The sequence below is a fragment of the Vicugna pacos genome, chromosome 16 (genome assembly GCF_048564905.1).
Source record: "Vicugna pacos chromosome 16, VicPac4, whole genome shotgun sequence".
In the NCBI taxonomy this organism is placed as follows: Eukaryota; Metazoa; Chordata; class Mammalia; order Artiodactyla; family Camelidae; genus Vicugna; species Vicugna pacos.
In genome coordinates this window covers 16,111,333-16,240,751 of record NC_133002.1, presented here as the reverse complement: position 1 = coordinate 16,240,751, position 129,419 = coordinate 16,111,333, and the positions used below count along the sequence as shown (strand labels likewise).

The 129,419-nt window shown below is 45.1% G+C and overlaps 3 protein-coding genes, 4 long non-coding RNA genes and 1 other non-coding gene across 15 annotated transcripts; 3 read left to right on the top strand and 5 right to left on the bottom strand.

Moving 5' to 3' along the window:
* Window positions 1-10,476: 10,476 nt before the first annotated feature.
* Window positions 10,477-13,494, bottom strand: LOC140686033 (uncharacterized). Its single transcript, XR_012059458.1, has 2 exons — window positions 12,258-13,494; window positions 10,477-10,968 (listed from the first exon to the last, which is right to left on the bottom strand). It is a non-coding gene; the product is annotated as an uncharacterized lncRNA (long non-coding RNA).
* A 10,919-nt stretch (window positions 13,495-24,413) lies between these two features.
* ZNF287 (zinc finger protein 287) lies at window positions 24,414-34,547 on the bottom strand. Its single transcript, XM_072938454.1, has 5 exons — window positions 33,967-34,547; window positions 33,213-33,304; window positions 31,584-31,710; window positions 31,045-31,131; window positions 24,414-26,178 (listed from the first exon to the last, which is right to left on the bottom strand). Exons 1-5 carry the CDS (start codon window positions 34,370-34,372, stop codon window positions 24,617-24,619), a joined length of 2,274 nt encoding a protein of 757 aa, XP_072794555.1. The 5' UTR covers window positions 34,373-34,547; the 3' UTR covers window positions 24,414-24,616.
* A 10,526-nt stretch (window positions 34,548-45,073) lies between these two features.
* On the bottom strand, window positions 45,074-45,145 carry TRNAW-CCA (transfer RNA tryptophan (anticodon CCA)). Its single transcript has one exon. It is a non-coding gene; the product is annotated as a tRNA-Trp (tRNA).
* An 11,555-nt stretch (window positions 45,146-56,700) lies between these two features.
* LOC140686029 (zinc finger protein 286A-like) lies at window positions 56,701-94,230 on the bottom strand. 6 transcript variants are annotated; one of them, XM_072938449.1, is made up of 7 exons: window positions 72,579-72,594; window positions 69,892-69,980; window positions 69,338-69,425; window positions 67,902-67,967; window positions 66,339-66,465; window positions 65,148-65,243; window positions 56,701-59,128 (listed from the first exon to the last, which is right to left on the bottom strand). In XM_072938449.1, exons 5-7 carry the CDS (start codon window positions 66,406-66,408, stop codon window positions 56,856-56,858), a joined length of 2,439 nt encoding a protein of 812 aa, XP_072794550.1. In that variant the 5' UTR covers window positions 66,409-66,465; window positions 67,902-67,967; window positions 69,338-69,425; window positions 69,892-69,980; window positions 72,579-72,594; the 3' UTR covers window positions 56,701-56,855. The 6 variants fall into 6 exon arrangements, with proteins under 6 accessions (XP_072794550.1, XP_072794549.1, XP_072794551.1 ...); XM_072938453.1 differs by lacking the exons at window positions 56,701-59,128; window positions 65,148-65,243; window positions 66,339-66,465; ... (2 more) ...; window positions 69,892-69,980; window positions 72,579-72,594 and adding exons at window positions 78,184-78,521; window positions 79,392-80,646; window positions 87,653-87,745; ... (2 more) ...; window positions 93,619-93,794; window positions 94,117-94,224; XM_072938448.1 differs by lacking the exon at window positions 69,338-69,425 and having other exon boundaries at window positions 72,579-72,648.
* On the top strand, window positions 78,386-83,575 carry LOC140686031 (uncharacterized). The gene is made up of 3 exons (XR_012059456.1): window positions 78,386-78,624; window positions 78,938-79,163; window positions 83,494-83,575. It is a non-coding gene; the product is annotated as an uncharacterized lncRNA (long non-coding RNA).
* Window positions 94,231-94,303: 73 nt separating the features above from the next.
* Window positions 94,304-104,082, top strand: LOC140686027 (uncharacterized). Of its 2 annotated transcripts, none has more exons than XR_012059452.1 (3): window positions 94,304-94,612; window positions 95,298-95,531; window positions 102,212-104,082. It is a non-coding gene; the product is annotated as an uncharacterized lncRNA (long non-coding RNA). The 2 variants fall into 2 exon arrangements; XR_012059453.1 differs by having other exon boundaries at window positions 95,298-95,543.
* On the bottom strand, window positions 104,078-112,038 carry LOC140686028 (uncharacterized). Of its 2 annotated transcripts, XR_012059455.1 has the most exons (5): window positions 111,949-112,038; window positions 110,672-110,753; window positions 106,955-107,145; window positions 106,662-106,844; window positions 104,078-106,032 (listed from the first exon to the last, which is right to left on the bottom strand). It is a non-coding gene; the product is annotated as an uncharacterized lncRNA (long non-coding RNA). The 2 variants fall into 2 exon arrangements; XR_012059454.1 differs by lacking the exon at window positions 104,078-106,032 and having other exon boundaries at window positions 106,134-106,844.
* On the top strand, window positions 109,272-126,355 carry TRIM16 (tripartite motif containing 16). The gene is made up of 6 exons (XM_072938439.1): window positions 109,272-111,633; window positions 117,653-117,748; window positions 119,445-119,678; window positions 121,879-122,044; window positions 122,496-122,591; window positions 125,464-126,355. The coding sequence occupies exons 1-6, from the start codon at window positions 111,148-111,150 to the stop codon at window positions 126,045-126,047; spliced, it is 1,662 nt and encodes a 553-aa protein (XP_072794540.1). The 5' UTR covers window positions 109,272-111,147; the 3' UTR covers window positions 126,048-126,355.
* Window positions 126,356-129,419: the final 3,064 nt, after the last annotated feature.

The window sequence follows — 129,419 nt, the reverse complement described above, 5'->3', positions numbered from 1 at the left end:
TGAATCAAGCTGGAGCACGAGGACTGTGTCGACAGCAACCCCAGCACCCCAATGTAGAGCACCAGTAGTCTCCCCCTCTTGCAAAACTTCTTTCTGAGAAAGAACTGTCCCTTCAAAGAACTTGAATAGACATTTCTCCAAAGAAGACATGCAAATGACCAACAGGTATTTGTAAAGGTGCCCAACGTCACTCATCATCACAGAAATGCAAATCAAAGCCATGCAATAGCACCTCAACCTGTTAGAATGGTCATCATTCAAAACAAAACAAAGCAGGGCGGAGGGTATAGCTCAGTGGTAGAGCACATGCCTAGCAAGTATGAGGTCCTGGGTTCAATCCCCAGCACCTCCACTAAAAAAATAAATGAATAAAATCTAATTACCACCCCCCCCCAAAAAAAAAACCCAGAATCAAAACAGATGTTGTTGAGGGTATGGAGAAACTAGAATTGGAACCCTTGTGCACTGTCGGTGGGAATGTAAAATGCTGCAGCCACTATGGACAAAGTATGGAGACGCCTCAAAAAATTAAAAATAGACCTGCCCTGTGATCCCACTTCAGGGTATTTACCCCAAAAGAATCGAAAATCAGATCTCAAAGAAATATCTGCACTCTCACGTTCATAGCTCAACAGCTAAGAAGTGAAAACTATCTAAATGTCCATTAATGGTTGAATGGATAAAGAATATGTGGTCTCTATATACAACAGATTACTCAGCCTTAAGAAAGAAAGAAATCCTGCCATCCTGCAAGGGATGCACCTTGCAGACGTTCTGCTGAGTGAAATAAACCAGCCACAGAAAGACGAGTAATTCCCCTTGTATGAGGTCCTGGAGTCGTCGAACTCATAGATAGAAGGTGGAACAGTGGCTGCTGGGGCTGAGGGGAGGACGAAGTGAGGGGTTGTTGTTTGGTGAGCATTAGAGTTTCAGTCTGCAAGACGCAAAGGTGCTAGACTTCTGCTGTACAACAGCGTATGTGCACTAACACACTGCACTGTACACTTAGATGTTTGGAAAGAGGGTGGATTTCATGTTCTGTGGTTTGAGTTTTTTTTTTTTACCATAAGTAATAATAAAAAAAGAGCTGTCCCCCCGCCAACCCGCCCCAGTCTTAGGGAAGCACGCCCTCCCGGGGCCCCTGCTCCACTCTCCCATTTAGAACAAGCCTCCCTGTCCTCTGCATCTGTGGCAATTCAGATGGTCTGCTTCTCCTGGGGAACCAAGTCCTGTGTGGGCGCTTTCACCAGGGGGCCCTGGTAGATATGAAATAAACTGGGAACTGCCCTCCCTGCCCCCCTCCCCAAAGGAAAGCCGAGACTGGCCGTCCTCGAAGGAGTCAAGAGTGGAGGAAACTGCCTTTTTCTGCTTCTGAGTTGCCTTGAGTTTGTGGTTTATTCATTCAATAAACGTTTGAATGTCTGCCATGTGCTACGCACTGTGGTGGGCCCTGAGACATAACAGTAACAAGAAAGAAAGGGCACTGCCTCATGGAGCTTACTTCCTAGTAAACAAACAAGGTAACTTCGGAACGTACCAAACACTGCTAGGAAAATAAACAGGGGGCTCTGACAGAGTTATGGAAGGGCCCTAAAGAGGTCCCTCTGAAGAAAGGATGCTGGCCTTGAGACATAATGTGAGGAGAATTGAGCCAGGAGGGATGGCATTTCATGCAGAGGAAACAGTACGTGCAAAGGTCCTGGGGCAGAGTGTTGTGGAGAGAGGTGGGAGATATAGCTGGATCTGGTTTGTGCAAGGGTTCCTGAAGCAAGTAGTGGAAGAAAACTGTTAACTATTAACATGCAAGCAGATCCATGAAGGAATGAACCTAGGGACATCTTTGGGTTCTTACCGAGGTCTGTAACTTGCCACCTGCATGAATCTGAGTCAGTGGTTCTCAAACTTGGCTGGGCCTCATGCCAGAGTGTCTGATTCAGTGGATCTGAGGGGGGCCCAGGATTTGCACGTTGAACAAGTTCCCAGGTGATGCTGATGCTGCTGGCCCTTGGACCACTTTGAGAGTCATCCTCTAAGCCAGTTACTGATTCTGAGTCTTTTTTTTCCCATCTGTAAAACTTCCCTTCTCTCCTGATTGATGTGGTCACCAAATGAGATAAAATATGGGAAAGCCCTTTGCAAAAAGTAAACAAGACACACAGAGGGAAAGATCAACTTAATGATGTTTAATAATCACTCCAGCCTGTGTGTTTCCTTCACAATTTACAAAGAATGTTCACATGTAACACTGGCAGTGGCGCCTGAGGAGAGGCAGCTATTTTACTTCACTGAACATAAGTCTGGCTGACTCTCTGACCACGTGCATGTCTGAATCCCTCTCGTGCTGGGAGGATGGACACCTGCCTTGCCCTGCCTGGGAGAAACCCTGGATTCTCCCCTGTTGTTCACTCCAGACAGAGGCTGGAGGATGCCTTAAGTGCTTGTGGTTATTTTTGTTAACCATTGCCTCCTCCCACTCCTCCCCAAGAAAGTCATCTTGTGAGTCATCAGAGGGCTGGGGGGAAGCTGACAGTTGCCTGGTTGGTATTTGGCCACTGAAGGGCAGGAGGAGTAGTGATTTCTCCTTGGGCTTTGAAGGAAAATTCCAGGGATTCATAGACTTCCGGAAAGTTGGTCTCTAGAATATGTGCATATGACGCACATTTGGTGTGTGTATTTTTATTTGTATTCACTCACAGAGTCAACAAATATTTGTTGACCATCTGCTACCAAACAGGCTCTGAGGATACAGCCGTGTACAGAGCAACAAAGCGCCCCTTTCAGGCAGTTCACGTGTGTAATATTCACTCATGGAACTCATACTGAAAGCCTGCTGAATGTTGTGAAATTTATGGCCTGGCAGGGCAGACAGACTTGGGGTCAAATACATGAAGTAAGGTGTCACAGGGCTTGTGATGGCGATAAACACAGGATGAGGTACAGTGAGTCACAAGGAGGAAGAGGGCCCCGAAGAGGTGTCCCAATAAACTGGTTATTAAAGGTGGTGGCATTTTCGAGGCTGACACAGGGGAGGCATTCTGCAAAGAGGAGGTGATGTGCTATAGCTTGGCACTTGGGGCACCTGCAAATAGTCCCACAGAGTTTTATGGGAGCAAGGGGTGGAGGGGAGGCTGGAAAGAGGGGCAGGAGTCTGGCCACGGAAGCCCTAGGTTGCAGGCTGGGAGAGCGGAGGACTGTAATCCACCTCCACATTTAGGAGGAACTGAACCCAAGTGAATGGCGGGTTCGGGGGATGAGGACACAGACGGGGACATCAGTGGGGCACCGTGTCATTTGACGTGCTAGGGGAGGAAGGGGAGCCTTTTTTCTTTGTGCGGGGAGGGTTATTTATTTATTTGTTTATTTTAATGGAGAGACTGGGGATTGAACCCAGGACCTCGTGCGTGCTAAGCACACACTCTACCACTGAGCTATACTCTTCCCTTTGAAACTACTGTATTTTAGGGCCAAACAAAACTTTAAAACTTACCATGAGATTAAAGGCTATTTATTTATTCATTGAAATAAATAGGTTTAGTAATTAGATTGGGAAGATAATATATTATTAGAAATATGGTTATATGTTAACATGTGTGTATTTACTTTTTTGAACTAAGTGGTTATTTTAAATTTGTTAAACTAAGTATTATAATTTTAGTTTTAGCAAATGCATTTGTTTGAAGAGAAAGTTTGGATTTCTGTGAACAAACACTAAAGAACAGTCCCCTTTTCCTCCCACTTATTCAACTTCACCAGGATCTGGGAACAGACTATAGGGGAGGGAAATCTTAGAGGATTTCTCACATTCAATACCATTTAAAAATGTCCTTCCATCATATATTATATGATACCTAAGCAATGAAGGCATCTGTAACTTAATTTTTAGATAGGCAGTGAGGTGTGAACCTTGGCTGAAAGCTTTTGTATGAGAGATTTCATGAGATTTCTCCCCAGGAAAAATCTTTTGAGGTCAAAGGGGGCTGAATGAGAATATGAAAACGTATATATAACATGTGTATGTATATGTATGTGTGTATGTATATACACACATACACACATACATATACATACACACACACATATACATACACACACACACAACTGGGACATTATACTGTACTCCAGAAATGGACACAGTGTAACTGACTACACTTCAATTACAAAAAGTGGGCCGAATGATCACATCAGTGTTTGCACATTAATTAATTAAGAATCATAAGATTTTCATTTACTGTGAATTTCCTATTATTTAGGAAGGTGTGTACTCTGGTGAGAAGATGTCCTCACAGTTTCTACAGTGGTAAGATCTTTTCCTAGAGAGATTTTCAGATCTGATCTTTAATAAGATATCTAAGGGGGAAGGGTATAGCTCAGGGGTAGAGTGTATGCTTAGCATGCACAAGGTCCTGCACTCAATCCCCAGTACCTCCATCAAGAAAAAAACATAAGTAAACCTAATTACCTCTCCCTATAATAAACAAACAAACAAACAAATAAAATTTAAATATAATAAAATAAAAATAAAAAAATAAAAAAAGATATCTACTCTGTCTGACAATTATGTTACATTCAGGACATCTAGAGGGTTTTCCCCCCATTGTAGGACTCCTTGGATGGCAGTGAGGGATGAGCTATGATTTAAAGCTCTTCACAGTCACTACATTTATAGGGTCTCTCTCTAGTGTGAGGACATAAACAATAAACTCCATGCTCTAAGTGGAGATTTTCTCACACATAATGCATTCACAGGGCTTTCTCCACTATAAATCCTCTAATGTTCAAAAAAGATTTTGTCATCATGGAAAGACACCCTACATTCATGATATTCAGAGGTCTGGATACTGTGATGGGAAGAGGTGACCTTCTACCAGACACCAGGCATTCGGTCCACAGGTGGCCCCTCTCCATATGAGATCTCTGAGTCAGTGGAGGGGACGATCTGGGACTGAGGCAGCCCCACAGTTCTGACACTTGCTTTGGAATAGGATGAAGTTCTAACGATGCTTGAGAGACGAGCTTTGGCTGAAAACACTCCCTCATTCCTTACATTCAAAGGGCTCCTTGCTTGTCTCAATTCTGTGGTGTAGAATAAGATGTGTATTCTGCTTGAAATATTTCTGCATATTTTGCTCTGAAAAGATTTCTTTGCAGAATGGATTTCCTGATGTTGAATAAAATATGAATACAAGTATTTTCCACGTTCATTACAATGCTAGAATTTGATGATTTGCCAGAACGACTCACAGGGAAACATTCACTTATGTTTACCAGCTTATTATAAAGGACACAACTCTGGAAGAGCTGTGTGGGAGATTCGTGGGGTGAGGCACAGGGGCAGGGCTCAGACCTGCCCTGCCCTCCCTGGGCAAATCACCTGCCCAGCAAGCATCTCCATGTGTTCACCTATCGGAGAGATCTCTGAGCCCTCACTGTTTAGGGTTTTTGTGGAGGCACTATTACTGTGAGGTAACAGAAAATAAACATATATTGGTCTCTGCTCCAGTTTGTGATACAGAGTTCCTGAAACTCTCCTCAATTCCGAAGTGGTGAGAGCGCCAGGGGGCATCTTTTGTTCTATTGAGGTAACTCTGGGTGAGCTCCTGATGGCACCTGGGTGGGGACTGGTCACCAGGAAGACCAAGCCATTACCTGGAATTTTCAGTCCTACCCTCCTCCCTGCAGAGAAGGGAGAGGGGTTAGAAATTGAGCTAATAATTGGTGATGCCTACGTGAGGAAGCCTCCATAAAATCTCAACAGTAGGGGGTTCGGAGAGCTTCCAGGTGGGTAAACACATCCACACTGGGAGGGTGACGCAGCCCAACACCACGAGGACAGACACTTCTGTGCTTGGGACCCTCCCAGGCGGCACCCTGTGCATCTCCCCGTCTGGCCGCTCATCCTTTATGTGTTTATCATATCCTTTGATAAACGGGTAGACCTACGTAGAGTTGGCCCTCCCTATCCTCCGGTTCCACATCCAAGAATTTAACTGCAGATTGAAAATATTTGGAAAAAAATTCCATAAAGTTCAAAAAAGCAAAACTTGAGAGTTCCAGCCAAGATGGTGGAGTGGTAGGACCACGAGCTCGCCTCTCCTCACGACTACAATGAAACCACAACTGAATGCTAAACAACCATTGAAAAAAGACTGGAACATAGCAGAAAAGACCTTCTGCAACTGGAAACATAAAGAGGGAACCACAGCAGGATGGCAGGAGGGGTGTGCTCGCGATATAGTTGGGCCCCGTACCCCCCGGGGTGGGCAACCCACAAGCTGAAGATTTGTTAAGTCGTAGCGGCCCCCCCACAGGAGTGAGAGCTCTGAGCCCCACGTCAGGCTCCCCAGCTCAGGTCCTGGCATTGGGAAGAGAAAGAGACCCCAGAGAATTCGGTTTTGAAGGCCAGGGGAGATTGGCTCTGGGAGCCTCACAGGACTGGGGGAAATGGAGCCTCCATTCACTTGTGAAGCATAAACGGAAACTCACGTGCACCAGGTCCAAGGGCAGAGGCAGCGATTTCATAGGAACCTGGGCCAGACCTGCCTGCTGGATTCGGAGGGTCTCCTGGGACGTGGGGGACGGCTGCGGCTCACTTAGGGGACACAGAAGCTGGTGGCAAACATTGCGGGAGTGTTCATCTACATGAGCTTTCCTGGAGGCTGACATCTTGATTGGATCATTAGCAACAAGACCCAGCCCCACCCAACAGCCTGTAGGGAGGCCTCAGGCCAAACAACATACAGGGTGGGGACACAGCCCCACCCGTCAGAAGACTTCCTGAGCCACAAAGGCCTCTAGACACGGCCTTGCCCACCAGAGGTCCAGGACCAAGCTCCACCCAGCAGTGGGCAGGCACCGGCTCCTCCTGCCAGGAAACCTGCATAAGCCTCTAGTCCAGCCTCATCCACCAGGAGCAGATACTAGAAATAAGAAAATAATCCCAAAGCCTGTGGAAGGAACCCACAAACACATAGAAAGATAGACAATATGAGGCGGCAAAGGAATATATCCCAGGCCAAGGCACAAGATAAAATCCCAGAAGAAATAAGTGATGAGGACATAATTTATCTGAGAAAGAATTTAAAGTAATGATGGCTAAGATGTTCAGAGAACTCAAGAGGAGTAGAGATGCACAGAGTGAAGTTTTTAGCAGAGTTGGAAAATATACATACCCAACAGAGTTGAAGAATAAAATCACTGTAATGAGCAATACACTAGAAGGAACCAAGAATAGCCTAAATGAGGCAGAAGAATGGATCAGTGAGCTAGACGACAGATTAGTGGAAATTACTACTTCAGAACATAAAAAAAAGAATAAAAAGGAATGAGGATAGTTTAAGAGAACTCTGGGACAACATGAGGCACTCTAATATTCGCATTATAGGGTCAGAGAAAGAGAAGAGAGAGAGAAAGGACCTGAGAAAATTTTGGGAGAGATAATAACTGAAAACTTCCCCAGCGTGGGAAAGGAAATAGTCACCCAAGTTCTGGAAGTGCAGAGAGTACCACACAGAATCAACCCAAAGAGGAACACACCAAGGCACGCAGTCATCAAACTGACAACAATTAAGGATAAGGAGAAAATATTAAAATTAGCAAGAGAAAAGCAACAAATAACATACAAGGGAACTCCTATAAGGTTATCAGCTGATATATTTAAAGTGATGCAAAGGGGAAACTTATAACCAAGAATATACTCTATCCAGCAAGGCTCTTATTCATACTTGATAGAGAAATCAAAAGCTTCACAGATAAACAAAAGCTAAAAGATTTCAGCACCACCAAACCAGCCTTATAACGAATGTTAAAGGACCTTCTCTAGTCATCAAACCATAAGAAAAGAGAACAAAAAGAAGAAAGAGAGAGCGAGCAAAAAAAGAGAGAGACCTGTGAAAGATTGCTTTGGCTGTTCGGGGTCTTTTGTGGTTCCTTATAAATTTTGGAATTGTTTGTTCTAGTTCTGTGACGAAATGTCGTGAGTATTTTGATGCGGGTTGCACTGGATATGTGGATTGCTTTGGGCAGTGTGGCCATTTTGATAGTGTTGATTCTTCCAATCCAAGAGCACAAGGAATGTTTCCATTTCTTTGTGTCATTTCGGTTTTTAGTGTATAGGTAACCTCCTTGGTTAAGTTTATTTCTAGGTATTTTGTTGTTTTTGATGTAATGGAAATGTCTCTGCCAGTTATAAAATTCTAGTTTTTGAAGTGAAAAGAAAAAGTGAATGAAGGGCTGAAAATGGCAAAATAACCTTCTTTTTTTAATGGGTGAGTTGTATTCCATTACACACACACACACACATCTGCTGTATCTCCATTATCTATTCAACTATTGATGTGCACTTAGGATGCTTCCATGTCTTGGCAATTATAAATAATGTTGCTGTTAACAGCAGGGTGTATATATCTTTTTGAGTTAATTTTTGTTTTGTGGTTGGCTTTATTCCTTTAATAACTATGTAAGTTTTAAAAGCAAAGCTCTAAACGTTCTTAGAAACAATGAACAGTGCATATATGTAAATTAAAAAATTTATGTGCAGTAAAAAAATGATCTATTATATGATCTATCAAGCCATGAAAGACACAGAAGAAACTTAAAAGACATATTAATAAATGAAAGAAGCCAGTCTGAAAAGGCTACAAACTGTATGATTCCAACCAAATGACATTCTGGAAAAGGCACGGCTACAGAAACAATAAAAAGATCGTGGTTTCCACGGATTTGGGGAGAGGGAGGGAGGAATGAATAGATGGAACACAAGGGATTTTTAGGGCAATGAAATTATTCTGTATGGTACTATAGTGGATATGTGTCATTATGCATTTGTCAAAACCCACAGAATGTACAACATCAAGAGTGAATCCTAATGTAAACTATGGACTTTGGTTGGTAATAATGTGCCCATGTTGGTTCATTGATTGTACCAAATATGCCACACTGATGAGGGATGTTAAGGGTAGGGGAGTATATATGTGTGTGGGTGGGGAGGGCTCTGTGCAAACTCTGTATTTTCCGCTCAATTCTGTTGTGAACCTGAAACTGCTCTAAAAGAATAAAAGTCTACTAAAAATTAAAAAAAAAAGCAGGCAAGAAAGAAAACAGAAAAAAAAAAAAGCAAAACTTGAATTTTCCCTGCACTGGCAACTATTTATATAACATGCACCTTGTATTTACAACCATTTATATAGCACTGACATTGTATTAGGTACTGTAAACAATCTAGAGATGATTTAAAGTATATGGGAGGATGTGATAGGTTATACGCAAATACTAGGTCATTTTGTACCAAGGACTTGAGTGTCTAAGAGTTTTGGTACCTGAGGGAGGTCGGGTGGGGAGTCCTAGAACAGTCCCCAGCAGATACCGAGGGACAACTGTACTTCCCTAGGTTCTGTGAGTCACTCTGGCAAATTAATCAAACCCAAGGAAGGGGTCACTGGAACCTCCCACCTACAGTAAGTAGTTGGTCAGAAGCACAGGTGATAACCTGGATTTATGATTGACATCTGAAGTGTGTATGTGTTTGTAGGGGGCAATCTTATGGGACTGAGCCCTTAATCTGTGGAATCTGACACTATATCCGGGTAGACAGGGTCAGAATTGAGTTAAATTTTAGAACACCTAGATGGCATTGTGGAGAATTGCTTGATGTGGGGAAAAAGCCTCACCAAAACACATTTGGTGAACAGAAATGAAGTGTTTTGTGTGACTCAGAGGGAAGAAAGACTCAGTAGGGAAGGACTGTGTTCTTCTTTACTCCGGAAGTGCAAAGCTGAGTTTTTCCTTCACAATCACACAGTCACAACTGATCAAATCACTGGGTGCTGGTGATTAAATCAGTCTTCAGTCCTCTCCCCTCCCCATAGGTCCCCTCTGGCTGAAATTCCAACCCTCTAATCACATGGTTGGTTTCCCCAGCAACCAGCCCCCATCCTTGGGGGACTTTCCAAAAGTCACCCCATTAATATAAACTTAGATGTTGTTATAAACAACAAAAAATGCTCTTTTCACTTTTATCACTCACAGAACCCAAATATTACAACAAATGATGTTACTTCTTTTATCACTTAGGAAATTACAAGGGTGTTAGGAGCTCTGGCCAGGAGCTTGGGATGAATCCCCAAATATGTATTTCTTATTATATTCCAGTATCACAGTTTAATCTGTAGTTAAATTTGTATTGTTGCATCTGGCCAACAGCCCAGCCAGAGCAACAACATTGCCACTGGCACTGGGCCACTGTTGACGGACCCATCCCTGCCAGCACCAAGGGCAGGAGAGGAATGGGCACCAGGACATCAGAAAAGGTTACTGAAACCGAGCACGGCCCTTGAGGGCCCTAAAGGGTACAAAAGCCCCTCCGTGTCCCCTGTTTCTTGTTTATAGAAAAAGAGGTTGTCTCCCAGGCCTTCCCTGAGTTCCAAAGAGCAGGCATAAGCAGTTACTAATTAGGGAAGTGAGGAAATGCAGAAACAAAGGGAAAGCAGTTAAATAAGAAATGTAATGATAACAGTTCAGGATAAAACAGAGTCCTAGTTCCTCCCGAGCGATATACATTAACAATCTGACACATATCTTTGAGTTTTCACAGGAACTAAGACCACCCTCAGGCTCCCACTCCAGCTTCCCACATCCAGGTAGACGCTGGTCAGGAGCACGTAGACCCAAGACTGGTTGGTATCAGAAGGCCAGAAGGTTGATGATCAAGATTTTTGAAACACCACCTGTTACCTCAGCACCAACCACTCAGAAGAAGGTCACACTCTGCATCCCCCATCCCAAATGTTGCCTTTAAAAACCCTTCCCTGAGAACCATCCGGGAGTTTGATGTTTGGAGCACGAGCCACCTTGCTTGGCACCCTGCAAAGAAATGCTGGACCTTCCTTCACCACAACCAGTGCCAGCAGACTGGCTTTGCTGTGTAGCCGGATAGCAGACCCGGGTTCGGTTCAGTAACAATATTCACAAACCCTGGAAATGAGGCAAAATTGAATTTCTAAATCAATAATAAAATTAGCTGTGTTCCCCACTCTCTTCTATAATTTAGCAGCAGCATTAGAGCTGTGGATCTTTACCCACGCAGTGTAGGAAACCTTGAACAAAGCTTCTCCTTTGAATGCTGCTGAGTTTTGTTTGCTTTTTGCTTTTTAACGTTGTCAGAGACACTGTCCCAGAATGCCCTGTACCCAACTTGGGAAAAGGATTTCTACAGACTTAAAGATACACTTTTCTCTTGGATGAGCAGTGACTGGTTAAACAGTGATTCCACTCCACTTTAATTCTCCAGGATATAACCATTTTCAAAATATAAAAATTACATTTTAAACATTCTCTTCATTTCCTTACAAGTTCAAAGTCTCTGATATGTGAAAAATGGCAAATACTCTGCATTCACTGCACATCACAAATATGCTGTTACTCTTCGACCCACCATTTCTCTGATCCTCATGAGAAAAATACAGAGCCTAGGACAGCATGATTAGAAGGTTTACCAAATTTCAATTACTTGCCTTATTTTCTTTAAAACCTTATGGCACCCAGGAGACAACTTTCTGCTCACTGTGTTTTCCTTTCCTGCAAACCTGCTGGCCACCCACCTCCCAGCTCATTTACTGAAGTCGGTTGCTCACACTCTCCCTCTCCCCCGACATCTTAGCTTCCAGCTCAGTGACGTCCGTGTCTAGGGCATGACCAACCCCCACCCAGACTTGTAGCTCTTCAAGCACCTCCTCCACACCCACCTCAGCCCACATCTGCTGAGGCTGCAGCCACAGACCCCCATGCCACCAGGAACCTGCTCTCTCTGGAATATCCATCTCAGACCCCCACTATCTCCCCACACATGTGCAAGAATGTGAGATGCTCAGGTCCTTCCACCTCTGGGAGAGCTCCATCCACTGATCCCACGCGTCCTGACTGTCCCTCAGCCCCCTCCCCAGCAAGTTCGTCTTCTGCCTCCTGTTCCACTACACTTAATTCCTTGCAATTCCCGACTTCCTCACAAAAGCCTTACTTATCTCACAAAACCTACGTTTTAGACGAACTCAAGTGGCCTCTTTCTCCAGGCCTACATTCAAACGACTGCTTGTTTCAAAGAAAACTTACACGGTGGTGACAACTGGCTTCACTTTAAATTCATGATAGGAAGACTCAAACCCACACGCCCAGGAATGCTGCCGTTTCCCTGTAGTGTTCATCTCTATTTGGTGCATACAAATCTGAATAACCCAAGCTCAGAGATCTCGACTTTCAAGACTCACCTTTCCACTTAATAATGTCTCTTGGACGGCTTCCCGGCAGGTGTACCAGGTTTCAGCAGATCAGCGCCCCCACAGCAGCACGTAGAAAAGTGGAATAAACTTGGAAAATGACATTTTTTTTTAAGGTCACAGAGGTGAGACGTGGATGCAAAGATGCCCAGAAGAGGTGGATTCCAGAGAGCGTGCCATGAGCCCTGCCCAGTTGGGCAGTGACTGGCCTTCCTCCCTGGGGACATCCTCCAAGGATCGGGCTTGCTGAGGGAGGTGGAGGGTCCCTCTTCGCAGGACGAGACGTCAGCAGAGGGATTTTTTTTTTTAAGTATCTGTAAAGTATCAGGTTGGCATGTTGGACTGAAATCTCTAGGGACCGCCAATGAGGAGTTAACTCTCTCCACCTTTGCTGAATGTGGGCAGTGGTGCTGGGGGCACCCGGGCTGGAGCCTGGCAGGACCCGGGCAGATAAGGGAGAGCACTGTGGTCAGCGCGGTCCAGCTGCAGAGAAAGTCCGTCACCCCTGTACACCTGCCCCCTTCAGTCCTGCTGCCAAGCAGGCTGCTGCTGGAAACTCCTCCCCCTCCTGAAAGAACGGCTTCACATTTCTGATCGGCCTCTGGAGGTTCTCTGGATGGTTCTTCCCAGCATTCTAAGTAAATGGGGAGCAGCCCCAGGCCCCTCCTGTCATCTTAACTGCAGCCTATATCCTGCTTAGACGTTTGTCACCCTCCTTAGAGGGAGAACGCCTCTTCCTGACTCCACTCTTGGGAGGGCGTGACGAGAGAAGTTCTCACAGCCTGGGGTCTGGGGAAGCCATCCTGGCTTGCACCCGAGTTAACTGGAACTTGTTGCTGAGGGCAGCCTGTTCGCGGCACGCACCGCGCGCGGGGCCTCAGCCTCGACCCGCACGAACCGGAAGTGAAGGCCGCCTCCGCCCCCGGGCGACGCTGGGACGCCCTCCGTGGCAAGACCCCCCAGCCCGGGGCGCCTCCCTGCGGCCCTGCTGCTCTGTCTTTTTTGAAACCTTGAAGGAAGGTCCCCGGGTCACGTTCGCCCACGGCTCTGACGGGAGCAGCTCCGCAGAGCCACCGAGAGGCTGCCTCCCGGCTGCCGTCCTCAGCGTGGCTCCAATAAAACACCCTTCTGCTCCTTCAGCCACCCTCAAGGCTTTGTTTCACCGGCAAGGTCCACGAACAACTCCCGGGAAATAAAACTAGAGTCTGGGCAATAAAGTCTATCCCCTCTCTTCTTCTCCCGTGTGCTCAATCTACTTTCCCTGCCTCACAGACCGACGCTCCTGCTGCAGAGCGGCTGCCCACACCTCAGCTTCGGCGTCTGCAGAAGCCCCGCCCGTAACAGGGCGCTTCAAAATGGCGGTGAGGGGCCGTGCGCAGAAGCTCCGCCCACACCTCTGTTCCACATGGCCGGAGGCGGCCGTGTGCAGAGAGGCTGTGCCTGCGCCGGCGAAAACCGCGCTGCCCTCCCCGCTGGGACCCAATAAAGCGGCCCTGCCCGCAGCCGGAGGGGAAGCAGGTGCTCCATAGAGCTGGAGCTTGGGTCTCTCTATTTTTAAAAAAATTTTTTGAAGATGTTTTTTGTCTTGCACATCAACTTACCAGATATTTATTGAGAGTCTCTTTTACCCAGACAGTGTTTTATTTATTTACTAAAAAAATTTTTTCTGTGGAGGAGGTAATTAAGTTTACTTATTTATTATTACTTTTTTTTTCAGAGGGAGTACTGGGGATTGAACCCAGGACCTTGAGTATGCTGAGCATGTGCTCTACCACTTGAGCTATACTCTCCCGTTTTTTAAATTCTTAAAATTTTTTTCTCCATTTTCTTTTATATTTAGGTCTTTATGAGACAAGGAAGATGGTTTTCAAGTCTAAACACTGGAGTAATCTCAATGACATTAATATTACAATCCTCATCTAAAGGAAACGAAATGTTTGAATGGAAAAATAGTATTTGATATTTAGCTTTCAGAACATAGAAATGTCTCAGAGAAACTGACACCAGTGTATGTATATCTGAGGTAGTTCTTGTATAATTAACAACTCTCACAGTGATGGGAAACACTGCTTTTTGGATATATCACACATTAACTTTCTATGTCAGGAATTCCACATTGCTGTAAAATAATTTCAGTTCACTGCTATGGCAATTATGCAAATAGATGTAAACTCCATTCCTAGAAGAACTTTAAAAAAGCAGAATGCTTACGAATTATGTGTTAACACAAATGTCAACAAAAATCGTCCAACAGGTGTAGAAGCACAGTAACAGAAATGCAATTATCAGTATAGCTGCCCTATGAGAGTAAACTACAGCATTTCCCATTCTCTGGTCCATGAACAAAGGTTTTCTCTGCTACTGAACCTAATTCATCTCTTTCTGTTGGCTCCAACTATATCTAGCAGAAGGATCCTCGTTGGGGCCCGGCTCAGAGGGGTCCGTAACAATCGGACAATCCTGCTGCCTTCATGTCTTCTTGTCCTGGGCCTTGCTGATGTCCCCAGATTTTAAGAGGAATCAAATTGGCTGCCAGCCTGGAAATGAGTGGGAGAGAGAGCCTACCTCTAATGTTTTATTTCTGAACAACAAAATAAGAAATTAGGCAAATCGGGCAGGTTAAGAATGAACAGGACAAAGAGAACATTGGTGTTGCTTATGTTCTTCACTTTACTTTTCAGTGGGGTGAGATGTTTAACTAGCATAATACAAAAAAGAATATAACTTCCCTGTGTGGCAGGGAAGACTAGGTTTGCTCATCTGGTTGGAAGAGTGAAGGCTGGGAAAGCTGAACAGTGAGAACTGAGTTGGGGGAAATGTTGAATTCCTTATTTCACCAAAAGGAGAGTTAGAGGTTAATAACTGTGTACCTTTGATAATAGAGTAATTCATATGCATTTGTTCACTTTTTGTTTTTATAAAAAATATATTCCCATGGAAGTAAAAGTTCAAACAGCATGGAAGGATTTAAATGAAAGCAAATTGTGCAATTGTTAGAGCAGTAAAATCATATATTCTTTATAAATTGTCAATATCACTACTGATTTTTTTATCTCCTTATTTTACCAGTTATTGACAGATATGTGTTACATTACCACATTATGATTGAGAATTTATTTCTCTGTTCAGTTTTGACAGTGTCTGCTTTCTGTATTTTGAAGTTATGTTATTAAGTGAATTATAAATTCAGAACTTTCATATCTTTCTGGTAGATTAACCCTCATCATTATAAAATTTTGCTCTTCATTTGTAGCAATTCTTTCTGCCTTAAAGTCTCTTTTGTCTGATATTAATATAACACCACCAACTTTCTTTTGATTAGTGTTTGCATGATACATCTTTTTCCATACTCTTACTTTCTACTTTCTTGTGTCCTTTTATTTAAAGTACATCTCTCTCTTTCTCTCTCTCCTTTTTTTTTTTTTTTTTTTGGAGGTGGAGGTAATTAGGTTCACTTATTTTTGGAGGAGGTACTGGGGATTGAACCCAGGACCTCCTGCATGCTAAGCATGTGCTCTACCATTTGAGCTGTGCCCTCCCCCTAAAGTGCATCTCTTTTAAACAGAATAATTCTTTAAAAATCTAGTCTGACAATCTTTGACTTGAAGTACTTATTCTATTTATATCTCCTGTAATTACAGATGTATTTGAGTTTAAATCTACCTTCTTACTATTTGTTTTCTACTTGTCCCACCTAACTTATGCTTCTTTTTCTCTCCTTTCTCGCCTCTTTTTAGAAACAACCTGAATGTCTATCATTAAAGGACTAGTTGAATACACTCCGTCCAAACAATGATATGCATTGTAATGCAGTAATATGCAACTGTAAGAGGAGGAATGAGATCTATCTCTGTGATCTCCAGGGTATATTTTTATGTGGAAGACGTGAAGAGACATGTGTATAATAGGTTACAGTCTAAAAAAGGGTGGAGGGAATATACAGTTGACCCTGGAACAACATGGGTTTGAACTGTGTGTCCACTTACATGTGCATTTTTTCCATAAATACGTATTGCAGTACTGTGTGATCTGTGGTTGGTTGAATGGGCGGATGCTGAACAGAGGAGGAAGGGACTACTGTAAAGTTATACACGGCATTGCCCACAGGGTCGCTGCTCCTAACCCCCTCGTTGTTCAAGGCTCAACTACATATGCATACATTTTCTTATATTAAAAAAAAAGGAAGAACAAACTGTAAACTTTGTAAATGGTTAGTTTTAGGGGAGGGAGGAGATTGGGTAGACAGTACTTTGTTTTATAGATTTTACTTTCATAGCATGAAAAACTTTACCTAATTAAAATACAAAAATACAGTAAAGAAAAATAAAGCAATCCCTGAATTTTGTAAAGTGACATGAAACGAATGAAACTGTGTATATTAGTGTCTTGAAACCACTGTCTGGACTATGAGAAACGCTGCCAAACAGAAGACCCAGTTTCTCCAAGAAATACGTTAAAATAAATAAAATAGAAATGTCAGAGTGCCTTACAGATTGAAAAAGAGACTTAGGTGACGTATCAACTTAAAAGTGTGCAATCATCTAGGATCCTGAATCAAATGAACAGTGTAAAAAAACCAAAAAAAAAAAAAATCAAGCAGGGAAAGCTAAACATTTAACTGCTTTTTATAATACAAAGAGAATTTTTTTTTTGATGCAACAAGTATATGGCCCTATGTTTTAAAAGTCTCCATCTTCAGAAGTGTACGCTGAAATGCTTACAGGTAAAACACTATGAGGCTGAGATTTGCTACCAAATAACAGGCGGTGAGTGTCGGTGGCGGGCTGTAGACTGGGAGCGAGACTGGCTGGCTGTCCAGGCAGGTGCACAGGTACGTGAGGTTCACCTGGAGACAGAAGAGGCGGCTGCACTCTTGGAGGGAGGCGATGGGAGCGGTTATAATGCGGCCGTCGCGGCTGCTCGACTAGCAGCGTCGACCAGCCGCTCGGTCCTTGAGGGCTGAGCTCAGGAAGCAGCTGCAGGAGGTGTCGGGGTGCGCGCCTGGGGCCTGGGGCGGTGCGGGGACCCCTCTCCCTCCTGTTCCCCGCTGCTCCCCGACCGCCTCCGCACGGCCGGGAGCGCGCAAGCAGGTGCTCGGGGCCCGAGGGGCGGAGCCACGACGATGGAGGTGCGCCTGCGCCGGGAGGCACAGCCCACATTTCCCAGGAACACCTGCGCGCGTGGCCCCGCCCAGCGTCCCAGAATCCCTTTCAAGCCAGAAGCTAGGTATCCGCATAGGGGGTGTCTGGTTTGTGGTCTTGAGGTCCTTGACGCTTGGTTCAGGGAGGGTCGCTCCGCACGAGCTTTATTTCGGACCCTCTCCTTGCAGAGGGTGAGCTTGGCCTCTGGCCGTCCCTCCACTCACCTGACAGCGGGCCGTCCCCGGGCGGCGAGGGGTCACCCCCCGACTGGGTGGATCTGCAGCCCTCGGGGCGGGCGGAAGTTGGGCGCTGGCGGCGAGGGGGCCTACAAAGAGCTTCACGGTTAGGAGTGGAGGGGGCTCTCACTGCCGAGGATCCACGCTCCCTGCTCGTGTGGTTGAGCGGCTGCAGTTAGAGCAGAGCTGGGGCGAGTTAACCCACGGCTCCTTTCGCAAGGCTGGCAAACGATTCCGTGAACACCGGCGCCTCCAGGAACACTCGGCTAACCCGCGGGCCTCCGCTCGCATTGGGAGGGGGCTTGTGGGCGCCGGTCAGGGTGTGGTCGGCTCGTGCGGGGCCTCGGCAGTCCTGGCCGCTGGCTCCCTGAGCAGACGCCTGTGCTTCCCTTGTTGGCCCGGACTTCTGGCGATGCGCGTCTAAATGCCTTTGCTTCTGAGCTCTCCTGACCTTTCCTAACTCTCGCTCTCCTCCCTGCATCTCATGAGTGATGCTCTTTTTACTAATTTGCCTGGTGTCTGGCTTAGCCAGTAGACCTAAGCCCCCACCTTGCTGTGTAGACGCCGAATCAGTTGACTTGTTCAATAAAGGGTCAAAATTACTGATAGTTCCGGCTTTGCGGTCTCTTTATGTAATAAGAGTGTTGTCATAGAAATCTGAATTTCATGTGTCAGGAAATATTTTTTACCCAACCATTTACATCTCATGTATTACACTCTAGTGCAAAGCATGATGCCCAAAACGAGATAAAGTATCCCAGGTGTATTCTGGGGGGCGGGGGTACCCAGGTGTAATTTTAAATCAGTGTACAGTGGTGTGAGATCATTACTCTTCAACCTCTGGGTATAGGTCTGATTTGGACCTAAGATTTTTTTCAGGAAAAGACCTCTATTCTAGGCTTGAAACAGGCAATTTCATTTTGCTTCCTGTCTTCTTTACCTATAAGCCAGAACAGCCCCCAAGTTCTCAGTGGGAGATTTCCAGTCTTAAACACTAGAAAGGACACTGTTGGCAGGGGCAGCATGCCATAGGCCCTGAGCATCCCTACCTATTTGTGCTGGGCATCCAAGAATGCCAGGTCTAACTGTCCTTTACCTGGGCCACGTCTCAGGTTTGCTTACAGCAGGCAGTGTCTCCCAGGACAGAACACACTTGCTTACAGTTCTCTGTAAAAGCAGCAATTCTCTCAAGTGTTGCTTTTCTGTAGTGCAGCCCACTGTTTGTGCTGAACTCCATCTAGGCCCACCAGGGTCACCCTCTTGTGACTGAGGGGTAGGGGAGGTAGTGCTCAAATGTGAAGTCTGGCTACTGCTTTTGCCATGAGTAATAAAGTCCTTTGTGACCCAGGAGTCTCGTGTCTTCCGCCAGCACCCATGAAATAACAGGCTAGTTTATTACCTTGGTAGGTTACAATCCCAGACCCTTTACTGTTCTGGATGGACAGGTGAGATAACTTTTCTGAGGAAATAATCTTGGTTATTGTGCAGAAGTTTCTGCAGAGACGCACTAATCAAACATTTACTGAGGGCCTGCTTCCTACCAGGTGCCGGGTGCTGTGCTGGGTACAGGCGGTAGAGAAATGAGGATGACGTAGTCCCCCTTGTAAGAACACATTCTCTAGTAGCAGAGACAGTTGTCCCTGAGCCCTCTCTGTCTCACTTCCCAGTCCAACTCATCAGCAAGTCCTGTATTCTGTCTTCAAAACACACCCGGTGTTGGGTCACTTCCCACCACCCCTACTGTGACCTCTGCTATTTCTCCTCTTGTAAACATAACTTCCTAACTGGTTTCCCTGCCTCTGCCCTAGCTCCACTTTAGAACATTAGGAACACCTGGGGAGTTAAGGCATCCTGAAATTCAGGCCCCAAGCCAATGAAATGAATCAATATTCCTGGAGGGGGAGCCCTGGCACTGGTAATTTTAAAAGCTCCTCAGGTCATTCTAATGTGTAGCTGGGAGTCAGATCCACTGCTGTTGACAATGAAAAGGTGCTGAGGGCTTTAAGCAAATGGTGACTTGGTCACATGTACTAGTCAGTCTGCGCAGCTGGATGTGCTGGTCCTAGTTAGATGTTTTCAGACGACTTTGGCAAACGTGGAAGATACACCGAAGGGAGCAAGATCAAGGGCAGGATGAACACTTACCTGGGTACGAGATAATCTAAACGAGACCTGATGAAAAGTCTGAAATGAGGTAGTGGCTGTGGGGACAGAGAAGAATGAGCTGAAACATAGGGGGGTAAAGCCTAAATCGATAGTCCGGGTGGTCCCTGACCACATGGTTCTGAGCCGTGGGGGAAGATCTGGGTGGGAGGCCCAAACTGAAGTGGGGAGTGCAGAGTGCATCCTTTGTTGGGCTCATTCTCATTTAAAGATTTGAATCTAAGAAACTCTACGGGAGGGGAGACAAAACTTTCAGTGCTCTAATCTCATAAAAATACGCAACTTTATAAAATTGTAGGTACATACCTTTTGTGTAATGAATTTTCATTTAACTAATTTTCAGGAAGAACTCAACTAAGTGCTGAAGCCAGGGGTTCCAACCCTTATTCTGTCGCCGTGTGCGGCTATGACGTCAAACAAGACACTCCAGCGTCCTGGGCTTCACGCCGCTCCCATACAGAGGACTCGATGCTGCTGACACGCTCACACGCACATTTATACACATCACCGTAGTGTGCATGCTTGCCATTTTTAATGGCTGTGTTCTAAGGGGGTAATCATTAGAGTGACATACAGAGCCATGAGGAAAATGACAGAGACAGAGGACTGGAGTACAATTACAGGCACATTAAAGTGAACTGATACCAGAAGACAGAGAAATGAAACCTAATGACTTTCACGTTTCAAAGACCAAACAAAAGTTTACCAGTACTTGGCATGAAATAGATGCTCAGAATTCAAATTTAGATCAGAAACCTGCCGTAAGGAAAGTGATGGGAAAGGAGTGTGATTAGCATATCGATACAGTAAATCATCAAGACATGCAATAGGTAAGACACTACACAGTAGGAGCCATACATTTAGTTGCTCTTAATTGCTCTCCTTAACCCACTTGCCAGGTTAACCGACCAGCTCTTGCAGTTGAGTGTGCTGCTTCCCTAGTACAGGTAACACTTGTGTTCTCTCCAGCTTCGCTGTTTGCTCCCAGAGTCGTGGGTCTGAGTGGGCCTCCCATGTTCCATAATTAGATATGATGTAACTGGTGAAACGAGTGTGGAGCTGCCTTTACGCAGACTCCGCTGAGTGGCTGGAAATGCTCGGCACACGTGCTCAGCACGCCTGCAGCAGTGAGCCTGCCTACTGCCCAGATCCTGGTTTCTAAATTGCTGCCTATTAAAAAGAGCCAGGGATTCCTGGAGAAATGGCTCATCCCACACCTGGGGTACTTAGAGTGCAAGCTGAACCTGGGAGACCTTTGTCAGAAGGCAGTTAGCTGCCAAAAGCTTGGAGAGGAGGTGCCAAAGGACTGAAGAGCTACTTGAACGGCTCTAACTGGCCGAATGGGGGACCATTTGAGCCTCACAAACAATGGTCACAGCTGCTTGTGACTGGTGAGCCGCCTGTCACCACCGCCAGTAACTCCCTTCTCTGCAGACTGCTAACTCAAGAAGATCTGAGCGTGACCCTGCCCCTGGCGCATTCCCAGGTGACGGAAGAAAGCTCTTCCTTACAGAGTGCCAGTCAGTAACGGTAGGACGACAGGATTAGAAAACTGCCACTTCGCAAATCTTGATGAAATAATCGATTCTGGCAAGGATCACCACCCCCAAACCACCAGGTAAGTGGTAAGCGGGCTGTCCACACATGGCCAGTGTCAGGGCACAGATTATCTGTTAACCACAACAGCAAAAACGTCCCTTTACGTTGGAAAGACGTGGTGATCGAATTTTGCATCCCAGTGAGTCAGCCAGATATTAGTGAGACTTCGGGCGTGATGCAGTATGAAATACATCTGACGTGTTAACGTTAAAAATGTTTACCCTGAATTCATGAAGCCTTTGGCCCTAACTGCTAATCTACAGAAACTACAGGAACAACATAAACAAACCACACATAAAGAACCAGGTAAATCCTTAAAACGAGACATTCTACAACTGACTTGCTCTATTTAAGAAAAAAAATCCTGGAAAAAAGTTGAAGGCGGAAGACTCTTGGGTAGACGAAACAGAAATAATCACCTGTGCTGTGCGAAACGTGACTGGATTACAGGGAGAATGTAAACACGAACTGAGCACTAGGTATCAGGGAATTACTGATCAGTTTTTGAGGTATGTAATGGTACTGTGGTTGTTTTTACGAGATGCACCCGTTAGTGTTTAGGGGTGAAATGTTGTATCTGCAAGTTTCTTTCCAATTGTTCAGTAAAAAATATGGCAAAATGTTAATTTTTTACGCTAGGTGGTGGATATATAGTTTTATTATTCTTTAACTTTTCTGTATATTTGAACATTTTCATAACAAAAAGCTGTTAAAAACTTGAAAATGTGGGTCAGATACTGTGAAAGTGGGGAAAACACAGAGATCTGGGGTTCTCTACTGTCACTTGTTATTTTATAAGGACATCAGGTGCCTCAGGGCTTCAGTGGAAGACCTCATGAATGCATATTTACATAAAACACACAAAGGCAGGAAACTCAGGTTAACGCAAAGAAAGGCGCTGTGGACTGCGACACGCCACACGTTCGTTCCAGGAGAAAACGTGTTGTGTAAGGTAAGAGGTGGTATTACAAAAATTGCATCTTAAATACAGTGGTTGTTTTTTTAACACGATACTATGGCATAAGTGTAATGTGAGTACTGTGCAACCTGGAGGAAGTCTGCACTTCATGAAAGGTGACTCCACGACAGCAAGGTTAACTATCATGAGGACAAGGGGAAAGCAACTTCTTGAAGAAAACACTCAACAAGAAAGCCTTGAAGATGCCAGCAGCCCAGGTCCTTGCCCCCCCAGCTCCCCAGGTCTTACTGACATCCAGATGAAGCTGCATGGTCAGTACGTGTGCAAATTGATATTCACGGCACCAGAATTTCTATCAGCTTTTCCTCATCTAGCTCAGGAAAACTTCCTGTGCGAGGCTGTCCCGTGATTTCTTTAGGAATATCCCCAACGTTAAGATTTGGCGATTCTGAGCCTTCATTTTTAAGTAGCTCCTACTACCAACAAATGACCAGTATTTGTTAAGTACTTCGTTGCATGTGTGCACAAAAAAGTATTTTCAATTTTACCAATTTCACCCCGTATCAGTTACTTCTACCTTTTTACTCAAGTCTAACTTGACTACTTCATTTATTCATTAATTCCACCCACATGTACCAGCCACCTACCTACCATGTGCAAGGCACTGAAGAAAGAAACAAAGCAAGATGAAACGTCAGCTCTCAGAAGACGGTCTTAAATTCTGAGAGTGGAACGCTGTGGCCATTAAGTACAGTAGTATCCTCGCCTGTTCCTATGTGCATTTCTACCAGTTGTCCTTCTATGCTGTTTGGGACCCCATGAGCTCAGATCCTGTTCAGTAATTACTGCGTCAGTGACGGTTTCCACACCGGTGCTTTTTCCAGTGAAGCTTCCCCCCATTGTGTGAAGAGTAATCCCTGTTTTACTCATGTGTATGAGGAGGACCTATTTCAATCTTTCCTTTGAAACCGGTCATTTCAGTTCTAGTTTCTTCTTAAGAAACGACACGCTGCATTTTGCTTTTTTGGTCAAGCCACTCGTATTTTCTTAGGTAAGCCAAGTCCAGTATCATTTCAGTTACAAATGTTACCTGTGCATTCTCTTTCCTCACCCTTAAGTCTTGAATTTCCCCCCCGGACCACTCTGTGCACTGAACTCAAACCTACTGTCCACGACTTATTTTTTTCCCATTACTTCCTTGTCTTAAGATACGGGGCTGCCCTTGGTGACCCACTTTAGCGGGTTCGGTCTGTGACACACTGGCTAAGATCATGCCCTTAACTTTGTTATCTTTCGTTACTTTAGAAAACCGTCTGTGGCTTAGATCAGCTGTGATTTTCAGCACTCTACGTCCTGGGAGGATCCAAGTAGGAAGTTTGGGCCATGAGCACAGCAGCACTCAAGAAACGTGCTTCAGTGGAAGCAGTGGACTTAATAGTGAAACAGTCCAGGGGGAACCTTCAGTTATGAATTTAGGAGTCAGGTGGTGGCGGGAGGAAAGGAACTGTGTTATTCCTTCCTTCCAGATGACAGCTGTCAAAACCTAGTGAAACTAAGACTAATGTGCTTTAAAGATAAAGCCTGGGTGTTTAATTTTTGCCTGTTTGATTAAATTTGTACATGTCTAAGGGTCATATACACGACATTAGTTTCTCTATCCTAACGTCATCTTTCATCGAGCCTTCTTTAATATTTCAGTATTTAAAGGAAAGTGTAATTAAACAGTGGTCACATAGAAATCTTTAAGATATTTTCAACTTTTTTTTTTTTTTGCAAACCTACTGGCTCCACGTGGCAGTCATGGCCTCACTGGAAAAGAGAAGCAAAGGTGGGGAGGGGACCCTTTACGTACTTAAGGCTTCAAGGCTGGGAAGAACCAAAGCCTGAAAGCAGCCTTTTCTTTTCCGTTACTCCCGGATTACTCTCTAGGGTGAAACCTCTACTGGGTGGAAGCTTTCCCAAGTTACACTCACAAGGCCTCATTAAGACGTACCTGAAATACAGGTACGACGAGTCGACGAGTTACGGGCTTTTGAGGACCCTTACTTCCCTAGGGTTTCTTTCTGGAGTGAATTAAACTGGTATCAAATAAAGGTTAAGCAGTGAATGTTTTCTTCTTAAATTTCACATTAAATTTAAATAGGTTACATCCTCGTTACGAATTCTGATGCTTCTGCTGAGTGATAACTAACCTATATTGCACTTCTTTTGAATAATGTTTTTAACACACAGGACACAAAATAAAAGCCAAGTGCTTAAGTTTTCAAACTTAGATGAAGTCTCCCGTATCCGTTAGTTTCGGTGTTTGGCACCTGTATGAACACGCTGGTGCTGAATGAGGTTTGTGCTCTGGGTGAAGGTTTTACCACATATGCGGCATCCGTAGGGCTTCTCTCCTGTGTGAATCCTCTGGTGTTGAATAAGGCATGTTCTCTGGCTAAAATCTTTATCACATTCGTTACACTTATAGGGCCTTTCTCCCGTGTGAGTTCTCTGGTGCTGGTTAAGCGACGAGGAGTAAATAAAGGCTTTGCCACATTCATTACACTTATAGGGCTTCTCCCCAGTATGAATCCTTTGATGCTGAGTGAGGTTTGCGCCCTGTCTATATGCCTTCCCACATATGTTGCATTTAAAGGGCTTCTCCCCGTTATGAATCCTCTGGTGCTGAGTAAGGTGCACACTCTGGCTGAAGGCTTTCCCACACACACTGCACTTATACGGTTTCTCTCCAGTGTGCGTTCTGTGATGCTGGGTAAGGTTTGCACTCTGGCTGAAGGCTTTCCCGCATATGTTACAGACATAGGATTTCTCTCCCGTGTGAGTAGTCTGATGTTGAATGAGAGTGGAGGAATGAGCAAAGGCTTTCCCGCATTCGTTGCATTTGTAACACTTCTCTCCAGAATGAATTCTCTGATGTCGAATGAGGTAAGTACTCTGGCTAAACACTTTCCAGCACTCATTGCACTTATACGGTTTCTTTCCCGTGTGTATTTTCTGATGTTGAAGGAGGTGTGTGCTCTGACTGAAGGTTTTCCCGCACTCGTTGCATATGTAAGGTTTTTCTCCCGTGTGAACTCTCTGGTGATTAATCAGAGATGAGCTGTGGCTGAAGGTTTTACCACATTCTAAGCACCTGTACGGCTTCTCTCCGGTGTGCGTCCTCTGGTGGATGGTGAGGTGTGCGCGCTGGCTGAAGTCTTTGCCGCAGTCATCGCACTTGTAGGGCTTCTCGCCGGTGTGGATCCTCTGGTGGATGGTGAGGTGCGCGCGCTGGCTGAAGGCCTTCCCGCACTGGTGGCACTCGTACGGCTTCTCCCCAGTGTGCATCCTCTGGTGGGCGATGAGGGAGGAGACGTGCCTGAACTCCTTCCCGCACTCTTCGCACTCGTGGGACCTCTCTTTGGCGTGGCTGCTTTGGTGCTTGAGGAGGGATGGGTATTTCCTAAACTTTTTCCCGCACACGTTACACTTGTAAGGCTTGTCCCCAGGGTATATTTTTCCTTGCACGATACCGTACGAGACGTGACCGAAGGCTGCCCGGCCCTCGCTGTACACGGAAGTCTTATCATCTGACTGGGTACCAAACTGTATAATCAGGTTGGAATGCTTTTCAAAGTTACTTCGATATAGGTCATATTTACTCAGACACCCTCCTGCAGGAGCGTCTTCCTGTGAAAAGACTGCCTTCAGACCGAAGTTCCTGCTGCTGGCGGGGATTCTCCTGAAGGCCGCTGGCCTCTCCGACCTGTCATACTCGTAGGGCTCTTCCAGCTTGACGGTCTTGGTTCCACCCTTTGTGAGTTTAGAAGTATTTTCCACTGAAATACAGTCTTGGGCTTTTGCTTCCCATTCTGAAATTTAAAAGAATTATGTGTGTATATATATATGTTAAGTTTGCCTCTATTTGGAGAAAGGGAACTGCCAAAGCAGAAACAAAATAGTAACATGAATAAAATGCCTAAAGACTATGGCTCTGACAACCTCATAGCATGGTCCTTGAGGCTTGGGAAAGGAACACAAAGGGGCAGAACACAGGACTAGATTTGCAGAAGAGGGGAGGCCCCTCACTAGTCAACATGGGCACAGAGTTAACAGAGTAGCTCAGGTCAGGTGACAGAGCCAAGAAGAGAAAACAGACGGCAAGGCTGTGGGACGGCTTGAGGTGACTTATCACACAATCACGTACAATCGTATAAACTGTAATTCACGCGACGGGTTCACAGAGCAGGCAGGCTGCCCCCACTCCTCCTCCCAACCTACTCTGCGCAACCCTATGTGATACTCTGAAGGCAATTTCATGGAGTGGGTACCACGCTTAAATACATCCAGTAACTCCTACAGCCTAAAGCAATGCTTCTTAAGAGAACAGTCCCCAGACCAATGGTGTGAGCACTGCTGTCACCTGTGAGTATGTCAGGTGACTGGGCCCCTCCCATACTGAGTCAGAAACTTCGGGGGTGGGGCTGAGTCCTCCAGGAGGTTTGGGATCAGTGACTTAAAGAATAAAAGTTGAAGAAAAGAAAAAGTTCAAAATACCTCCACTGGGTATCCAGTCCTCAAATAATCTAGTCTTTTCTATTCTACTCTGCCTTCTACCACACCTCACATTCAGCTAAAGTTCAAAGTTATCCACGTAACTTAAAACTACATCCTCATAATCGTCTAAATTGCCACTAATTCCAGACTCTGGGCCTTCTCCTATGATACGTTCTCCACGTATTAAAAAAATACTCATGGGGAGGAGGGTACAGCTCAGTGGTGGAGCGCATGCTTAGCATGCATGAGGTCCTGGGTTCAATCCCCAGCACTTCCATTAAAAAGTAATAGTAACAATAATAAATAAATAAACATAATTACCTCCCCTCCAAAAAAAGAGAGGTACTTATGGCCCAGCTCACTTTTCTCCTCCTTAGAATCCTAAACTACAGACTAGGCTGAATCATACAAAATCGCCCTTGTTTTGTAGGCCTATATGGCTGAGTATCAGCAGTTTTATGTGGTTCAACCTAATATAATATTGGGCCCACAGCAGAACTTGGCCTTATGTTATTATTTCACAACTTTGTGTGTTTCTTCTATTTCCAGCTCAGATGCAAACTCTGGAAATGGCTTCTGCTTCCCCACTGCTTGCAGGTCTGGGTACGTACGCGGGTGAGGGGAGGGAGCCGTTCTTTCATTATGCTTCCGTGAACTGTCTGAATTTATGAACTACTTTTATTACTTTGATTCAAATAGAAAAATTAGACACTAGAAAATGCCTAGGAGGAGGAACGTTAAATGAGAAAAAGCAGTACCGTTAACTAGTGTGAAAACTCATTAGACTAGACTATGTTATGAAAATGCAACAATGAGATTACAAGTTTTAAAAGATATTTTCTGATTTTTGATAAATTGGCTGTATTTCTTTAATTACTATTTAGTACTAGAAATGTTGTTATATTACTTTTTCTATAGGAAAAAAATTTAAAACAACTCTCTCAAACCAGGATTTATTACTCCTCCCACAAAAAAAAAAGAGAATGCTAATGGACTGTGTGGGTGGGTGTGTATACACACAAAAATGACGAGACAGTACCAGAAGCTGAGCTTAACTTTCACATAATCAGAATCAGTCTATGACAGAGGGGGATGGCTCAGTGGCAGAGTGCCTGCCTAGCATGCACAAGGTCCTGGGTTCAATCCCCAGCACCTTCATTAAAAAATAAATGAATAAACCTAATTACCTCCCCCTCCCAAAAAGCAAACAAGAATCAGTCTATGACAGAACCATCCATATACTTGAGAAGGAAGTACTGAAGTTATAATTAACAAGTGTTAAGTAGCAAGTCTGAATGATGACCACGAAGACATTGCTACCATAAGCTTACATTTCTAAACCAAATCAGTTTATTGGTAATTCATGAACTGAGATGATTAAGCAGGGCTTAAATTTGTGTACATAACTAAGCAGAAAGGAGTGATTAGAAGATTTAAGTATCTAACAGTGGTATGATATTTCTAACAGAAGAGATCAGTGCTGATCAGGTGGTCAAGGGATGCTGGGTGGGGTGGGTAGGTCTGGTTTGGGCTGAACCTGAAAGAATGGCTGGGTCCCTATGACGGACAGGACCATATCAAGTTCTGACACAGGAACGGACACCAGAGACCAAGAATACTGCTCTGTCTGCGAGTCATGGGCTTCCATCCCCCGAAGTATGACTGATGAGACGCCCCACCCAAAGGTTCAACTCATTGCATGTCTCTAAGCTGGTAAGAACGTAACATCCCCGGAGGCCACAAATCAGGCAAAAGCAGGAAGACCGGACATAGGCAGAGCAGAAGGTGGCTGAGAACCTCCTCCCTCCTGCTGATGACCCTCAGCTTCCACTCGAGGGTGCAGGGGGCCCAGGAGAGGAGGCCGGCAGGAGTCCGCACACTGTGTTCAACCCCACATAAGGACAGGCTAGAGAACAAACCAAACCCCCCAAACCTCACCTCTGCGGGAGAAGAGGAACTTGCTTTTCTCAGTTCTGCTGCTCTTTGGTGGGAGCAGAATCTCCCCCCAAAATACATAACCATAAACTGCCCCGCTTGTGGGTTTACAGCCTTAATTTAACCTGAGTCATCTAAAAACTCAAGTGGTCCCCGGCGGGCAGCACCTCCGGGAAGCCGGTCCTGACCTCAGCGCAGGCTTGCTTCCACCATGCCATGTGTCTGCCTGGGGTTCAGGGTGTGCTATGGGTGTATTTCGCATCACTCTGCCAACTAAAGCAAACAGACCATAAGTTATAAGAATTAGCTTTTCCAGTAGTATGACCCTTACAATACCTGATGACCAGATAAAGCTAACTTTTTAAAAAAGTGAAGCAATTCACTCTAAGGTAGCATATTACATGGTCATTATTGTTTAATTTACTGTTAATCCTGTATTCCAGCATCAGTGTTGGTAGATATACTAGAAGTCAGTGCCTTAAATTGAAAAAAAAAAAAGGGAATAAAAAAAGCAAAATGCAAAAGAGTACTGGGTACTTCTTTCATATACAGGAGATAAAAGAATATATTTATGATTTATCTCTGCAGAGAGAAACACAGGAAGGACAAACCAGAAACAAAGGAACATGGTTACCTACAGGGAGTGGCTGGGGACAGGGCAGAGTGTAGACCTTTCTATACAGGTTTGACTTCTGAACCATGTTAATGATTTTACATACTCAAAAATCTAAAATTAAATAATCAAGAAATAAGAAAATACTGAAACTGAACACAGATGGAATCAAACAAGCTTAACTGTCTATCAAACTGCTAAGATAACCAGAAGGGAAGAATTCAAGTAACTTCTGCACCCAGTATCCTGTGTGCCTTTAGTGGAATATATTCTAAGGACATGAAGAAATTCTGAACTTTGCCTAAGCAGTTTATCTGAGTGATAGTGCTATAATTCTGAGACCATTTTTGTGTGTATTATGTGACAGAGCAAATGAGTAAATATACTGATGTTGGGAACCAGGTGATTCACTGCGCGAGAAAGGAAATACAAGATGGATATGGGAAGGGACAAGATGGGCTCTTGCGGTGCTGGACCTGAACGAGAGCTGTCAGTATGAACTCGTGACTAAAGACGCCCACAGACACACACACACGTCACAGCTCTATCTACTGAACAGATGTTGGAGCCACGGTACCCAGAGCAGTGAGTGCCCTGTCTGCCCAGAGCCTGGTTTCTCATTGCTGATCCCCATTAATGAACCACTGTTCCCTAGAGAAATTCCAGCTCTAAGCTAGGTAAGAGGTGAGCCTAAAGACCATGCTCTGCCAGAAAGCAAGGAAATACTACAAGACTAGAGGGACGTCTCAGAACGACACAGGACTTGCTTTGAAAGGCTCCCCCTGCCCAAATTTGCGACACTTGAGCATCAAAAAAACACCCCCCAACACCTGGAATTAAAGCACTAATAACACATTGAATTTTAAAGAATTCCATGAGACCGCAGTGATATATACACATAAAAACGGGGGCAGAGGAGGGACAGCTACTCTTTACAGATTAATCACTTAGAAGAAATGGTGGAATTGAAATCACCATTTTGCAACCAGCAATGTAATAAAGCCAGGATCCTCAATGGACCGCACATGAAAGGTCATCGGGGAACAGAACAGTCACGTGGCCCTCAGGTGTCAACCCACAGATTACAACACAGGTGCAGGAACTGGGTGGACGGGGCACACAGCTGGGGGACTTGTCTGTATAAATCTGGCTTTACACAGTCTTACAATTTTTGATCTTGTGATCAAAAGATGTTATCTTGTTAAATAATTAGAAGATTTTAAAAAAGGAATGAGTTAGGAGAGTGGAGGCAGGGGGCTACAGGGTTTTGTCAGCAAACAGAATAAAGGAAACACAAAAAGAAGTTAAGATGGTTTGAAATTTAGGATTTTAGGGGACACTCACGTATACTTAAAAATAGAGGGAACGAACACAGTGAAAGCCCCCAACAAAGTTCCAAGGGATGGAACCCCGGGGTTGAGGAGAAGCAGAAAAGGTGTAAAAATGATGTCTGGAAAATCTCTTCCTGAAGATGGTCTCCGTGAGGAAGCAATGCCAAGCAGCTCAGTGTTCTCGACAGGCTCAGGCGTCTTTGTGCAAAGTGACCTGGCCACGTTTAAAACCGACTTCACCACACGGAGGCTAATACAGGCTCTTAACCACAAAGAATCCCACCTGCTGGCTGTTCTCTCACCTGGACTGGGGCCTTCTAAAATTTCTTTTATCACCATCCATGGTTCTTCCAATATGGGAATCACAGTTGGTCTGTACACCGTAAGTCCTGTTCAGGAGGAAGAGAATGAGTTTTGTCCTGGAGCTAAACAGTTGTTCAAATTTTATTACCTGACTTCTCATCCACGAGGATGCACGGACCTCTACGTGAAAAGAATGGCTCACGGACATGAGCTAATGGATTAGGTCACTGTCCTTTCCAGAGCTGGCACAAAAATTCCCTGCCACCCTGGAAAATATGTGCATAGAGACCATGGAATGGGGGGGCGGGCAGGGAATGGGTAAGGCACAGAGTCGGGGGTGGCCCTGGGAGGCTGGTCATCATAGTTTCTGATGACCTTCCACTTAGAAACCTTTCGTTTGGGAAAAGAGATTAGAACTTGGCCATTTCTGTGCCTGGACGGGAGATGCACGCTCACCTCTGTGCCAGCCCATTTTTAACAGCTGAGGAAAGAAATACTCTGGTGGGTTTGCTTGGGGGGTGGCGCGGATGATGCTCACCCAGAGAAACCATGTTCCAGTAGTTCTGCAACGTGACGGTCTTGTACAGCTCCTTCTGCACAGGGCGCATGAGCTCCCAGTCCTCCGGGGTGATGTCCACGGCCACGTCTGTGAATGTCATAGATTCCTGTAACAGCAAACGTAACTTCACTTGGTTTGAGAACTAGCAGGAAGTGGACAGGGATGGCACAGGGGCGTGAGTGGTGAGGACCACAGAGCCTTGAGCTTGGGAAGGCCCCTAAAGTCTACCTAGTCAACACCTTCTCCCAACATATGGATGAGCAGATCTGAATGGGACATCCTAAAATGAAGCAGAATTTATCATTTCTAGTGCACGCATGGGTGGCTCCATCTTAAACAATGAACAGATTTAAACACAGACGACAGAGAGCTGAATGGCTCTGCTTTTCAAGTGCTGCCTGACGAATTAATTACATGCGTTATAATTTGAAATTTTAAGACATCCTGTGCACCCTGTGGTGGAATGCAGAGCCCCTCCTTCCCTCCTGAAATGAAACTGGTACCAATACCCACACTCAACTGCTGTCCTAGGTACATCTCAGTCTGGCAAAAGGTGCATCATTCTGCTCTTCTTCCCTTTGTTAAAAAACATTTCTTGATTATTCTCACGTTTTTCAAATTAAAAAAAAATTTTTTTAATTAAAAAAATGATATTGGAATTTTGAAATCACATTCAAGTTTATAATTTAGGGAGAACTGACAGATTTACAATATTCAAGGCTTCTTTCATGTCCTATAGAATGACACAGGACTGCAAAATTTATACTATGTTTAGTTTTAGTTATTTTAAGCTTGGGGGCTAATACTGTGAGCGGAATCTTTTATTTCATTTTCCCATTGATGCGATTTTTATGTCTATGTAAGAAAGTGAACACTTTTTGTATGTCATTTTCCATTGCAGTCACTTCACTCAAACTTTCTATTATTGTTCCTAACAGTTTTTCCCTTTTCTCAGGTTTTCTGGATAAACATTCATATCTATAAATAATAATTTTACTCTGGTTACCAATTTCAGACCATGTCTATTTTTTATAGTAAACTTTTAAGATGGCCTGAGTTGCTCTTCCTTAAAATAACACAGACTCGTAATCAACAGTAACACCAGTAACACATGGCCTTGAATTACCTGTTAACAAAGAAAAATGATGCTGCAACTAGTGTTTAATCTCACTGTGACCTTCCTGATCACCTCCTGAAATCCAGGCTCGCAGGTCTCACAATATTTAATCCTCACCCACCTAAGAGGAGTTGAGAGGTGAGTGGCTCAGGCTGCGAGCGGTTAAGTCTTGCCCCAAATCACAGGCTCAACGGCAGAACCAGGAACCAAACCTAGATGCACCTGGCTGTGGAGGGCAATCCCTCAGCCCCTCTGTGCTACTGCTGCTCACAGCCACAAAGTAAGGAAAGGGACATCAGGGGAAGCAACGGACCCCGTTTCTTACGCAGGGCCTCCACCCACCTGAACAGGCCAACATGACTTACGGGGGAAAATGGAGGCTCGGGTGCCTATTAGGACTTCTGGGGCCACAGAAGTTAAAGGGCCAGGTTAGAAAATGTCCTCACACACGAAGACGGAATTTTCAAGCCACAGAAGAAACTGACACTCACTTTGGTCACCAAGTCGTTCAGCCACCCTCCTGGTCTTCCTTTGGGGTCTTCCTCTGGGATCTCTTGCCAAAGGGTAGAGTTCTGCGGAGACGCTAGGGTAGAGAAAGAGTTCACAGTGGAGGTTAGCCCTGTCTGAAGAGCCGAGGAAACTCTTCACCAGTCGATGCCTACATTTTCTTAAAGTGAGGAGTCAGAAGAAAACCAGAAACAGCATACCCACTTCAAGGAACCAGAGGGAAGGGGCAATGGCTTATCCTAAGACATCAGCACAGGCTTCAAAAGCAAGCCTGCTCTGGGACTCTGAAGAGTATGTACCAAATTCACAACGTTCTTCTAAATCTTCACACAACATAAATTCTGGGAGCTGTCTCTTAGTGGAAAAAAAAATTTCTCTGGACACTTTTCTACCTGTTTGGAAGCATGTTACCATAAAATCCAAGTCAAAAAGCAAACAATGTATCAGCAGAATGGTTCAAACCTCTGTAGAGAAACTTCCTGAGGGCTCACCTGGGGGGAACTTGGTTGTGTCTGGTCCCAGTTTTGTGACACATGTGGCTGGGTTTAGAGAATGTGTGTTTGTTTCTAAGCACGCAGTAGGAGAAAGCCATGGGGGGGGAGGTGCTCAGGTGAAGCCCGTTCTCACTCACTCACTGACCTCCATCCTCCTAACCCCTTCAAAGGGCTGCTCTCTGACATGATGGCTCTCTCCTCTGACCACCCAGGATTCCTCCCCTCTCTGCCTGACAAGCCTTACCTTCTTCTTCCTCTAGAATCTGAGTCAAGTCCTCCACCAGAGTCACCACTTCCTCGCCGCTCCTCGGGTACTGGGACTTCACCCAAGTCCTGACCTCCCCGGGCAGGATGGTCAGGAATTGCTCCAGAACCAGCAGCTCCAGGATTTGCTCCTTGGAGTGAATCTCGGGTCTCAGCCACTTAAGGCAGAGCTCTCGGAGCTGATTCAGTGCCTTTCGAGGTCCAGCCAGGTCTGGGTATGGAAAATTCCTAAAATTCTGCCGACAGGTCTCAGTGTCACGCAAGAGCCTTGAAGCGAGGGTTTCCTTATCCACACCGCGGGGTCCGCTCTGAGCCCTGTCTGGCTTCCACATGAAAAGAACTTGGGCGCGTGAAGAACTGGTCATCCTCTTACTCGGGGTGAACATTGCTACAGGCAGGAGGGTCAATCTGTCAGTAGCCTTTATTTCTCTGGGAGTGAGCCAAGTGCGTGAAGTTGCATGCTAGAGTCACAGAGACACTTTTCAAGAGAACAGAGTCAAGGCAGGGTTGGCAGCAGCCTAACTTACAAATTCTGGGCCCAGAACTTGCCGGGATGGTGAATAGACCCTGAAACACAAGAACAGACCGCAAGGTCGAGAATTTCTGGCGCTCTCTGCCATACACACACACAAACAGAAGCAGACAACCCAGAGTGTACAGATAAACACAGACTTCACAGTGGTCTCCTTCCCTGATATCCTCCGACTTGTAAGACAAATGCAACCTGCTGGGGCACAGGTTGGGACAGCCATAAAAGGTGGGGGTAGAAGCAAAGACTTGAACCCTGGGCAAAATGTCAGATAAAACTTCTAACTTGTTGAAACAGAAATTAAACATTCGTTTACACAAAATATTTTAGTCAACAGATTATACAGAAGCTTTAATGACTGAACTGGTTCTCAAGAGACAACAGAGCAAATCTGTTACTCAGAACAAACTGGGAGGAGAATTTCTTCTCCTTTAAGTGCTCAAGGTTCCCAAGGGAAACGGTCAAGAAATGAGGGCGAGCCGCTGATGCTCTTTGGACATTAACGCCAGCCTGTCCCAGGTCTCCACTCCCTGAGAGCTCGGGCTGGAAACAGGCAGAAGAGACCGGTGCGGGGTGAAGTCTCTGAAGATCTTCTGCAGGACACAATTCCTCATGAATACATTTGAAAACAGGATTCCCAAAGAAAACCTCTTTTGCAACCCTGGTCTGGAGGAGAACCGACACCACTGGTCCAAGGGCTCCGGCTCCGATCCCTCCTCCACCCCGTCGAGTCCTCTGAAGCCGGCTGCTCCCCAGGCCTGCAGGGCGGACGCGCCCCCTGCCTCCCCTGGGCCCTAGGCGGGTCTCCCTAACTCCGCAGCCGCAGGGCCGCGGGCCGCTGCGCCGGGACTGCCCCGCAGCGTCCACCCCGCAGGCCGCCCGCGACATCCTCACCTGCAGCCAGACCTACGGACGCGCAGCCGAGCGGCCCGAGAGGCCCCGGGCAACAATGGCGGCGGGCGCGGGGCCTGCGTGGCGGGCTCGGTCCCGCGCTGCCGCGGGGTCTCGGCCCCGCCACGTCCCGCCCCGGAGGGCACGGCGCCTCGGCCGGAGCCGGCTGTCCAGCCTGGTCCTGGGAAGCCCGGCCCGGAACCCACCGCGCCCCGGCTCCGCCGCGACCTCGCCTCGGCGCCACTGCGCATGTGCCCAGGGAGAACGCTGCGCGCCCGCGGAGCCAATCGGAAGCCGCGCGCGGCCCTCCCCGCCCCAGCCGCGGACCGTGGACCCGTCTCCATGGCAACCTCCTCCACCCATCACGGGGATCTGCTTGCCAGCCGGCTACGTTCTGAGGGAACCATAAAGTTTCCCTGGGCAGAAGCACGATTGGGGGGAGGTCGGGGAGCTACAGCATCTGGGAGAAGGGGAGCCGGATAAGGGGCGGAGATGGAGCCTCGCGCTAATCAACCAGAGAAAACGCGGTGCCGGAGTTCCTAGAGGAAGGATGGGCAGGGAAGCTGCGGCTCTTAAGGCAGAAAGCTCCAAAGTGCTGGTTCGGGCTTTACTGCTCATAGCCATTCACTGCTCAAGGTTTTGAGTCCCTCCTCAGGAATCTGATCCTGACACTCTCAGATTGGAAAAAAGAACAACACCCAGCATCATGTTGTTTGTAAGAGACCCAAAACATACATAAAGTGCATGAAAATAAAAGGATAAAAAATTATTCCAGGTGTTCCCATTAGCTAATGCTGTCTTGGCAAACTGCCCCAAAACTTAATGATGTTAAAGAATAAGCATTTTGCTACTATGTTCTTGGATTCAGTGGGAAAGGAATTTGGAAGGGGAACCGTGGACGTGGCTCTCCTCTGCTCCATTGTGCCTGGAGGCTCAGTTGAGGTGATTAGATGGCAGGGAGGGCCCACTTCCAAGATGTCTTCTTTACTCATATGTCTCCTGGTTGGGCTGAGATGGCTTAAGGATGAGTGCCTCATGTGGCCTTTTCAGCATGAAGGGCTCAGCTGGCAGCTGAGAGGTGGCTCCCCACTCCAAGAGCAGGTGTCCTATGAACTAGAGAAGCTCCATGGCTGCCTATGACACAGCCTCAGACGTCGCATAGCGTCACTCCCGTCATACTCTTGGTCAAAACCGTCACTAGTCTGTGCAGAATCAAGTGGAGGCAGATGTAGACCCCTCCTCAGGATGAGTGGAGACTCAGAGTCTTAATATTACACCCTAGGCAAGTTTGAACAACAAGAAAGTTGGGTAGCGTGATGGTCTTTGATGTGTCAACCCCATCCCCTTCTATTCAATCAAATCCTAATCTAGGTCGTTTGTAAAGTTGTTTTGTAGGTGTGGTTAAAGTCCATAAACTCAGCTGAATTAATCAAAGGAGATTATCTTAGATAAGTTGGAGGGTCTGAATGAATCAGGTGAAAGGCCTTAAAAACAGAACTGAGGCTTCTTTGATGAAGAAGCAGCTCTGACACAGCCTCCAGCCCACCCTTCCTGACAGACTTCCCTACAGATTTGGACCTTGCCTAGTCAACATCCACAATCGAGTAAACCAATTCCTTCCAGGAAAATTCTCTTACAATCTACATTTCCCTCCCGTCCTCATCATTAGATCAGTAATGAGGGTCAAGTCACCACAGAACCCAACAAGGGAAGTGCTGGGCTTGATAAGGGAGGAAGGGGACTATTCAGGTGCTGTGGGCCCTGGCCAGTCTGTATCGGTAGGAACCAGGGGTACAGGGGTCTGAATCCCCAGAATGCTGGAGCAGGGAGTGCAGAACATACAGCTGAGTCCTGGAGAGTTTATTGAAAAGGTGCATACTCCTGTGATAAGGATTCGAACACTCTGGCGAGGATGCCAGGAGATGCTAACACACTGCTAGACGGGCTTTTGGAGGCCTAGAGTAATAGATGGCTCCACCCTGAACAGAGATGCCAGAATTGCTTGGAAAGCAGTGAAAAAAAGGTGTTAAGAGACTCAGAGAAGTGAGCAATCCAGGACAGGCAGAGGATGTAAGGCTGGAAAATGTATCAGCTCTGTTTCATTGGGAGGCCAGAAGACCCGCTGCTGGGATACAGAATGTGCTGGTGGGAGGGGCAGCAGCATCCCAGGGAAGCACAGTGGGGGCTGTCCTCCGCAGGCTGAGGCTGCCTGCAGGGGCTTGTTACAGAACTGGGCTCATTTAACCTCGGAAACAAGGACCACATAACGGAGGAGTAAGGTCAAAGTGGAAGGGGTGTGGGAGACCGGAGGGAGCTCTTTACCTTCAGACAGCAATGGAGACAGTGGAACAAGACGCCTCGACAGGCACGACACGGGCAGGGCTCGGTCTGTACCATCAAAGGAAGTAAAGGCCGGATGATGGAGAAGTTGAGGTTAACATTTGCTGACCAAGAAAAAGAGGAAAAACACAAAGTAATCAAAATAGGATACAAAGTGAAGACATTGCTATAGATTCTACGCAAATAAAAGATGTTATAAGAGAGTGCTGTGGACAATGTACGCCCACAAGTTTAGATAATTTAGATGAAACGGAAAATTCAATTCCAGTGATTCAGCAGGCGGCCGTCGTCTGAGCACTGCTCGCCGCTGGCCACAAGAGGGCGCGCGAACCCGCCCTTTATGACGGCCTACCGACACTCTGGAGCGCATGCGTACTTCGCCCGCGGAGGGGGCGCCGCGTCCACGTGGAAGAAAAAGCTTAGTGTCCGCTTCTCGGCAGAAGCTTCCACTTTCTAGACTGTGCCGGGGTGTCTCATTCTTTACTTTCTCATGTAATATTTTATCAGGACTTATTTTACATCCATAGCCGTTTGTTGAGGCGTTAGAACGTCGTTCTCATAACGTGAGGGAGTATTCCATAAAATTCAGAGAAAGGAGACATAGACAGCAGTGAAGGAACGGACAGAATGTCGGCTCCTTCGATCCCAGTCCGAGCTGGAAGTGTAGGGGGAAACAAGCGCCCCCCCGAGACGTGCTTTCATTAGATTTTTAATGTTTCATTTTACCTATAATGCTAAACTATTTGAAAACAGATTGAAAAATGGCATAGTAGGGGTGTTAAAAAATCTCATTAAATTTAAAGTTTACTTGATTCAAAAGAAGACTTACAAATTTACTGCCTGGCTTTACTGGACTCAAACTCATCAATAATACTTTAAAAATATACTTCTTACCTCATCTTGTTTTCACTTGAAATAACTGACATGTTTGGCAATTTCTCACGACCCAGTAACAACCTTAAATAATTTTTCACTAATTTCAGTTTTTCTCTAGAAGGACTCCGTTGTGACTGCAGTGGGCTATTTATCCCCAAAGACTAATTAAGAAACTTTCTTCATTTTTATGGGTAGACAGCCCACATGTTAAAACATCTGTGTTAGATTTTTCAAATAAAGGAAAACGAACGCTTTAAACAGTTTATTGCAAGATGGGAGGCACGCTTACTTAAGTTCCTTCATAAAGAGCAACCCTGAGCCCAGCAAATATTTTTTTTTTTTTTGGCGGAAGTGGGGGGGCACTCTCCACAATTCCTGGGGGACAGCCCAAAGAGCCAGTCTGGTCTCTGGTCACCACTGTGAGACAATTTCACTGGTAGTAAATCCTTTGGGTTGTTTCCCACAGAACTATCATGCCCCATTGGACCAAGGAGAAATTTTGTGGACTTTGCCACAGGAAAGAAAGTGGTAGTGTTCTTCACAAAGACTCTCAGCCTCCGCGGGTTGCTGGGGGCTTTCTGGATTTAGTTTGTTAATCCAGCATTTCTCCCATAGCCTTGTCGTTTAAAGAGTTATTTCCAGTCCATAGAGACAGAATGGACCTGAATAAAAATTACAAAACCAAGCCCTTTATTAGATACTTAACAAGTTAGCCTTAAAAATTTGAAAACATCTTGAAAAAATGTCACAATCCCATACCTGTGTTTAAAGTGGGAAGTCTCCCTGCCAGTCTCAATGATCTTCTTCTGCAACATGGCTCTGAGCTATGGGAGAAAAATACATCCACACCTGTCCTTCCTGGCTGACTTTACATAAAAGGAAAGACAAAATTGTATCCAGTGGTCACAATGTTTCTTCTCAAGAGAAGTGATCACAAGAAGACAACACATCAAAGAATATATGATCAGAGATTCCAAGGGCCATTATAACTGCCTCTGGGAGTGAAGAATTCTGCAAACTTCGGGCAGATAGAATGTTACTTGGTGTCAGAATGAGTGTTGTTTATCTTTGCCTGTGAGTTCCGACTGCTTTCATCAGCTAAATCACAGTACTGAACACAGTTCTAAATATTCTGCCTATGTTGCCACTACCCTAGCAGCTAAACCCTAATGGGTAAGAAAGACTCTTATAAAACCAAGGAAAATGAAACAAAACAGTGGCAGAATTACTACTGTATGTTAATTTTATTGAAATGTTGTTCATAGGTATAAATGACTACTCATAGGTATTATATTGCTGAATAATATTGGCCAAGCATTTAACTAAAGTTGCTGTTTAAAAGTTTGCTAAATGATTTGTCAGTTATACCTCAATGAAGCTGGGGGGGGGGGGAACAAAAAAAATTAAATTAAAACCTTTGTTAAGGGGGAGGGTATAGCTCAGTGGTAGAGTGCATGCTTAGCATGTACAAGGTCCTGGGTTCCATCCTCAGTATCTCGTTAAAAAATAAATAAACCTAATCACTGCCTCAAAAACAAATAAAAACAAACAAACAAAAAAGAATATTTTTAAAAACCTAGTTAAATGTACCATCAATATGTTCTGTATTAAAGTATAACAAAATCACACATTTCAAATAATCCTCTGGCAATGGATGAACATCAAAGTGTTTTCCCACAAAGGACTTGCCCCCGGAGTACCCCCATGTGTCCTGAACATGAACCCCATAGATGAGGTGAAGACTTGAATGACCTCTCAGCCTGTGTAAGGCTGGTGTCAGCCTCCCTTGCGTGGGACTCCTGAAGCACCTCTTCCCATCCTAGCAGTTCTGCTGGATAAAGAAGGCTGCAGGTGGTGAGGGGTAGAAAGCCTGGGTCAGCAGTCAGCGACACTCCATCTAACCAGCCATCTGGGATGCTTCAGCAGTCCTGGGCCTGTGGAGCGCCGCTGTCTACACCAGGCGGAGGCTCCGACTGGGGTGTCACCAGCAGTAGTTGGAGCTGGACAAGGTCCCTCTGCGAAACTTCCGGGCTCCCAGGACAGGACCTTCGTCCAGCCCCCTGAGGACCGGTTCAGGCTTCCTGGGACACCCTCTCAAACTCCTTTTTCTTGACCAGGACTTGGTCTCCCTTCTGGTCCCACACTGATACCTTCCACTGCATGGGAGGCTCCTGGGCTGTTGCAGGCCTGCTGCAAACCTGGGGGAGGGCAGAGGGCAAGTGAGGCGAAGGCTGGGTCATGGCCACGAGCCTCCGTCTGGCTGTTCATTCTGGCGTCCCATCGGCTTTTCTTTTCTGAACTAGTCACTGTGCCTTCTTCGTGCCCCCAAGATCACTGCCATCCAGATTCTGCAAAATTCCAGGGCGTCCTTGTCATCTACACCCTCAAGAACGCCTGCCTGGACTTGGAGACAAGGGGTGCGAATGTCCACGCAGCTGGGAGTCACCCAGACTAGATGGGGAGGTGTCTTTAGTGCACAGAATGTGCATGTGAGGAAATTAGGGATTTTCTCGAGGCCTCTGGATAAGACTGTGTCCCTAGGAAGTGGGAGGAGCTCCCTCGGGGAAAGCCCCCCACTCACAACTCACAGGAAAGGTTTGAGCCGACAGTGAAGACGTCCGGGGCACGTGGCTTCCCACCTCTTTCCGGGAAGTGGACTAGGACTTCCTCTCTTGCTCACCTGTGAGTCTCTGACCAAGCCATTGGCCCTCTCTGGGCCTCCTCAGGGGAGATCGGACCTCCTGAGGAGGTTCACAGGCCTGGTAGTCGGTGGTCGGAAGGGCTGAGGCAGCAGAGCATCGCTGCGGATTCTTGGGCCCACGTGGCCCAGGTCTGAAGCGCGCACAGGCCGAGTGGAGATGGAGGCTGCTGAAGGCGGAGGTTCCGCTGCCTTCAAGGGCGGAAAGAACCGAGGTGCTTCAGCACCGAGGTCTGGACAGCGCCCTTCTTGCGGGCGGGAGGCGCCCGAAAAGGAGGTGTCCCCATCCCCTCTCCCAGAGCTTGGGTCTGGAGGCGAGGGGGAGGGAGCCGGCCCCGGTGTGCTGACCCGACAGGGACAGACCACAGACAGTTGGAGACGGTGGACAAGCATGACCCCGGTAGAGCTATCCCAGAGCAGCATGCCAGGCCCGACCCTAGGGCAACCCCACTCCTGTGCAGGTAAGAGCGCAGCCTCATCTCCACTCCAATCCTGCCCTTCCACTGCTCAAGGGCAACACAATGTTAAAACTGGAATTTCTGCTAAGAATCTAAGACAGTAGACATCAGAAACGCGAGTGAGTTGTGAGGCAGGCCACCACGCAGAATTGGGAAAGAAAAAAACTCAAAACAAAACTCCCCAAAAAACCGTAGGGCCAAGAACCTGCCAGAGGACTGCTAAGTCCCTCACCTATATCAAAGTGATCCTAGGAGTGACTGAAGACATTTCTATACTTTTGGAAAGAGCTTCACAGGAACGATGGTGAGGAGGTTACTTGTTCCATTGTTCAAACCTAGTGAGAGAGGTTTTCAGAGGCCAGGTGGACAGCTTGATATGTGTCCCCTCGGGTCTGGGGACTCAGTGGCCTAATGTATGTATTCGCTCAAAAAAACTAAGGAGTAAGAGAGGCCTGACTAGCTGCTCATGGTCAAGTTGAAAGAGGCGTTTGTACACTTTTTAATGCACAAATTTGGGGGCAACAGACGCATGAATTCTTCCCATGGTCTGGACATGATCTGCATGCATGAGAGGTAGGGGAGGTCCTCTCAGGCACTATCCGTCAGAGGGGCTGCCTGGAGGGCTGATCACGTCTCCCAGAAGACAGTCCTAGATGTTGCTCCAGGAGAGGACAACCAGCTGAAGTAAGAATATTTTCACCAGGGCTAAGTGAAATTCAGGAGAGGGGTCCTCAGCATTGAGGGAGTCTCTCAAAATTCCACCAAAATTCCAGAGAGTAGGATGCCTGCTGATGACACTGCTGACCATGGAGACTTTCCCTGCACCCTTGTTTATCTTCCGTCTGTGGGTGCAGACCCAGAAGTGCAAGGCCAGTCAATTCATGTTCAGAGATTTGACTATTACATAGGATGGCTGTCATAGTCACCGCCTGGGGGAGCATTTCTTATCTCAAAGTGACCAGAAAAGTAATGGAATTGCCCCTCACCCTATTCCCTCCCCTTCACTCCCTCGTCCATGAAAAGGAGAACTAGAAACTGAATATTCCTTTTAAAGAGATAATAGGAAACAAAGTCACCTTATGATCTCAGCTCAACTGTTGTACATACTCAGAACTTTCCAATCCAGATTCCTTGGAGACAAAATGTAGCTGGCTCTGCATCTGTCAGGAGAGCATCTCTCTGGCCAAGTGTTGGTCCCAGGGCCTACCTGGCTGGAGATAAGGAAACGTCGAGGGACAATGGGCCAACAAAATATATCAAATACTGTGTCTGCAGCAAGGCTGGTCTGTCTGTTAATTTTACCTTCCTTTTAAAATGAAGCAATACAACCAGTTTGGCGTGGAGCAGGAATGTACAAATAGAACAGAATAATCTATAGGAATTTTAAAAATTTAAAAATATCTGATGCATTGGCGCAGGTGGGCTAAACCTTTGAAATTAAGTGTAAGGCAATTTTTCTATCCTTTTCTTTCTCCTCATCCCTACTTTTTCTTTCTAAGAAGTGACACTTTGCCAACAAAAAATACTCTTGCCCCAGTTTTTCTAAAAATGTATGCTGGTTTTGTTTTCTCAGTATTGAGGGGAACAAGTGCTTATTAATCTGAAATAAATAAGCTGAGGGTTAAAACTGATGACTGATAAATCTGCTTTTATAACAAAAAGAGATTGTAATGATAAAATATTATCTGACAGTTTTATGACCTTTTACAATTTGATTTCTGAATATATGAAAAGAGGATTAACTTACATAAGAAACTTGAAGGACATCAGTGAAAGTTCAAAATTAATAAAGTTTGCATAGAACTAATTCTTAGGCTAGAATATCTACAAAATAGGTTCTTGGAAGTAAAATTCTTGAAAGAAGAAGAATCTAAGGGATTTCATAGTATCTGCTTGACATTAAATTAATGTTACCTTTAGGAGATTTAAGTGAATAGAAAGGTGGTGTGTTTCTGCCTTAGCCAAGGAGGCAAGACTCATTTAAGACAGTTAACGTTGAAACTCATGCTGAAATGTAGATCTCTAGAGTTAAGTACTGATTTCACTGGTTCACTGTAGCAAGGGAAACTCACAGGAGAGGAGGTGGGTGGGTGCTGTGGCCCCAGCCTGTCCTCCAGCCAGTGGCTCTGAGAAAGGATTTGACCCCCACCAGTGAACAGAGAGCAGGACCACGTGTTAGCGCAGCCCCGCCCGTTGCCGCACACTGAGCCTTACCAGATTGCAGAGGATGAGCAAAGCTGATTTCAGAGTAGGAGTAAGATAAAAGCAAGTGGTTTTTTGTTTGTTTTCGTTTTTGTTTTTGTTTGTTTGTTGTTTTAACTCTGCAGAACTAGGAAAAGAGAGTATAGGTCCCAACAGAAGGAAAACATACCACTGAAAGTGATGGGAAAAGGTTCAGATTTTTTTCCCTCAGAAAAACAGTATGAGGCTTCCTCCAAGATATGGCTTCTTTGAAATGAGGTGTGAAAAGCCTTATGGAGCAACTGACAGTTTAAAAGAGAAGAGAATGAAACAGAGGACCCCTTAAGGAAACTGAAGTGACAGTAGTGGAATCACAGTGCACTGTCTTTAAAGAGCAGAACACAAGTTGCAGAATATGGAATCCCAGATGGTGGACAGCACCTGAGAAGACAGCGCAAAGGGCAGAGAAAATGTAAAGACAGGAAATATTTCGAGAGATTATAGATGCAGGGGATAGAGAGGTATAATTATCCATCCATTTGCTGGTAATTATTCACCATATGGAAGGGTGACTGCACTCCTGGAAAAAGTCTAGAACAAAAGGAACAGAAGCAATGTTGAAAAATATACCGGAACACTTTTCCATACTGGCTGAAAAGTGTTCTTTTACAATTATTTTAATCTCCTCTGTTCCTGCGTATGTCCCTGTTCTTCACAGCTTTAAGGATGTGAGCAATGTAATTCAATACAAACTTTTTGATCATAGGTTAGCCAGTCTCACAGGTTAAAAACAACTCGCTGAACTTTAATTTGTATTTCTCTTACTGTGAAAAAAGTTATTTTCACTTGTTTAGGAATGACATTTCGTTTTTTTAACACTGTTTCGTTCTGTACCTGTTTTCTACTGTGCTGTAGCTCTTCTTTTTTTTCCTTCTTCTTAACCGTAGCTTTTCGGATGACAGGGAGAGCTGGCGGCAGAGCGTGATTCCGGGGGAAGTGCCCAGGGGACCTCAGATACGAAAACGCCGCTCATCTCGGCCTTCCAGGAGTTGCAGGATAAAACCCCAAGGAGCTCAGACTCCCTGGTTCGTTTGTGGGAAAAAGCAGGCGGTCATGACCTCGACGTGACTTGAACACGCAACCTTCTGATCTGGAGTCAGACGCGCTACCATTGCGCCACGAGATCGCGAGGGAAAGCTGACTTTTGATCTTTTAAGGCTCTTCCCTCCTGCACATCCCAGTCGCTTTCCTATTATTGCTCCTTCGTTTTTCGGGTGAACTTCAGGTCAAACGATAGGAAAGGAGAGAGGGGCGGGCCCTCGGCGCGGCTGCGCGAGCCTCGGGACCCTCAACCCAGGCTGCAAGGCTGCAAAACCCGAATCCGGGTCCGCGGAAGGATGGAGGGAGTGATGGTGCAGGAAAGGGTTAAAGGCGGAAACCAAACCCGGACTCTGCAGGCACACCTGGGAAGCGACTTGGCAACTTATTATAAAAATAGCGCTCTCGAGTCCACCCCTCCGGCCCCGCCCCTACTCCCACCCCTTCCCAAATGTAAAGCTAAAAGTCGTTTTCGAAAATTTGAACACTATAGAAGAGTGTAATAAAAATCAAAATCTATAACCCCATCTCCCGCTGTGAAGCATTCTGTTGTATTTCTCTCCAGGTTTCCTTCCTCCCAGGTATACACAGGTGTCCACCCGTGTTTGCTAAACCTTCTTCACTGTAGAATATAGCAAAGCTGCAGAAAACGGCACAATGCAGAGGTAACAGGCTGAGCTCACCTGCCCCACCAGACCGGCCAGCCCCCGCAGAGCATGAAACTGCCTTCCTCTCCCACCAGCAACCAGTCGTGACGTTTACTGAAAGCTTCTTTGCTTTTCTTTACAGTTCATTACCCAAATGTGCATCCAAACACACTATAGTTGTGTTCTGTCTGATGTACATGTTACTTTTAATTCGCCCCTTTCTCCTCACACCCTCCCCTCACCCCAACGAAAGGACATGGTGACCCTCTTGGCTCAGGGTTTCCGGACGTTTGCGTTGTCACCGTGTCTCCTGACCCGGGATGCTAACTTGGATCATTTAGTTAGCATGCTTTCGCCTGTGGTCCTCCACTATATACTACTATTTCCCTCTTGGTAATTAATAAATATTTGGGGGTAAATGCTTTCAGACTATGCAAATACCCTGTTTCTTCTCACACTTGCACCCACTAATTTTAGCATCCGTCTTGACTGCAACAACTAATACTATGGTGTTTGTCTCATGGTGATTTTCTTTTTCCCCTTTTCCTTCTACATTGATCATAATTCTTCTATGAGAAAGAAAGGTTCTACTCTCCCATTTACTTATTATATACTATATATTCAATTATTTGCATCAATACAGATTCATGGATATTGTCAAATTCCATCTGTTTAATCCATAGAACATAATTTATTATATTGTTTCTGAATATTTCTCAGCTTTGTCTATTGTAAGCTCCTTCAGGTTGGCTCCTTTTGACCTCTGCCACCCTATTTTTAGCACTTCCATAGTTTATAGCACAAGATGTTCCAGGCTTGTCTTGTAGTTTCCCTACACCAGCCCTGGAATCAACCATTTCTCCAAGGAGTCCTGGTTCCTGTTGCTGGAGAATGGTGCTTAGAAATTCAGATCTGGGTGTTAGATGTGCTCATTGCAATGTGATGTCATTCTCCTTTTCATTCTTTGTAACTTCTCTGACACTGAGAAGCCCAGATCTCATTAGCTACATGTACTTATTATAAATACACGTACAGGTATACACACATGTGTGCATTTATGTGTTTCAGAATCACTAACCTGTGCACCTGTAAGAAAAGATTGACTAAGAGGATTTACTTTGTATGTGTACAGTTTTTTGTCTTTAGCTTTACAGTCAAAATATTGTTTTGCACAGTTACTTAGGTTAGTTCTTCTCTTCCCCAAGCTCTTCACTCGTGGTTCTATTATTTCTCCATAGTACAGTTAGGTTATTATTTTTGTATTCCATTTCAGGTTCATGCAGGCACACACTGCTTGATAGTTTATTATTTTCTGTGTTTGCATTTGTAAAACATTACCACAGTTCTAAGTGCCAGAGCTGTATGAAAGGTACCAGAAACTGTGTCACTCTCTTGTCATCTCTATTTCCCAGACCCACTGCCCCTTTCTTTCCACCCACCCCATAGGTAACTAATCTCTTCAGTTTCTAGTTGATCCTTCCTGCATTCTTTTGCACAAATGGGCAGGTATATGCTTATTTTATTACATCTCCTCCTTTCTTAGATAAAGGATAGCATACTATAATGATTATTTTTGCACTTGGCTTTTTTTTAGCTCAGTAGTTTTTTCCTGGTAATCACTCCATGTCAGCTCATTGAGATCTTTATTTATTTTTTTTACAGCTACATAGTACTTCCTGGTGATGATGTAAGCATAGCTTATTTAACCACTTTCCCATAGTTTTTGCATGATATTTTCAAGGTTCATCCATGTTAAAGCATGTATCAATACTTCATTCTTTTTATTGCCAGATAATATTCCATTGTATGGATATACAAATTTGGTAGAATTACAATCTACCAAAAATCAAGTGGGAATCAGATTCTCCTCCACCACAGGTTTTGTTGTTTTCTGGTTGTTAAAGGCTGTAGTAGTCCATTTGTTTAGTGACTTTAGCAAATTACTTTGGCAAAGGCTATATTCCTTGTTGTGTGTGGTTACTTTAGCATCTCTGTTCCTTAGCTTGTTTTCAGCTAGTTTTCTGACAGAGATTTCCTTGAATTCCAGGTGCTTTATTTAAAAAAAAAGAACAGCAACAGCAAAACTCTCCCGTTTTTTTTCAGACTGGCTCCATGCTGGCCCACCTTTAACATTTAGCCAGGCTCGCACTAAGCCTAGAAATAACATGAGGTGAAACCTTAGCGTCTTCTCAGATCTGTTCTGAGTTTGTGTCTTTCTCTCTGCATGCATGAGGCTTTCTAACCTCCCCCACATATGTAGTACTTTGGAATGCCCTAATTTCCCAAAGAAACTCTTCCCAGCTTTTGCTCCTGGGCCTTAGGTGGTCCAGGGATGGGATGGGGCACAGGCAAGGAAAAATGCCACAAAGCTTTCCTTCTGCTTTGAGGTCATCCCTTTCTTGATTCAATGTTCACTTGGTTGCCGAAAACCTTTGACTGTTTTCCAGAGTTTCTGACAAACTTAATTTTGGCAGTTCCTGTGTTTTTGATGTTTCTGTGTGGGGAGGAGAACTTGAAGCTTCCTACTCTGCCATTTGGCTGATGTTACCCATCTGCCTTTAAATAACTTTTTCTCTGCCTATAGAATGCTGGCTTGACAGTTATTTATTCTTTTACATTTTAGAGACACTATTCCTTGGTCGTCTACCTTCCTTAAGTTTTTCGTTGGTAATATAATGCCTTTATCCTTTTCATTTTCAGCAGATCACTATGTGCCAAGTATACTGACCTTTCTAGTTAAGCTTTTGGGGGATGGCTGAGCTTGTTGAACTTTGTGAGTTAACATCTTTCAATAAACTTGGAAAGTTCTCGATATTTTTTTTACAAATACCGCATCTGCCCACCGTCTCTCACCTGTCTTTCTTGGACAGCAATTACACGTAAGATCCCTTGATCGTGTCCCACAACTTTCTTACTTCTGCTCCTTCTAGTCTTATTGCTGTCTGTTGTTCAGTTTAGATTATTTTCTACCTGTTTACAAGTTTAGTTATGGTCTGTTTTCCGTTGTGCGAAGTCTGCCTCTAAAGTCATCCAATGAATTTCAAGTATCTTACTTTGCAGTTTTAAAATTTCTGCTTGATTTTTGGCAGAATTTTAATTGTTTTTAAATACTCGATCCTGTATTTAAAAAAAATCAGTTGTCACCCTCTTGTCTTCTACTTTTTTAAACATATAAATTATAGCAATTTTGACTGCTCACTCCACGCCTGGATTGCTTCTTTAAAAATTTTTATTTAAGTCGTTTATGATTTTTTAAAAGTTTTTTAGGGGGGAGGTGATTAGGTTTCATTTACTTACTTTAATGAGGGTACGGAGACTGAACCCAGAGCCCTGTGTGTGCTAAGCAAGCACTCTGCCACTTGAGCTACAAGCTCCCCTGGGATTTGTTTCTAGGACTGTTCTGTTACCAGTCACCTGTTTTTCTCTTTTGTGCGTGTTAACTTTGTTTTTTTTCCTGGGCAATGTGGATGATACAAATTTTAGAAGCCCTGGCTTGATTACACTAACTTTCTTCCCTTCTGCTTTGTAAAGCCATGAGCACTGGCCCCATAGAAAAGCCACTGAGGGAGATGGCAGCTTCTCTCTCAGAAAACACGAGTCCAGAACCTCCCCAGGAGCTTCCCACTCAAGGGAAAGAGCAGTGACACTGTCACATCAATCCTCTTCTCACATTTCCAGATATACCAGGGTTTCCCTGGCATACCTACTGCCTGGGGATGTGGAACACCAGGATTTTCCATGGCGATAACATCACCTTAAGTGACAGTGTGGTGCTCTGCTCACATGAAGGATTCAGAGGAATTCCTGGTGCAGATCAATGGCAGGAGTTGAAAGTTTTCTCTCAAAGATATGGATCCTGGTCTCCTCAATTATTTTGCTATTCTCAAAAGCTCATTTCCTTCTTCTAGATATTTTATATGGAAAAAACAAGGCTCCTTTTCTGGTTTGTATGGGATGCAAAAATTCTCAAACTTAGCGAAGGCAATGTCAAAACAGCAGTTATTATAAAGGATGTGACTGTGACACTGGCAAAGATGTCGGGGCAGGATGCACTCTTGTATACAGCTGGCGAGTCCAGAGATTCTGGAAGGCATTGGGCATGTGTATGAAAAGGCCTTATGAATGTGTACTTTGCCCCAGAAATTCCACATAAAGGTAGCTGATTTTAAGGTGTACACTGCACCCTGAGGATGGTGCCCCATCCTTGTAAAGTACTGCCTCTACGCTGGCACTTGGGGTGTACCTTCAACAGGCCATTTCCATCTCTAAAATCTATCAGCCTGGTAGCTTCTAGGGATGTGTGTGCTATGACCAGTGGATCCCATGATAATATGCACGCTCCTTTACCTCCTCTGCTGTAAAGTAAGTTCTGTGGTTTGATGTGATGTCACATGGGTGAATCAAATATTCCACAATCCCCCAGATAGTGAGTGGCTTTGTCTGAGGCCTTGCAAGCAGGAAAGGCAAACACCAAGAGTATGGGTTGATTCAGTCATATGAATTACTGTTGCTTCCAGAACAAAAGGGTCCAGCATAGCCAACTTGCCACCAAGTGTCTGACTGGCCTCCTGATGGGATGGTAACCATACTGGGGACCCAGCATTGGAGACCCTGTTGCTGGACGGTTGGATGGTCAGGAGTTGCAGTAGCTAAATAAGTCTTGCGAAGGGGCAGCCTATGATACTGGGCATACACAGAGCTTCTATCTCTGTCACCGTGGCTCCTCCATTCATGCTTGTACTGTAGCCCTGGGTGACTAGACAGAAGCCGACTGGCATTAGCTGAGATTTTTGATAGTATAAGAGTGTAAGTATCAGGTAAGACAGTGTAAGTACAGAAAGCCTTCAGAGAGACCTGGACTATGGAAAAAGTCTGACTTGTACACAATTAGAATCCTGGAATAAGGGAGGGAGCAAATGGGGAAGAAGCACTATTTGAAGAAACACTGGCTGAGAATTTCCCCATACTGAAGGGAGACATCATAGCACAGTCTCAGGCTAGAAGTGTTACAAACTCTAAATATGATTTAAAAACAAACAAAAACCTCTACACCTAGGCAAATCACATAAAAAAATTAATGAAAACCAATGGCAAAAAAAAAAAATCTTAAAAGCTGCTGGAGAAAAAATAAAAAGAACACATACGTGAATTTCAGAGAAACTCTGGAAACCAAAGACAATGGAATGCCATTTTATTTTAGGTGATGAAAGGAAAAAACAGCAACAATAATGAAAAACAAATGCCAGCCTAGAACCCTTATCCCAGTGGAAATTCCCTTCCTAATTGAAGGCAAAATAAAGGTATTTCAGACAAAAGCTGAGATAAGCCACTGGAATGCTATGATAAATGCCCGAAAGGAATTAACCAGGCGAAAGGAAAATGATCCCAGTGGAACACGGGATTTCAGGGAAGAGTGCACACTAGAGTAGGTAAATACGTGAGTAAGTATAAATAAACGTTGCTTAAAACAAGTGATAATATCTTTTAGAAGTTAAAACCTGTAGAAATAAAATATATGACAACCATGGAACAAAAGGCAAAGAGTAAATGGAATTAAACTGTTAGTATTTTCAATGCTTTCAAATGCTGAAATGTTAATTTCAGGAGTGCTCCAATAAGCCGAAGAAATTTTAATTAAGAGCAATAATTTCCAGACATTTCAGTATCAGGATAATGCTACAATTTTGTCGTCGTTTGTTTTTTTGGAGGGTAATTGTTTGTTTGTTTGTTTATTTATTTACTGGAGGGACTGGGGATTGAACCTAGAACCTCATGCATGCTAGGCATGGGCTCTACCACTGAGCTAGACCGTCCCCTTAGGACAATGCTACAATTTTAAAAATTATTGAGCAAACTAACATGTTCTATTTATGTGGGTTATATCTATTGATATTTATTGTATTTGAAGTTAAAATGGGAAATTTTTGAAATGTTTAATTTATTAAAAATAACAATATTAACTACATATTTAAAATATTTTTAATAAAATGTCTTCAAAACAAAAGATCCGTACAAAGAGTGGTATTGATTTAAATATCTGCAAATCTCTTTACTGTCTGACCGTATTAAGTTTGCCAGGGCTGCCATAACAAAGTGCCACAGACTAGGTGGCTTAAACAACAGGAATTTATTTACTTACAGTTCTGGAGGGCAGAAGTCCAAGATCAAGGCGTCTGCAAGGCTGATTTCTCCTGAGGCCTCTCCTTGGCTTGTTGGTAGCTACCCTCTTGCTGCCTCTTCACATGGTTGTCCCTTTGTAAGTGTGGTGACCCTCTGTGCATCCAAATTTCCTCTTCTCATAAGGACACCAGTCAGATTGTATTAGGATCCACACTAATAGCCCCATTGTAACTTACCACCTTGTTAGAGGCCCTTTCTCCAAATACAGTCATATTCCAGGGTACTGGGAGCTAGAGTTTCAACATATGGACTTGAGGGGGACACAATTCAGTTGATAACAATGGCTCAACTGAAGATAGCTGAATTCTGAGATCTTCTTTTGCGTTAAATCTTTTGCAATATCACATGGCATGCAGCTTCTGAAAAACACCACTCTATACCCGTGAGAAAAATGAGAGTGAAAAAGGCAAATAATGTCTTAAAATTATTATGAAAATAATTCTGAGAACCACTACTCTAGAGTAACAACCAAAATAATATATGAACATAAAAAATTAAACTGAATGGAGCAGATAATGAGATAATGAAACATATCTGATTAACTGAAGGAAATGCAAGAAAGGAAAAAGAAAAGAAACAGGTAAAACACATAGACTTACACCCAAATATATTAGTAATTACATTAAATGAAAATGGATTACATTCATCAAATAAAATATAAAGATTGTTACATTAGGTAAAAATAAGACCCCAAGTATATACTGCTTACAGGAGGCATACTTTAAACATAATGATACAGTTAAAAGTTAAAAAAATTATGAAAAGACATGTACCATGTATTTGTTTGCTTCTGCTGCATAACACATAATGTAAACAGTAGCTTAAAACAACAACTACTTTTTAGTTTAGAGTTCAGTAGATCAGAAGTCGAAGCACAGAATGGTTGGGTTCTCTGCTCAGGTCTTAAAGGCCAAAATCAAGGAGTCAACTGGGTTGAGTCTAATCTGAAGCTGAGGAAGAGGCCATTTCCAAGCTGAATCAACTTGTTAGCAAAATTCAGTTCCTTGAAGTTAAAGGGCTGAGGTTCCTGTTTCCTTGCTGGCTGTCAGTCTCAAACTGCTCTCAGCTCCTAAGTGATGCCCACCTTCCTTGTCACATAGCTCCTCTACCTTCAAAGCCAGCGATGGAGAATGTCACTCATGTTGACTCCCTCTCATATGCCAAATCTCTTTCACTAGGAAGAGCTCCATACTTCTTAAGGTCTCAACTGATTTGGTCTGGCCCTCTGAACGTAATTCCACTATTTTGAGTCCACTGATTTGGGAGCTTAATCGTATTTGCAAAATTCCTTCACAAAAGCACGTAGTGTTTGATTGAATAACTGGGAACTGCATGTATACCAGGGGCTGGGAATCTAAGGACCAATTTAGAATTCTACCTATCACACCATGTAGACCCTAACCAAAAGAAAATTGTTTTGGCTATATTAATATCAGAAAAAATAGAATTTATGACAAAAAACATTACCAGAGATAGAGGATACTTGATATTGATAAAAGTGTCAACTCAACAAGAAGATATAACAACCCTAAATTTATATTCACTGAATAATCTACCTTCAAGATATGTAAAACAAATATTAATAAAAATAAAAGACTGATCCACAATTATCGTTGGAGATTTGAAGACACCATCCTTAGCAGCTTATAGCTTATTTAAGAACGCATATGAAAATGCCAAGGATCTAGAATTACAGCAACAATTTTGAAGAACAAAAGTAGAAGACATGTACCATCAGATGCCAAGATTCACTATAAATCCACTTTCACTACGAGTATTTGGTGTTCAATGGAACAATGGAACAGGATAGATAGTCTAGTAATAGACTCTCAAATAATCTGACCTTCTGATTTATCACAAGGGTACCACCGCAATCCAAGGGGGAGGGGGAAAGATGGTCTTTTTAATAAATGATGTTGGATAGATTGTACACCTGCATGGAAAATGTTAATTTTGACCTCTACCCCCGCCACCACATATAAAAACAAGTTTCAGATGGACTGTAGCTCCAAAGTGAAAAGTAAAAGAGCAGCTGTGCAGAAGTAAATGCAGGAAAATATCCTTATGACTGAGTTAGTAAAAGACTTCTCAAACTGGGAACAGAAGAGCAGTAATCATAAAAGAAAAGATTGATGAGATACTCATCAAAGTTAAAGACTTCTATTCATCAGAAGACATCATTCAGAGAACTAAAAGGCAAGCTGCTGATGGGGAGATGATATTTGTAATAGAAATACCTAAAAAATATCTTGTATCCAGAATATATAAAGAATTCTACAAATAAACAGAAATGTATCAACTAAAAAATGGGCAAAGTCTTGAACAGGCATTTCTCAAAAGAGGATATTCAAAAAAGCCAATAAACACCTAAAAGGGGACTCAACATCATTAGAAAGCAAGGAAATGCAAATTAAACCTGTAATGAGGTACCACTGCACACTGGAACCAGGCTTTGGCACTCTACCAGTCCATGGAAACTGCTCTAGTAAAGGTGCCCCGTGTCATCCCCATCCCCTGACCCAGTGGACACTTTTCAGTTCTTACGTCATTTGAACCTGCTGACCATCCTGTCTTGAAATGCTTGGCTCTAATGCAGGGCTGGAAGACAGGGTTTAGGTGTGGTGAGAATTTGAAGGTTGAAAGGAGCAGTCAGTAGAGTTGGCATCGAGTCATGTAGACCGACAGCAGAGTTTTTTAAGGGTAGTATTTCAAGGTCAGATCCTCAAATTTTCCCATCAGGAAGTGGTACATTTTGTCCAAAAAAGATACCTCTCTTGGTAATAGTTAATAAATTTCACTATTAAAATTCAACCAGAAACAGTAATTTTAACCACACTATCAAATTATTCATTTAAAAATGGGAGACGGCTCACATAATTTATCCAATACCCACTTCCCAATATTAAATACTTATCCTAGCATTGTGGGAGGGGTATTTGATTTTCTTCCCTTTCGTCTCCACTGAAGTGTAGCTCATCATACCTTGTCCTTTTCAGGTATCAGGTCCTCAGTCTGTTAGGGCCTTCTGGTATCAGGATCATAGCCTCTGGGTTCCCATTTTGACTCCAGACTTTTAGTGTTTCCAGAACTTCCAAGCCTGGGGAGTCCTTGGCTGCTTCTCGCTCTATACTCCATTATGCAATGTCCTGTGGGGCTGGACAGAGATCTTTTCATCATTGTGATCTTTCCTTTGGTGCCATGTTGAAAGTGGAACTTATCTCTGAGAACTACACGTCTTCTGGTCAATAACCTGGACACAAATTCCAGATATTCTTGGATACATTTTTCATCTACCTGACATTTCTATTACCTCCTCCAAATGAAGCTGAGAGGGTCAGGGTGGTAAGGTGCTGGATAACTTCTTTGGAATCTAGGTGGCATCAAAGCCAGTTCCCATGCTGTTAGATCCATGATCACTCCTGCCCTGCCAATGTATATCCAGAACCTACAGTAATTCCTGGAACATAACAGGTATCCATAAAAGTCTCACAAGGTTTTTCGTGTTTATATAAATATGACATGCTCACTGGAAAGAAAAAGTAAAAAACAGAAAAGCACAGAAAAGTAAAACAAACAAAAAACACTAGATTCTCCAACAAATCTAAAATAACTGCCATCAACTTTCTGGAAACCATCCCTTCATTCACGGTGATCAAAAGTTCACACAAATACATAGTTTTACAACATTCATACTGCACTTACATTTTCCTATTTTCCTAGCTTTCCCTCTGCCCCTTAGCTCACCACCTCTCCTTTTCTCCCTCCCTTCAAGGTACCCAGTATTTACAGCCTGGTGTATATTCTTCCATACTTGTTTCCATGCTCATTTAACTACATACACACATATATACATAGAGGATGTGGTCATTACTTTGACAAAAATGAAATTTTCTACATATACATGTATGTAATAAAGCAATTACGTATCAAAAATTGTGGAAATATCTTGAAGTCAACGTGTGCAGGTACAATTCATCTAAAAAATTACTCTCATGTTTCATGGTATGGCTCTATCAACTTATTCACCCACTCCCCTATTATTTGGCATTTACTTTGTCTCCAGTTGGGCTTGTCTCTATAAGCAGTACTTTAATAAACATCCTTATTTATGCATTTTTTTGCATTGATGCTGTTATTTCTGTTCTGGGGCAGACTCCAAAAAGTGAGACTGCTGGGTCAAAGGTTTTTAAAATTTTTATTAAAAAATTTAAAATATATATTGCTGAATTGCTGATGGAAATATAAGTTAATATAACCATTTTGCAAGAGTACATGGTCTGCCAAACTCCACTAGCAAAAGATCTCTTAAATTTTTGCCAACTCCTTAAAGTGGAAGTAACATCTCACTGGTTGTTTTAATTTGCATTTCCCTGAGTACTATTTAGGTTCATAATAATTTCATAGGTTAATACATTTGAAGTTGCTCTTCTGTGAATAGCCATCCAGTCCAGATGGATTAAAAACTTCAATGTAAAAAAATAAAATTATCAAAATCTTAGAAGCAAGCTTAGGAGACTATGTATAACCCTTTTAACTAAAAGGGTAAATCAAGAATATAAAAAATAAAAGATGTAAATATTTTGCTATAAAAATTAAAGACAAAAATCTTTTACTATATAAAAAAGTATAAAGAAAAATACTAGGTTGAAAAAAATTTGTAACACACATGACAAAGGATTACTATTTCAAGCATATAAAGAGCACATCCAGATTTATAAGAAACATAGACAAACCAATAGGAAAACAGGCAAAAATATATATAGGCAATGCATTGAAGATAATTTGTTAAATGAATAAAATATGAAACTTGGATGAAGACTTTCACGTGTATTTTACTTTTCTTTATTAAGAATTTTCTTATAACTTCTAAGATTTAAAATGACCAATTGCTTTTCCATATTCTTGTATCTCTTTAGTGTGTTATTTCCTGGCAAATTGCTCCTGAATGTTTCCCCAAATGCATAAAACAGTTTATAAGATTCTTGTGGAGTCCACCTCTGGATGACAATTTATTATTCTCTCTGTTAACTGAGTTTCTCGCTGATGTATTCTTTGATGTACAGTAAGGCTTGAGCTACTCCTAAAGGCTTTTGCACATTCATTACATTTATAAGGTTTTTCTCCTGTGTGCATCCTCAGATGTACAGTAAAGTCTGAATTAGTTCTAAAGGCTTTCCCACATTCTTCACACCTATAGGGCCTCTCCCCAGTATGAATCCTCTGATGCAGAGTTAGCTGTGATAGAGTAATACAACCTTTTCCACATTCCTTACATGTGTAGGGTTTTTCTCCAGTATGTGTTCTCCAATGCACTGTAAGGTATGAACCCCTCCTGAAGGCTTTTCCACAGACATCACATTTATAGGGTTTCTCTCCACTATGGATTTTCTGATGTTCTGTGACATGTACCATCTGGCTAAATGCTTTGCCACAGTCATTACATTTAAATGGTTTCTCCCCAGTATGTGTCCTTTGATGAGTATTAAAGCCTGAGTTACTTGTGAAAACCTTCCCACATTCATTACATTTATAGGGTTTTTCTCCAGTATGCCTTCTTTGGTGGACAGTAAGCTGTGATGTGTTAGTGAAAGCTTTCTCACACTCATTACATTTGTATGGTTTTTCTCCAGTATGGGTCCTCTGATGTACAATAAGGTATGACTTAGTCCTGAAGGATTTTCCACAATCATAGCAGTTGTAGGGTTTCACACCAGTATGAATTTTCTGATGCTCTTTGAGATTTACCATTTTGGTAAATGCCCTCTCACAGTCAGTACACTTATATGGTTTCTCCCCAGTATGAATCCTCTGATGTACAGTTAAGTGTGATTTTATTCTGAAAGATTCCCCACATTCATTACAGAGATAAGGTTTCTCTTCAGTATGAATTCGCTGATGTATAATTAGAGATGAAGAACGCATGAAGGCCTTTCCACATTCGTTACATTCATATGGTTTCTCTCCTGTATGCATTCTGTGGTGTACAGTAAGACATGAATAATTAATGAATGCTTTCCCACATTCATTACATTTATAGGGTTTTTCTCCTGTGTGAATCCTCTGATGTTCTGTGAAATTTGCTATACGATTGAAAGCTTTCCCACATTCATTACATTCATAGGGTTTTTCCCCAGTATGAGTTCTTATATGTACAATAAGGCTTGAATTACTTCTATAGGCTTTTCCACATTCATTACATCTAAAGGGTTTCTCTCCGGTATGAATTCTCTGATGAACATTAAAAATTGTGGTATTCTTGAAAGATTTCCCACACTCATTGCATTTATATGGTTTCTCCTCAGTATGGGTCTTCTGATGTACACTAAGATATGACTTATTCCTAAAAGCTTTCCCACAATCATTACATTTGTAGGGTTTCTCTCCATTGTGAGTTTCCTGATGTCGTGCAAGTTTTGATTTATCACTAAAAGCTTTCCCGCACTCGCTACATTTATAGGGCTTCTCTCCAGTTTGAATTCTCTGGTGTTGATTAAGGCGGGCACACTGGCTAAAAGATTTTCCACAGACATTGCACTGATAAGGTTTCTCCTTAGTATGAATTCTCTGATGTACCATAAGTGATGAAGAGGCAATGAAGGCCTTTCCACATTCATTACATTTATAGGGTTTTTCTCCAGTGTGGATTTTTTTATGTTGACTAAGATATGAAGGCTGGCTGAACATTTTCCCACATTCACTACATTCATAAGGTTTTTCTTTAGTGTGAGTTCTCTGATGTTGAATGAGTAATGACCTGTAACGGAAGGCCTTTTCACATGTACTACACGTGTAGGGTTTTGCTTTATTACTGGTCTTTTCCCCTAAAGTGAGTTCTGAAGCAGGGCTTACAACTTTGCTGCCTTCTGTATCCTTGAAAATTTTCGCCCCCAAATGGGTATCTGTAATCAAATCTAAATTACTCATAAATTTTTCCTCACTTATTTGGTATTTGCTGTGGGGTTCTTCTGTGACACCTCCTGGTTCTGGAAAGAGAACAGATTCAAATCTAAAGCCTTTCTGAATAGTGGGAATTTTCTTGTGCGTAATTATTCTTTGACTCAAATGACTCTCCTGACTATTTTGCAATCTCAATACCCTGTCGTTCCATTTCCATAATCCTCCGATTCTGGTGTCGCATAGACCATTCTCTGTCAGTTTCTCTCCTATGGTCTCCAGTGGTAAGTGTTCTTCGGACACATCCTCTGTTGGAATAGCATTCTTGGTTATAGGTTTGGTCTCCAACTCTGGGAGGGAAAAAGAGAAAATTCAAATAACTTCTATTTCCTAAGTTGAGGAGACCTCACTAAATAGGATAACAAAAGGGAAGCCTGAGTTGATAATATAGGTTTTTAACTGCTTGCAAATTGGCTTTGTTTTCTAGGAAGAAGGAGGCAGGGTTAAGGAAGTCTGGTTGAGCAAAGAACCAGAGTAGTAAATTCAAGGAGTTTTTTTCCTATTTAAAAATTTCATTCGTGGTAATCCTTCTACCATCTAAATATTTTTCCCCTTTCTCAAATATTTCTCCCTTTTCTCATTCTTTTAGAGTCAACTTCTTTAGAGAGCATTCTTCATAAGTTGCGATTACTTCCTTGCTTCCCATTTACTCCACAAACCAAACATTCGTCCCCAACGATACTTCCTATTTGTTCTCATTCTTTGTTCACTAGCTTTTCTGTGAGCGCTTTCTCAAATATCCCTGCCAGAGTAGTTTTTTTCAAGTTTTTGTATATACTTTTTTTATAGAACATTTATAGAATAAGACACTTTGATTTTTAATAAATAGGTTGAATAAGCTAGCCGGAATTAACATACTTGTGAATATTACAAATAGTGATTATGATTATCAAGGGTAGTTTTGCAACCCCTTAATGGATCTTAAGAACATTTCTGACAGTTTGAAAATTTTCTTAAAAATTATACTGTGGGATGGTGGTCTTACAACTTGTTTATACATGCAACTTAATATTTTACTTTTAAAAACACTTTTAAACTTCTTATAAATTTCTAATTTATTTCCAGGTAATTATATCTAAATGTTTAAAAACAAACTGAATCAAAATCTTCTGTGGGTAGTAAAATGGTTTTATGACTTTAAAATTCAAGGTAAGTAAAACTTTCAATGGACTCATAGGGCTAGACAAAGATCTGAATTCAGGGCCACCAAAGAAGACAACTCTAGAATCCAAGGACTAAAATCCAGCTCATTTAAATGTCTATTTGAATGAAGGTGACAGGATTGTTAAAGCCCCTGTGTGCACAGCCCACCAAAAGTTAATCCTCTGTGGAAAAAGATAATACAATCCAGAGCCTCAAAATATTGTTATAGGTTTTCATAGCAATGTCTGGCAATGAAAAATTATAGACAAAAGTCAAATGGGAAAAAAATTAAGAGGAAAAAATGGATAACAGAAACAGGTCTAAACGAGATCCAAATAATTGAGGTTTCAGACATAAACCTTTAAAATAATCATAATTAGTATATTCAAGAAAGTAAGACAAGATTAACAATTTCACCAAATAATTGCAAAGTATAAAATAAGAATCAAATAGTAATTCTAGAACTGGGAAATAAATTACAAACTCTAAGGATAGGCTAAAAGCACAGCAGATATGGCACATGAGTGTGTGTCTGCAAAAAGGAAAATAGGTCAATAGAAAATACCCACACTGAAGCAGAGAAGGATGAAAAACTTGAAAACATTGCTTTAAAAAACATAAGAGCTATACAGGATAGGGAGAAAAGGTCTATCACAGATGTAAGAAGAGTACTAGCAGCCTGGAAAGAGAAGTGAGGGAAAATGGAACAAAAACAAATTAAAAGAAATAATGCCCAAGAATTTTCCAAAACAAATAAAAAATATTAAGCCACAGATTTTAGAAGCCAAATGAATCCCAAGCAAGAGAAATACAAAGGAAATTATACTAAGGTACACAGTAGTAAAACTGTTGAAAAGTAAAATCTTAAAAGCAGCCAGAGGGAAAAAAACGACAGATTTCCTTCAAAGAATGAGAATTACATCAGAGGTTGCAAACTACAGCCAAATCTGGCTCACTACATGCTTCTGTATATCCAGCAAGAGAAGAATGGTTTTTACATTTTAAATGGCTGAAAATCCATTAAAAGAAAATACATTGTGACACATTAAAATTATATGAAATTCAAGTTGCAGCGTCCAAAATTGAAGTTTTGGTGGAACACAGCCACACTCTGGTTAACATGTTAAAGGGGTGTTTTTGTTCTATATTGGCAGAGTGGAGCAGTTGCAGCAGAAACATTACAACTCTCAGCCTAAAATATCTACTCTCTTGCCTTTTACAGAAAAAGTTGCTGACTCCTGAATTAGATGGTTGACTTCTCAACGGATTCTATGCAAAACAGAAAGCAATGAAATGATACCTTCCAAATGCTGAAAAACAGTAACTGTCAACCTAGAATTCTAGAATTCTAAACTTACCAAAATATTCTTCAAAAATGAAGGTTAAACACATTTTTAGGAAAAAGAAAAATGGAGAGACTATGACACCAGAATATCTGAATAAAAGAAAAATATTAAAGGGCATTCTTTATGTAGAAGAAAATTAATCCCAGGAAGAAGTTCAGAAATGAAGAAAAATGAAGAGAAAGAGAAGGTAAACTATCTAAATGAATCCAGACTGCATACAACATTAATAATAATGTCTTATGAAATTTCACATATATAGAAATAAAACACAGAACTCCAATAATATATAATTGAGGTCAAAATGAATAAGCTGTTCTAAGTCTTGGCATCATTTGGGAAGAGGGAAAATTTATCTTACACTGTTGAATCAAGGATGAACGCTTTAAGGGGGTATAGCTCAAGTGGTAGAGCACATGCTTAGCATGCATAAGGTCCTGGGTTCAATCCCCAGTACCTTCATCAAAAAACTAACTAACTAACTAAATAAAACTAATTACCTTTGCTCTCCCCTGCAAAAAAATAAATAAATAAAAAAAGGAAGAATGTTTTAACCTCAAAGTTAACTACTAAATAAATAACTTTAAAATTTATAATTACTAAGTGATTAGGGGGGAAATAAAAAAATGAAAGATGATAAATTTAACAGAGGGCATAAATGGGGAGAAAAAGAATACAGAACAGGCAAGATACCTTCACAGAGGGTAGATTTAAATATTATGTAATTGTATTATGTACAAATGGACTGAAAACTCCAGAAGATACAGACTGTCAGGTTAGTTAAAACAAAAATCTACCAAAATGCTAATCATAAGAGAAACAAAATACAAAGATATATGAAAGATGACAGTGAGCAGATGATAAAAAAGTATGATATTACTAATAACCAAAAGAATGATGCTATAGTAATATTAATATCAGGCAAAATAGACTTTAAAGCAAAAACAGAGATAAAAAAGATACTTCATAATGATAAAAGGTCCAATTTACCAGAAAGATGTAACAATTCTAACTTTGTATTTACCTAAAAACACAGCTTCAAAACACATAAATAAAAAACTAAAGGAACTAAAATAAGACACAGATAGATCTACAGACATAGTGGGAACTTCAAAAAATATTTCTTACTAACTGATAGAATAAGCTGACAATCAGCAAGTAGATAGATTTTAGGAACATAATTAAGAGCTGACATATCTAGAATAGCAATCAAAACCTATAGACTACACATTTTTCCAAGTGTACACAAAGTGTTTACAAAAATTGGCCAGGTGGCAAAGCAAATTCCAAGAAGCCTGCAAAGACTTAAATTATATAGAACATGTTCTCTGACCACAGTAGAACTTAAAGCAACAAGACTACCAGAAAATTCCCATATGGTACAACATTAAGGAAAAAAACCTCTAAATAACCCGGGGGCCAAACACATCACAATGGAAATGATCAAATACTTTGAACCCAATAATTATGAAGGTGCTACATAAAAAAACATGACATTGCCTCGATAGCCTTCAACACATTAGAAAAAATGGCTAAAAGTTAATGATACAACTATTTAACAAGTTAGAAAAGTCAGCAAATTAAACCTTAGGAAAGTAAAAATAATGAAATGAGAAGGTAATGAAACAGAAATCAAACATACAGTAGAAAGGATTAAAAATTATTTTTTAAAAGCCAAATAAGATTGACAAACTCCAGCAAGATAGATTAAGATAAAAGAGAAGACTCAAAAATTTAATATCAGGAATGACAAGGGAGACATCACTTCAGATCCACATAGGCATTTAAAAGCTAAACAGAGGATAGCACGCCCCCAATTTTAAATTGTTTATTAGATGGATCAATTCCAAGACAAACACAACTTACTCAAGTGAAACAAAAAGTGGAAAATACGGATAGTCCTGTAACTACAAAAGAATAGAGCCATAATTAAACACCTTCCTCAATAAAAGTTTCAGGTCAACATGGCTTCCCTGGTGAAGTCCATACAATTTGTAACTTTCCATCTCACAACTCGTTCTTGTCCTCACTGTAAGTCGATGGCCTTGCTTCATATTTTACTGAGAATATACACATCATTGTGAAAGAATGCCTTGAACTTCCCATCACCAGTTGACCATATCTGCTCCCATTTTCTCCATCTTGCCTAGTGTTACAGCAGAGGAGGTGGCCCCCCTGCCTATCCAGGGTAAATCCTCCTTTTCCATTCTAGATTTTATCCCTTTTAACCTTCTCAGACACTTCAGTTCTTCAGTCTTTAGTTCTTTGTCTTGCAAGATCAATTTCTCCCTCTTCAGTGGGGCATCATTCTTCTTAGCATTAAAGCATGCCAGAAAAGCTCCCATCTCAAAAATAAGTTTTTTTTTTATTCCTTTCTTTCGCCCAGCCACTTCCCCATTTCTCTTTCCCTCTGCATATGGAGTGGGGGCTTTCTCTAAAGAGTCATCTCAACTATCTCCAACGTCTACTTTTCATTCACTCTCTAAAAAACTGTAACGTTTGAGATATAGAAAGAATATATGTAACACATATGCAGCTCATGGATGGCAACATAATAGTATGAATATGCAAATATTCTAGAATCCATTCATTCCTTTCCATTTCCACCAACACCCTTATCAAAGTTATTACCCTCTTTTGTCTAGAATATTTTAACAACTTCTTCACTGATTATCTGCTTTATGCCGTTAAGTTCACTTTTCACACACAGGGTTATTTCCTAAAAATCCTTGACTAAAACCTTTCAGTGCCTTTGCACTCACTTTGATTAAAATCCACACTCCTTACTTTGGTCTATGGAGCCCTGAACAGGAGACAGTCTCCTGCCTGACTCTTTCTGATTTTATACCAGTCTCCCTCTCCCTGTACTTCAGTCATGCAGCCTCCTTCGATTTCTAGAACATACTGCATTCCTTTCTGTTGGCATGCTCCTCTTCTCCTCTTCCCTTGGCTGGCTTCTTCTGATCCTTCAAGCTTCACCTTAAATGTCACCTCCTCAGAAGCCTTCCCCGACCACACTATCTGAAGGAGACATCCTCATCCCCAACCCAGTTCCTCTTTCATATCCTCATAGCTAAGTTATTACAACCATTACTTAGCTTGTTTTTGTTTATTTACTTGTTAATTACCTATTTCTCAAAACTTAAATCTTCATGAGGGCATGAACCTGGTCCACCTTACTCACTACTGTAGACATAGTACCTAACCCAGTTCACAGTATACAGATAAATATTAAATATTGATTATTTAATATTAATAAATATCGGTTAAATACATAAATACTGTGTTTTTATTGTCAAGAGATATACTGTTTGTGTTCTCAGGTAGTTAAAAGTCTAGGGGAGAGGAGGAGAGTCCCCTGAAGTTGCAGGTGAAGAAAGCTAAACAATCAGTCAAAAGGTTTAGCTTAGAAGAAATCAGTGGTGATCCTTCAGAATGCACTTTCAGGAGAATTGATGAAGGGAGAGATACCAGATAATGGTTAAACAAATGAGAAAAACGTGAAGTTAACTGGAGAGGATACAACTCAAAGGGGTATTTTATACATGTTTGAATGACGAAGGAATGAAGGAACAATTATGAAAATCATATTCCCAAGAAAGTAAAGTAGGATGGGATGGGAACTAAAAGTAGAGAACAGAGAGGGGGAGAGGGAAAAGGAGAGGGAAACAGGGAGGCAGGGAGAGAGGAAGAGAGGGGGAGAATCTTCTCCTCTGAGATAGCTTTAAGCAAAGACACCCTCCAAAATATTTCAGATGTTCTACTCCAACCAAGACCTATTAGCTTCAAATAAATACCATCCTTCTCGTTCTTATTAACTCACCTGGGTAGGGGGTTCTTGAAATTTCTCTCACTACCACCCATGGTCCTTTTCCATCTTCCAAATGAGATATCATGTCTGGTTTGGAAACTGCAAGCCCTGTTCAGAGAAAAAGGAATAGGATTTGACTGTGCCTATCAGCAAGAGCTAGTGTCAGATTCAGTCTCAGCTCTGGCTCTTCTGTGCAGAGGTGCCCCTGTAAGAAGTTCTAGAAGTGCACTGTCCAATACAGCTGCCAACAGCTACATGCGGCCATTTAACTTTAAATTTAGATTAGCTAAAATTATATACAATTTAAAATTCAGTTTTTCAGTTGGATTAGTCAGATTTCAAGTTCTCAACAGCCACAGTGTGGTGGCTGCCATACTGGACACACAGACACAGAACATTCCCACACCAGAACATTCCATCATACAGCAGCGTTACAGTATATACCTTACACAAAGGTAGCTCAAGGAAGCTCAACACTATGATCCGACGCTTGCTGGGTAACAGATCATGGGAATAATCTCAGTTTAGAAAGAAAATAAACATTTGTTCCTTTCTTTTTAAAATTTTTTTATTGACGTATAGTCAGTTTATAATACCGGGTTAATTTCTGGTGTACAGCATAGTGATTTAATTATACATATATATTCCTTTTCATATTCTTTTTCATGACAGGCTATTATAAGTTATTGAATATAGTTTCCTGTGCTATACAGTATGGCCTTGTTTTTACATGGTTTCATGAAAATTTTCCTTGTAGTTTCAATTGTACAAGATCTTCTGCCAAAGTTCGGTAGGTATTCTGTGAGAATTGCTCCGCATGTGGGTATGATTTGATGTACTCATGGGAGAGGATGAGCTCCGTGTCCTTCTACTCTGCCGTCCCAAAGCCCCTCCTGTTCCTTTCTTTCTAGAGGCAGTGATAATTCTCATTTATAGAAGTGACTGAAAAAACTTCAGTCTTAAATCTCACGGACTGCCAACAATCTCCAAGATTCCAATGAAATATGTATTTCTTACTCTATAATGGGTGGACTATTTCGTTAAGAGCAAGGAAAAGCGTGACTGCCAACAATATGCCCCTAAAATTATGAAATTTTAATGCCTAGATTCTCACCCTAAATTCAGTTAAGTACTTTAAAGGGTCTATATTTTCAGTACACCTGGTCCAATGGGCAGACACATAAACACAGAAGTTATCCTTACCCAAGGAAACAAGATTCCTATAATTCTCTAGCATCACATCCCTGTGCAAGTTCCTCTGTGTTGGATCCATCAACCGCCACTCTTCCAGTGTGAAGTCTATAGCCACATCTTTAAATGTCACTAATTCCTAAAACAAATACAGAGATCACCCAGGGAGTGTACAATTAGATGTGATAGGCAGAGTAACACATACAAAACTGGGGAAGAAAATTAGAAAACTAGCAGTTTCCACCCAAATCATCTCTTCTCCCTCAAAATCCTGCCTTACCTATAATATCAGCTCTTTTTCAGTCCTATTCTATAAGTCCTATTCTTAATAAAAGACATAGTCTATCATGCAGATTGTAGACAGAGGAACTATTTTGAGTGTATTTAAAACACAGAAATTTTTCTGTATATCCCTTATGAGATATATTCTGAGGGGAAAAAGAACTGCAAAAAATAAAAATAACATATTTTCAGTAAATGATCATATTGTTGGTGGCAGTGATGGAAATGCTATTTTATAACTATGGTGTGTGTAGTGTTGGACAAAGCAAATTAGTATACTGACATCACTGAGAGCTAGTAAATCTGACATGGAAGAAAGAAAATATAAATGTATTATCAATGAGACTATGCACAAACTCCATAGATCCAAAACTGAATTGGAAGTATCGGTATAAACTTATGAAGTATTTTATTTTTAAGGAAAACACCCCATATACACCCTAGCTTCATCTACTGATGAGGCCCAGAAACAATAACCAGAAAGGCAGCATTATACTGTCTGGACTGCGGCCCCTACATATTACTTTACACTACAAGAAACCAGGGCCAGGAACTATCTGTTACACTAAAAGGCAAGGAAACTGTCAAAGATTACTAGAATCACACCTAAGACACGGGAGACAACTTGAAGAGGCTTCCATTGGCCATTGATGGGAAAACTTAAACACCAATAAGAATAATAATCGTAATGAATTTCAAAAATATCTAGTACATTTAAAGTTATGATTTCATTATAAAACCTTAAGGATACTCATTGATCATCTTTGGAGGATGCCTGGAAACTGGTAAATAAAGAGAAAGAATCAACCCTTTGCCCTTCTTTTCCTATGCAATATATATATATAGCTTGTTCAGTAATAAAATGTACTCAGGAAGTTGATGAGGGGAGGTTTCTCTTCATGGAAGTACTCCAGCTAATACATGAAGAAGGAACGAAAGAATTAGAATATTGCCATTTACAACCTCTAATGAATTAAAGGATTGTAAGTGGGTGCTGACACACCAAAAAGGCCTTAACTAGGCTTTACGTAGCTTCTGGTGAAAGATACCAGAAATATGAAATACCAATGGCAAAAACATTAAAAAAAAATCAAAATCTGAATCTGATCAAGCCTCTAGATTTAACTAACAATATAAAGGGAATACAGGGGAAGGAATAGCATCTTAAAAAAACTCCACAGGGATGAAATCAGTAAAATCTATACTGTGTGAAATTCGATTAACATTAAGAATTAGGAGCAGTAAAAGAGGTGCTTTCTCTTTACTCCCCTTAGACACAAGGCTAAGGATTACCTTTACCAGTTCTGGTTCTTCTGTCTGAAGGTGAAGATCTTCATCTGGCTGGGAAACTTCAGGACTCTGAGGGGATACAGGACGAAATCACTCAGTAACAGGTTGCCTGCTACCTACAGCGGAGCCTCAACAAGCACCATCAGCCCACTGTGGACGTGGTATATGAGATAACCTCTTTCACTGTTTTATTTAGGGATGAAATTAAGGTTCCATAGCAACATCCAATCATAATCTTCTTTCACCTTGTTTGAGACAATAACAAACATACACAAGGCTGAGATACAACTCCATAATTTCTAAAGGAGACTTTTAACAAAGAACCTACCAAAATAAAACTAAACTTACAATAAGGGGTCTCAGATGCTACATAATTCTCCTTTTTCATAAGAGGATGAAATCTGTTTCTTGGAAATTACCTATCTTGCTCAAGAATAATATTCAAAACCTACTAAAACTATCTGTTTCTATAGTTGGAAAATCATTACAGTGTCTAGGGGTGGAAGCATGTTTTAATGTTCATTCAAGAAATATGCCAGGGACCTCTCACAATATTGTTTTCTTCAAAACCTTAGACACTATATGCCTACAAGGGCTTGATTTTATAAATGAAGGGAAATTTTAGTATACCTTTCAGTAGTACTTATTGATTTTAGGTTTCGTGCCATTTTAAAAAGTTATGGGTAATAGAACTATTTACTTAAATTTCACTGAGAAATATGTCATCTTAGTTCTCCCCTCTCAAGTTCTTATCTTAAATAATACATATATTCAGCTTCCAGAAAATTTAAGATGATGTGAATCTCAAACTCTGATAATTAGAGATGGGTTTGATCAGGGCCTGTATTACACAAATACTTAGATCTTTTCAAGGGTGTGTCTTAAGGACCATACACCTGTTATGTATTCTTGCTACAAAGACTAAAGGATCACTACTGTAGGTTATTATAGGTCATTACCATAACAAATTCTATGTTGGTACACCTTTCTTCTGCATCTCCTATTTCAAAAAGTCACTGCTAAAACACAGCTTTAATCACATTAATACCCACCTCAAACACACCCAATCACACACACTTACATACACACACTTAAATATTTTCAGGGAAACATTAAAAGATTCAGCTTAAATCTCCAACAACCAGTCCTACCATTCACAAATTTCGATCTTGAATCACTAACTCATTCACTGTTCTCTGCCTCAGAGCCTTGCCTTCTCACCTGAAGTATCCTCACAAATAATTTAGGACAATTTAAATCCCACTGGTAATCAGGTACCAGCTTAAATCTAACCATCCTCACGAGCTTTCCATGACCAATGTAGCCCATGCTAATAACCCATTTCTTTCCTTACATAGCACTCATCAACTTTATCATACTGCTCAGCAACTATCATTCACCTAAATAAATTATGTAACTATTTCTTTCGTATGCCTTACCTCAATGAGACTGTAAGCTCCCTACAGCCAAGCACTGTGTCTTAAACATCTTCTTTCTCTCCATGTCATCTATTAAGCTTGATCACTTCTTAATGGGTAGAAAAGAGGAGAACACTAAGAGTGGGCACAAGGGGAATGGTCCCTATGAATTAAGTGGGTGTGTGTGTGTACATGTATTTTTTTTTTAATTTCCTAAAAAAATTTTTCCAATTGGAAAATACTGCATTCTACTACCCCATATCTAACTGAAATTTCCTAGGAACAATACAAATTTAACATCATAAGTAAATTTCCCAGACTGCCTATCATATCTAAAGATAGCCTAGATATTTTTTGCAAGGTCATGCATCTTGGTATTTAGTTCAATATGCATAGTGAATCTTCCTATAGATTACAAGCTTTACTATGATGAACTCAACTTTCATGAATCAAACAATTTGATTCAGTTACCCAAAGGGATGTGGGTGAGGTAGAGAAGTCACATGACTTAAGGAAAAGTAGACATGCTCTCAAATCAGGACAATATGTCAGAACCAGAGGAAACCCTAACTTACCAGAGGTCCAACTGAAAAAACCACAGCAGCCATAATCTCTTCCTTGGGGCTCCCCTCTCTGCAAAGAGTGGAGTCCTGCAAAGACATATCTAAGAAAGAGAAATAAGCCATGAAAACCAATCCTGCCTTGAAAATCTCAGACTCAAAGTTTGCAAGGCTGGTTCAACATCTGCAAATCAATAAATGTGACACACCACATTAACAAACTGAAGGATAAGAATTATATGATCCTCTAAATAGAGGCAGAAAAAAAGCATCTGATAAAATTCAACACCCATTTATGATAAAAACTCTCAACAAAGTAGGTATGGAGAAAATATACCTCAAGATAATAAAGGCCACATATGACAAGCCTGCACAGTACTGGAAGTTCTAGACAGAGCAATTAGGCAAGAAAAAGATACAGAAGGCATCCATATCAGAAAGAAAGAAGTAAAACTGTCACTGCAGATGATATAATTTTATATATAGAAGCCCCTAAAAGACCCTTCCAAAAACTGTAAGAATTAGTAAACAAATTCAGTAAAGTTGCAGGATATAAAATCAATATACAAAAGTCTATGTGTTTCTATACACTAATAATGAACTATCACAAAGAGAAATTAAGAAATCAATCTCATTTACAACTGTTTAAAAAAAGGATTAAATACCTAGGAATAAATTTAACCAAGGAAATGATAGACCTATACATTGAAAACTTTGAGCAAATGGAAAGATTTTCTGTGCTCACAGATTGGAAGAATTAATGTTGTTAAAATGTCCATATGACCCAAAGCGATCTACAGATTCAATGCAATATCCATCAAAATCCCTAAGGCATTTTTCACAGAAGTAGAACAAATAATCCTAAAATTTGTATAGAACCACCAAAAAAAATCCCAAATTGTCAAAGCAATCTTGGGAAAGAAGAACAAGGCTGGAGGCATCATGATCCCTGATTTCAAACTATATTTCAAAGCTATAGTAATCAAAACAGTATGGTATTGGGAAAAGAAGATACAGATCAATGGACTAGAGTACAGAAATAAACCCACACATATATAGGCAAGTAATTCATAGCAAAGGAGCCAAGAATATACAACAGAGAAAAAACCCAATCTATTAAAAACATAGTGTTGGGAAAACTGGACAGCCACCTGCAAAAAATGAAACTGAACCAGTAACCTACATCATATACAAAAATTAACTCAAAACTGATTAAAAGATTTGAATGTAAGACCTGAAACCATAAGACTCCTAGAAGAAAAAATAGACATTGGTCTTGATGATGACTTCTTGGACATCAAAAGTAAAGACAACAAAAGCAAAAGTAAACAAGTGGGACTACATCAAACTTAAATGTTTCTGCACAGCAAAGTCAACAAAGAAAAGGCAACCTATGGAATGGGAGAAAATATTTGCAAATTACATACCTGATAAGGGGTTAATAGCCAAAATATATAAAGAACTCACACACATCTCAACAGCAAAAAACAAACAAACAAAAAAACCCGATGTAAACCGATGTAAAACATGGGCAGAGATGAACAGACATTTTTCCAAGGAAAACATACAGCTGGCCAACAGCTACACGAACAGGTGCTCAACAACACTATCACCAAAAAATGCAAATCAGAACCACACTGAGATCTCAACTCACACTTGTAAGAACGACTATTATCAAAAAGACAAGAAATAACAACTGTTGGCAAAAATGTGGAGACAAGGGAACATTTTTGCACCACTGGTGGAAATGTAAACTGCTGCAGCCACTACGGAAAACAGTATGGAGCTCCTCAAAAAATTAAAAATACAACTGTCATATGATTCTGCTATTCCACTTCTGGCTATTTATCTGAAGGAAAAGGAAACACTAACTTGAAAAGACAACTGCACCCCCACGTTCACTGCAGCATTATTTACAGCAGCCAAGACATGGAAACAACTTCTGTGTCCACGGATGCATGAATGCATGAATGCATAAACAAAATGTGGTATACGCCTACAGTGTAATATTAGCCACAAAAAAGGAGGAAATCCCGCCATTTGTGACATGGATGGACCTTGAGGGCCTTATGAAAGTCAGAGAAAGACAAAAACCTATGATCTCATTTATATGCGTAATCTAAAAACAAACACCCCAGACTCAGAGACACAGAACAGACTGATGGTTGGGGGGCGGTGTTGAAATGGGTGAAGGTGGTCAAAAGGTACAGACCTCCAGTCATAAGTAAGTCGTGGGGATGTGATACAGCTTGGTGACTATAGTAGCAACAGTGTATTGCGTATCTGACAATTGAGCCAGTCAGGAAAAAATGCCTCGGTCACCCAAAGGCAGAAGAACAGGCACCTGTCAGGGACCCGCTACTTAAAGCCCAGGACCGAGGATCTCCCTCCCCCAGCCGCCCCGTTTCCCGGACTGCCCTTCTCTGGACCCTCTGGGTCCCCCTCCTCCCTCCACCGAGGCGCGGCTCCGGGAAGGCGGGAAGGTCCAGCCGCGCTCCCGCCCCGCCCCAGTCCCGCGTCGCGACCCAGCGCCTCCAGGCCGCCGCCTCCTGAGGGAGGCCGGGCCCGGTCGCCTGTGAGGTGGGCGGGTCAGCTCGGGGCCAGGAGCACAGCCGAGAGCGGCCCCGCCCCAGACGCCGCGGGAGCCCAGCGCCGGGGGAGGGGCGGCGGGAACCGGGCCGGGTGCCCGGGGCGACGAGTACCTGGCGGCCGACTGAGGACCGGGCGCTCGCAGAGCAGGGCGGGAACGCTTCCAGCAATGGCGTCGGCGGCGGGCGGCCGCACACGCGCAGTGCGCCTGCGCAGCCGCGGGGAACTACGGCGCCCAGAATCCTCCGCGCGGGCCCTGCGCTCTCCCCGCCCCTTCGTCGGCGCTGGGGGCGGAGTTGGCAGGTCGTCCCCGGACCTAAAAATTCCGTCAGATCGAGAGGCCGGGGCTGGGCGTCAGGCTGAGGCACTAGAGACACAAGGAAGAACGAATGACACAGCCCTTGCCTCGGGACACTTCCGTGTGATTAAAGAAATAAAGCCACTGCGAGAACAGAAAGGGAGCCCCTGGCAACTTGGGACCCCAGACGCGGGGGCGTCGGTGGGTGCGTGTCCCCGCTGCCGCCGCCAAGTTCCCTTTCCGCGAAAATACCGTGAAAAGTAGAGTTCCTTACGCAGCTGTGGTGCCTGCTGCCAGCTGGTCTGCTTTCGGTCCATGGACAGTGTTTATTTCCGTGTGCTTTGGAGGAAGTCATTCTGGGAAGAGGGTTTACTGCGTTAGGGAGCCAGTACTAAATTAAAAAGATTGCCCAGCCTCAAGTGGAAAAGCGCACCTGTGTGAGGAAGACTCTCGCACTTGAGAATCTTGGCAAGTATTTATCCACCTTAACATTATTAAATCTATAATTTAAAAAACGTTTAGCTGCCGTCTCCTTTTGAAGGAAAGAGTGCTTTTTATTATTGCATAAAGCACTGTCTCATGTATTTTGAAATGCCATTGTTAGAATTTCCACCTTTAGCTGCTACTTACTATCTCAAATATCCTAATCTTGGAAGTTTAGCATGCCTGAGAGATTTCTGGAAAGGACATCGTTTTCCCCTAGGGAATGATCAAAATAACAATGTTTGGTTTATTGTGCAGAGTTATGAATATTTTTGTCTAGGTTTCATTTCTGCTCTTTATTGAAACAAACTCATTTGCCAAAAAGAAAAGAAAACATTATAAGAACATTCTTTGACAAGAGTGTCATTTAATATTTTGGCCTGTTACGGTTTCTATAGTAGGTACTCTGATTGAGCTAATTGTTCAATTTCTATGTTGCTGCATAGATATACTGCCTAATCTGTACAAAACTTCAAAAGTCCCACATTGAAATAAACTAGTCGTTGTTTTGACAGGGCTTATGTTTCACAGACTTGCCATTTGATATGCTCTTTTATCTAATTTTTCAAGTTTGAAAATCAGTGTGTTATATGGATGAAATAAAGAAAACGTGAATTGAAAAATATCAAGGTAACAAGCTGTTAAATAAAATACATTACGTTTTCCTGCTTTCTAGGCATGTATTTTTGTACCTCCTCAGAGTTTTGTGCCAAAACCTGGTGGTGTAGGGAGACCACACCACAGCCCACTCAGTTATGTTACCCTAACAGTGGCTCATACTTCAAAAGCCCTGCATTTCCAAACTGAGTCCAGATGCCCCATGAAAAACTGCCCCTTTTCAGTGCCTCAGGCTTACAGGTGTGTATGCTGAAGGCAAGTCTCCCTCCTGTGGAGAAGGTCCTGAGGTGCTGGGTACCAGAGCATTATGTAGAAAGAGGAAGAAGTAGCTCCAGACCACAGACGTCTCAGCCCAGGGAGATGCTACAGCTGGAGGAGGGCCCGAGGGGAGCCCTTGCAAGGCTCAGGGCTCAGACAGGAGCCCTTCTCCCCAGACACAGACGTAGTGCCACCTAGAAGAGTACAGAACAGGTTATGATCAAAGTAGGACACAAATATGTCTGATAGAGTTTTGGTAACATTCTTACTTCATGTGCTAGGTGAACTTTTCATGAGTGTCTGTTTTCAAATCATTTTTTAAATTCAGCACATCTTGTGTACTTTTCTGTACAAACACTTTCCATTAAAACTATTTAAAAACTGGAGCATATGGAGATGCCAATTTCCCACTTACATAAAACATTTGCCTTTTGTCTCTAGTCCAGATCTCAGTCCCATTTTGAGTTGTGCTTTAGGTTCCTCTTGCTTACCCATGACACTTACACAACTATCATTACTATAACAATGACAACATTATCACAGAATGCAGGAAAAAAAAAATCAACCAACTAGTTGGTATGGGACTGAGTTGTTACGACAAAGTAGAAGACAATAAAAAGTCCCCAAGGAGTACTGGATGTGCTATAAGTTTATATGCAATTGTGACACACCCATAACCTAACTACTCACATAGCTATGAAACTAGGGGCACTCAGGAAAATACTGCACAGATGCAATAATACTGAAAATTGTGTGTATCTAGCATATGGAAAGTTACTGAAAGATACAAGAAATGAACAAATGCAAAGACATACTATGCTCCCATATAGAAAGGCTAACACAAAACAAAAACAAAAAAAGGCTAATAGAGATATAAGAGGGGAAAAAAACTTACTGACAATAAAAAGCCAAACATCAGCCTATGAAAAATATTTGTATTAAATGTTATATGGTTAATATCTTTATCATAAACAATTGAACAAATTAAGAAAAGTACTAATACCTGAATACGTAAGGAACCACTGAGAGCAAATGAAAATTCAGGCAAATGGGACTTCTCCCCCGCCTGCTAACTCTCCCCAGAGAAACCTGACCTTCTCATATCAGCCTGCTCCCCACAGTGGCTAGTTCTATGTTTCCACAAAAGCAAACCACCTCAAAGTGCCCGGCTTTGCTTTACTTTTGAGGAATTGACTGGTTTCATCAGCTCCAGGACCTCTCTTGGGTTGGATACCCCTAGGCCTGGTGACAGTGGAGGGAACAGACAAAGAGTCTATGGAAGTAAAAGCTGCAGGTTAAGAGCGACTATGAAAGTGTGGAAGTATGGGCAGGTGACTGAGAAGCACAGGCAGGCAGGGGTTCTCGGGGGACAGGGGTCTCCAGTAACTTAGACACAGCGTCCATTCCAGGGGCTGTGTTGGTACATGAAGGTGTTTAAAAAATTCAACTGAATACATACGAAGATCTAATTGGCTTTATTAAATGATTCACGAATCGGGCAGCATCCTGTGCAGCAGAGTTCCCTGAGGAGCTGGACAAATGGATGGTTTTATAGGCAGAAGGAGGAGAGGGTAAGGAAAGGGCGGATGACATCATCTTCCTTAGTCAGGTGCAAGGGGCCTGTGTGGCAGGTGACCTCACTGGTGCTGACCAGAAAATTTCCAAACTGACAGGTTAAGACCACACTCCTGGGGTAGACTGAAACTGCAGTTAGGTTAGGCATGAAGGTTTGAGGTGGGCTTTGCACAAGTGACTCCATTTGGGACCGTCTTTGTAAGCAATGGCCATTCCTTTGCCAGTGTTCCCTTTGGATCCTAGAATGAAAAACCAACCCTGCCCTCATCCTGTGCTTCTGCAGTAGGACTTCCTTCCTCGGCTGTTCAGTCAAATATTCCTCTTTGTGCTGCCCCGGTTCTGTGCACAATGCCCAGAACGGCATCTTCCATCTTGTTGGTCAATTTGCTAGTCACGTTAAACCTGCTGGTTTTCTCACTCTACTGCCTTCTGGGTTTGCAGAAGGCAGGATGCCCTCACTCTGTACTCTGTCAGTAGGCAAGTCTCTGACCCTTGGCTGGTGGACACAGATCCTGAGATGTTACTTTCTTCCTATTTCTGGTAACAGAATCCTTGTAGGAGACCCATTCTACACGGTTTGGATAAGGCTAAACTACTCCTCTGCCTCGTCCCATGTCAGAGCACCCAGTTCCCTTGGCTGCGGCAACAGGTGCAAGGATAGATGTGTAATCCACACCAGTCACTCCAAAGCCACCTGTGCCTTTAATGGCACCAAGGACACAAAACCCTCTCTTCTCTGGAATCAGCAGCCTGCAGAATAACTGAAGTCAAGAGCTGCCAACGCAAGATAGACAAGCAACCTAAATGTCCATCAACAGATGATTGGATAAAGAAGATGTGGTACCTGTATACAAGGGACTATTACTCAGCCTTAAAAAAGAATGAAATACTGCCATTTGCAGCAACATGGATGGACCTAGAAATTAACATACTAAGTGAAGTCAGTCAAAGACAAATATATGATATCACTTATATGCAGAATCTAAAAAAATGATACAAGTGAACTTATTTACAAAAGCTCTCACCACACTGAATCTGCCAGCACCTTGATCTTGGACTTCCCAGTCTCCAGAACTGGGAGATGGCTGTTTACAAATAAGCCATAAGGTCAATGATATTTTGTTAAAGCGGCTCAAACAGACTAAGACATCACTTCATTAAAATATGTAACAGTTGACCCTTGAACAACATGGGTGTCTACTGTGCAGGTCCACTTATATGTGGATTTTTTTTTCAATAGTCAGCCCTCTGTATTCAATGGTTTTGTATCTGTAGATGCAACTAATTGTGGATGTCCATAGTTGGTTGAATCTGCGGGTGCAAAAGCTTCAGATACAGAGGGCCAAGTGTACTACAGCACTTTATATAAGGGACTTGAGTATCTGTGGATTTTAGTACACATGGGGCACCTGGAAACCAATGAGAGAGAGAGAGAGAGAGAGAGATTCTCAACATAATTCAGTTTGCCAGGTTCTTCATCACATGATTTAATCCTCTACAACCCTGTGAGAGGAATGATCTATTCCCATTTTACAGATAAGGAAACTGAGGCAGAGAAAGAGTAAGCACATAATTGCTAAGTGGAGGTGGTGGAACTCAAACCCATTGATCTTACTGTATAAGTCAAATGTTGGCCCTTGGATGATGAATTTCTTCTCACTCGAGCATGTGGCATATTGAGAAATAGCCAGTGTTTTAGGCTCTTGGGGATGTACAACCTGTGCTGCTGTAGCACAAAAACAGCCAAACACAATGTGTGAATGACGATGTAATAATGTAAACATTATTTACAGAGACAGGCAGTGGGACAGGCCTGGTCTGGGGCCGAGGGCCCTGCTCGTCAGTTCCCTCTCAAGGAGGTGAAAGGGTCAGCTCCTCCGCTTTTACTTTGTTCCAAGGTAGGCCAGTCTCCTACCCTGACTTCAGAGCTGGGCCCCCTTCAACGTGTTTTTTTTTAAAAAGAATTATTTCCAAAACCTCTTCCCAGTCCTTTCCATTCCATTTCCTACTGTTTTCTTTGCTTTCCATCACTGCTGGGTTTATACTTGAGCTTGACGTCTACTACCACCACTTCTTCACAGTCTATTCCTCTATTTCTCCCCAGTAATAGAACTCAGGCCTGCAGAGGGGGTTATAGGAATCAATGGCGATGAAAAAGACGGTCTCTGCGCTTCCCTGAGGAAGCATGATAGTTCTGGTGAACCAGTCCCACGAGGCTGCGTAACCGCCGCGTCCAGAGCTGAAAAGCTGGCGGCTGTTTTGAAAAATCAAGATTATACTATTAAACTTTGGTAAAATTTTCTAACTTACAAAAAAAGAAGTAAAGGAGATCATGTGGAGGGGGCAAGAGCACAGTCTGGCTGCTGAATGTTCAAAACACGATAGGATTTAGGAGAGAAAGAAGAAACCTGTAACTAACTACTGTTTCCTCTCCATCTTTTCTACAATCTTTCCACACAATACAGCAGAAAAAACCCTGACGTGTGTAAAGTGTTTTGCTAAATATTTATTTGAACTTTTGCTTCTGTGTTTCTGATCCCACCACACGGGTCTTTGGTCACCCACGTAACTGATGCCAATAGACCACCGTGGCTTCGAGCCTCTGCTACCTTCCTGGGGGCTCTGGGGTACAGCTATGACCAACCAACGTACAGAGGACAGCCACCAAAACTGGGAAGGCGTGAGGCCCGAGAGACGGCGACTTCTTCAAGGCGGGGAGCTGCCTGTCCTCCAGCAGTCACTGTCCCATGTGCCGCGTTCCGTACGTGACACGAAGGTGTGTCCTTGTGCCTCACGGCTGCCTCAGCTCTTCTCGACGGGGGCCCTAGGGATAACAACACACCAGACCCGTCAACTTTTCAGACTCCCAGCATCCCGGGGGCTTTTTCTCAAAGTGGCACAGCGGAGTTTACAGAGAACAGAGTAAGGTAAGGGCATGAAATCTCCCTAATACTTATTGTAGAAAATTCACCCCATGCCAGAGGTGAGAGAAGGGGAACTTGATCAAAAACGACAGTTAAGACTCCGGCCCATCCTCTGCCTCGGGGTCACTTCCAAGCAAGTGTAAAGTGAAGCCGCACACGGCAGAGAGACGACAGGGACCTAAGTCTGTGACCAGCACAAACCATGGGAACATGATTAGAGCCCACGTTTTATGTCCGTCAAATGGAATAGTAGCCTGCAGGGCTGGGGAGGGAATCCAAAGCACATTCCAACCGCTGAATCTTTTGGTTTTTGTAGCTCGTGGAAAAGAAAGGACACTCTTCCTGTGTCTAGGTCTCCACTTGGGACCAAAGGGGAACAACTCTGCATCTTCCCGATGACAAGAGTGTGAGCCTAACCGACCGAGTGATGTCCTTCAAAGTGAGATGCCGTGGCAGGCATGGGTGTGGCCAAGACGGGGCCCTGGGTTTCACAGGATGTACTGCTACCCAGTCCCAGGGATTTACTGAATTTCCACAGAAGGGTACATTGGGGGCTGCAGGGGTTGGGTGAGAGATCAACATTTGAGATTTCTAGCTGGAAGAGTTCAGAATGATCAAATCAGCGGATATAAGACACAGGCTGTTCATGGCTCAAAACTATGTATTACGCAAATAGAGACAGACACGCACAGAACTGGTCCTCAAGTTGCATCTTACACATCTTCTACCTAAACACTCAGGGATCGAACACAGAGACAAGACCAACTTACATTTTCTCACATTCAGGAACTTCTCAGGGCTACCCTTCAGTGTGAATCCTCTGATGTCTGATGAGGGATGAGCTGCACTTAAAGCTTTTCCCACACTCATTGCATCTATAGGGTTTCTCTCCAGTGTGAGTTCTCTGGTGTTGAATAAGAGCTGACGAATGAATGAAGGCTTTTCCGCATTCATTACATTTGTACGGCTTCTTTCCAATGTGAATTCTTTGATGTTTGGCAAAATTTGAGCTCCGGCTGAAGGTTTTCCCGCACTCGTTACACTCGTAGGGTTTCTCTCCAGTATGGATTCTCTGATGCTGAACAAGATGTGTGCTCTGGCTAAAGGTTTTCCCACATTCGCTGCATTCATATGGTTTTTCCCCGGTGTGAACTCTCTGATGTTTAGTAAGGGAAGAGCAATGGCTGAAGGCTTTCCCACACTCCTGACACTTGTAGGGTTTCTCTCCCGTGTGAGTTCTTTGATGTTTGATGAGAGCTGACGAATGGATGAAGGCTTTGTCACACTCGTTGCATTCGTACGGCTTCACGCCTGTGTGGATTAACTGGTGCTGCACGAGATGGGTGCTTCGATTGAAGCCTTTCCCACACTCGCTGCACTCGTAAGGCCTCTCTCCAACGTGAATCCTCTGATGTATCGCGAGGGATGAACTTTCCGTGAAGGCCTTCTTGCATTCACTGCACTCGAAAAGGATTCTCGTGTGAGTCCTCTGATGTTTGGTTAAGTTGGCCCTGTGGCTGAAAGACTTGCCACACTCACCGCAGCTGTAGGGCTTCTCCCCGGTGTGGACCCTCTGGTGTCTGACGAGCACCGAGTGGTAAGTGAAGAGCTCACCACAGTCGTTACACTTATGAGGCTTTTTCTCTTTATAGGTCCTCTGCTTTTTCATTAGGGTTGATTTCTGTTTCATTCTTTTTTCAAGGGTATGAAAGGCATAGGATCCTTTGGGAACTCTGTCTTGAGGGAGGAGGACTGACTTCTGCCCGAAGTTTTTCCAGTAAACATCATGCTCACGAGCCCTCTCTTCGGGGAGTGAATTCACGTGGGCGAGCATTTCTCTCAAGTGTCTCTCCTGATCTCCTTGCTGGTTCTCTACCCAGTTTTCACACTCAAGAGCTGTTTCCAAGTCGGAGTCATAGACGCTGCTCCTTGTCAGCCTGTCTATTACTGCAACCTGGCATGACTCCTCTTTGGAAAAATCTTGCACTGAAGTGGAATCTTTGCTCTCGGGTCTAGTCTCCAAGTCTGAAAGAAATTGGAAATGCAAATTTCCTTCGTTTTCTGAGTTCAACAAAAGGGCAGTTCTGTAATGGATAAGAGTTAATGAAGGTGAAAAGCATAACTTCGACGGGTAGTGGATTTGACTCTTGTAAGATGATTTGCAAAGAGAAGCAGATGGAGGGAGACACATGCACAGTATATGCAAAGATCAGAAGAGCTTATCCAGGAGTCAGAACAGGGGAAGGATGATCAGAAAGACAGGAGGAGGAGGGACGCAGATGAAGCACCATGTCACCAGGTGGACAGGAAGTAAGTTCCTAGATCAGGACGGGGAGGAACAAGCTCTCATAGAAGACCCAGTGCTGTGGTAAATACCCCAGCAGCTATCACCTTAGTGTAGAGTGCAATTTCGACTTCTAAGTTTCCAGTCAACCAACTCTACTCCAAATATGCGTTCCATTTAGTTTAACCTTCCCTAACAATGCTTTCATAATATGTCCCTGTTCAAAAATCTCCCATGAGCTCCCAAAGGCACAATGGCAAATGTATTAAACTATACATGCACAAGGCTATTACTCATTACAACACCGAGGTAGCAAAAGACTGGTAACATGCAAATATCCTAGTATAGAGAACTGATTAAACTGTGGTGTATGCACACAATGGAGTACGTGCAACTTAAAAAAATATGAGAATGACCTCTACATATCGCTATGATGCGATCTTCAGGAGATATTAAATAAACTTGAAAAACACAGCAAGCTGCAAAGGAAGGCGTATAGTTTACTATTTTTTGTGCAGGGAAAAAAGGGGGAGGGAAACAAATACACAGACATATTTGGTTCTATCTTCCAAAACCAAGGACGGACAAATGAAATACTAATAAAAATGGTCACCTATGGAGAACAGAGGAGACAGGACAGGGAGGGAAGCTAACTTCTCTGAATATATCTGATATCAAGCTATCAGAATTTTTATATCCAATATGAAGCTACTTTATAAAACTAAAATAACTTCAAGAATGTGGTTCAAAAGAAGACATAAATAGACCAGGGAAATAGAAGAGCAATTTCAGACATAAAGCCAAATCTATATAGGAATTAGGGACAATACAAAGGTGGTATTTCAGTCAGTGAACTAGAGATAATTTGTTTTACCAATACATGGTGCTCTGATTTAGAAGAAAATTAAGTTAGACCTGCCCCTCATTCCATATAGCAAAATGAACTCTGTTCATTCATCTACTCTCCCGCCCATTTATTCAATGATGACCTCCTGAATGTCTGTCCTACATGACGCTAGTGCTAGGCACTGCGGGAAAACACACACACAGCCCCTATGTGCACAAGGGGAGAGGAAATTTAGTCTAACACTCACAAATACACGTAAGAGTGCACCTGCAGTAAGTGCTAAGAAATAAAAGGTGAACGATGCTGTGAAAGAACATAGAGGGGTGAGGGGAGGCTTTCCTGAGGAGGTAAATCATGGAGCTGCCATCAAAGTGGAGTTGGGGTTCGGGTGGGGGTCCCAGGTAATGGGAACAAAAGCAGGAGGTGAGCGTTCCAGGTGGAGGGGATGATATGTACCGAAGCCCCAAGGTGAGGGGGACATTCAAGAAAAGCACAGCAGCTGAGGGCACGGGCTCCGCGATCAGAATGCATGAGTTCCACCCCAGCTCTGCCACTCCCTCGCCGTTGTGACCTGGGGCAACTCACTCTGACTCTACTTCAGTTTCCTCATCTGTAAGACAGGGCAACGACACTACCTACTTCATGAGGAATGAAAACAGTACCTACCTGAATGAGCAGTAAATGAGAGTATTTACAAAACACTTAAAAACGCTGACACAGCACAGGCCCTATGTAAGTGCTTGCTGAATCACGAGAACATGAACTGAGATAAGCTAGCGCTGGTGCGCGGAGGCAGCGGTCTCACAGCGCGGTCTGCGGGCCCCTGGGAGGCTGTAGCTTCAAAACTACTTTCAAAACAATGCTTAGATGTTATTTGCCTTTTTTGCTGTCTTGACATTTGCACTGATGTTGCAAAAGTAATGGTGGTAAAACTGCCCACAATTTCTGTACAAATTAGGATAAGACACCAAATATATTAGGAGTTGTTCCATTTTTCCCCACCAGGTACTCAGTTAAAAAAAAAAACAAAAAGCCAGTTTCATGGAAAAATGTCTGAGGAAACAACAGGAAACATTATTAATATAATAAAATTAATTTATTAAATTTCAAACCTTGACCACATGACCTTTGAATATTCTGGATGATGGACCAGGAAATATTCATAAAGCAAGTCTGCTCATATCAAAGTAGGATGGTTGTCTTGAGGAAAACCACTCGTGTGATGGTTTGAGAGCTGAACTAGCCACTTTTTCCACGGACCACCATTTTTACTAGAAAGAATGACTGACCAACTGTTATCTTTGTTGGATATTTGGTGGGTATTTTCTCAAAGCTGACAAAAGAATGTGCCTTCAGGCGGAAATTAGAATTTTAGAAAACTTTTATCTACCACTGAGAACTTGATAGCTTCCCAAAACTTTCTTTTCTGATACCGTCAGTGGTGATACAGAAAATTGTGTGTGTGTTTTTTTTTTTCAAACGTGATGTGTCAATATTTGGAAGATCTGCATAACTCAGTGAAACAGTATTTTCCAAAAGATCAACAGATTTTAATGTAAGAGTATGAAAAACTCATGGATACGGTTTCAGGTGCACATTGGATCTGATCTGTAAGAAATTAACACTTGCCTAGTCTTGGTGTGGTGTCAGGAGACTAGCCAAAATCATCTGAAAAGGCTATAAAAATACTCCCCCCTTTTCCAATTAAATATTGGTGTGAGGCTGGATTTTCTTCATACAGGTCAATGAAAACGCCACATCACAAGAAACTGCGTCAGAAGCGGGTGAGAATACAGCTGTCTCCCACCGAGCCATCCATCAGAGACACTTGCAAAACTGCAGAAAGGAGCCCTTCTTTTCAGTACCCTTTTTTTTGTTGTTGGAGAAAAGTTGTTTTTTATTAGAATTGTGTTGTGTTAACACGTAATGGGTTTCTAATTGTTGTTTAAAAATTAAATATCCAGTAGTTTAAAATCTTTCTCACTTTTAATTTCTAATATAGTGACTATTGGTACATACAACACACATAAACAGTAGCTCTTCAGGGTCCTCAATGATTTTGGGAGTTAAATTACGTCCTGCGATGCTAAAACCATTAAGAGTTGCTAAGAAAGGGTATAAAAATGGAGGGAGAGTAGGTATGAGATAATGCTGGAATAATGAGTAAAGGACAGATTTTTGCAAGGTGGTGTAGGCCTCAAAGATTTTGGCTGTTATCCTAAGAGCAATGAGAAGCCACTGACATGTAAGCAAAAGGGTGATAGCATCTGACCTGTATTTTGAAAACATCACTCACTGTGATGTAAAGAATGGAGCTTAGGGACGAGGGTATGGCTCAGCGGTAGAGCGCCTGCCTAGCGTGCAGGAGGTTCGGGTTCAATCCCCAGTACCTCCATCAGAAAATAAATAAGCCTAATTACCTGCCCCTCAAAAAAATTTTTAAAAAAGTAAATTAAAAAAAAAAAAGGAGTTTATGGGGGTAAAGGTGGAATCAGGGAGATTATCACAGGAGTCCAGGCAAAGGAAAGGGAGATGGAGGGATGTTAACAGTGAAGAAATATTTAGACCTTGAGCAGATGAACACAGTGATGAACTGGATAAAGGAGGGAGGGGCAGTTGAAGGACTGTCCATAGATTTCTGGCTTATGCAGTCTGATAAGGTGGTGAGTGTCATTAAGACAATTACTAGAAAAAGATCCTGTTGGGAGGATGGAGAATGTGGGCATATATCTGGCATTCAGTTTTAAATATGCTGAGAACAGGAGCCCCAAGGGGAGGTCTGGGGTGGAAACACAGACCTGGGATTCACCCAGGGAGAGAGGGTAATTGGGTTGTGGGAGTGGACGAGTCGCCCAAGGAGGAGGCAGAGGCTGCACACAGCTGGCCAGCTGGACTAACTGACCCTCAGGTATGTCTTGTCTGGCCCACACTGTTTATACAATTTTTGAGACCAATTGCCAACACTTAAAAATAGCAAGATTTCACACAGAAATTCAAATTTTGAGCTTCTTAAAAAAAAAAAACTAGAAGCATGCAGAGTGATGACCAATTAGAGCAGAGGCTGCCAACTACTGCCCACTACCCAGGTCTAAATAAAGTTTTATTGGAACACAGCCACGCTCCCCACAGAGCCCACAGGACTTACTACCTCCGCTTCCTGTGGCTGCCAGCCTAGAGCAGGAGGGACCCCTTTCCGTCGAGGCATGCGCTATTCCAGCTCCCGAGGCCCCCCCTCGACCCCCTCCACCCCAGTCCTGTTACCTCCTGACCCGGGCAGCCACTCAAGGCCATGGTTCCAGGTACTGAGGGGAGGGGGATTCCAACCAAACCTTGAGTAGCTCAAATATTTAATGGTTCAGAAGAGACAGCCAAGCAGATAGAACCAGAGAAGTAAGAGGCAATTCCAAATGGATTAAAGGTTTAAAAGGGGGAAAGAAAATGAAAGGACAAAAGAAGAGAACAGAAGCAAGTATTTTTGTAATCACGGCATGAGAAAGGACTTTCTAAGTGCTAACAAAAGACAGGAAACACAAGATTGTGATACATTAAGTCTGTATGTTAAGAAGCACAGCCAGATGGAAAGGCAAAAACTACAAGGCGCATCTGTAACATAAAGATTAACGACCTCATACATGACGAGTTATTGTAGATCACTAAGAAAATGACAGTATTTCCCACAAAAAAAAGAAGGGTGGTGAACACGCAAGTCACGAAACAGACAGGCCTCCAAGGGGAAACACATCTCTGTCCACAGGGGCGGATGTAATAACTCTGTATTCAAAAGGACAAGAAGATTTAAAAAACAGAATATTAAGGGAAGATTTTCTTTATGAGAGACACATACTACAAAGTGTAGTAATTACAATAGGTTATCACAGTACAGACAGCCACGTAACCAGGGACTCCAGAAACAGACCCAAGTATGCATGGGACCTGGGTTTACCTAAGAGTTAGCACAAATCAGTGATGAAAGATACATTTTCAATAAATGACATTGGACTATTGGCTTTAAGTAGGAAAAACAGATAAAATTAGTTCCCTATTTCACACCATATACAAAAAAAAATACTATCTTTAAAACAAAGCTCAAGCATTTTAGAATAAAGTACAGATTATCTTCCTGACATTGGAATAAGGAAGACAATTCACAAAAAGCAAAAACTATTAAAAAAAAAGATAAATCTTCTAACATTAAAAATGTTAAATTATGCTTGTATAATACACCATAAAATAAAATAAGCGTCAGACTAAGAGAACCAATTTTTTCTCACTGATTTGTAATGGTACCTTTGCCATCTATTAGTATTTAAAATATATAAAGAACTCTAAGAAATCAAGAAAAAGATGTGAATGGCCCACTTTCTAAAGCACGCAAAGGGTAACTGCAGGTAATTTATAAAAGAGGAAATGTGAATAGCTAATAAACACAGGAAACACTCAAACCCACTCATAACCAGAGAAATGTAAATTAAAAAAACATGAAACATCATTTCATATCCATCAGACTGACAAAAATTACTACATCTAAGAGCATCAATTATTGGCCAGGATTGTGGTGGGGCCTTGGCTGATCATGTGATACTTCAAGGTCCAGTGCTGCGTATTCTGGTTATCTACCCTAACCCAGCTCTCGAGGTGAACGTAAGGAGTCAGTAAAAGGATGATCATTGCAATTCTTTTACTAATTAATGGCAAAGAAGTGAAAATAAACTTCACAGTTTACTCACACAACTGGACTTATTTCATAGTAGTTAAAGTGCATAAACACAAATTATATGTGTTAATAGAGATTAATATCAAAATACAATGTGAGGGTTAAAAAATTGGGTTGTAAAAGAAAAAGTACACTGTATGTACATATTGTTTTTGGCATGTGTGTGTCTACACACACACAGACATTAGAATGACTCACACCAACTGCACCAACCAGTTATTTCCAGGGGGAAAGAGAATGTAAGAACTCTAAATCTGTAACCTTTTTTTATTTCTTAAAAACTGGAAAACACCAGACATTTATAAGAATGGCTAAAATGTAGAAGATAATCAAGTGCTGGTGAGGATGCAGAATAAGGGGAACCCACCCACTCCTCCCACCTGCTAGTGGGAACGTGGTTGGTACAGTGACTCTGGAAATCTGTTTGGTGAGATTTACCAGAAGTGAACAGCACCTGCCCCGATCCAACAATCCTGCTCGTACGCACGTGTCTGACAGACGGGCGCGCCTGCGTCCACCGAGGGACGTGGGAAACAGCGCACACAGCAGCGCTACTCAGACAGCCCAAACCCGGAGACGCCCGCGAGCCACCTCGGGAGAAGGGATAAACAAGCGGGCAGGGTGACGCGATGGAAGACTGGACGACACTGAGAATGGGCAGACTGCAGCCACACGCAACAGCACGGACGGATGTCACAGTAACGTTCCGGGAAGGAGGCCAGACACACGAGCACACACAACGTGACTGTCTAAATAATAAAGGTCAAGAACAGGTAAAACTGATCTGGTGTCAGAAGTTAAGCAAACCTTGGAAGGAGGGAGGTAACTTAAAGGGGCCACAGAGATGCTTTCTGGGGTGCTGGGAAGTTTGTTTCTTGATCTGGGTGATAGTTTCATGAATGTGTTCAATTTGTGAAAATTCACAGAACTGTACATCTATTTCACATTACAAAAAAGGACGAAAAAAGAGAAAAGGCGAAAGGAAGCAAACATTAGCATGTGTTTGATCTGGTGTTATTTCCTTGACTTTCGTATGTATTTAAAACGCGACATAATTTAACATAAGACATTTAGAAAATAAAAGCACTTCGGCACTCCTAGCGTTCTCTCTCAGGCACTGAGAAGCGCCACTTCCTCAGTGTCCCACAGGGCTCTTCCTCTTGAAGCCCCCATCTACCTGACTCACCTGAACAGCTGCTTTTGGGCGCTTTTCTCTCAAGCACCAAGGGATCTTTTCCATTCTCCAAATCGTAGTGCTCAGCTTTGGAAACTGGAAGCCCTGCTCGTTAAAAAGAAAGAGAGAGAGAGAAAAAAAAGGGACTTAGCTATGTGTGATGGGCACCAAGGTCGATCCTAGAGCGCAGCCCCACACCCTGGAGCTACAGAGAAGACAGGCTGTTACAGGAACACCTGGGATGAGGGAGGGCAGGCCTTTGAGTGAAGCTTCAAACAGGTGCGGCCAGAGTCTGGGCCTGGTAAGGAAGTCTACATGCACTTGAGTAGACAAATCTTTGCACCTGTAGAAATAGAAGAGACTTTCTCTTTATTTCTTTATTGTAGGAGTTCCAGCGAGACCTTGCAGGTTAGACCTCAGCTTGGACTGAGGAAGGAGTTGGGCAAAGGGGGACTTCAGTGGCACCACCACGTGGCCGGGACTGTGGAATCCAGTGGTTGTCTTCTGATGGTTTTCCTTTCTTCCTTCTCAGTTACTGGAACCAACGCTCATAGGGAATGTATTACATGAGGTTTGGGAGGAGCCAACTTCGCTCCCTCCACCCCTCATGTAAACACGTACATGTACCTGCACATGTGCTATGCACGCGCGCATGCCCACATGCACAAGCGCACACGTACACACACACACGTGGGCAAAGGATCCAAACTGGCCAGAGCATACTCCACCTCCCCGTTCAAGTAATTGTTTCACTGATGGACACATGGCTCAATTTCCTGAATCTCCAGAACAGAAGCACTAGCTTTTTTGCCTCAGTGCTCTAACTGGAAGAATCATGGAATCCCAGAGCGGCCAGGGGCCATCTAGCCATTGGGGGAGATCCTAAGATAAAGCCAACAAGGGGCAAAGCCAAGCCATGTGACTAAAAAATAAATAAACAAAAGAGATTCCTGACAGTATCCCTGGGTCCCTTTTCAACTAGTGTAAGTCTGGTTTCTGCCACTCGAATCCAAAGACTCCTGACCCAAAGCAAGCACAGGCATTTCACCAAGAACCTAGAGCAGAAAGAGATTTCCTCTGGGCCCAAAGGGATCAACACGTTCCGACCCCCGGATGCCAGAGTGAAGGTTCTGCTCAGCTACTTCACTTTCAATAAAGTGCTGATGCCCTCCCCAGCGTGTTGCGGGTCGCGGGGAGAGCCCGTCCTTACACAGTGAGACCAGGCTCCTGTAGTTCTCCAGCATCACGTCCCTGTGCGCCGGGTCCAGCCTCCCCCACTCCTCTGGGGTAAAGTCCATGGCCACATCCTTGAACGTCACAGGTGCCTAGGACACAAAACATGCTTTTGTTCACCGTCTCTCACTCAGTCATCTTCCTCTCACCCCCTTGTTTCTGTTGGCCCTGGAGCAGAGGCACAGATAAATTCAAACAGGAGAAATGACTGTGATAAATGACAAGCATCCGAACATGTTCAGATTCTGAACATTCTGCGTAAAGTCACTGGGTATCAATTATGTGCCATGTCCACTGTCAACATGACAACTGTAAGAAGGAAGAGCAGGGTTTCTCCATGGAGAGACTGCAATTTTTCTGGGGAATAAAGACTTAAAACATGAACCACTGAGTCAACAATGTAGTCTGGCAAAGTAAGCAAAATGTAGGTGGAGGGGAAAAAAGGCATGCATGAATAATTCTCCTTGTGAGTCCTCAAGAAAAATCAATCTCTACAGAACCTGTGACTGGAGAAGTCATGGAATGAACAGACTGACAGCGGGCATCTCTGGTGAAGCACGGAATCAGGTCAAGGCACAGAGCATTAAATCGGAAAATGACAGCAACAAATTAATTAAGGGTACAGATAGACCAAATAAATGTTTACATGTAAATACCACAGAATTAAGTTTATATAACAGAAAAAGTACAAAAACTATATGGACATAGATACATGTCAGCACTGAACGTTTCTCTTTCCATAAAGCCAAAGAGAATGGGAACAACATTCCAGGTTGTTGAAATAAATATACACCAAATGCTACAGCTGGATAGAAAACATCTTCTATTTAAATATTCATGAAGCATTTGCAAAAGTGACAAAGTAAATGTTAATAAATTCTAAAACAGAAATGGAACAGAGCAGTAACTGATACTGAAAAAATATATCAAAATTTCAAAATAATAATGAAATAAAATACAAAAATCAAAGCCAAATGGCTGAAATTGTACTCAAAGGAAATGTTTCCATTTCATTAAAAAAATGTGATTAAATGAACAAAGCATACAAGTCAAATTAGAGAAAGAACCTAACAACTAAGGAAAGCAGAAAGAATTATAGGATAAAAACAGAAATTAAGGGGAAGAAAAATAAGAAACTATGACACCTGGGAAATCTGAATAAGAGCAGTAGGTTATAGCACTGTGCCAATGATAACTTCCTGATTTGGGGGAAAAAATAATAAAGCGAGGTAAAATGCTAAATTTTGAAGAATTTGGAGAGCATATGAGAAATCTTTCTACCATTTGCTACATTTCTATAAGTCTAAAATTATTTCAAAGTAAAGTTTCCAAAAATGGAAATAATCTGAGACTTAAAAAATAAGAATTATCCTTGTAAAATAACATAAAATGTAAAAATCAGTAAGTAGCAACTAAGTAGACAAGATATTATGAGAAAAAATGACTTTGATCCTACAAGCTGCATATCTAGAACTAAACCGACACTCAGTGGGAATCAGCTTCCAAATCATCGAAAAAAAATAGAATAACAAAAATGCAAGCTACTGCACAAAAGGCTGAAAAAAATACAAAAGAATAAACAAAGCATAATAAGCAGAATTATAAAAATCACATGACAAGAAAAATGTGAAACATACACGGAATCATATTAATGTGAATAAATTAATTTCCCTTATGAAAAGGTTTCTTAAAATAGCCACGTCCTCTTTACAGAAAGGAGACCCAAACAAAATCTCCAAAGTTGGGGCTGGGGGAATGGAAGGAAATACAGTATACCACATGTCTAAATACAGTAGTACAAACTCAACAAAAACATGTGGAAAAATATACACCCAACTGTCATCCTCAGTAGGCAGAGGGGACTGAATTTGGGGAGGTAAGTATGAGTAATACACTTTTATATTTATAGGTGTCTATGCCATTTACCCGGTTACAATGAGAAAGAATTAAAACTTTAATATTTTTAAAAATCTAGTAAGTAAAAGATAAATAGCCCAGGCAAATTCGAGTAAGAAAAAAGTTGGAATATTAGCAAAAACAAAATCTAATGCAATGCAAAAAGGACAGTTTTAAAAATTTCCGTAAAAGGTTTAACCCATCCTGAAGCTGTGACAAGTCTTGAATCTAATACCAAAGTGCTGAAATGCATAAAGCATTCCCCCTTCTTCTGGGACCTGCACCCTGATTTTCCTGGGGCTGCTGCGCCTGGCCGCCTTTAGTCCACGCAGTTCAGGGAGCACTAACTCCATCTCTGACCCATGGGTGGGATGTGCATGTGTCTGTGCAGGTTATTTCCCTACTCTGACCATTACACCCAGATTCGGCCAACAATGGTCCAAGAACGGGGCTAATGCCTGTTAAAGAGCTAACCTCAGGACTTCTGAAATGACCAGGAGCGAAGATGCCCTTTCTCCCTGATCTTCAGTATCGGAAGATGTGAGCCTAAATTTGTCTGGGGCCAGCCTGCACTAGGAGAAAAGCCTGCTTGAGAGCAAAACCCACAGGGAGAAAAGGAAAGGTCCGTGAGACGGGGAGAACGGGTTGTTAGGTTGCTGCTGGAGCTCAGTTTTAGCCAGACCTGGAGTTTTCAGTTATATTAGTCCATAAATATCTCCTTAAAATTTTATTTTATTTTATTTTATTTTATTATTTTTTGGGGAGGGCAGGTAATTAGGTTTGTTTGTTTATTTATTTATTTTTAATGGAGGTACTGGGGATTGAGTCCAGGACCTCATGCATGCTAAGTACATGCTCTACCACTGAGCTACACCCTTTCCCAGTAAATACCTCTTTTTGCTTAAGCTAGTCTGAGTTGAGTTTCCATCAGCTGCAGCTTAAAGCTTCCTGACTAATAAAGTCTTCAATATTAACATATGGCCTTCGAGAACCCAGTGGAGGCACATAAGTACAGAAGCATCCTGAGAAACCACTCTTACAAACAGCAGCAATGTGCAATGTCTACTTTTTACACTTTCGGTTAAACTGTAGCGAAGAGAGAGGCCAGCTGAGGAATCTTTGGGTTGTGGTATGACACACATCACAGGGAGCTCTTTCCTCCTACCCAGCTTCGTTTAATAAAAATCTTCAGACATACAAAAAGTGGAAAGATGGATGTACTAATCACCCACAGACTACAACTACCGCTTCAATTCAACAAGCCATAATACTTGCCCTGGGGGAAGGGGGAGTTTGCAAAGTAAAGCTGCAATCTGGTAACAGTCCACCTCTTAAATACTTCAGCATTCATCATCTCAGAGGGCTGGATTCTAGCTCTTTAAATTAAGCCTTGCCTAGGCTTCCTTTTCCAGCATTTCTTTGAACCACCTGAGCACTGAGTATGTTCATAATTCACTCCAGTACTTAAGGCACTTTCTTAAACTCCTACTTAACAGTCATGTGCATGCTGTTTCCCCAACCGAAAAATAAATTCTAAGGGGTATGAACCACACTGTCTTTTAAATTAGTTTCCCAAGATACCAAGCACAGAAACTAGCTTCCATGCCTGTTTAGTGACAGTAAACACTAGATGGAGAAGGTACCAAGAGGAAGTAGAAAACATTTTCCACTGAGTCCGTTATTCACTTGTGTGGTCTCTTAGCAGCAGAACTCAGCTCTCTAGGTGGGCTCCAGCAGACACAGAAGCTCTGCATCAGAAAGCAGGGAGTACACCTGTAGTCCAGAAACGAGGCGTTTCAATAATCAGCAGAGACTCTCTCACCTGGGACCTGGCTGTGAGGTGCAGAGCTGCCACTTCTTCCTCTTCTGTGCTCTTCTCTTGGGAGAATGGAGACTCCTGGGAAGACAGAGCTAAGGGCAAGAAAGCAGTAATGATGGGGCTTGGATCTAGATTGTGACTTAGATTTACACATTTAAAATTCCCGCCATCACACTAATGGTGCTCCCTACAAACACTGCGACTGCAAGGAGCCTGAAACAACCCAGGATCATGGAGAACGTCCAGGAGTGTTGCTACCTGGGGCTTAAATTCATCCAGTTGCCAGAATCATAACACATCCTGGAAGACGGCACTCTCTGGTCTGGACATTAAGTTTTTTTTCTGAGCTTAATTTACATTAAATTAAAACGGGAAAAACAGGCTCAATGATTCTGAAAAAAATCACCCTGCATGCTTAGTTCCAATGTAGGTTGCTGGATCCCAGCCACAGATAATTATCACTAGTTGAGCCTGGGGTACAATCTAGAAATCTAACAAGCCCAGGTCGGGGCAGGGTGTGGATTCTGGTGCAGGAGGTCACAGACCAAACTTCCAGAAAGGCTGGTCTAGGAGAGCCTGTGTCAGTCAGGGACTCCTCTGTCTGTTTTCTCCTACGGAAAACAAAAATATCTGCTCTACTGAAACCATAGGGTTACTGTGCAAAGGGGAATAACAGGTGGAAGATACTTTTGCCAACCAAAAAGCTAAATTCTCAGACCCACTGACAAAGGTTAAGATGGTTATAATCACCCGGGAGGAGAAAGGTGTGAGGAAAAGTGAGGCTATGCTCAAGTCTCGGAAGCTAACGTTTCGCTTACATTTTGGGGCGGCTTTGGAGGGCCCACTGTGCACCCAGCCGGCGTGGAAAGGGAGGTGATCCCACACTAAGCCCTCCACTCTCTCTCAGAGAGCCCGGCCATCCCCAGACAAAGACGGCAGCGCTCTGCCCAGAGCCCTCTCCACCGACTCCCGCTCAGGAGGCAGAACCTGGTCCGGCCCACAGCTCAAGTTCGGCACCAGCACCTCTCACCTCTCTTCCCGGGCATTTCGGCCACATCTGTCTCCATGGTGACCACCTCCTCCCGGCCCCCCCGGGCAGACCTCTCCGGGCAGAAGAGTGGGAAGCCCCGAGGCCTGGTGGTCCTCCTTCCTGCCTCCCCTCTGCGGGCTCCTCCGAAAGGCTTCGCTCCGGTCCCGAGCTTGAACCTGGAAACCCGGGACAGCATCCCTGAGGCCGGGTGCTCACACGCCCGGCGCTGCCGCTCGGAGCTGCTCGGGGACCAGGCGGCGGGAGAAGCCGGCGCCGGGGCTGCAGCCTAGGGGCGGGCGCGCAGACGCAGCCCCCAGCCCGCGCCCGCCCACCGCCCGGACTCGGACCCGCGCCCCCCGGGGCCTCGGGGGTGGGGCTCGTGTCTGCCCTCGACGCCCCTTCCTCCAGCGCGCACTCCAGCCCGGCTCGGCGCGGACTGACGCCCCGGGGACGCCGCCGAGGCCGAGCGCAAGCAGTCGCACCGGAGCAACAACTCACCTCCCACCGCGGGCCTGACAAAGGCTGCCAACTTCTCTGGCCAGCGGACCCGCGCATGCGCAAGAGCGGGGGCACGGCTGGCGGGCCGCGTCCGGCCCGGAACTACGTTTCCCAGAAGCCCCCGGGCGTGGCCCGACTCCGCTCCTCAGCAGGTGGGAGCGCGCGTGGCGCGCCTCGGAGACTCGGGGGAGCCGCGGTCTCCGTCCCTCTCGCGAGAGGAGCGGTCGCTTCGCTTGTGCGGGATCCCGCGGACAAGCGAGAGCGCGAGCCGCGGAACCGCGTCTTTGTCGGCCCCGCGCTTGGTCGGCACGTGGGGCTGTGAGGCGTCCTACCTAGATCACTCCAGTGTAAGAGTTACAGCACACGGCTTTCCTCGTATCCTTGCCCTCCCCAAACTCATCCTTTGCCTTCAAACAATGTGAGAGGCGTGCTGTGCAAACCGATGTTCATGCGGCCGCAGACTACCGGTGACATTGAAGATTCACGTGCGAGACAGGTGAGTTGAAGAAGATTCAACCAGTTGCAACACATCTGAGCAACAGGTTCTTTGCAAACGTAAAACTGAAATTTATCAAGAGATACTCTCTCAAGGGAACAAGGTTAATCTAATTCTGTTTTGGACAAACGTACCCACTTCAAACAGTATGTTTAAACCGCCCCCTCGTCTCAGTGAATGATGTCATTGTCCACAAACGCATTCGTAAAGCCAGAGCTGGAGTATCCTCAACCCTCACTGTCCATTTATCGTCTAATCCTATTCATTGTATTTCTTGAAAAACTCTCCAATTTGTCCTTCTTTCTCTTTTCGCATCAGCATCACCTTAGTTCTAGCCACCAACATTTCACTAGGATTACGGAACCAGCCTCTTAACTGATTTCCCAGACTCAGATTTTCTTTCCCTCCAATTTCCCCCGACGTTTCTGGCTGGCAATCATTCTAAAGCAAGAATGAGATGTCACTTTACCGTTTAAAACTCTTCAATGGTTTTCACACACTTTGGGAAAAGACGATTTTTAGTTTCCAAAAGAAAGCACCTCTTATGCAGTTCCCATTATCCTATGTGGTATGCACACCTTTGTGTAACCCCCTCCCTCCCCTGGAGTGTGGGTAGGACCTGTGACTTACTTTTAACCAGTAGAACACAACAAAGATGACATGATTCTAATGCTTGTTTTGATAGAGAAGTCCTCCTTGCTGGCATTGAGGAAGCAAGTATGATGTTGGGAAGACCCAGATGACAAGTAACTGTCAGTCAACAAGAACCTAACCCCTGCCAACAAGCCCCAGGTGCTTGGCAGTGGATCATTCCTAGTGGAGTTTTCCTTCACATGAGAACCCAGCCCCGGCTGACACTCTGGCAGCCAGCTGCGGAGGACCTAGCTAACCTGTACCCAGCCCGTCACCCACAGATACTGTGAGTTAATAGGTGTGTGCTGTTTTGAGCCAGTAAGTGTATAGTTATATTGTTACACAGAAAAAGATAAATAACACAGCATCCTAACATAAATGGCCAGCTCCTTGCCCCAAACGCCGGATGCCTCTGGAAGGAGGGAGGTTGTTGGGTTGAGAAAGTATTGAAAAATTGATTGGAAACCCTCCGGGAGACAGATGACGACAGTGGGTCCTAGGGGTGTGTGTGTGTAGGTGGGGAGGGAGTGGCAGCAGCGATGGAAGCCTCCAGATGCCACAAGGGGGCTGCAGGGGGCGCTATAGGGAGTGGGGGGTGCTTTCTGGTGCTTTGTGTGCTCCTTTCTGTTCACTGCCACGTTCCCCCGGGGAGATCTTTGCCCATTCGTTCACCTCTGCACTGGGTAGCCTCAGAGCTGGGCTGGGAGAGGAGTGGGTACTAACAGACACAAGAAGATGCATCTCAAAGGGTTTTATCCACCTTTCTCCCACCCTGATACACACAAACACCCAAACACACACATACACATGCAGATACACAGGCAGTGAGCCAGATGATTCCTGCAAAGAAGAGATGGAGGTAGAGAGGTTCCTTGTGGGATAAGATCACCTGGTAGGGAGGAAGGTGGTAAATGGACAGTGATCTTGCCCCAATTTTAACACCATAGATTCTCTGCTTTGAAAATAACTCAAATTTCCCTAAGCCCTGCTCCCTTCCCCACATACATACAGATATTTCATCCACAGCTTGTGCCCTTCCTGGTGAGTTGAAGGAGGTATAGGAAACACCCCAGGATTTCGGTTCCCTTCCCTCCCTACATTACCAGCTTATAACCTGGGCTTGGGGAATATAGACCCACAGGGGGAAAATAAGATATCTGATGTATTCTATTGCTATAAAAGAAAAACAATGGTCTGAATGACCTGTAACAGATAACACAGAATTAGTGGGCCGCTTAGAATAAAAAAATTTTTTTTTTTACTGAAACTGCTTTACTGCTATTTATCAAGGGGTTCTCCCCTTTGTTTTTGAGTCTCTGTGTACAACTACCCTTAGTCAATCAAGACTCAAAGACAGGTGTTGTATCTCATTTTAATGGCTATTCTGAAAGCTTTTGCTCTTAAATCTAGCCATCTCTTCCATCACTGAGTATCCAGTAAGCACCTCCTTACTGTTTCCTACTCCTCTATCCCAGAAAGCTCAAGATGTATGTATTTTAAAAAAGATACCCTAAAAGAGTTAAAGGAGGACGTAAGAAATATTAAGCAGGAACCCATCATAGTGGCCAATACTTGATTGGCTAGCAGAATGTGTGAAACTGAACAGGGAATTGAAAGCTGGGCTATCAGGTTGAGGAACTCTACTCTTCCATAAGAGATCAGGAAGGGAGAGAACCTTGAAAAAATGTGAAAGAAACGTTAAGCAGTATGGAGACTGACTAGATATTCATACAATGAGAGTCTTAGAAAGAAAGAAGAAATAACCAGGGAGGGGAAAATATTTTAAGAAATAACAACCAAGAATTATGGAGAAATAAAAGTTACAGAACTTAGATTGACAGTGCTTGTAGAAAGTCAAATGGGAAAAGCATGAAAAGACACCACATGTTATAATAAAATCTAACAACGTAAATGTGGGTTTGCACCCTCAGGCGTTCCCGATGAGCAGCAATAGTCTCTAGGAATGAAGCAGCTGAAGGGGTCTCTCTGCACGAGTGGTAGCTCAGCCAGACTCAGTGGTTTGGTACATTAATAGTATGTATATTTCCCTCCAGCAGATGACAATCCCCTTCTCAATTTGACAGAATATAGTGAACGTATCACAGGATTTGTCAACTAAATGGTACTGGGCTCTTGGCTCAAACATCACTTTTCCTTTGGTGTGACTTTGGGCTATTTACTGCAACTCTCTAAGCTGCCACTTGTTTGTCTTTAAAAAGAGATGATTCCACACGTGAGTGATATCATATGGTATTTTTCTTTCTCTTTCCGGCTTGCTTCACTTAGAATGATGATCTCTAGGTCCATTCATTTTCCTGCAAATGGCATTATGTTATTCTTTGTTATGGCCGAGTAGTATTCCATTGTATAAATATACCACAACTTCTTTGTCCAGTCATCTGTCAATGGACATTTAGGTTGCTTCCATGGAACATTGTGTAGACTTTGTGTGAATGTGGGAGTGCATGAATGTCCAAGACCCATGCATCTGCATTGTGAGAAACTGGTCTTGCTCAGGAATGTGGCCATGGGCAAGTTGCTGAACTCTGCACCTCCTGTTCGTTATCTTTTGAATAAAGTTTATTGTCCCTACCTTGAATGATTGTTGTGAGCATTAAGTGGAATTTTCATACGGAACATCAGAAAACAGATACTGGAGAGAAGTCTTATGAAGATAGGAAAATGTGTAGCTGGAACTCATACCATCAGAGTGTTCACAGCAGGAGGGATTATAAAGTGCATGAAGGAGCCTTAATTTGGAATACACCATTTACTCAACACCAGAGAATCCCAAACGCAGGGAAGCCTTATGAATGTGGTGACTGTAGAAAAATGTTCCATGATTATTTGGGTGATGCGCAGCCCTTACAGTGCATCAGAGAATTCATGCTGGAGAGAAACCCTACGAATGCAATGAATGTGGGGAAGCTTTTGTTCAGATAACTTCATTCAACCCCAGCTAATGCCCACTGGAGAGAAACCTTATGAATGTCATGAATGTGGCAAAGCCTTCAGTCACAATTCATCCTGTATCGAGCATCAGTTTGTTCACCCTGGAGAGAAGCCCTGTGAATGTCACAAGTGCGGGAAGGCGTTTAGTGACCGGTCAGTCTTCATTCAACATCAGAGAACTCATACTGGAGAAAAGCCTTACATGTGCGGACAGTGTGGCAAAGCCGTCAGTCAGAGCTCAGCTCTCATAAAACATACACGAGGCCACACTGGAGAGAAACCCTACCCCTTCAGCCAGAGTTCGTCCCTTACTCCGCATCGGAGGGTCCATGCTGGAGAGAAACCATCTGAGTGTCGTGGGTGCGGGGGATCCTTCAGTTGAAGCGCCCGACCTCCTCCACTCAGAGGATTCACACCCGACAAGCCCTGTGAGGTCAGGCATGCGGCCGCCCCTTCCGGTGTAGCTCAGCCCTCATCAGGCATCAGAGACTTCACAGTGGAGACTTCCTCTGAATGTGTGGATGCTTCACTCTGTTAGATACCAAAGACACATCCTTCCACAGGTTGTTACAGTTGTGGTACTTTTATCCTGAGGACAAAATCTCTTTTGCTTTGTCATCTCCTCTTTCCTAGAATCTTCATTCTTTATCCTTCTCCCAAGGCTGCAGTTATGACTGTCACGTCTCAGAAAGTAAACATTATTTACGCTGGAATCTGGCAGCCTAATCCAGTATCCTGTTTCATACAGTTCTGACAGGGGAGTTGGGGCGGTGGCGGAGGGAGGCAACTGAGCCAGTATTTTTAGAAAATATTTTAGGAAAAAATGTGGCCTACGAAGCATACCCTCATCAGATGAGATTACCTGCGGCTGTCTGATGAAAATTATACGGCCTTAAGAAATTTTACATGTACTTAATGAAAACACGTATTATGTTTTGGTCACACTGTGACTTTATGCATATGCGCAGCGTTTTTCTTTGTTCCGACCCTTCCTAAGCTTAAGCTGATCTTAAGGTCCCTTTTTAGGTTTCCATGAATTATTTCCCCTTCCTTTCTTCCCTCTGTTGGAGGCGTTTTTCAGTTACCCAAGAGGATTGTTGCATAGGATTGGAGTCTCTTGACTTCCCCGTATCTTTACAGATTTACCAGCCATAACTTGAGATTTCCCTGCTGTATATTTTTTCTCACGAAAGGGGCTATTCTGAACTCTCCATTCTCACTGAATTTCTCGCCTTTCCCTTCGATTTAAAGCAACTACGGTGTCAGATACTGCTTGAAGTTCAGCAGGGCTTGAGTTTCAAGCTGAAGAGCAGAACTGGAGGGAGAGAAGGATTTGTGTTCTGAAAATGAGCTGTGAGACAGAGGACTCTGAAGGAACGGGGACTTCTGGAAATAATCTCCGACATGCCCAGAATCCTTAGTAATTTTTAGAAATGTAAAGGGGGCAAAAGAGTAATCTGAGTGTCCATCATTAGACTCAGACCTCTTAAAATACGTTTGTTAACGTAAGAAAGTCATGTCACAGATGTTTCCTCCTGGGAGCCCACTGGCTTCGTTTGAGGATAGACCTTTGCCCTGCCTTCAAGGCCCCATCTGGCAGAGCCTGGTTTAGAGCTGAAAACTCCGGGCAGGTGTCCTTGAACAAAAGGCCTGTCCTTGAACGGGTGGATCGCATGAATTTGTGTGTTTAAACACACACATGTGCACACACTGCATTAGCGTGGGCTGCCCCCCAAACGGACTCTGAGGCAAGAGTTTGGGTGCACGCAGTTACTTCGCAGTTGATCCTAAGACGCGTGGTGAGGGAGTTGGGGAGTGAAACGGAGGGAAGGGGGAGAGTCATTAGGAGGCAGTTAATGAGCAGGTGACCACTGAGGCTCCATGTCCCTGAGGACCCCCTGAGACTCTGTGGGACACATCCCTGACTTCTCCCAGTGAGGGCCCGGGAACCTGCGTGTTCATTCACCACCTCCCTTTCTCTTGGTTGAGGTTTACTCTTGGAGTGTTAACTGCCTGGCACTTCGGTACATCTTTGATTGTATCTTTAAGACACAGTTGCAGAAGTGGAATTTCTGGGTCAAATAGTATGCATGTTTTAAATACATATCGTCAAATTGCCGCCCCCGCCCCCGTTTGCCTTCCCCAGAGCGGCTGTTGCTCCCCCCGCAGTGGAAGGGCTATTTGTGACAAGGGGGCCTCCGAGCATCAACCAGCAACTGTGAGGCCGGGGGGCTGTGCTGGGGTGGGGGAGAGGCTTTTCACCTCCTACTGTTCGCAGAGGGCAGAGATGGTGAGCTGTGATAAAGTCAATGGCAGTCTTCTTTCCCCCTATTTAGACACTGAGGGACAAACATCTGGATTTTTTAAAGGAACAATATGGCGAGTATAATTCCCATTTAAAAGGGGATGTGACCTCTTTCCCTTGCAGGGATGCAGCCTCCCTCTGGGAGAGGCACAGGTGGAACTTGGGGTACCCAGTGGTGTGCTGGTGAATTTTCAGCAGCTGGCTCTCTGGGGAGGGGCGGGGCGGGGGCGGGGGCTCAATTTGTAGTATTTGCCATTGTCTGTGGTGTAAATACTCCCACCATGGCTGACTTCAGGCTGCCAGCAGCACTGACTGCAGACTGGGGAGGAAAGGGCACTCCTGGCTGTCATGAGTGGTGAGGATCCTCCCACACACCACTGGGGACTTCTCTGTTTTATTGGAGAAATAGCTGTTAGTCCCGTTCTGTCCATTCCATCTATTTACCATGACGAAAATAGGACACTTCGTAGGCATTTCAAGTACCTTGAAATTTTCCTGAGTGTCTCCATAACCCAGACTCTCAAAGATCAATTTTCTAGCTCCAGCTGATCCTGTTAGCAGGACTGCTATTAAAGGATTCCCAGTGACATGTGCACCATAGTCTGTGTGAATAGCACCCCGTGAAGTCACATGGAGGACAGCCTCCAAATAGCAGTGGAAAGATCTCCAGGGAACGTCTCTTTGGGCTCCCCATTTGGAAAAGACTGTGGAGATAACTGGTTAGAAGTGCATAACAACAGTCTAGGACAGATGCAGAGAAGTCTTGTCCAACAGGCAGGTTGCGGGTGATGGACAGTCCTCATGAAAACCCCTAAGTTGGATACGTGCCAGAAATATAATTTTAACATTAAATTAAAAATCTCACAACATTGTAAAATGACTATAACTCAGTTTTAAAAAATGAAAAAAAGGCTATTCCTCTCCTAAAAAATCAAATGTCGCAACATTGTAAATCAACTATACTTTAATTAAAAAAAATCAGATACTACTGCTTAGCTCCTAAATAGGAGGGAGCACTCAGCTGTTATGTATTAAGGACATTACGTGTAACGTAACGTATGTGTGTTTGTAGAGATCTCAGGCATTTCATGTAGATGAGATATCTCAGCATCAGAAGTTAAACTAGAGAGAAGCCATGCAATACAGTAAGTGTGGGAGGGCCTTCAGTAATCCCTGACACTAATTTGATATAAAACAGTCTATACTGGAAAGAAACCCTCTGATTATCTTAAATGTGGGAGCACCTTGGCGGTGACAGGCCCTGTGCAATAAAAGATTATCCCTCCACAAATGGCCACGGTGCCGAGGTTGGGAAACCCTCAGAGAAGCAGTCGGTCATGGCGGCATGTGACCAACAGGTGGCAGTCATGTCTGCTGCCGAGCTGTTAACTCAAAGGCGTTCACCAGCCGCACAGTTAACAGTCCATCACTCTTACTGCAACACACATGCACACAAGTTATTTTTAAGTTGCCAAAGTGAAATATTCTTTGCAACAGATTCAAATAATATAGGAATATATAAAATAAAATGGAAGGGTTCCTCTGTTCCCCCTTCAAGTCTTACTGTTAAAGAATTAGGTTTGAATCTGTGTTATCAATCCAGATTCTTTTCTTAGGCATGTGTTTGTGTGTGTGTATATCTGTGTGTGTGTGTGTGTGTGTCTGTACACACATGTAACTGGGATTGTACTATTTCTTTTGTTTTGCAGCTCACTTTTAGTTCTCAACGTGATACAGTGGACGTCTTTACAAGGAATTTGGAGCCACCTGACTTTTTAAATGGACGCATAGTGTCGTGGTGTATGGATGTGCCATGATTTATTTATATATCTTTTTACTGATGGGCGTTTGAGTTCGTTCCAGTTTTCTTGCTGATACAAGCAGCTCTGTGGTCATGCTGCTATTTCTGTAGGATAGATTCCTGGAAATGTGATGGGTCAGGGTGTATGAACATCAGAATTGTGGTGAATTGGCTGTACTAATTCATGCTCTAACAGTTTCCCCACACTCTCAGCTACACGGGACACCATCAATATTTTACTATTTTTAGTTTATATCTTACTATATTTCATCCTTAATGGGGTTAGATGTCTTTTTGTATGTTTACATTTTCACATGCTTTTAAGTCCATGAATTGTCCATTCATTTCCCTTTCTCATTTTTATATTAGGTTTTCTTTTTATCAACTTGAAGTAGCTCTTTATATATTTTTCTTATTAATGCTTTGTCTGAATTTTGAGTTTGAATAAAGGATGAGTTAGGGATAAAACTTTATATTTTCTCAAATAGCTAGCCAATTGAACTAACAGCCTTTATTAAATAATTCCTTCCTTTCTCGTTGTAATGAAATGCATGCATACCTGGGCCCAGTGTTAGACACTGTTCTGTCTAATCTTGAGCTGGGTTCCCAGTGCTTTACTCACTGTCTTGTGGCTGGTGCAGAAGGAGGGGGGATGTTAGCCGTGTACTGAGATGTACAAAAGCCACGAGGGAGGAGAAAACACGGCAAGGGATTGGAAGAGCCAGAGACTAAAGGAGGAGTGTGGGTGAGAGGAGACGGGGTGGCGTTGGGTTGCGAGTGGGCTCAGAGTGGTCAAGGCACTGCAGGCTGCTTACAACTGGATCTTTATTCTTAGAGCTAGGGAGCCAGGGAAGGATTTTAACTAGAGGAATAATATGATCAGATTTATATCTTACTCTGCTTTCTCTGGGCTTCTGTTTCCACCCACGATGGAGTAACTGGTACCAGACTAGTCCTCCCACTGCAAACTTGTGTAAAATTTGACAAAACATAAGCGGTAACTATTTTCAGGCGGTGAGTGACAGGCAGCACGAAGGGCCTGATCCCTGACAGCAGGAGGAGCTCTCGTGGTGCGCCCCATGGCCGCCCACCTGCCTGTCAAGGAGCCATTCCCCAACCATGACACACGGAGCTGGAGTCAGGCAGAGCCCGGTGGGCCCGCTAAGCTGAGCGTCCAGAAGAAATCAGGGTCCCAAGCAGCTGAGGCAGCTAGAAACTGTGGGGCGAGGCACACAGAGGAGGGAGTTGTGCAGAGGAGCCCAGTGCCCCACGCGTGTGCGTGACGGCTCAGTAAGGCTGGTTCAGAAAAGCTTTCCCCGGATGCGCCGTGGAGGAAGGATTGGAGGGAACAGTTAGGGGGGTGGATGCAGGAATTCCAATTTGGAGTTACTGTAATGCAAGTGAGAGACAGTGGTGGCTCTGACTGCAGTCATGGGACACAAAGGGTGAAGGTTCCTGAGATCCTTGGGATGGAAGATGGTGATGGAATGGATACGGGGGTGAGGGAAAGGCACACTGCCCGGGTTTCTGGTTTGTAGTCTGGTTGGATGCTGGCAGCAATCTCAGAGGAAAGAACCACGAGGAGGGCCAGCTTTGTTGGGTCAGGATCCGGAAAGGTCGTAGGTTTAATTCTGGATGTGTTCGGTTTGAGGTGACTGTGAAAGTGAAGTTTTAATATTTAGAATGTAGTTGCAGACAGAGCTCTGAAAGTCTGAGCTGGAGACATCAACGTGTGCCAGTGGTAACTGGAGTCCTGGGAAGGGAAGAGCTCATCTGGGGAGAGAGAATAGCTTGGGAAGAGGACATGGTCTTGGCTTGAGCTTCAAAGAGCATCTCATCTTTTTTTTTTTTCAATTTTTTCCAGGGGAGGGTAATTAGGTTTATTTATTTTAATAGAGGTACTGAGGACTGAACCCAGGACCTCGTGCATGCCAAGCACGTGCTCTGCCACTGAGCTGTACCCTCCCCACAAAGAGCATCTCATCTTTACCAGCCAGAGACGTGTCCAGTTTCCCACTACATTATCTTGTTGAATAATGTAGAATCTTACAATAACCCTGAAAGTGAGACAAAGCAAGTACTCTCTAATCTTATAGGTGGAGGAACTAGAGACTCAGAGGGCAAACGGCATCTGACAGTGGCTAATTGATGGCTGAGTGGAGGCGCAAACCCGCCTTCCGACTCCTGAACCCTGGGCGTCTCTGCTCGGAAGCCGACCACTGGGCTCCCTTAGGACTCCCGCCCACAAACACGTTTACTTTTTAAAGTTCCTGTTTTATGATTTTTGTACACTGTTAAGTTGTTATTTTAAAAAGTTGGAAAACGTGGGAAAGCACAAAAAAGTCACTACGTGCAGTAATTTCATGCAGCTGTCCTCCGGCTGTCTGCATACATTCACACCCGGACACCTAAAGCTGTTCCTTTTGATATAATTCGTCTTACAGTGTACAATCCATTTTATGACCTGCTTTGAGAAGCTTAATGTATGGTGACCCTTTCCTCATGCCATTAAATAATGAGTAACTGGTTTTGAGTGAGCTGTTGGGCTGAGTCTTAGAAAAGCAAATAGAACAACTTGCCAGAAGCAAACAAGCCTTGTTGGGTGGATGACTTGCAGTACCACCCAGTGGCCTTTTCTCTTCTTACACACTTTTCATTGACCATATTTTCCCACTTTTTGGAATGAATGGTGATGCAGGAACTAAAGTCTCGAGGTTTCCTGGCAATTTGCATTCCTTCCTGAAAAAAGGCCAGTAGCAGCTGGAGGTGCAGCTTGGCCTAAAGTTCTCGTGGCAGAAGAGTTCAAGCTGGTCTCAAGGCATGTGATTTTGAAAGTGTTCCTTTGTCAGGGAGGATGTTTCAGGTTACTTGCAGGCCAACCCAAACATTTTAAAATCACAATGAAACATACAGAAAGTGGACCAGCTGGATCCTGCAGCTCAGTGATGCCGAGGGCCAGGTCCTCTGGGTCTCTCTGCCTTGCCACGGTGAGGGCAGCATCCTAAGCTGGTCTCTTCATGTCATGGATGGTTGCCAGCAGCCATGCTTCATTGTCCACCTCCAGAGGGAAGGAGATCTGTTTCCCAAGTGTCTCTCTTAAGAGCCAGGAAGACCCCAGCAAACTAATTCTCGAATATCATTGGCCTCAATTTGCATAGACCCCCCCCATCCCTAGTGTGACCAACACCGGCCAACAGGCTGGAGCGACCACGTCTGGTGTAGATGAACCCAATCAGGCATAAGGAAATACAGAGCATTCTTCAACCTTCTAGTTTGCAACAGTGAGGTGGGAGTCAAAACCATATGAGCAAATGGGTATCGGCGGTGGGGAAGTGGAAGTAAGACTGCAGCTTCCATGGTTCCTGTAACACGGCATCTTCCTTTGGCGGGGACTTCGATGAGGAAGAGAGTATATTGTGTATTGAGAAAATGACCCATTGTCCTCTGGCCTGGCCACAAATAATCCCTGAGGAGGGGGGCAGATTTTGGCTCTCAGACGGAAAATGTTTTTTCCTCCCTTTGTTCAGGAATCTAGGTCACTAGTCCATACTTTTTATTAAAAAAAAATAAGTAATTAACCAAGAGGAGCCCATTCCAAGATGGCTGGAGGAGCATTAACACCGTGCGGTGTGATCACGCGCATTGTAATAGAACCTGTAGCCGTGTCCCGGTTAGCGTTGTTGAGGAGGAAGGTATTTCCCTCTACCCTTCCAGGTTCTTCGGGCTGGTCTAAGAATTAAATTGACATGAGACAGATTAACAGGAGGAAGTTAAAAGTTTAATAACACGCACGTGCAAGAGACTCAGGAAAACTGAGAAACTCACCCAAATGGTCAAAACCCTCTTCTTAAATACCACCTTCAGTAAAGACAAAAGAGGATGTTGGGGGCAGTGGTTTGGGACTTCAAAGGGGAGGAAGGCAATTCACATAAAGATGGAAAAGCAGATTTTGGTAAACAAATGTTTGCTGGGCCAGCAGAGACAATGGGACTTGGAGAGGAATCTTAACAGACAAACAAATGTTTGCTGGGTTCCTCCCTGTCTGCTACACCAGTTGGCACAATAGTTATCTCTGGTGAGAGCTCCTCTCCTGGAGCAGGTCCCCATTCTCCATTCTTTTAGGTAGTCTGGGGAGATAAACAGAAAGACTTCCTGAGACTTCTTAAAAATAATCGGCCTAAACTAATCCGCATGCCAAAGAGACACACTTTGGGGTCTAGTTTTGCTCCCCTACAGCATCAAGAGTCAGCCTCCTGGGTTCAAACTCCAGCTGGTTCGGAACCCAGGATCTCTGGGCAAGGTCTTTAACCTCGGAAGGCTCGTTTTCCCCATCTGCTAAACAGGAATAGTGACGGCACCTGTCTCAGGGTTGTTGCGAAGACTCGCCCATGGAGTGCGTGCAGCGCCCTCAGCATTGATGCTGGTGTTTGTGTTATCAGCCGTGCACCCCTTTGAGCTTCACCAAACTCCACGTGCAGAGATGCTCGAACCACAGTTACTCCACTTAGATTTTTTTTAAGATGCATTCTTTTCTTCCATGGCTAAAACAGATAGATGTACAGTGTATGCTGGACAGGCCACAGAACCAGCTGTTGTGATTAGCATAAAGTTTAAGTCAAATCATGTATGAGCCAGAATGACTTGCCCTTACCTCAGTATGTGAAAGCTTCCTCTGTCATCCTCTTTTGATGGCAAATATTTTGATAAAAAATACTGATGATCAGAATATTTGTCCCTCAACGCCAGAGTGGTTGCTGCCTGCCCTGGGCCCATCGTGTCCCTTGGTGCTAGGCAGGACACTCTCCGACATAAATTGCAGCAATATGTTTTTGGTTCTGTCCCCTAAGGCAAAAGAAGTAGAAGCAAAAACAAACAAATGGGACGTAATTAAACTTAAAAGCTTCTGCACAGCAACAGAAACCATTGACGAAATGAAAAGACAACCTACTAAATGGGAGAAAATGTTTGCAAATGATGTGACTGATAAGGGGTTAATTTCCGAAATATATAAACAGCTCATACAACTCAACATCAAAACAAACAAACCAAACAACCGACCAATTGAAAAATGGGCAGAAGACCTGAAAACAGCATGGAGTTTCCAGAAATCCTCCTTTGGGTGTTTGTACGCATATTTCTTAGCGTTGTTATGGAGGTTGGACAGAGCACAGTTCCAGGGGTGTGTTCAGCATGGGCCACATAAAATGTCATGTCTTTGGGTCTGAAATTTATGAGAGTAACTGGACAGTTCGGTCGGGTTCCTGAGCTCTGCCTTTCCAGGGCACGGAAGGACCCCCAGAGGTTCCTGGGAGGCCCAGCTGCTAGTTCTGGCCCTGGGAGCCTGGCTGGCTGGAGGTTGGCTGACTGAGGGTGGACCAGGGCCACACCTGTGGGCAAACAAGGGGGACTGGGGAACGAGCCAAAGCCAGACCGGCTGTGGCTCAGGGAGGAGATGACCCCGGGGGCTCCCTGCAGGTGCTGCTCACAGGCAAGGCAGACCCTACTGGAACTCCCAGTCTTGTTTTCTGAACCAGCGTGTTTGTCCCAGTCTTTGTGAAGAGAAGGCTCGGGCAGCACCCGGGGACGGCCCCTCCTGCCAGCCTCGACCCACGGCGACAGGGCTCGGGGGCGGGGCGGGGTGGGGTGGTTCCGAGTCTCCTCTGGGTTGGTTCTCCTCTCCTTCAGTTTGGTCTCTTGTCTGGCAGTTGTTAATCACCAAAACGGCCCACGAGGCTGTCTTCTCATTTTATGAGAGAAGCAGGGCTGGGGACCAGTTTGCTGATAGTGACCCCGGCCAGAATGGTCCCTAGGCCCACCCCCTGGGTGAACCAGGAGAAGCCTGGGCCGGTTTCTGGAAGAGTGATGCAGCTTCCAGCTCTGGGTCTCAGACTCTGGGTTTTACCAGGAAAGCTGGACGGTGAATTTGGAGGACGAGCTTAGGTGGGGCTCTCCCAGGTGACTCCACCCCCACTGCTCTCACCGTGGTCTCCTAAACGCGAAGACTTTCCATTCCAGACAAGGGGGAAGGACACAGTCTCAATAAAGTATCGTCCCTTAAAATCGATCAAATTTAGATATATGACTTGTTAATTTTATTATTCTTATTTTCCACACAGTCTGATTGCCTGCTTTTTCTTAATTTCTGCAGGCTGGCGGACAAATACCACCTACGTTTGTGGATCACAGCTCTGCACGGCTTCACAGAGACGCAGATGAAAACTGCTCAGCGAGATTTTTGAAGCTATTTACTTAGGAGGAAAACTTAGGGGCTTCCTTTAACCTGAAATGGCCAGATAGAGTCTTTGGATTAAGAAAGCTCTACTTGAGGTCTTCCATATTCCTCAAGGTGATGGCGTGAAACCCACAAATTGGGAGGGGAGTTGCAGTCACTGTTCACGGGCCCTTAGGGAGTTTAGTTTGTCAGCTTGTGGGATAGTTCATCACAGAGTCCACTGGGTGAAGGATGAACGATTACCTGCCTGCCTGCCTGCAGTTACCTCCCACATGGTTTAGTAGAGTTTGAGTTCTCAGAATGCTGGGTGGGAAACCTCCCTCAGTTCCGGGAAGGAATCCCAAACCACGGCGTGGCCCTGGTGTCTGTGGCGGCAGGTTTGATTCAGGAAAGCAGGAAATTACATCCATTTTGCGAAATAGACACTTGCTTCATGCAAGGCTGCGTGCAGGGAGGCTGGCCTGGAGGGGAGGAGAGGGTGGTGTTGGGGGGCCGTATGACATCAGAGGGGCAGGTCTGATCTTGTCTTAACTGAGGTTAAGAGAGGACAAATGATTTTCCCAGGTCAGGCTGGGACCGAAAATTCAGCTTTCCTGTTTTCCACACTGTTGTGGAACGTCTGCTAGCTCAGGGCTCCAGTGGGCCACCGGCTGGGCTGAGCGAGCCCTGTGGGGTCAGCGGGAGAGAATGGTGGGCAGGGGAACCATTCATGAAGGAGGGGAGGGTGGGCATGAGACGGTGGGGGGAAGAACAGGAGATGAGTGAGAGGCTGGCTCAGTACCCCCAGTGGGAACCTGAGGTTGTGGAACCGGTCAGGCAGGGCGGCCAGGCCACTTTCCCTCACCTTCCCTCTCCTTCCCCCAAAAGATCAAAGGCTCTGTGGCACGTGGGTGGACCAGTTCAGCCGCCAGAACCAGGGCATTCTGAAAAGCAACCCTATTCATGGACGTTGGCGAAAGCCCCGGACGTCGGGGCCAGGACAAGCCGGCTCCTTTCTCTCCTGGCCGGAGGTGTAAAACCGTGAAATGAAATGCGGGAGGCCCCTTCTGGGCGCCTCCAGCAGTGGGGTTGGGGGTACTCAGGAAGCTTCGCGTTGCTGAAAGGGCCGAGCGAGGCGATCATGATGTGCGTGTTCGGGGCAGGTGGACAAGCAGGCCTGTATCTGGATAGACTATTACAGTCCCCCATGCCATCCAACGCCATGCAGCATTTCTTGGATTTCTGAAATGCCTTGGTCAGTGACAAGAATCACGCCTTGGTTTATCTGGTTTAATCCGGATCCCGCAGAACCCAACCAGGAGTGGACAGCCATGGGGAGGGGGATGTCTTGGAGACACCCCCACCCCCAATCTCAGGGGCGAGCTGAACCAGCGCCCCCACCCCCCGGTTCCCTCTCTGTTCCAATAGCTTTCCAAATCCACTTGAGCATATCTGAAGAAATCCTGAGGGGAAGCTATAGACCCTCTCTAGGACACAGAAGTTGGGGGCCAGGTATCCTGGAATAATCCTGGGTCCTTTGGTGCCCGTCTGGCAAATGCAAAGTGTGCTGTGTCCCCCTACCCAGCGAGGGGGTCTGGGAGCACTGTTCTTCGAAGGAGGTAGATGCTTATCTCGTCCCCTGGCCATCGATTATGAGCTGGATTGTGCCCCCCATTCATACACTGAAGCCCTAACCTCCTCTGCCTGGGACTGTGGCTGTATTTGGAGACTGCGCTTTTTAAAGAAGTTGTTCAAGTAAGATGAGTTCATTAGGGTGGTCCCTAATCCACATCTGACTGGTGTCCTTATGAAAAGAGGAGATTAGGGCACAGACGTGCGCAGAGGAGAGACCATGTGAAGACACGGGGGGAGGACAACCGTCTACAAGCCAATGAGAGAGGCCTCAGAAGAGACCATCGCTGCTGACACCTTGATCTCGGACTTCCAGCCTCAGGACTGGGAGAAGACACGTTTCTTTATTTAACGCAGTCTGTGGTGCTTTGACCCACACACCACGTCTAGGAACACCTTAGTAAGTGGGCAGGGCCCCCCTGTCCCCCCACGAGCCCCCGGGCAGGTGTGCAGGTGTCGGAATGGAGCTTTATGTGGAAGGAGACAAGGTCTTCCTGACTCTCCCGATCGCCACTGAAAACCCACCTGTAGCCTGTCTCCTGGAGATGGGAAAGGATGATAGCCTGTCTTGTGGCTGAAGTCCTTACATTTTGGGTCCCTTTAAAACCTGAAAACAAAAAATGGAGCCAGTCAGGCCACGCAAAGCAGCGTGGACTTCTGCCCGCAGAGCTCAGGAATCTCTGGTCTTTTCAGAGCGGGCCTGGTGGCAGGGCTGAGTCTGTGGGGGACTGACTAACACAGGAGTCGGAGTTCTGGGTCTGGGCAGGAGGAGGGGCAGGGCTGGCCACCCTGAGCCTGAGCAGTCGGTCGGCCTGTGTCACCGCCGCTGGCTGGTGTCCAAGCTCGAGCGGGGTAATGACTGCGTGAGCTCCCCAGGGGGAGGAAACAGTTAAAACTCTGCAGCAGCTGCAGTCATCTGGGCGTGGCTCCCTTGTCTGACTCACAGCGGGATCCTGGGCCAAGGGGCAGACAGACAGACGGACAGACAGCGAGCCTTCCACATGGCCGAGCTGGATCTGATGGCTCCAGGGCCACTGCCCGGGGTCCCCGCTCACCGGCTGACCACGCTCAGCCCAGACTCTGGGTCGGCTAGCCTGGGGGAAGGAGAGGACATGGGTCCCCTGGGGACCCCCCCGGAGGGGACAGTCTCTGCGTGGCCGGGCAGGCCCGGGGTGGAGGCGGAGGAGGAGGTCCTGTGCGACTTCTGCCTCGGGGCCAGCAGGGTGAGGGCCGTGAAGTCCTGCCTGACCTGCATGGTCAACTACTGCCCGGAGCACCTGCGGCCGCACCAGGAGAACAGCAGGCTGCATGGCCACCAGCTGGCCGAGCCCGTCAAGGACCAGGACCTGCGCGTCTGCCTGGCCCACCGCCGCCCGCTGGTCGCCTTCTGCTGCCCCGACGGGCAGTGCATCTGCCAGGAGTGTGGCCAGGGCGAGCACCGGGGTCACGCTGCGGTCTCCTTGGACGCTGCCCGCAGAGACAAGGAGGTGAGTGCTGGGGTCCACCCGAAAGAGGGAGGTGGGGAGACCCTGTGCCCAGGGAAACTGGAGTGGGTCACTCTGTCCCAGCTCAGTCCTGCTGTCCCTGTGCCCGCTCTGTCTGTGTCTGTCGCTCCTCTTCCTGGCAGTCTCCTGCTGTTTCTCACTTAGCTTTCGGTGACTGACCCGTGCCTGGGTGCGGGGCTGAGGGCAGAGGTGTTTCCCTCTGGCTGGATCTGGGTGGCAATGAATGAAATGCAAACTTCGGCAGAAATTCAAGAGCAAAGAACAAAACTTCCCCCTAATTTCTCTTCCCCACTTTACCTGAAACGAGAGATCAGTAGACAGGGCCCCTCTGAGATACTGGGCGTGACATCCAAGGGCTTGAACAGTGTCGAGGTAACAGAGAACGGGAAACTTCCCTCCAGGTACAATGTCAAGGTTGGCTTACCTGGGGAAGTAAACCTCATCAGACAGATGTACCAGAAGAGACTGAGAAACACTGTTCTCCGAGCCTGTGACTTCATTCCCATCAGATAGGGAAACTGTTTCCAGAACAACTGGCTTTCCTTTGCCCAAAAGCCGAGAGCCCGGGGAAGCACGCGGGCTCGGAGTCACTGGCTGTTTCTCATACGTTGACTTTCCAGGAGCACTTCTTTCTCAGTGGGGAGTGCAGTTGACTTTTGTCCCACGCGTCTTGTGTTCACACTCCCTGCAGCTCCCTGTTGGCACTGACCACGGCCGCCGGGGCCCGAGGCAGCTTCTGGGCCCAGGGACCCTGGGCCGCTGAGGAAGGAGCTTTCCAAGGACAGGCTACTTGCCGGGGTCCCTCCTCCATGCCCTCCCTTGGATTTCATCCAGTGTTAGTGGGAATTCTTCTGGAAAGCTCTGTGTTCCAGGTGCCAATGAGTCACGTTTTCCAGCTCTACAGTCCCCTTGCTAACTGTTCCCAGCACCTCCAAGGTCGGGGAATGTCCAGTCAGGAGAGCAGGTCACTGCCACCCACCCCCCACACTCACAGCCGAGACGAGACTCTGGGTCATCAGACAGGTGAGAGGACAGCAGCCCGGGTCCTTGAGGAAATCCGCCTTCGTGAAGCGTTGCTAGCTACTAAACGCTTTCCGTGGGTTTCCCCATCCAGTCCTCGAATGACTCAGTGAGGTGGTGACTCCTCATCTCCACTGCGTTTGTCCAAACTCCTGCAAACGGCTAAGTCAGGAAGTGAGGGATGGAAGCTTCTGGAAAGCTGCCCACTGGAGGAACACAGGCAAAGACCCCAAGATCACGGTATTATAGCCTTACTTTTTGTTTGTTCTTTTGCACACAAAACCCGCCACTCTTAGAGAAGCAAGATAAAGGCAAAGTGTACTGCTCTTCCCTTATTCAGGGTGTAATATCTGAATTCTATGATATTTAACTGGAAAAGGGATGTGTGCACACTTTGAGAAACAATCTCTGTGAAATCCTGCAATGGATTTTACCCAGAAAAGGTCCCCCTCCTGCCCTGGGTGCCCCCACCCCCCTCCTCAGAGGCAAATGCCACCATTTACAGTTTCTTCTGTCTCTCAGAAATTCTGTGCCTGTGGTGGCACAGGTACAACGTGAATTTGAAACGTAGTGGAAGCTGGTGCATGACGGAGACTGAGGGTAACTGTAACTTTGAGCAGGGGGACTTGTGTGGAACCCCAAACTCAGACATCTTAGGAGAGCTGTGTGTGGGGAAGCACAGACAACTGGGTACCGGCCCTCGGGCGGTTTGGTGCTGAACGCACTCGAGGTTATAGGTTCAATGCAGCAGCTCTGTGCCCCAGGTCCCTGGAGCTGGCCCAGGTCACAGCCTCTGCTCGCTGGTCTGCCTGTGAGAGTTCGTGCCGTTCCATCCTGTCTCCTTGCTTTCTATGCGGGGAGTAGGTATGCTCTGTAAGTGTAGCCAGGCTCTAGATGGCCCTGCCCCATCTTTGGAGCCCGAGAGACCAGCTCAGAAGACACAGTCGATGTATGCGACAAGGCTACACCTGCCACCAGGGCTATTTTGCAAGTTTTGTTAGACATCAGTAAGGCTCCAGAAACTCAGTCTTTCCTCCAGCCAGCCCAGACCTGCTGGAGCTGCTTGCTGAAGGTCACTGTGGACCGCGTTAAGGGCTGGTTACTCAGGCAGGCCTGTCGTGCAGCGGGGACTGAGACTGGAGGGGTCAGCCGTGAGGACACGAGCAGCTGGGACCCTGCATCCGGTCCGCAGAGCAGCCGATTGCTCAGCTCGCCGACTGAGCCCCTTCGGAAGCCCCCACGCTGTCTCGCGGGGCCAGTGGGCAGACCCTCTGTTTGGATCTGGGCGTTCTGGGTGTTCTTTGCTTGTTTGTTCTGTTTGCTGGGCTTCCAGAGCCCAGCTCTCCCCAGTGGGGACTCAGCTCTTCCTCCTGCCCAGGCCAGCTTCCCGGGGCCTCTTAGCATTTTTTGTTAATTGAAATACAGTTGATTTACAATGTTGTGTTAGTTTCAGGTGTACAGCATAGTGACTCAATTATACACACACATATATTCTTTTTCAGATTCTTTTCCGTTGTAGGTTATTACAAAGTATTGACTATAGTTCCCTGTGCTGTACAGTAGGACCTTGTTGTTTATCTATTTTATAGTGGATCATATGGTAACTCTATTTTTAGTTCTTTAAGGCACCTCCATACTCTTCTCCTTACTGGCTGGGGCCCCTTAGCTTTTAAGAGTGGCTGGTCTTAACTCCTCTCGCCTTCCCTGACCTCAGGCTCACTGCCGTGGAAGTGAGGCTGTGTGTGTACGTGTGCATGTGCTTTGGGAAATTTGCACTCCTTCTGTGACTGCCTTTCTGTTTATTCTGACCCATGAATTGCATGTGACTCATTCCTGTTCCTCGTCAAGTTTTTCAAACACCATCGAGCGTTTCCCACGGGCTAAGTGTGAGGCTTCCCTGCCTGTCTCAGGGAGTGTGGGCTCGAACCAGGAAGCCCAGGCAGGTCCCTGGTTCCCGGGGTTCCACAGGGCTGGGGACACAACTGTCCTGCCGCGTGTTCCGAGGAGGGAGGCCCCACAGTCAGGCCAGGGCGGGGATCTTGGAGAGGGAAGACGTGAGCTGGGCCCTGTCTGAGAGCTTGACGTCCATGTGTGGCGGGTCATTGTATCCAACCTCAGCATTCGTTCAATCCGAAGGTTCGGGACTGGGTGCTGACTGCAGACCCAGTCCCCAGACAGAGCAGGGGCCAAGTTCTGAGAGCCACAAGGCGTCGGGGTTGGGGGAGCAGCTAACCAGCACTGTTCATGGCCCATTGGCTGCCAAAAGGCAGGTGCTCTGAGGCCATTCAGGAAAAGGATTTCCCCTAGAATTTCTGAGGAATACCTTGGACTCAGTGTTATGTAACCTTGTTTTTCTCTTCTTTCTTTTTTTTTTAAACATTTTTTTTGATTTATAATGATTTTACAATGTTGTGTCAAATTCCAGTGTAGAGCACAATTTTTCAGTTATACATGAACATATATATACTCATTGTCACATGTTTTTCTCTGTGAGCTACCATAAGATCTTGTATATATTTCCCTGTGTTGTACAGTATAATCTTATTTTTCTATTCTACAATTTTGAAATCCCAGACTATCTCTTCCCACCCTCCGCCCCCCTGGCAACCACAAGTTTGTATTCTATGTCTGTCAGTCTATTTCTGTTTTGTGTCTATGCTTTGTTTTTTTTGTTTGTTTGTTTTGTTTTGTTTTGTTTTGTTTTGTTTTTAGATTCCACATATGAGCGATCTCATATGGTATTTTTCTTTCTCTTTCTGGCTTACTTCACTTGGAATGACATTCTCCAGGAGCATCCATGTTGCTGTAAATGGCGTTATGTTGTCGATTTTTATGGCTGAGTAGTATTCCATTGTATAAATATACCACATCTTCTTTTAACCTTGTTTTTCTTACACATTCTCCTGGGCTGTAAGTGTTTCAAGAGCAGGAAGGGTCTTATATACTGGACTGGCACATAGTGGGTTCTGACCAGTGACCGAGGAACAGAGTCGGCCCGGGGAGGGGGAACTCTAGCGTTCCCAGAGCAGGCTCTCCAGAAGGGAAACACAAAGGAAGTGACACCAACTGGGATTTCCTCTTTTCTCACTCCCTTTGCTGTTCCTGACCTGGCCACCAACCTCCGGGTGCCCCTCTGCCCTGGAGGTAGAAGCAAACACGATTCTGCTGACATACCTTGTGGCACCAGAGGAGACTCTACACGGTGTGATGAGGGTCGTAAAGCCAGCGGGTGGCAGGTGTTTGGACCCTGATGCCGTGGCTTTTACACAACATCTGTTGTTACCCTGCTGACGCAGGCAGGACTGTTCGTGCCCTTCGATGTGGAGCCGTCCCCGCTCGTTGGCACTGCTGTCCTTTGGTGCAGGGCCCGCCCTGGCCTGAGGTGTGCACACTGCTGAAGTCCTGGGAAACCCCAGAGCCAGGGTCGGAGACACCCCGTCATTTTCTGGGAACAGGAATAACTGGAGATACTGGTCTCCCAAAGTGGCCCCACCTATTGTGGTAATGGGGAGTGCCTGCTCTTGGGGTGACTCACTCAGAGGTCCCCATCAGACTCCGGAGTCCTTTTCTTCTTTTATGGCATCTGCAGACAGAGGGGAGACGCCCCCTCACTGGACACCGTCTGGGGGTCCCTGGATCATGCTGGGCCGGTCGCTTCAACATGCTCTCACAGCCACGCTCGCTGCTGCTGGGGTTCTGCTGTGTCTTCCATCTCCTTCGAACAAGAGTTCATGTTTTCCCACTACCATGAAGCAGGTCACTGGGCGGGCCTTTTAGACAGACCAAGACCCCACGATTGCCCCCTAATAGGCCAGGCCCTGTTGCCTCCCCTGCCACCCACTTCCGGGCACCAAACCTCAGGTCTCAGGGTGGGAGGTCACCCGGGCTCTCTCTGCCCTGATTCAGTGCCCCAGGGCCTGAGCAAGAGTTACCTGCCTTCTGCAGGGTGAGGCGGGTCCGCACCTGCCTGGGCTCCCTCCGGAGCCTGGGATTCCCGCAGGCTCCAGGGGGAGGAGGGGAGCAGCCCACGAGTTAGGGCTGCTCGTGCACAGCGACTCACAGTTGAGCGCACGTGCATGCTGCTGTTAAAGGGGTGAAAGCTCTGCTCTGTGCTGCTGTGGCCTCGTGTCCTCCTCAGCCAGGAAGGTGATGGGGCCTGAAAGTCTGCAGAGGCTTGGGTTTCGTGCCTTGGCAGGCTTCAGAAAGTGCTCAGGGAGCCCTAGGAGGCAAGACAGGAGCTGGGTGGTGGGGTCCAAGCAGGTGAACCCAAGGTTCTCGGCAGACACTGGCCTCGGCCGGGAGGGTTCGCTCCGCCGGCCTCCAGGAGAGAGAGGGTCCCTGATGGAAAGCAGCCAGGGGATGCCGGTGACAGTGTCGATGCGATAAGGGCACCGCTGATGTTGATTACACTTACAACACGCCCGCCACTGTCCAGAGTTCCTGTAAACACGCATGGTCTCATCCCGTCCCCAGTGACCCCGTAAATTAGGCCCTTTAGCGTCTCCCCATTTCATGGTTGGAGAAATGGAAGTGTGGAGGCGTTAAGGTGATTTTTGCAAAGTCTCAGCTGCCAAGCGGAACCTGTGCGATCCCTCGCCCCAGCTCCACGCCTGCGCTGTTCTGAGGCTGGAAGGCCGGGGCTCAACTCCACTGACAACTGCGTGACCTTGGATAGGTGGCCCCATTTCATCACCCGTGAAATGGAGGTGATGGATTTACGCACCCTGGGCATGGTTGGGATGATACATGGTAATGCACAGAGATGTCTGGTGATGACCAGCGCAGCGCAACAGCTGGTGCAGCCGAGCTCAGCCCCGGAGGGGACCCTCTGTGCCTCTGCTGAGGGCTCTCCAGGCTGCCTTCTGAGAGCAGCTTCTGAGGCAGACTAAGATGGACAAGGGGCGATGGTGCTGTTGCCCCTGGGATCCCTCCCCGTGCCCTGGGCTCCCTCCTCTGTAACGCTGTCCTTTCCTCTTCCCAGGTGGAGCTTCGGGGCACCCAGTTAGACCTGGAGCGGAAGCTCCAGCTGAATGAAAATGCCATCGCCAGGCTCCAAGCCAACCATAAATCCGTCTTGGTAAGGCTGGCTGGGCTCCCCTGCTGGGCTTCAGCACACCTGACTGCTGCTGCGTGCTCAGCCAGGCGCCCCCGGGTTGGGTCGTAGGACGGGGTGCAGCCGTGGGGATCCCTGCCTCACCCCTGCTGAGGGACCGGGTAGAATGAAGGTTAAAAGAGCAGGCTCTGGAGACAAGAACTGGGCCCAGCTGTGTGGTCTGGGGCAAAGCACTTAACTCAGTGGTGCTTCAGCTTCCTTACCTAAGAAATGGGGCCCATGATGGTGCAGTCGTCCCTCGGTCTCCACGGGGACTGGTTCCAGGACAACCCCAGCCTCCACCATGGTGCCAAAATCCACGGATGCACGGGTCCCTTATATAAAACGGCCTCGTATTTGCATGGAACCTGTCACATCCTCCCAGATACTTTAAACCACCTCTGGGTTGCTTATAATAGCTGATCTAATGTAGACACTGTGTAAATAATTGTTGGCTTGGCAAGTTTGAGTTTTGCTTTTTGGAACTTTCTGGTATATTTTCCCCCAAATATTTTCCAGTGGTTGGTTGAATTTGTGACTGTGGAACCCAGAGATACAGAGGGCCATCTGTACCTACCTTTTTGAGGTTGCCATGAGATAATATGTATGCAGTGCTCAGAACAGTGCCTGGCACATGATACACACTGTGTGGCTGTTATTTGTTACTATTTTATGTAATTAAAAAAGTGACTAGACAGGCAGCAGGACTCCAAGAGGAACAGAAAACGGCACCTGGAGGGGCCGTTCAGAGAGCTCTCGGATGGAATGGGTGCGGGGGGCAGTGCGGGAGACTGAGGCAGGCCGAGAACGGGCCCTGGGCTGTGGAGCAGGGTGGAGGGAGTGCGAGCACAGGAGACGGTACCCAGGACCTTGCCATGAAGCTTAACAAGGTCATTTCGAACTGGACACTGTCGGGGGATCTGTCAGCGCCAGGACTTAAAGCCGCCACAGAGAGAAGGAAACCGTTTAAAACTCGGATTGATGATCTAAATATGATATGCCTGAAAGCATTTACAAGGGATGTTCACCCTGTGAAAGGGCGGAATCCCACATGCACAGGTGCCGTTGCGCGGACCCTCAGTATGGATCACGTGGAGCTTGTTTTATACACTTTTGAATGTAGCAGTCCATTCCGCACAGGTGTGCTCGGTCTGAAATCCTCAGGTGCTGTGGTCACCTGCACACGCCCTAAACATTTTGTGCCTGGCCCGGACACCGTAAGATTAGACGTGCTTTTGGCACAGATAGACCCAGTGGGCAGTTTAACCGGGCATAATGAAATGCAGAGATAGGTGAATTCGTGCTGCTGATTGGTACAGAGAAGCCAGATTATTAATGTACCACAAGAAATATAACTGTCAAGTATACTGCATGCACACCTTGCCCCGGTAGGAAAATCAATTTCAGAAACTCAAAGAGCAGCCCGACTGTCAGAGCTGGACCCAGAGGTCAGATAACTCACTCTCCCCTCAGATGGATGAGGGACTAAGTTAATGATTGGTAAAGAGTTACTTACAGCCTGGAGAGTCCATCCTCTTTTCCCGGGAACCCAGGATTCATGTGAGCATGAAGTCTTCCATTTACGATAGAAAATTGCTCCCCAATATGCAGGTTTCTCAGGTTTGCTTTGAGACAGCTGGATGCCTGGCTCACAGACTTTTCCCTGCCCGCCATCCCCCAGGTATCGGTGTCCGAGGTGAAGGCCGTGGCTGAGGAGCAGTTTGGGGAGCTCCTTGCTGCCATGAGGAAGGCCCAGGGCGACGTGATGCTTTTCTTGGAGGAGAAGGAGCAAGCGGCTCTGGGCCAGGCCAACGGCATCAAGACCCACCTGGAGCACAGGAGCGCGGAGATGGAGAGGACCAGGCAGGAGCTGGAGCGGATTTCTGCCATCAGCAACACTGTGCTGTTCCTGGAGGTACTGTCAGCCATGCCGCGGACACCAGGGGACACCCTCTGCTTGGAAGGGGACCGCTCCTTGATAAATGGGGTGCACAGGGAGTTCTGGGACAGAGGGAAGCAGGTCTTGACTCGGCAGAGGACAGGAGGACCGGAGGGAAGGCTTCCCAGAGTGGGGCGGCAGGAACTGGGTCGTGGAAGATGAGTCACGTCCCAGGAGAGGGAACCGCGTGTGCAGAACCAAGGCACAGAGGTTTGTGAAAGCACAGCCAATCTGGGGAGCTAAGCGGCTTTCACAGGATGGGGTGGGGGGTGCCGGGCACAGAGTGAAGGGAGGTGAGGCTGGCGGGGCCAGGCAGGTGTCTGGCTGCGAGAGAAGTTTGTTCATCCTGAAATGAAGCTGCAGCAGCTGGGGGAGGACGTCAGATGAAGAATGATGAGCTCAGGTCTGTGTGCTCCACAGACCACCCCGACTGCTGGGTGGAGGCTGGCCTGGCTGGGGTGAGAATAGTCCTGCTGCCTTTCGGAGAGGGCTGCGTGTGCTGGGTGACTGAGGAGTGACTGAGGACGGCCCAGCAGAGGAGACGGGGCCTTTCATTACACGTGCTGTTCGTTGTAGGTTAAGCCACATGCCCTCAGAACCAGACCCGAAGGACACGAACCTGCAGGGAAGGAAACTAGGTTGTGAATTCCATCATCCTGGGTCCATCGGTAGAGCGCTGTGTAGTTTTTGGCAAGACGCTTAACCTCTCTGGGTCTCAAATTCCTCATTTATCAAACAACCAAGGCAGAGTCAATTATTTCCGAGGCTCCTTCAGCTCTATTCCTAAACACAAATAATTTTGGATTGTTATGTTTGAAAAAATTCCCTTCTAGTTACAACAAAATGTTTGTTGTGAAAAAAACACTTGGAAAATACAGAAAAATATGAAGGACCACAATCCACACTCCCACCACCCAAAAATAAGCATCGTTAACCTTGTAATGACTGGGAGAAAGAGCAGCAGGCAGAAAGGGAGACGGAAACACTGAAGGATGTCCTGTTCCTTCAGCTTTCAGTATCAAAGCAAAGGAACTATGTAATGCGTTTCCGCAAAGAGTATATAAATAATTTCTCCTTATTTTTTCATCTTTTGTAACTTTAACATAAAAAACCTAACAAAAACATATTTTAGTACAGGATAACTTAGTTTAATTAAACATAACTTCTTTTTCCCCCAATTTGCAGCCATTGGAAATGACCACATGTATTGTCCACCAGTAATTTGAAGTGTTACTTTTATCATATACGGTGCTAAATCTATATGCAGCCTTAAAATGTTTATTTTTCTATCACGTCTCTGCCTTGGACTTTTTCTTCCATTAATCTAACCATTTTAGTACAACTGTTTCCATCACTAAGTTTTCTGCTGTATCCAGTCTGCAATTCAGTGCTTCAATTGCCTTTGAATTTTGATAACATGTTACATCTAAAAGCAGACTATCCTGATCACTGCTGAGTTTTGAAGCATGAACGGCTTAGTGTGAAAAAGCATTTCAAACTCCAAAGCACAGAACAAGAATTAGGGAAAACTCTGTATCAGATTGAGCCTGGAAGAAAAAGGCAGCAAACTTTCTTGTCCGAGGATTTGTCTGCGATCTTCCAAGTGCTGCACCAGCTCCTCCATCCCAACCGTGGCTTGTGTTTAAGTTATTACAAAAAAAGGACTGAAGGAATGAACGTTGCAGGACTGCTCCCTGCATCTGGGCTGTTGGCATAGCATTTTGTTCTTTGGTTCCCTGTCTGGGTTGTGTGTTGCAGCTGTTCTTGGTATCTAGTATCCTTTGATTTTTATTAATTAATTAATTAATTTATTAATTTATCTATCTATCTATCTATCTATCTATCTATCTATCTATCTATCTATCTACTTTTGGGGCTTGTCTGGTATTTTTTCATTCTTATTTTTAATTGAAGTGTAGTCGATTTACAATGTTAGTTTCAGGCGTACAGCAAAGTCTCCTGATTTTTAAAAGCCCGCTTTCCCAGTTTAAAAAAACAAATAAATGCTTCCTATGTTGTCAGACGCTGAACTGGACACATAACCTGCACTCTGTTTGTGAAGCGCATGTTACCAGGAGCCCATTTTACAGATGCGGGAGGTTAACATTGAGGAGGGCTGCCTGGATTAAGGAACGCAGACGCCAGGGCAAGTGCTGCCGTGTTTCCTTCCCCGCAGGAGTACTGCAAGTTCAAGAACGCGGAGGACTGCGCCTTCCCGAGTGTTTACATCGGACTCAAGGACAAGCTCTCCGGCATGCGCAAGGTCATCGTGGACTCCACCGCGCACTTGATCCAGCTGCTGCAGAGCTACAAGGAGAAGCTCCAGGAGAGCTCCAGGGAGGGTGAGGAGCCATGCTCTGTGGTGTCTCCGAGCGGTCCACGGGGGAAGTGAGAGAGTCGGGGCAGGGCAGAATCGGGGCGGGGGGCCTCATCTTCAAAGCCATCCTTCCGCTAGACCGTGGTGCTAACGGACACTTACCTTGATGATTTTATTTTACCATGGAGACCCAGAGAATGTGATTTAGTCACATCATGCGATTGGCCGGCATCTCCAGGACTAGTTTCTGAGGTTGCTAATGCCTGTCCTTTCAAGTGAAGTCCAGGTCAGGCTGGCACCTTTCCTCAGCGCATCTTACTTCATGGGCCACTGAGCAGGGTTCTCTGAGACATGACTGGTCTCCAGCCCCGTCTTCCCACTGGAAGCCCAGGGAAGAGTGGTGGTGGTGGGGCCCTGCTTCTTCGAGTCCCCTGCCCACCTGGACAGGTGTGCACTCACAGCTCTTGATTTTCTAGAGGAGTACGACATCAGGACTCAGGTGTTGGCTGTCACTGAGCACAGACATCGGACCTCGAAGCCCGAGCCCCGCACCAGACAGCAGTTCCTGCAGTGTAAGTTGTGAGCAGCCCCTCCCCAGGCTGGCGGTCCGAGTGACGCTTTGGAAGCCAGCACGCCCCCCTCATGTAGCTTTCAGGCTCTTGCAGCCTCAGGTCCAGCCTTAAGTGGCACACTAAGACAACACTAATTTAAACAGATTTTGAACTTTTTATCTTGAGACAGTTTCAAACTTACAGAAACACTGCCAAAGCAGCACCAAGAGCTCCCATACACCTTTCACCCAGCGTCTCCAAACATTGGCACTTTATGTAACTACAAGGTGTGGCCCCAAACCAGGAAGTGAATAGCACTGCTGCAGGGGTGTTACCCCCACCCGTGGAATTGAGTCAGGTTTCACCATGTGTTCTTACTAATGTCCTTTTTCTGGCCAGAAGTCCGATCCAGGGTCAGAGATGTTTCCTTGTCTCCTTGGCCTCCTCCAGTCTGGGTCCGGTCCCTTTGTCTGTCTTGGCCCTTTTGAAGATCCTGGCTAGTTACCAAATGGCTCCCTTGTAAGTCTGAAGTGGCCAGAATCGCCCAGCCCATTGTCCTGTCATTGTGTGGGCTTGTCCCGGTCCGTTAGCATTTTAAAAAAGGCTGTGTTTCTAATCAGCACTTCGTTATGGTTAACAAGGCGGGAGGTTCAGTTCCTCGTGGAAGGATGGCATCTCTGCGGCCAAGGCCATTTTTGGGCCACGTGGCTACTTTGTCTCTTCGGCATGTGCCACTGAGCCCTGCTTCTGCTTGTTTTCGGGGGGTGACCGCTGACGGGCTGACCCCTGAACCCCCTCTGCTCTGGTTATGACGTGATGGCCATTTCCTGTTCTTGCCACAGCTCTGCATTTTCCCCAGGACCTCTGGGCTTCTCCACAGTTTTTAAAAACATTTATCCTTTCCTGCTTCCTGACAGACGCACATCTATGTTTTGCAAACAGATAACAGTTAACACAAGGAGCTAGACACCCCTTATTCTTAACATTAAAATAAAAATGAAACACAGCCTTTTTCAAACACGATGGTAACTTTTCCTCTTTGAGTATTGCTACGAACTTTTAGCCTCTTTTGGACTCAGAGTGTTTCACGGGTCCAAGTTCCATCAAATTGTCAACATGACCAGTGGGGAGCCACTTGTCAGCCGGCCTCTTTGTCCTCTGAGCGTTGACATTCTGCCCTTGGCATTCTTCAAAGTATCATGGCGTTCTGGCACTAACCAAGTGTCCCCGACTCATTCTGGTTTTCTCGACCCAGGGCATGGCATCACATACTCTGTAAGGAGTCCTGAGTCCCCTTAGACGTGAGAGTATTCTCGTGCTGACTCACAGGGCCAGTGTTCACTGAGCATCTTCCTGGAGCTAGAAGCCCAGGGTCGAGTCCTGGATAGAATGTGGAGCTTACAGAGTAGAAGGAGGACACGTGTGAAACACACGAATAAGTAATTACACATCGTGACGAGTACCACGCAGTTTAGAGGGCGGGGTGCTCTGCGATGCAGTGATGGGGTGGGGGCCTCCGAGGAGTGACTCGCAGCAGCAACCTGAATGGATCAGTTGGGATCTCTCAGACTCGGTTGGGGCGATGGCCCCATCATGGAGGGAAGAGTCTGTGCCAAAGCCCGGAGCCGGTTCAGGGTTGGGTGGGTCTGAGGTCAGGGGGCTGGAGCATGGAGGTCAAGGGGGAGAGGGCAGGAGACGAGGCTGGAGATGCAGGCAAGGGCCAGTCCCCAGGGCTGTGCAGGCCAGAGTTGGGGGTCACTGCTTTATCCCAAGGGCAGGGGCACCATCAGAGGTGACATGTAGGCCAGGTGACATGATTTAGCCCACAGCACCCTGCTCCGCCAGGGAGAAGGTGTGGGGTGCAGGAGATGGAGCTGCTGTGCTGGCTGGGTGGGACTTGGCGGCGGCTTGGATGGGGGTGAAGTGGTCTGCTGAGTGGGTGGGACCCAGGGCTCAGCTGCTTGTGTGTGTGGCAGGGAGGGACCAAGTGAGGGAGGATTAGGACAAAAGAAATGTCAAAACTGACTTCGAGGGTGGCTTGAGCAGCTGGGTGCACGGGGGTGCTAATGTCCTCTGGGACCAGGAAGAGAATATGTCGGGGGGACTGTTTGAGGGGAGGGACTGTGTGTGGGGGAGTCTGCCCCACGCCAAGCAGTTCTCCACCAGCTGGGCGTCCTACAGTCGAGCTCAGTTCTGACACCGTCTCCCTGGACATGGACCCCACTAGACCCCCCCAACCCCCTCAGATGCCAGTCCCAAGCAGTAGGTCCCCAGGTGGCCCACACCTTCTGCCCGACTTGGCTGAAGTCAGAAGTCCCCAGGGCCCACCTGGAAGCTCTCCAAAGCCCTGCTGTTGGGGTTTTGTGGCGGCTTCCTCACGCAGGCGCCAGTGGTCATTAACGCCAGTCCCAGCCCTTTTCCTTTCTCAAGAGAGTAAGTGTTAGGACTGGGGACCCAAGTTTCTAGTCATGACTTGGTCTTTCTGGTGACCAGCCAACCCCTCCAGGAGCCCGCCTGGAGTTGCCTCAGTAGAACAAAAGACACTTTTATGACCCAGGAAATGGCAAGGGTTTCAGGAGCTCCGTGTCAGGAACTGAGGTCAAAGACCAAATATTAGATGCTCCCAGGGGTCTTGTCACTCAGGAATGAATTGCAAGGTGCTCTGTGCTGGGAACGGGCTGCAGAGACCAGATACGTGTTTCTCGTTGTCAATCACAACATCACACTTGTGTTCTGTTTTCTGGTTTTCACTCGCCTCTTGCCCGGGGCGGGGACCGCGGCTGGGTAGACGGGGACCAGGAGATGGATGTGTTCGCGGGCTCTGGAGGCCGGCCGGCTTCGAAGGGCTCAGTCCGAGCTGGCCGTCGGTCCCTGACCTTCTGTATCCCCTCAGATGCCTGTGACGTCACCTTCGACCCCGACACGGCACACAGGTACCTCCGGCTGCAGGAGAACAACCGCAAGGTGACCAACACCACGCCCTGGGAGCACCCCTACCCGGACCTCCCCAGCAGGTTCTCGCACTGGCGGCAGGTGCTGTCCCAGCACAGCCTGTACCTGCACAGGTACTACTTCGAGCTGGAGCTCTCCGGGGCCGGCATCTACGTGGGCCTCACCTACAAGGGCATCGACCGCAAGGGCGAGGAGCCCAACAGCTGCATTTCTGGAAACAGCTTCTCCTGGAGCCTCCACTGGGACGGGAAGGAGTTCAGGGCCTGGCACAGCGACACGGAGACCCCGCTCAAGGCCAGCCCTTTCCGGAGGCTGGGGGTCTACGTGGACTTCCTGGGAGGGGTCCTCTCCTTTTACGGCGTGGAGCCCGACGCCATGACTCTGGTCCACAGGTTTGACTGTAAGTTTTCCGAGCCCGTCTACCCCGCCTTCTGGCTTTCCAAGAAGGAAAACGCCGTCCGGATCGTGGATCTGGGAGAGGAGCCCGGGAAGCCAGTGCCGGCCTCGCTGGAGGCTGCACCCTAGACTCCGTGTCCCAGACTCAAGCTGACCACAAAGACGGGGCGGCAGCTTGGTGGTAGCTGGCTTTAGAAGTCATGGGGGTCCCAGAGCGAGGGGAGGGGTCTCTGGCCACTGCCCTGGGCTCCACGCTTCACTGTCTTCTGTGTCGGTTGTAACCCTCGGGGCCCCAATTCCTCCCATCCTTTTCCAGCGATGCTCTCCTGCCTGCTCACGTGAGCGGCACACTGTGCCCAGAACTGGCAGCCGGGCATCTTCACAGCCATCAGACACCGCAGAGGAGGCACAATAAATCGCTCACTTCACCTCTCGTTCTCCACGTCCCAGACTCTGTTCTTAGTACTTCCCCTGCATCCGTGGGTGGAACCCCCACAGTGGCCCCTCTGGGGTGGGGTAGATGTTCGCATGTCCCCACTCTGTGGATGAGGAAGCTGTGGTCTGGTGTGCGCAGGGAGAGGGGTGGTTTACCTGCTCAGGGTCACTGTGGTCACACGATGAGTGAGCGGCAGAGCTGGGATTCAAACCCGGGGGAACTTTAACTACCACTCACCCTGCCCTTCCCCTCAGGTCACGGGCATTACGTGTAGGGGATCATCACATCATGAACCACAGATGTGGGGGTGGGGTGTCTCACACCCTCGATCTCTGTGCGCCCCTGCAGGGCGTCCACGATCACGTGCCTCCCACAGATGAGGAGCAGTGGGGGCTCAGAGGGTCTCAGGGCTTGCCCAAGGCCACAGCCCTAGCACCAAACTGATGGGATTCCATCTCTCTCTGACTCCCAAGGCTGGGGCCTCCTGCGTGCAGTCAAGGCTAAGCTGGATTGTGTAACTGCTTCCTTGCTGTCTGTCAGCCTCACGGGATTAACAATCCTAATTTATTTGGACCTTTCGGAACCGGCCCCTCTCAGTTTGTAGCATCTCTGGGGGTAACGTGCCCCTCAGACACTTTGGGCCTCCTTCCTCCGGGTGCCCCTCCTTCCTCCGGGTGCCCCTCCTTGGCCTGGCCTTCCTGCTGGGTTAGATGCTAAGCCACTGTCACCTTTTCTCCAGGTGTCTCAGAAGGGCTTGTCCTGTTAGAAGTGGTCGCCTTCCCAGCCTGATTCCTGTCCCCACCCCAACCTTTTATGGGACCGTCACTGCCAACCAGCCCGGTGATGACTTTGGTCACCTTTCTCTAACAGTGGCGGGTCTCTGGCGTGGACGCTGGAAATGCTCGCAGTATTGCAAACCTTTTGGTTGAATTGAGGGTAGTAACAGTAACAGCAGCAGAGACACGGGTCTCACATACTTGATCTAATCCTGAAAGGCAGCTGTAACTTTTACTATCCGGCTTCATCTCTGCTGTCCTCGTCATCAGTAAGATGGAGAAGTGGAGGCTCAGAGAAGCCAGGCAGCTCACTCGAGATCCTACAGCTCCCAGGTACCAGGATCAGTGTGTGAGCTAGTCCTGTCTAAGGGAGACTTGTCCCAGTGTATCCTCAAAGCTCTTTTCTGGGCTGCCCCAGCATGTGCAAGGGCCCTGTGGTTGCAGTGATGAGCTAGGGGCTGTCTTCAGGGCGTAGGCTGTTACAGTCATTTTTCCTATCTTAGCAGTGTGTTTTTATTAGTTACTGTGAAAAGTGTCAAATCTATGAAAAGCTGAAGGAATTGAAAAGTGAACACTCATATGCTCTTCACCCGTGTTTGCCAATTATCAGCATCTTGTTACATTTACGCACTATACACATACACAGTATGTGTGTGTGTATTGTGTGTGTGTGTGTGTATACGCATTTATTTTTCTGGCTGAAACTTCCAGGAATGGAGAAGCATAGACACTTCATCCTGAATACGCCAGCATTTAGGAGTGATTTCAAACTGTTTTCTCTGGAAGCTGGGTTCTCTGGAGCAGCTATTAATTTGAATTTTGTGCAGTTTGAAGCCTGTGTAAGACAGTCTCTGTCATCTTTATCCTCACTCGAAAGGTCTTGTTGCCAGGAGAGCTCCGTTGTCCTCAATGATCACCTTCCTAACAAGGCAACATTTGAACTTACAAGTTTTCACTAAAAGAATATCGCTATGTCTATGTTACATAATGTGCTTTCACAGAAAATATGACTTGCAAGCAGGTTTTGCTCTAAAAAAGTTTTGGAAAGCCCAGTGAGCTCTGGGCTCCTTCCGGGTCACCACTGCCAGCACTGCCAGCAGAGGCTTTGGCTGGGGACCCCGGGGCTGGGGACCCCGGGGGCCTTGCACACTCACAGGTTTGGCTGTCACGGCCTGTCATCACTCGTGAGTGGATCATAAGCTAGGGCCAAAGGGTAAAGATCTCATGAATCAAGGAAGTCATTTTCATGTCATTTTTCCTTTAAAGAACTACGCGCACACTCGTTTCTTCACGTGCAGCTCAGTGTATGTACGTGCGCACACATAAACATTGTAGTGGATGTTGGTTATTTGGCCACCCAGAATAATGATCTGCATGACAATAACGTTGATGAGGACACTGCAACAGAAGTTGGCATTTATTGAGGGCTAAATATGCACCAGGCAGTCTTCTGAGGGCTTTGCATGTCATACCTCATTTAATCCTCACATTGACTCTGAAGTAGGGACCACTGTCATCCCCATTTTACAGACAGGAACACTGGAGCATAAAGGATTAAGTTGTGAATGAAAAAAAATATTGCAGCCATATCAGTAAACAAAGGATGCAGTGCCCATCAAGTCATCAGCTGCTACCACCGCCCCCAACAGTGAGCGGGGGAACTCGGTGCAGACAAGCAGGCAGCCCGGCCTCTGCTGCCACTCCCAGCCTTGCCCACTGAGGGCACTCAGGATGTGGAAGAACAGGACACAGGCCCTACGTATCTAGGTGCAGGTCAAAGGAATGATTTCAGCGAGCCCAGACCTTTGCACCTTCCCATACATAGAAAATCACTGAATTCCTTCACTTGAGATGTCTGGTTTTCTTTAATCAACAGTAATCCCTTGATGTTCTGATTAGCTGGTCTTGGTTGCAAAAACTCCTGTATATCCTGGCTTTTCTCGTGCCTCTTTGAAACACTTAGAGCGATCGGAGAGGTTGCCTTCCGGGCTCGAGTCCTCAGGCCTGAATCCCCAGAAAGACCGCCAAATGAAACAGAATTCTCAACATTCAGGTTGTGCATTTTATTTCAGTGACAAAGTAATGTGCCTGTGTTCACAGAGCTAGTAAGTAGCTGGGCTGGGCTCTGAGCCCAGGAGTCCGACTGCAGACCCCACACTCCTCACTGCTCAGCTGTGCCGTCTCCCAGACACCTGGGTGGGCGTGTGATTGAGGCTGGAAGTTCCCAGACATGTTCTCAGGCCCACTTAAATTTTTTCTACCAAGAATTTTCCCTGCAGGGGTTTCTGG

Bases quoted from the DNA above. Each gene is read 5' to 3' on its own strand.
- ZNF287 (XM_072938454.1), bottom strand. From the start codon at position 34,372: ATGTTCACCCCGAGTAAGAGGATGACCAGTTCTTCACGCGCCCAAGTT. The intron at 33,305-33,966 runs GTAAGGCTTGTC...TCTCTACCCTAG, and splicing joins GATTCTAGAGGAAGAAGAAG to CGTCTCCGCAGAACTCTACC. The intron at 31,711-33,212 runs GTGAGTGTCAGT...TTGCTGTTACAG, and splicing joins TGAACGACTTGGTGACCAAA to GAATCTATGACATTCACAGA.
- LOC140686029 (XM_072938448.1), bottom strand. From the start codon at position 69,978: ATGTCTTTGCAGGACTCCACTCTTTGCAGAGAGGGGAGCCCCAAGGAA. The intron at 67,968-69,891 runs GTAAGTTAGGGT...GTATCCCCTCAG, and splicing joins TTTTTTCAGTTGGACCTCTG to AGTCCTGAAGTTTCCCAGCC. The intron at 66,466-67,901 runs GTAATCCTTAGC...TATTTGTTTTAG, and splicing joins AAGAACCAGAACTGGTAAAG to GAATTAGTGACATTTAAAGA.
- TRIM16 (XM_072938439.1), top strand. From the start codon at position 111,148: ATGGCCGAGCTGGATCTGATGGCTCCAGGGCCACTGCCCGGGGTCCCC. The intron at 117,749-119,444 runs GTAAGGCTGGCT...GCCATCCCCCAG, and splicing joins CCAACCATAAATCCGTCTTG to GTATCGGTGTCCGAGGTGAA. The intron at 122,592-125,463 runs GTAAGTTGTGAG...GTATCCCCTCAG, and splicing joins CAGACAGCAGTTCCTGCAGT to ATGCCTGTGACGTCACCTTC.